The sequence below is a fragment of the Sminthopsis crassicaudata genome, chromosome 3, assembly GCF_048593235.1.
Source record: "Sminthopsis crassicaudata isolate SCR6 chromosome 3, ASM4859323v1, whole genome shotgun sequence".
NCBI lineage: Eukaryota > Metazoa > Chordata > Mammalia > Dasyuromorphia > Dasyuridae > Sminthopsis > Sminthopsis crassicaudata.
In genome coordinates, this window is record NC_133619.1 from 120,411,442 (window position 1) to 120,555,620 (window position 144,179).

Genomic DNA, 144,179 nt, shown 5'->3' on the forward strand with positions numbered 1-144,179 from the left:
TTTCAGTTTTCTCTGCTCTTCATATAAGACTTAACATTTTTGGTTAAATTCTGTGGGTTTTCATTTAATCAGAGTTTTTGCTATTTGAAAATAAGTTGCAATGGTTATTTACTGGACTTTTTTTAAAGTAAGATAACATATGGAAAGCACTTTGCTGATTTTAAAGCACTATGTGAATGCAGGCTCTAATTATTATCATTATTACTGCTTACTACTATTATGCTGATGACCTATTTACCAATTAGCAAAATACAAGCTCATTGCTTTAAATATCCGTGAGGAAAATTAACAGTGAATGCTGTATTGAAACTTATTTTTATATGGGCAGGAATAAGTCTTATTGAAGATATTGATAATTTCACCTTGGGGTCTATAAATGATGGTCTGAAACAATGACTGGAGCTTCCAGTGGGACCAAAAGAAAAGAATCTTGTAGAGTGACTTAATATAACCTGAGAGTGGGCTACCTTCATATAACTCTGGATGCTGAGGGACTAAAAATAAGCAATGCTATCCATATAATATGAGGAAAATGATTAATAATGAAAGATCAGGAGCCAGAAAGACTTAAAGTGACACGTGAACAATCTTGTATTTTTGATCTTGGCTTTCATCTGAGATGGTAGCAAGATACTCAGGCATAAATGCCTGAGGCAGAAAGGAATATTTTAGCTAACTGATTAGGGACAGCAAATTAAGATGACTTCAGATTTTGATTGTGAATAGAAAGAGAAAAAGATGCTAAGTTGGTGGGAGGCTTGGTCAAGAGAAAGGGTTTTTTTTTGCTTGTTTGTTTTTAATTAGGATAGGAGAAGATAAATGTCATACGGGGGGAAGAGAAAGGAACAAGGTGTCTGTTAACAAATTATATAAATAATCTTTCAAGAACTTTGAAGAACAGGAGTAAAAGATGTATGATGGAGAACATGAAGAAAAATAAGCATTCTTCCCAATGACATAGTTTCTCTGACCCTAAAACAGAGGAAATTTTCTTTGTTATCTTTTCATTCTTGATCATATTATAGAATTTTAACTCTTTGAAGAACTAGGGAAAATGTATCTGCCATCCCACCTACCCTGTTTTGTATATGTAATTAAATGGCTTGAGAAAGATCAGCCTCTATTGCCCCCTGGTGGTAACTTCTGAATTTCTTTCCCTCCTATGGTCAAGTTTTCTAGATTATATCCAATTAATATTTACTGAGCACTTTTTACGACCAAAGGGTAACACTGGCTTTTTTCATTGCCCTTTATTTTTTGTCCTGCTTTGCTATCACCCTAAGTTATTTTTTTCTCATTTTCCCTTACTAAAAGAGATGGTCATACCCCCTAGATATTCTGAGGGAAGGTAAACCAGATAACCACCTAAAAGACATAAAAATGAAAAACACATTTAAAAAGAACTTAGTTACATGGTACTAAGGAAATAGGAAAAAAGAATGACTTGTACTGACTCCAGCAGCCATTATAGAAAGGTGTGAGCAGCGATCTGAACATTTATATAACTTAAATAATGTTGTTTCTTAGAAAGAGTATGTCTATTTCCCCCTGAGGTCCCAATAACAATTTTTCAGCTTGCATTTTTATAATCCCATGAATCTCTGTGCCTATGCTTTTGGCAACCCAGAGTAAACATTGGATCCTTCAAAAGCACAGGAAGAGGTTGAAATTCAGTCCCTCTTTTGCAATCTTTTCATCAGCCACATTTTGGTATTCATCACAAATTCTGCCATGAGGACCTTTTGAATTATAGGGCTGTTGGTTTTGAGGTATTTTTAAAAGTATTCCAGAAAAATACATCTTCAATTGCTAATCTCTACTTCTGATATCTGGAGACTATGACAGAACTTCCATCTGATTATATATCTTTTTTTTTTTTTTTTTTGACTGCAGGACCAGTGAAGAAAGTTTTTTGTCATCGTCGATTTCATTTGAAGAAATATTTCCTAATAAGATCATTTTCATTGCGTGGGCAGGCATCTGTTCTCAATTTATTTGTTGGATGTCAGGCAGAATCCCTAGCCACTTAAAATGATGTGATATTTTTCCATCTTTGTTGCCAGGAGAGTGAAGAACACTTTCACATTTTTATCCCATCCAGTTGAATTAATATCCCTAGTTTATGTCCCTTTCAAATCTAATGTTCAAAATCCAGAGTGATTGCTAATCAAAACCTTCCCCATGGCTATTTGGAGGAACAAGGTGTTCTGTGCATTTTTGTTTATGGAACTGAATATCATTCTAAACATTCAAACCACATCTTACTGTAACTAGAAGACTCTTCATTTGATGTTTTTAAATTTATATACTCAGAGGCCATGTGGTTTATTTTACTATTGCTTAGTTCTAATGGAATTTGAGGATATGTGGTGTCTTTCCTGGGGTGTTAAAGGTAGAGCTATGATACATGGATGCTTCAAAAATGCTAGAAAATTCAGTTTGTTTTTCATCTCTCCCACAAATCATAAAAGCAACTATGTATTTTAGAGCTGACCTACATGCCTCCGTAGAAATTCTATTATTATAAAGTAATCTACTCTAGTCAGAATGGAAAAAAAAATGATTGAATGGAAACACAAAGGGGAAATTAATTGCAGTTTGGAGCAAAACAAACAAGAAAAGGCATAAAATTGAATTAACAGAAACCATCCCAATTCTGAGTTAGAAGTCCTGGGATTAGTGTGACTTTTGGCTCAAACTAAATCCCAAATTGCTTAAACTTTGTTATAAATTTTGAAACACACATCTAAACATTTCATAGACTTTTCTAACAGTTGTCTTGTATATGAGCTAGTAGGGAAAGATTTCATTTAAAATTATTCTCTTTAAAGATCATTTTCTTTGTATTCCTACATGAATATTTATTTTTTTATTTTTTTTATTTATAATTTTTTTCACAGTATATATGCATGAGCAATTTTTTAATAATATTGTCCCTTGTATTCATTTTTCCAAATTGTCCCCTCCCTCCCTCTACTCCCTCCCCTTGATGACAGGCAATCCCATACATTTTACATGTGTTACAATAAAACCTAGATACAATATATGTGTGTAAATCCCATTTTCTTGTTGCACGTTAAGTATTAGCTTCCGAAGGTATAAGTAACCTGGGTAGATAGACAGTAGTGCTAACAATTTACATTCACTTCCCAGTGTTCCTTCTCTGGGTGTAGTTATTTCTGTCTATCATTGATCAATTGGAAGTGAGTTGGATCTTCTTTATGTTGCAGATTTCCACTTCCATCAGAATACATCTTCATACAGCATTGAAGTGTACAGAGATCTTCTGGTTCTATTCATTTCACTCAGCATCAGTTGATGTAAGTCTCTCCAAGCCTCTCTATATTCCTCCTGCTGGTCATTTCTTACAGAGCAATAATATTCCATAACCTTCATATACCATAATTTACCCAACCATTCTCCAATTGATGGACATCCATTCAACTTCCAGTTTCTAGCTACAACAAAAAGAGCTGCCACAAACATTTTGGCACATACAGGTCCCTTTCCCTTCTTTAGTATTTCCTTGGGATATAAGCCCAATAGCAGCAATGCTGGGTCAAAGGGTATGCACAGTTTGATAACTTTTTGGGCATAGTTCCAGATTGCTCTCCAGAATGGTTGGATTCTTTCACAACTCCACCAACAATGTATCAGTGTCCCAGTTTTCCCACATCCCCTCCAACATTCATCATTATTTGTTCCTGTCATCTTAGCCAATCTGACAGGTGTTCCTACATGAATATTTAAATAATTCTGGACATTATTTTAGCAAAGTTCATGAACTTTTATTTGGTTGTGGGCAAGGCTCAGTTTTAAATGCAGCTTTTTTCTCAGTCAGATTTGGTTCTGGCTGTCAAATATATAACTTTAATGTAACAGGACAATGGATTTTTTTGTACAGAAGTGGGCATCATAGAATCAACCAATTAGCATTTATTAAGTGTCAGGTTCTGTTTTGATGCTGGGGATAAAACAGAAACAACCAACAAATTCTGAAAATAGTTCTTCCTTTAAAGCATCTTACATTCAATCAGTAGGGATAACATGTAAATAATTCTAATAGATAATATATAATAGATTACATTATAATTATATAGGTAAGTAATGGATTATAATATAAAACAAATGTGAGAGAATTGAGGGAGAGAGCTAGTGATTAAGAGGAGCAGGAAAAACTTTGCACAAAAGGTAATGCTTGAACTATATGGAAGAAAGGAATTCTAAGAGGCAGAGTTAGGGAAGGAATGTATTCAGACATTGAAAGAACCAATACAAAGTCATGGAAAAGAAAGGTGGTTTGCCAGGAGACCAGTTTAGTTGTTTCATGGCATACTTGACAGGAAGGAGTATATAACAAAGTTGGAAAGGCAGGTAGAGCCCAGCTTGTAAAGGACTTTTAAAGTTTTTATTTTATCCTAAAAGCTTTAGGAAGCCATTGGAGTATACTGTATGGGGAAATGATCATGAGCAGATCTGATGGCAGCTGTGTTCAGACAAAGTAGAAGACCAATTAAGAGACTATTAAATAATGAAGGTGAGAATCTTTGAAATAAGGTGGTAAAATTCAGAGTAGAAATATGGTAGAGCCTTCCATAAAAATAGGGAAGTCTGAAAGACAAGGTAGGTAGTAATTCACTGTGGAGATATAAAAGAATAAGTTAGAATTATTCAGTCCTTCATTAAGTTAGCCGTGCCCTGTTGAGGCTACTAATTTTATTTCAGAACTGTTTATCAAGAAAAAAAATTGTTAAAGGAGGAAAATTGATGCTTTTTTAAAAATAGAAGTTCTTAATCTGGGCTCCATTGATAGATTTCAGGGGATTCATGATTTTTTTTTTAATGATTAGAGTTTAGTGTTGGTCATCACCCCACACCTGAACTACTAAATAGCCTGTTGATCTCTCTTCAAGTCTTTCCCTACTCCACTCTATCCTTCACTCCTCTGTCAAATTAATCTTCATAAACACAGGTATGAATTGTTGTCACTCTTCCATTCAATAAACTTCAGTGACTCCCTATCATCTCTGGGATCAAATATAAAATCCTCTGTTTGGTATTCAAAACCCCTCACAACTCAGATCCTTCCTATCTTTCTAATATTATACTTTATTCATTTCTAAATAATTTGGGATCCAATGATGTCATGTTCTTTGTTGTTTCTTGAATTAGACACTCCATTGCCTAACTCTGTGAATTTTCATTGCCCTTCCCCATGCCTAGAATTCCCTCTCACTCCATATTCACCTTCAGTCAACCTTCAGATTTCAGCAGAAATTTAAGATTTACCTTTAATGCTCTTGCCTTCTCTTTATTATCCCCAATTTATCCTTTGTATCTTGTTAGAACGTTGTTTACACGTTATCTCCCACATTCGATTTTTACTTTTTTTAGGAATAGAGACTTTCTTTTGCTTTTATTTGTTATTCTTAGCACAGGGTCTGGCACTTAGTAGGGATCTAATAATGTTTACTGACAGACTAATAGGTTTTTATATCTGTATCTTGATATAATTGGTTTCCTTTGTTCTAATGTTCATTTTTTTATGCAGTTGAGAACAATGTTCTGTGAAAATATGCATGGGTTTTATGAGATTGTTAAGGCAGGCCATGATGCAAACACAAAAAAGATTAAGAACTCCTGCTAATGTTTTTTTTTCCATAGTCTAATATACTTGAGAGGCAGAGAGTGGGAGCTTAGCATACAAACTCATGTTCATTAAAGGCAGGAGAAAATAAAAAAGCACTTTCAAATCAACTTTGCTCTGCTCTGTGCTTTAAATACTGCATGATTCTGATTTATTTTTTCCACAGATTTCTTCGGTAGGGTCTCTGTCCATAGAAGCCAAAGATAGCTATTATTCCCCATCACATATGAAGAAACATAAGGGTATGGAAAGGCAAGAATCACAGACGACCTATTAGCCAGCCACTGGATCTATAGAGTTGTTAAAAAAATATTTTTTGTAACTCCCAAAACAAGGCACACTTGTCCACATCTTATCGGCTGGTAGGTTTCAAGTTCACTTCAAAGGAAAAAAGGGGGGGTGATCTCCATCAAGAATGTGGCCCCAGGCAAGAGCATTTTCCCTGTTTCTCTTCTTCAATATTATAGCTCTCTTCTGCCCTGTTCAGTATGCATAGATGTTTAAAGTGCACAAATTTACAGTACAAGGAAATTTCATAATAATCTATGCTCAGCCTGAATGAAGCTAATGGTTTTTGCCTATGTGACTTTGGACAAATCACTTAACCCCTCAACTTAAGTAAGTCTCATTTTCCTCATCTGCAAATTGTGGGAATTAGACTAAAAAGGGCTTATTGATATCCTAGTCCGGTCTAGGTCTATGATCCTTTTAAAATGCATAAATTCAAATTATTAAACAATATCTAACAATTTCCCTGTCACGAACCTTCATTTTTTCATACTATTCTATTTAGACTTGACTTTTACAATATACATTAATTTTAACAACACCCTCAAATTCTGAGCACCCAGCTTCTTCCTCTGCTCAAGAAACATCAGTTGCCCACTATTGTCTCTAAAATAAGAGATAAATTTCTCTCTGGGGCATTTAAAATTCTTACAATATGTCTCCAATCTGATTTTCTAAATGGATTATAAATTATTTCTCTCTCAAACATTGTTTCTGCAAACCTGGCTTATTGACATCCCCATATATAACATATCTTTCATGTCTGTGTCATTGCATGGGATTCTCTCATTCCTAAAATCCTCTCCCTCTTTCTTCCCTCCCTCTTTCCCTCTCTCCCTAATCCCCCTTACCTGTATTTTTTGGCATCTTTAAGGACCAGTTCAAATTCTACTTCCTCCAAATGGTCTTTCCCAATTGTGCAGTTACTCTTCTGATTGCTAAATTATTTTGTTATGTACTTGTATGGATCTATGTACATATATGTTTTATCCCCTCTCTTAGGTTAAGCTTTTTTTATTTAATTTCCTTTTTATCTTTACATCCATAGTATCTAGCCCAGAATCTGTTCAGATAGAAGATGTTTTCCCTTAGGTCCCATTTTGGTGGAATATATAACCTTTTGTGTTTAAACCACAATGTGACTCTTTATTTAGTATGAAAACCTGTCAGCATAGCTAATATTCTCCTAAAATCAGCCAGAATCCCTCCTCCACCCATCTTGACATAAGATTACTGCATTCTGTCTTTTCTTACCTCTTTTGTATGGGGTGGCATTGGGGAATTTATGAGGAAAGAGGCAGGAGATTGCAGATCACACTACAAGTAAGAAACAATATACAAAGCCAATTGTAGAAAGAAAAGAAAAAAAAAGAAAGACAGAAAATATCCAAACAGCCAAAAATCCATCAGAGATTTAAAGTCCTTAGTTGATATTCCTTTAAGTCTTCAGAGAATTTGGTCATAATTAAACAGTGGCTGAGAAGGGCTTATGCTAAGTTTGGATTTAGACAGTGTCACAGGTCAATAACATGTGTTGACAACAAGATAAAAGAGTAAGGTTAATTCAGTTTAGTACTTTATTGGATTATTTCCAACTTTCCAAGAGAAGAACCTTGCATTGAATCTTGCATTCAATTGTTATTATAGGCTATGGCAAAATTCTTTTCAGAATGCCTCCACATACAACTTTTAGCAGAGGGCATGTCAGTTGGAATGCATTTACCAACTTTTAAACATGGATGTAAAAAAGAAGGTTCTTTCCTTTGATTTATAAACCCCTTCCACTTGACCAAATTTAAGAGATGCCTTAGATGCCTTCAAGAGTCCATGCTTCTATAAATGGCATCACAAACTTATCAAACTCTCATGATATCTAAGAAGTCATTTTTGTCTGTAAGTTAGGTAGAAGATGGGTTTCCTATAACTTGGATCAGTAAAACATTGTGCAAGTTCAGGCCATAAATGGACTTGTAGACCAGACATCTGCTTTTATGAAATAGATACAGTAGGATCTGGAATGTAAAGAGAATCATGAGTTGGGGGAGGTGGGGAAAAGGGGTAAAATTCAAGACATATTGAACCATTTTTCTCTACAGGCACTTGCCTACTTGGTGGGTAGCCATTGATTCTGTTGATAGCAATTCAAATCTAGAACATTTGTTTGAGCTTCAACTGCCATGAAATTCTCAGGGTACATTAACCCCAACCAAATAAATGTGCTGTTAGAAGAATCAGGACACCAGCTTTCTAGTTATGGCATCCTGGGAAGAAAATTAGAATAAAGTCAAACTGGGCCAAAAAAAAAAAATTATCCCACTGTATCTGTTACTGGTTAAATTTGTAAGTGTTTCTGGAGATAGTCCAAATTTTTGTGATTAATATATGCCATTTAAAAATTCTAGGACCCCTAAAATGTTCCCAAACTTAAGTATGGTTTTGTAGATAGCAACTCATCCTTTCAGACAAGATAGTTGCTTCTGACTGAAAGAGAAATACAAACAATGTTGGAGTACACCAAAGACCATGACAAAACATAAGAAGATAGAGCCCATGGCTATATTTGATGTATATTTCTTAAATACAAAGCATAAGACTTATAATTGTTATATATTCCCAGAGGCTGAATTAAACTATTCTTAGGAACTTCAGATAGTTCAGATTTGAGGAGGTCAATCAACAGTTAATCAGTAAACATTTAATAAACTACTACTACAGGGACAATTCTAATTTCGGGGGTACAATGAAAAGCAAAACAAAAGCAGGTGTGTACAAATGAGCTACACAACAGTCAGTGAAAATGCAAAAAGCCAAGAGATAGTCTTTTATTGAACCTCAAGAAGGTTAGTGTCATTGGGTAGAGACATGAAAATTTTGTCCTTATTTGAAAAGACATCCTTTTCATTTATTACCTTTATGAGAATAATTGTGGAGTGCACTTGATTAAAGGTACACTGTGATATTTGAAGAACATAAAGAACTAGCCGTGGTGCATGTGCTTATTTGTGTTTCAGTCGTGTACCGTTCTTAGTAACCCCACTCACGATTTCCTTGGCAAAGAAACTGGAGTGGTTTGTCATTTCCTTCTCTAGCTCATTTTGCAGATGAAAAACTGAAGCAAATAGGCTGCCCAAGGTCTTACATCTAATAAGTGCCTGAGGCCAGATTTGAACTCAAGAAGACAAGTCATCCTGACTCCAGGCCAAGCTTTACCCAGTGTGCCACCCAGCTGCCCAGCCATAGTTCTAATGTTTATAATTCTGAAAAAAAGATGAAAACTAGTCTGAGTGCTGTGAAAATGGGCACATGGAAGGAGAAGTGATAGTAAATATTTGGTTCAAGTGTTTTTTAGATGTGAGACTTGAGAGTGAACAGAAGCATCATTAATAGTTAAAATGAGTATCCCTTTGAAGCAAAAAAAATTACCTCTAAAAGGGAGAGTTTAGGTGATTGCAGAATTTGTGTGCCTTCAGTGCTGTTGAACTATACTTGCAATGGAATTCATTTCACCATATGATCATTGAGGCACATTTGTAAAGTTAGGGATTATGACTTGTTTGTTCTTTTTCACACAACATATATCAATACATCATAATTAAAATTTGAGTAAAACACAGTGAAAATCATAGGCAGTTAAACTCAACTTCCAAAATAAAACTATGGAAAATTGAATCCTGGGCAGTCAATTTACCATTTTCAGAGGCATTTTCTATCTTTAGGCTTCTCCAATATACCTGTCAAGAGGTCTGATAAGCTAGGCTTAAAACCAACTTTCCAACACATGGACATCAATGATCTTTGAAATCTCTCAGCTTTAATATTCAAGGATTTTCAATATAATAAAGGTAACCCTACTTTACCCAAAGAAGACCATAACCTCATTTCTGAAATATATAGAGAACTGACTCAAAGTTATAAGAATTCAAGCCATTCTTCAATTGATAAATGGTCAAAAGTATTTTTCAGATGAAAAAATTAAGACCATTTCTAGTCATATGGAAGGGTGCTCTAAATCACTATTGATCAAAGAAATGAAAATTAAGACAACTCTGAGATTCCACTACACACATCTCAGATTGTATAAAATGACAGGAAAAGATAATGACATATGTTGGAGAGGATTGTGAAAACTGGGACACTGATATATTTTTGGTGGAATTGTGAATGCATCCAACCATTCTAGAGAGCAATTTAGAACTATGCTCAAAGAGTTATCATACTGTGCATAATCCTTTGATCCAGCAGTGTTGCTATTGGGCTTGTATCCCAAAGAGATCTTAAAGAAGGGAAAGGGATCTGTATGTGGAAGAATGTTTGTGGCAGCCCTCTTTGTAGTGGCCATAAACTGGAAACTGAGTGGAAGCCCATCAATTGGAGAATGGCTGCATAAATTATGGTATATGAATGTTATGGAACATTTATCATTCCATAAAAAATAACCAGCAGGATGATTTCAGAAAGGCCTGGAAAGACTTACATGAACTGATCCTGAGTGAACCTGGAACTCATTATGCATGGCAACAAGATCATACAATGATCAATTCTGATAGAAATGGCTCTTGTCTTACAATGAGATGATTCAGGCCAGTTCCAATGGTCTTCTGTTGAAGGAAGCCATTTGCTCCCAGAGAGAAGACAGTGGGAACTGAATGTGGACCACAACATAGTATTCTCACTCTTTTTGTTGTTGTCTGCTTAAATTTTGTTTTCTTTTTCATTTTTTTTTCTTTTTTGATCTGATTTTTCCTGTGCAGCATGACATTTGTGGAAATATCCATGAATTGCACATGTTTAACATATATTAGATCATTTGCTATCTGGGGGAGGGGTGAATGCTGAAAATTATCCATGTATATATTTTAAAAATAAAAAGTTTTAATTAAAAAAAAAACAAAGAAGACTATAGGAAATTACACTGGCATCCTTAAAAACAAGTATTCTTATTTACATTTTAGCAAAGGAACATTGCTCCCTGGTTTGCCCCTTTCCTTTAAATTTATAGTAACTCCAGATTCCCACCATTGAAAAGCAGATTAGAAGCTCCTAAGGGAGGAAATAAAAATCACAGGGATGTTGGTGGCAGTAGTACATGAGGTCACAATCCTTAGGTCATAAACCAGAATAAAAATTTTAGTCATTCACAAGAAGGTGTTATGAGATGAGTTGCAGTATAAATACCATCTCAAAGTTCGCATAGCAGAGAAAATCAGGGCAGTCCAGGGATCATCAGTAAAAAGCAGCAGATAAATTAACTCTGATTCAATATATGTTCCAAAGGGGATCTTTCAATAAGGTCAAAGCAAGAAGCAGCAGCTTAAAATATAAAATTAACTGGATTTGCATTTTGGGGGTGGGGACGTGTACTTTTATCTTTTATATAGTATTCACTAGTATTCAGTGCTATGTAGTACTCAAGAATGATTTTCTGAATCTCTTCTACACTGTGTGAAAAGTCATTGTCAAGTTCTTAGTAGATACCATTAATCTATTACTAGGGTATCTTCAAGAGAAGCTATTTTTAAAGTATTTTTGTTCCTTTTTTTTTTTGTTTTTTCTTAGTTTGTTCCTTTGTTTTATTTTTTACTCTGAACTTTCACATTTGTATATTAAATAGGAACATAAATTTGGGTAAGACTTTTCCAGTTTCAATAACAATTTAACAATAATATGAATCATGATCATTAAATTAGTAATTTAACAAATTTAATGTTTTATCATGCACTACTGATTTCCATATATATCTTTCACATGGCTTTAGATGCTGGTCAGTAGTCCTGGATTGCTTTCAGAAGACACTAGTTATCATCCAGAACAAAAACCTCCCTCATTAGAAGCAGTCATAACTACAACACTGATTATTAATGTTGCTCCTCTAAGTGCTTGGGGGCAGAATTCCAACCTTAGCACTATTTCTATATTCAAAAGATGTTAATATACTATCTTCTAGAGCTCATTTAGCACAAGGATGGAGAAAAACAGATAAATGTCTTATCAGGCAAAAAAGTAATTTCATGTTCTTGAAATCTTTTTTGCTTCTATTCAAGCCGCTAGACACCCTTTCATCTTCTCCAAATGGCTTTCTCTTAATCCACAAGAAACTAGTTCATTCTTCCTAACAACATCATTATATTTTGAGTGAATTATCATAGAACAATTAGGAGCTGTTCATGTGGCACACTTATCTTTGGCTATTTGTTTTAGGATTTGATTCAGCTGCACTCCAAACTATTTCCTCATTTTGCTAAATGCTTTTGTCAGCTTCAAGGGAAGAAGCAAAAGTAATAGGGGGAAGGGTAGAAGTCAGTGTACTGTGGGGCATCATTTTCAATAACAATAGTGTTCTATTCTAGAAAGTAGTTCAAGGAATTTGTAGCCACATATTGTACTCTTCAAATGGGGTTGCCCTTACAAGGCCATGCTGTCACTGAATGCAATCCACTAAGCTATGAGGCACCTAAATGAAAGGAACAAGTAGTTTCATTTATACTTTGGGAGAAATGTCTTTTTTCCAAAAAAGAAAGAGAATTTTCTCACAAAGCTTACTGTTTCCTTTATGTTGTCTGCAAGAGATTTGTGGAAAGTGAGTGCATTTGTATCATACAATCTTATTTAGATAGGTTAGGGCAAGGAAACTTATATGTGAGTGCCTCCAAAATGACTTAAATTAGTGGAGAATCTATCATTTCATCAGATAGACAAATTTCTCCATGTCAGATTGCAACCCTTACATACCTTAGTAGAAAAGTCCCAGGTTGTTGTCTGAGGTTCTGAAAGATTGTAAGGAGTCCATGATCACACAGCTAGAAAGTTTCAAACACAGGATGAAAATCCAGCTCTTCCTAATTTAATTCTTTTTACCATACTACTTCTGTATTTATTCCATTTCCATTTCCACCCCATCCCTACACCCCCAAGAGAACCAACTCTCCTGGTGTTTATAACATAATAGAAAGAAAATAACCGTGATTCCATGTGACTTAATGACTATCTCATGGGCTAACTTGCTGTTTGAAAGCTCAAGTGCTTTTTTGTTTGTTTGTTTGTTTTGTTTTGTTTTGTTTAAATACTGACAGTCACAATTTTCTAAATACCTATATTACATTACAATTGTTTCCCATCTTCCTTTATTTCTTTTTTTCTCCTTCTTTACTTCCTCCCCCTCTTCCTGCTTTTTTTAATGGTTTGTGACAGCCTCCATGGTACCTTTTAGAAGCATCCACTGGCAACAACACTGAATGAAATAAACAGCTGTAATAATAGGACTACTTGATCAAACGTAGAAAGCTAACTGCCTTTGTTAGCACCTTTCAAAAACATCAGGCTACTAGGGCTTTGTTCTCACTGCTTCTAAATAATGTTTTTGAATTTATGTAATGAGTCCAGCAAATTCAATGTTTTCTATTCACAAATGTATAAATAAATTCAGTAAGGACTCCTGTTACTAAACTAAGAAGAGTTTTATAAAACAAAATAAATATGCCAACTGACCAGAAAGGAAGGTCAAAATATATCTTTAAATAGCTGTTTAACAGAAATAAAGGGGTTTATTTGTCCCCCAATTGAATGAATTTGTCCCTGAGAGCAGGGATAGTATTACACCTTCACTGTATACTTAGGGCTTATCACAGTACTAGGTACATTGTGGCCATTTAAATGTGTTTTATAATTTCCCCCTTTCAGTCCTGTGGGTATCAACGATCCTTTTAGAACCTTTTTCTGGTTCCAAATTATGGGAAATCTAGTATCTTTAAAGAAGTCATCTGAGCAAATTGGAAAGATGAGAAAAGTTGGGAATAATTGTTGAAGACAAGTATACTTAATGCACCATTAGTAGAGCTTTATATTAGCTCCAACATTCTGAAAAGCAATTTACAATTAAATGAAGAAAGTGACTAAGTATGCCTTTTGATTCAGAAATCCCATTACAAGTCACACACATCAGGGGAGATCAAAGATATGATGAAATGACCATTTACACCAAAATATTTACAACAGAACCTTTTGTAGTGCCAAGAAACTAGAAACAAAGGAGATATTCAGTGAAAAGAATATGTCAAAACAAGTGGTGATACATAAATATAATGGAATGTTTATATCTTAGTGTAAGAAATAATGAATGTGGTGAATCCATAAAATTAGTGATAGATGAATTAATTGATACAAAGTTTAGTAAGCAAAAAACTGGAAAACAATATAGGCAATGTTCAGTCATAACCCTATTTGTTGTTTCCTTGGCAAAGATACTGAGGTAGTTTGTCATTTCCTTTTTCAATCCATTTTATAGATGAGTAAACTGAGGCAAACACAATTAAGAGACTTATCCACTAGTAAATGTCCACTAATACATTAGTCCATTAAATAGTAAGTCCACTATTTGAGCTCAAGTCCCATCTATTCTAGAGCTGGCACTCTATTCACTGCACTCTAGTTGCCTATATATATTATACAATGTCTATTGTAATATAAATGAAAAGAAAATGTTTATTTGCTTTGAAATAGTGATAATGATAACAATAGCTAACTTTTATATATCCAATATATGCCAGAGACAATGACAAACACTTTATAAATATCATCTCATTTGAGATTTGCAACAACCCTGAGAGGTAGGTATTATGATTATTATCTTCAAATAAATTCAAAAAGATGAAACTTAAGTGACTTACTCAGGGTCATGGCACTAGTAAGTATTTGAGGCCAAATCTGAACTCAGGTATTCCTGATACCAGATCCAGCATTCTAGATACTATGCCCCTTATTCTTAAGTTACCAAAGGAAGCATAAGAATATGCTTATTCTTCTTATTATTTTTCTTATTTGTAATGTTCTGGCCAGCTTTCTAGAGGTCCTCCAGAAGGGCCTTGGTCTCAGCAGGATAGACATTAAGAGAACGGACAAGAATAGAGTCCAATGTCTTTATTGTCTTCTTCACAGTCTGTGTCTGTCACAGCCTGACCCAGACTCAGTCAGAGCCAGTTTCTTCCAGCAGTCTGACAGTCTGCCAGTCTCAACCATCTCCCTCTGAGTCTGACTTTGTCCCAGGTTTAAATACCCTATTACCACTGCATCATTACAGCATATTGAATATGTGTGAATAGAGAACCATTATATCACCATACTTAGTAATAAGTATATATGTGAATTAGAGAACCATCATCTCATCAATTCCACTGAGTTAACACTTGTTTCAAGTATACTTGTCCAGAGTTCTGACCCTCTACACTTATTCATATATCAATTCTTTGCAGGAGTATGGAACTATACATGTGGAATATTTGATCTAATACTGGATTTGGTTAATGGTTGGTTACTTTCACTAAAACACTAAAATGTCTTTTTTTCCCCCTCTAGTTTTGTGTTAGAAGAAAGGACTTTCTTGGACAGTAGGATAGAGAAGGTAAATTGAGAAATGTAGGGGGTATAAAAACAAAGTACAATTTTTATATACAAAAGATAAGCTGGAGGGTACCTGTCACAAATCTACTAACTGAAGCAAGAAATCTTCACAGAGTCAAATGTTATTTAGATTTCAACTTGTTTAATTTCTTCAAGTCCTCTCAAGGCTTGGTTTTTATCTGAAATGCTTCTCTGATGCTAGATTTCACCTTCATTCCTCATTTGTCTTCTCATCTTTATTCCAAGCTACCTCACTGAACCTTCTGAACTAAGTTTCAACATTTGTAATATATGATTGCTGGCTGTTTCTTTAACTTTGACATCCTCAACATCTGTTCCTGGCTATTATTTAGACATTGGCATTCTCTAGTGTCCACTTATGGTTGGTTGTTATTGGTTCCTGGCTTAATGGAGCCTATCCGCAAATCACCTGGCAACTACTATTAAAAGCCTTATCTCCACTCTCAGACCAACAGATGTGGCTGGTCAGTAAGTGGTGATTCATCATTGCCATGTTTGGTGACATGACATTTCACACAAACACAGAGTGTACACACATGCACTACTGGAGTTTTTATTAGTCCTGGCTTTGAGCAGAAAATTAGTAACACACTGTGGCTGACACTACTTTGCAATGACCTAAAAAGGTGTCACTTTGGCTGAAGAATAGGAGTGGATCTAGATGGGTCCAGGCTTCAATGCTGTATTATTTGTATTTCTCTAAAGTGAAACAAATCCGCTCCCCCTCCTCTTCCTCTCTCCCCCCTTTCCTCCTCCTCTTTCTCATCTCTATCCTCCTCCCCCTCTTCTCACCATTTCTTTTCTCTCTCTTCCCATTCCCTTCTCTTTTGTCTCCTTTCTCTCCTGTCTGCCTCCTCTCAGTTTAGAGGATGCTTAGATTAATTCCACTTCTATTGCTGTAAGGAGGGAAAATTGTTAACCACTCAACTCTAGTCCTGCTTATCTAGAATACTTTAGGGCTTCATCTACTTCTGAGGTTGATACTTTTCTTCTCCTCCTAGGTTCTCTTCCTGCTTCTCTTTATGTGATCTCTTGGTCACAGATACCTGTGATGCTATTGCTTTTCCATTTTTTCTCCTTTATACTAGTGAATGTAGACCTTATATTCCAGTCTCCATAGTGCTCAAAACTGACCAAGATTTTCACTCTTGTCTAGCAGATAGGATAAACCTACATAAATGCCCTATTTTCCCTTCCTCGGTACTTGATCCTTTTCCAATTATTACACTAGCTACATATTACACAACTCCCTCACATTTTCTCCATAGTTTCCCTTCTGTCAGAATCTTCCTCTATCTATAACTACCAGAGGAGCATTTATAGGAAGAAAGTTCAGAAGGATGTAAACTTGTACCAGACGTGGGAGCAATAAAATGACCTGGTTTTTGAATAGTTATATAGAAAATATAACTTTTGTTTTCAGGTTTGAATGTATTTCCATGTCCCTTAGTAGGAAAGTGATATGATCTGATGCCTAGTTAAGGAATTAGTAGCATTAACTGGGCTAATTACAAAGACCCAGTACTTTCAATAATAGACAAATTCCAGGGATAGGAAAAGAAAATAAACTCATAAAATCTGATTTCACAGTTTCTTCCTCACTTCCTTCCCAAACCTTCCTGGGTATTGCAACATGAAATGTAAACTCACACTGACACAAACACCTACAAATATTCACACATCTAATGATAATGCAAAGAAAGAAAATCCAAGATAAGCCAAAGTAAAACACCATCATTGGTATCCCCACCAAACAACATCTTTTGGCTTTTATTGGTCATTGGACTCAACTGGTGTCTCCATCAGACTTTCTTTTCAGACCTATTCCTATATCCTGCCCTTAAATAACACTTCAGCCAAAATACTAATATTATCAACCACTCTTCTTATCAGGTGCTATCTCAACAGAGAGAGCTGCTGAGAAAATTTGTTCTCAATGATATGAATGACAACAATTGTGTTCCTATTCTTCCAAAAGTGGAAATAGGAGCAACCCCAAATCTGCCATACCATTAAGTGATTTCCTAATTGGTTGAGAATGAACCTGGTATTATAAATAATGAGCCAATAAACTTTTTTTCAGAAAGCCCAGGTAAGTGTATCCCAAATTCAGGTTGAATATATTCTGAAAGAAAAAAACATCATTCTTGTCTATGACAGGTAAGGAGGCTCTGTATACCATTGCATTCCACTCCTGGACTGAAGGAGAAACAGAAAGGCTAGGCTAAGCCTGAAGAACAAGATAATTTCTAAATTAGGGCCAGTTGATATATTTTATTTTCTTCACTACCTATATGGTGAATATATTATTTGTTAAATTATTCATTCTCTTTTTCCTTGTAAATAAACCTTAGAAAACATATTCTTTTAGAAGATAGGTTAAAGGGAAGCAGGTGGGAAATCAGGTTCTGAGAAAGATCATTTAAGATAGAAGCTGTAGTAAAGAAGTCAGGTGCAACAGATTTCTTAATTAAGGGAATCAGGTCAGTTCAAGGGCCAGAAAAGTCCATGAGCTCTGTGGGTTGTTTTCAGGGAAATTTCAATAAAAACTGCAAGGTGAAAGAACCCTGAGGCTAACAACAAGCTCTTCTAAACCAATTCGGTATAGATGAGCTAGTGTTCTGGGAAGATGACCAAGGGCCAGTGGGGCCAAAGTCCTTGGTCTGAAGCTCTTTATCCTTCACACAGAGCATTGGGACTCAAGGCTTGATTTTTCTCTTTCCAACTCCCAGACTCACATTCACTCCACAAGGCAGCCTGTACATTAACTGGAAATCCAAATTGCCTGAGTTGCATTAAAATCGAATGCCCCTAAAGAATTGCTTGAGTCTTAATTCCCCATCTTTGATTAAGCATTGTGCCTTTGAAGAACATCATAAAAATATGCCACAGGGATCTAGCTTAGTACTAAAGGGCTGTGTTCAAAGGACCCAAGAACATGGCTTCAGGCTTTGTTTGTTTCTATTTGGATAAATAATTGACTTTTCTCTCTCTGATATTTTGCTAATTTATTACTTCCATCCCAAGAAGTAATTCCAAAACTAGAAGTTTAGTATTTATTACATGCCATGCATCACATTCTTAAGTGTGAAGAGGAAATATAAACAAGCGACAAATATTTGTGTTGTACCTACTATGTGCAAGGTATTATATGTGTCTGCATCGCTACATTGAGTGTTAGCAAGTATTCAATTTAAAAAGAAAAATGCTGCTTTTTAAGCAATCAATAATCCATCTTTATATATCCATCCTTATCCTTATAAGGTATAAAGCAAGTTAGGAAGCATGGTTCAAAAATAATTTTGCTTCATTATATTTCTTTACATTTCATTACATATAGTCAACACATTGACTATGAATTCAAAATGTATTCAAACATTTTGATCAAAACACAGGTTATTCCCTTGTGTAGTCACCCATATAATGCACTTAGCCTCTCAGATGCTCAGGTAACTCTGTAAGCTGAAAAGAAAGTGATGATATGCATGACTACTGGAGTTTGCCTTCAAGAACCCCTAGTCACCTCTTAGACTTTAGAATAAGACTTGGTAGTTATAAAGATCTTATCAAAGAGATCAATAATTAAAAGATGGGCTGGTCATGTAGCATGAATAATTAACAATTGACCAACAGCCCATATGTTCCACTGGCATTCTTACAACATCAAAGGAATGAGAGGAAAGACCTTAGCAAAATGGGTGGACCCCCAGTGGTAAATTTATGGGAGTTCATTAATGAGAGTAACAAGATGTTCTCACACAAATAAGGTCTGATATACAACTTAGAAAGGCATACCTGTGTTTTTGTGATAATATCAATTGGAATGCTGCAGCATAGACATAATCAGCAATGCTCATGGTGACAAGACATCAAAAGAAAGGGAATAAATATTCTCAGATTTCCCTACTATTGATTGGTATATACCCAAATTGACAATATTCCTGCCTTGCATCTTTCTTTCATTATTCTCAACCTTTCCAATCCAGTATATTCATGTGAATGGATACTCACACTCCCTGAATAACTGAAGTAATAACACATATCACTAAAATCCTTAAGAACAGGTGTATGCAATTCCTTCCCACAGAGAATATTTTAAAAATAAATATTCTATCAAAACGGTTCTCTCATATTAACAAACGAGTATTTCAGTTCCTGGGTTTATCTTATATCCAAGTCTCAAAATATCTGTTAGTTTATATTGCCTCGTGGATATTGTTTATTCTGAGTTTCTTAGTGTTTTTTTCCCTTTTGAGTTAGCATATTTTCTTAAAGGAAGGAAGGAAATCAGCATTTATTGAGAATCTAGTATGTGCCAGACAGTATGCTAATATTTCATTTTCTCCTCACAACATCCCTGGGAGGTGGATACTATTGTAAACAGCATTTCACAGTTAAGGAAACTGAGGCAAATAGGTTAAGAGTCACATAGCTAATAAGTATCTGAGGCTGAATTTGGACTCAGGTTTTTCTTCTTTTAGGCACAGCCTTTACTACCAAATTACCTCAAAGACTTTAAAATTTTGAGTCAGGAGATACCTGGATTAATATCCTTCTTTAGCCACTTACTAGTTGCATGTCTATGCAGAATCCATAAGAACACTGGTATTTGGCTTTGGAGGAAGTACGATGTTGATAGCAAAAAAAAGGAGATTCTTTCCTTCAGAGCTGTAAAGAAGAACATCACTGTGGACTGCAGCAAAGATGGAAGAAATGCAAAGTGAGTTACAATTGCTGGAATTAGATCATCAATGTCTTTATGTCAAGAGCTTGAGACTAGGCTTTCTTCTCTAGCTTGGAGTCCTATGTGTGGGCAGAATGGGGCAGGAAGACCCAAGAACTATTGACAGGGGACCCTGTAGCCCAGAGAAATCCTACTATTCATTGTTCCAGGTTTAAGTAAAATAATCAGATTGGGCTGAGGAAAGAGAGGTAAGAAGGCAGATGTCATCCATTATATGTGTGCACTTCTGGACACCACGTTTTAGGAGAACTTACAAAAATGTTGATAGAATACAATCTTGAGGAGTAGAAATGCTTTATTTCAGTTCCTAGTTTAGTGACTGGCATGCAAAAAACACTTAAAAATTGATTCATGGAGAAAGGACTAGAAACCACATCATACTAGAATTACCTAAAGGAACTTGAAAGAATTTATCATGGAGAATGTAAGACTTAGGGAAGATATGAGAGTTGTCTTTAAATATTTTAAGGGTTGTCATGGGGAAATGAGGAAAAGATTTATTCTGTTTGTCCCCAGAGGGTAGAGGTAAAAATGATAGGTGGAAACTAAAGAGAAATAAGTTTCATTTGTTGTAAAGAAAAATTTCTGAAAAGTTCCAGCCCGAATTAAATTGAGCTACTTCTAGAACTAGTAAGTTTCCCATCATCAGACATTTTTTTTAGTAAAGATCACTTCTTGAAGATGTCAAAAGAAGTATTTAGCAAGGGGCGAACTAGATGGTTCCAAGATCTCTTTGAACTCGGAATCTATGATCCGTAAAAAATTTCCCAATATCTATTTACTAAAATCAGGATCAAGATGAATCATGTTTCATTGAGCCCTTTCTGATATAAGTTAATATGAAGTAAAATGCAATTCTATTTTCTACAAGAATGCATGACCAGTTGCACTAGTTAAAATTATCATAAACCAGTCTGACCCCTTTGACTTTGACATTGGACAAGAGATATAAATTTTCTTTGTTTCTTCATCTATAAAATAACAGTGAGGAGGGTGTAGAGGAGATTAAAGTTATAAACCTACATTTCTATGGAATATCCCATACCATGCAATTAGGACATGAACCCTTAAACATCTGAGGCCTGTTCCAATCCTCAGTATTCAATAATTTTGCTTTTCAAATTAAAGCACTCACTGAACACTGAGCCAGTGAACTAGTGGTTAACCAAACTCTAATTCCTAAGACACAAACACTTGGATGGAAAGCTTGTATAAATATCAGAGTCTGTGAAACTTGAGATTGTCAGTATCAAGTCTAAGTCCCAAACAGATCAATTGTATAGTTCTTAAAGTTCATGATTTTTTGTGTTGCCTATGGTTACAGGTTTTTTTTTAAGGTAAACACAAAAATGGCAGGGAAAAGACAAGTCTAAAGGAAAATTAGAACTTCTTAGTATCAAAACAAAAAAAACAAAATAAATCCTAAAAATATCCATTTATTTTTCTAATTTCAACAGAGAAATTATAGAAAAGAGTAGATTCTTTGACCTCACAAATGAATAAGTATGATGTTGATGTTGGGCTAACTTGTTGGAAAACACATAATAAAGCTAAATACACTGCTTACCTTGGCATTTTCTCACTTTGGCCCAGAAGATGTTGATTCTGAAATGAAGGAACCTTCTCTAGTCCTTTTAATCAAAGTCAAAACTCAAAAGGAAAGAAGTAAATATCCAAACCACATTAAAACAGTCATTTAAGTGCCTCTAAAGTCTGGATCTTATCTACTTTTGCTATTTTATTTCATATTCTTGCCTTTTGCTAAAACCACAATGTCCAAACTGGATTATTGGCTGTTCCATTAGAACTTGATACTACTTCTTCCAGTTTTACAGACCAACAAGAGCCATTATTCTCCACTATGTTACACTTTCTCCTCTCCTTTCAAATCCTTTGTCTTCCTTCAGTGACCAAATCAAGTGCCACTTGCTCCATGAAAGTTTCCCTAACTCTCTCAGTGGTTAATGCTCAATTCTCCCTCAGTTTTTCTTGAATTATACTTACTTGTGAACAAGCTATATTCCCCAGTTCCCTCAAAATGGTGGCAAGGCAAGTAATCCTTTTTGTTCTCCGTCTTTATACCTGCCCATTGCACAACAGATGGAATGCTGGATGCCTGAAGACCTGGTTTTGAATCCTGCCTCAGATACTTACTAGCTATGTGCTTAGAAAGATCACATAATCTTCCTCAGCCTCAGTTTCCTCATCTATAAAATGGGAATGATAATATTAGCATCTACTTCACATTTATAAGAATCAAATGGCAAACTGTATGTAAAGTGCATGGCAAACTTTAAAGTACTATAAAAACATAAGGTGCTTCATAAATGTTTCTTGAATTGAATTGCCATGAATATTGTTGCTGTTCATCATTTCAATCATATCAACTCTTCAGGACCCCACTTGGGGCTTTCTTGGCAAAGACAATGGAATGATTTGACATTTCCTTTTCCAGCTCATTTTATAGTTGAAGAACTGAGGCAGACAGGGTTAAGGGACTTCCCCATGGTTCATACAGCTGGTAAGTAACTGAAGCCAGATTTGAACTCAGCAAGATGAGTAGGGTATTACTAATGATTAATTTTTATTGTCCTTAAATCAGGATATCACCAAAATGGATAGAAAGGAAAAATACAACTTTACGTAACCTGAAATGCACTTGGTAGACATTCTCATTCTTTATTATGCTCAGCAGCCTCGCAGACAGCAAAGAAAAGCTGTGCTGACAAGGAATCAGACAAAGAGAAGAAAGGAATTAGCGCTCTGAAAAAGTCCTGTTTGTTTTTGCCACTTCAGCACTGCTGTAGAAACAGACGGCTTATGGAAGCCATGGCTCCCAACCACCCCCTCTTCTTGAACAAGGCATCTTAGAATGCGTTGTGAAAGCTTTTCCACTGTATGACTGTGATGGACTTTTTGTCACACACTCTGATGTTAATTTGACAATGCTATTTCGGGTCTGGACTAAATTCAAAAGCACTATCTGATAACCAGAGTTTGCCTATAGAGGGAAGAGAGAGAAAGATATATATATATATTTTTTTTTAACAAAGACAACCACACAAACCAAAGGAGACATAACATTAACCAGTTACAGCTCATAGCAAGAAAAAAAAATATTAAAAAAAAATCTCAGTCTATTTGACTCTATTCCCTGCAAATTCAGATCTATTTAGATGATTTCAATTAATCAACAAAGGTAGATGTTTAGGATACAATGACAAAAATGTCATAATCATTTGTGGTCTTCCAGTGCCTTATCATGATCTCTCTTTCCTTGACAAGTCTCAGTTTATAATAAGCCTATGACTCCAGCTACCTAGTTTCAAAGGAATTCTGATTTGCTTAACTAGGGAAATCTAAAGCACACACTTTTTAGATATTGCAGCTAAGAGCATCAGGACTTTAAAATGCTTTCCTGGCATGGAAAGCTATATTTACAATCCTTATGTCTACCTGTACACAGAGGAATCTAAAAGAGTCTACTGGCAATTAGATAAAATAGTCCATCTCTGACAGCTGCCAAATGCTCTCCCACCAAATGGGATACTATAAATTTTAACTGCCCACTTCTCTCAACCCCTCATGTCTGCCAAAGTTGGGCCAAATTGTTGTAAAGTCCTAGAAACTCCAATAGATTTAAGGTTCAGATCTTCTAAGAACGATTTATATTTCCCAAGTCATTAGAGAACCACTTCCCGGTACTTGGATGGTGGAACCTTAACAATGCACAATTCATATATTATTCTTGCAGAATTTGCTAAAATTAAAAAGCTTACTTGGCTTGGTTATTTTCTAAAATACAGAACAGAATCCTAGAGATCAGGGAGCCTTTTGAAATCTCCTTTTTTAATTCAATCTCTTCTTTTTACAAAGAAAAAAAATGCAATCTAAGAGAGGTGAAGAGATTTTAGTAATATACAACCAGTATCTTTGCAGAATTTGCTAAAATGTAAAAAGCTGATTTTGGTTTAGTTGTCTTCTGAAATACAGGACACAGTCTTAGAAATAGTGGGGCTTTGGAGATCATCCTGTTCATATCAATCCTTTCTTTTTACAGATGAGAAAATGCAGTCTAAGAGAAGTGAAGGAACACATGAAAAGTCACATAATAAGTTATCAGTACAAGAGGGTTTGGGTATGTATAGAAATGATGTATTTGTAATTGAGGAGTTCATAGAATGGGAGATGAGTGTGTTATTAGGTAATGATCCTTTACCTCATAAAAAACTTAAAGTATATAGTCCAAGTCTTGATTTTCTTGCAGAGAAAAAGAGAAGTTATATGGTTTTGCCCTTAGTCATATAGTTATTTGTTAGGATTACAAGGTGAGAACTCAGGTTGTCTCCTCCTCCTCAGAAGTTCAAAGGTGTAAACTCCCCCTAAAGGCCGGAACTAAAGGTATGAATTCTGAGCTAGAGAATTGCCCAGACAACCTGAATTCTCACCTTGTAATCCTAATAGTTATTAAATGTTGGAGCCAGAGTTTGGATAGAGAGCTGACCTTAAGATCAAGAAGAAATGGATTGAAATCCTGCTTCTGGCACATCTTGGATTTGACCCTAAGCAAGTTATTTAACTTATCTACTAGTGTTATAAGCAAATAATTGAGATCCTAAGTTGCAGAGAAAAAAATGCTGATTTCCATTGGTAGAAGGCAGTTCCTTATCCACTGGGTTCCCTATACTCAAGAAATCTCAGGGTCCTTTTCCTAAAGAGATAGAATGTTACTTGTCCAGCATTATTTCCATCATGCTGCTTTATATTTTTAGCAATAGTCAATAGTATATTGGTGGGCTGAACCTTCCTGAACAGACAATTCTGTTGAGTTAAGAGAGGGGACAGATAATTAATGAGAATAGAATGCATATGAACTTTCAGAAAATTTCTAAGTACAAGCACACAATTCTAAGAAAAAAAATGACTTTTATAAATTAAGAATATAAATAGAAAGAGAGCTGAATTTGGAATTGGAGGACCTCCATTCGGTTCTTGGCTATGTCAATTATTACCTATATTACTTTAAGCATATAACTTAATTTCTTTGTTTTAGTTTCCTCATTTATAAAACAAGTTGAACTAGATGGAACCAGAGATCTTCTCTAGGTCTAAATGTATAATCTTTTTAAAAATTAATCCTAACAAAAACATGTATTATTATAAATAACAAGTATAATCATAATAATAGTTGACATTTTCATAGAACTTTGAGAATTTCAAAGTATATTAAATGTACAATCTTACTTGGAATTTGGCTGTCTTTCTTAAAGTTGACTGAAGCTACCTTGTGTGAGAATATGTATACTACCCAAATCATAGGTAGGAGAGGAAGAAAAATGAGGGAAAGATAATTTAGGTTTAGGAAGTCACAGTAATGATAAGTGGTGTCCTAAGGTTATCAATTGTCATGCTCAAAACAGAAGTAATAGTAATATTAATTTGGTTACTGTTCTTGGAAAGAGGCAGAGGAAAAATTGACATCAGGCAGATGGGCAGTGTTGAGTTTGCCCTCACCAATCAGAATATCTCAGGTTTAGGATGGAATTCCAAAGCCAAGTGTACTAATTCCCTTATATATGGTCTGTGGAGGTCTGGTCTTATAGGTACTGTTGCAGGTAAGAAAAGCCAGTAAATGCAGGGAAGATGGCAAGATGTTCAGGGTGGATGGATTTCTGCTTTCTGTAAAGGAAAGCAAAAATAAAGAACATGAAACTCAGAAGATCTGTGGACATCTCCCCCTTTCCCCCTTTTCCCCTTTTGCTAGTCTAATTAGCTTATGTGTAAAAATTTGTCTCCTTTTAAGAGTTTTAAGACTTCTTAGAGTTAACATTCCCTAAAGGTTAGCAACAAGATCATCTCTTGTGAATTCCATTGTCTATGACAAATCTGAGAGTGAATAAAGATTTCCTCCTTGGAATGAATCCAGCCATGTTTTGTGGGGTTATTTTTTTTTTGTTTTGTTTTTTGGAGAGAGATTTGTTTTGTTTTGTTTTGAGTGTAAGTCATCTTTTGGAATCAGTTACCATATCCTGATGAAATCCTAAGTACAATAATTACACCCAACTCTGTTGCTTTCTCCATAGCTGATGGAGAAAAAGTAGGATCTTATGATATTCCCTCCCCCATACCAAACAGCTGCTAGAAGGTGACTCACTGATAGTTGACAACTGTGATACTTTCAAGGATTTCCAAACAGGTAGATTCCCAAATTATCTCCACTTGTCATGAAAGTTAAGTGATCAAGATCATCAAAATGAAGTGACCAATAGCATGAAAGCAGTAGTATGTTACAGGATGAGAAGCAGGGCCTCTAAAACAGTGTTTTTAACTTTTTTGTGTCATGGACTCCTTTGGAAACTGAGGAAAGCTTACCCCTTTTTTCAGAATAATGTTTTTAAATGCATAAAATGCATTTTAACAAATGTTTCTAAAATATGTAAAATGTTTTAAATGCATAAAGTAAAATACAGGATTACAAAAGAAATGAAAGCTATTACATATCAGGCAAGAAATAGTATAGTAGGTAGAGTGCCAGGCCTGGAGTCAGACAGACTTATCTTCCTGTGAGTTCAAATGAGGCCTCAGATATTTACTAGCTGTAAGACTGTGAGCAAGTCACTTAACTCTGTTTGCCTCAGTTTCCTCATCTGTAAAATGAGCTAGAGAAAGAAATGGCAAACTGCTCTACTGTATCTGCCAAGAAAACCCCAAATGGAGACACAAATAGTTAGATACAAGCGAAACAACCAAACAGCAAATAAAATAGTTATCAATTTTATTTAAAAGCCCCACGTTAAGAATAAACGAATGAATGAATGGAAAAGTATTTATTATACCCTTAACCACTTGCAAAGCACTGTGCTAGAGATAGAAATAGAAAAATTAGGCTGAACTTTCTTTCAGGAATCTCACATTCTCCTAGAGGAAACAATACTTATGCAAGGTTTCAGTTGCAGATCAGACAAAAAATATCCTGGAAAGATAAAATGGTTCTTACAGCACAATGACAAAGTAGATGGTAATGTTCTTTTTAAATGACATTTTCACTAATACAATCGTATCATTTGAAAAAATTGGCAAGAACTTTCCTTTTATGTGTTTCCAGTTAGGCATGGTTATAGTTACTGCAGGGTTAGTCACCAGGCTGCATCTCCATAGGGTTGCTCTTCAGAGATTGTTGTTTGTCCTTTGTTCTTGAAGGGACATCAGGGAGATAATGCCATGACATGCAAGTGAATTAGGTTTAACTGAGGTCCAGTGGCCATATATTGATCAAAAGGACTAGAGATGGCCCTCAGTTGCTCTTCAAGATGATGACTGAAAGCACTGGATTAGTAGCATTGCTATTCCAAAAGCAAATAAGCTCCCAGTCCTGAGTAATAGTGACAGGGCAATTATAGTGATAGTGATGATTTGACTTGCTTGGTACATGGTAATTCAGGGCACCTTGATGTTCCTGCTAGGTTGGCCTGCCTATACTGTGGGTGACAGCTCATTGGCAGTTGGTGGAGTTGACCAGCCCCTTCTTCACAAGAGATGCTTACCTGGATAATGGTTCCAAACGCTGGTATGGAAGCAAGACTGATTCAAATTCCATTTCTGACACTTATTATCTTTATGACTTTTGGCAAACCATTTAACTTCTAGGCCACAGGCTTCTGTCATAGCAGTAAAAAGTTCCAAGGTCCTTTCTAGTTCTATATTCATGATTTTCCAAATGCATGAAAAGGATGTGATCATGCAAGATCAATTAAAGGGCATAATTTCAGGGTTATTCTGTTATCTCTGAGAAAACCTCTTTGATTCAAGAGTCTATATATGGCAATTTGTGTAAACATATGTATCTATAAGCCAATCATCAACATGTGTCAGCTTAGTGGTCAGAAAAGGATTGAAATTAGAAAGGAGAGAACATAGAGTAAGAGATCAAAAATGGAAAGTAAAAGCAATTTGTGGTTAGATTAAATAGATAATGCTATCCCTTAAACATCTTTATAAAGATTTACAAAAAGTTTAATTAGCAAAAGGAGCTACTTCCATTCTCCACCCATATGAATGTCATAAACTTAAGTGGATGCTAATGGATAATAGCAATCAAACTGGGTATGTGATTATTTCTATTTTATTAATTCATTTATTAATTTCATTATTTTTCACTATAGATTATCTTGTTAAAAATAAATGCAAAATTATAAAATAGTATAATATAAAATAAAAAAGTATATGCTTCATAGAATTTAAAGGTAAGAAAGGACCACAAGGGATAACTAAGCAGAATCATACTATGAAATTATCATTGACAGAGGAGAATCAATCCAATTATTAAAGATTGCCAGAGGGAATTCTATAGCCTCCCATAGGAACCTAATATATTATTCAACAGTCCTCACAGCCAGGAAATATGCCTTTTTATTCAGGAAATTCCAACTAAAACTCTTCACATTACAACTCAAATTTCTGGGAAAAAAAAAGAGAAATACTGAAGGACTAGAGGAAAGTAAATATTTTCTCAATTTTCAAAAAAGGAAACAGACTAGGATCTGCACACTATGCTAGTAAACTTGACTTCAATTCTTGGCAATTTCAAAAACATTAAAAGAGAGAGTGAGTGAATATTCAGAGGAAGAAGTGATCATCACAATACAGGATGGCTTCATCAGGAACATGTCATGTTAAACTAACCTTATATCTTTTTCTTTTCAGTTATGGAACAGACTCATCAAGAGAATGCAGAAGACAGATTTTACCTACATCTTAGTGAAGTATTTCATAAAAGATACCCTCATATTCTAGTTGAAAAGATAAAAAGATACAGGCTAGATTTAAAAAAATGAATTTGAAACTAGTTGAATGGCCAGACTTTTTTTAAAAAGCTATTTATAATTTGATGACTTGGAATGGTGTCTCTAGTGGAGTGATCCAGGGTTTTGTGGTTGGCTCCATTCTGTTTAAGTCAATCAGAGAAGATAAATGCAAATATACCACAGATATCAAATTTTCAGATGACAAAAATTTTGGAAGAATACTGAATGATAGTCAGAATTAGATCTAAACAGACTAGAACAAAGGTTGGCAAACCATGGACTATAGACCAAATCCAATCCGTTAGATAAGGCTAGGTTGAATGTCCAGGCTACAGTTTGCCAACCCCTGTTTTAGGAAATTGAGCTTAATTCTATGAGATGAAATTTAATAGGAATAAATGGAAAAATCATAATTGGGTTAAAAAAAATCAACTTTCCAAGCACAAAATGTGAGAGGCAGGGTTAGACATAACTGTGTCAGAAAAAAAGATCTAGGAGTTAGTGCTGCCAGCTCCATAGGAGGCAATAGTATGCCATGAATCAATTAAAACTAATGTGATCTGTAGGTATATTAAAAGTGTCATAAATGTAAAAACTACAGATGCCAAATTCCCACTAATCTCTGCCCTGTTTAGATCACTCTTAATGTATTGTGTCATTTTTGGATGCTAGGACTTAAGGATGTTGTTAGTAAATTGTAGTTAATGGTTTTTTGATGAACAAATGATTAACAGGATCCCCCAAAATTCCTGGCACACTTTTTACTTTGATGTTCATTATTAACATTTTTCCCTCACTTCTTTAAGTTGAAATAATCAACAAAAACCAAATCAGATCCTAATTTGGAACATTTGCCAATGTCTGATGTCTAACAGCTCACATTGAAAGTTTGATTAATCAATTCTAATCAACTAATATGAGCTGTCTCTAGCACACTCCTGGAATTGTAGAACTTGTAGAGCTTAGTAACTAGGGTAAAGAACTTGAAATTCATCCTGTGATAGTAGTCTGAGCTTTTAATTGTGCCTGTCTCTTTGGGACCCCCATTTTGGGGAGGTTTTCTTCACAAAGATGCAGGAATGGTTTGCCATTTCCTTCTCCAGCCAATTTTACAAATAAGGAAACTGAGGCAAAGTTAAGTGAGTTGTCCAGGGTCACAGATAGTAAATGAGACCTGATTTGAACTTATAAAGATGAATCTTCAGGATTACAAGCTTTATCTATTGCACTGCCTAGCTGTCCTCAGTGACCTTATAATTCGACTCTTATCCAAAATAAAAACTGCATTATTGAGTTCTCCTGATTATTACTTATCTGATTCTGTGTGAAGCTCTCTGATGTGGGCTAACAATTACTTCCCAAGAGAGCTTGTTCCACAATTGGATAACTCTAATTGTTAGAAAGTTTCCTCTCAATTAAATCTAAATTTGCTTCTTTGCAGTTTCTACCAACTATCCCTGTTTCCTTCCTATGAGGAAAATTAGAACAAAGTCTAATCTTTCTTCCATATAACATATTTTCAAATATTGAATAAAATTCTCATTTTTCCTCAACAAAGTCTTATCTTTTTCAGGCTTCTCTAAGAACTATCCTAGGTCTTTAAAATGATACTATCACAGGATGAATTTCAGATTCTTTAGCTCTAGTTACAACCTCTAGAAGTTCTACAATTTTAAGAGTGTGATAGAGACAAGAGTCTGGAATTCTAGGGTTCTGTGATTGTCTATTCCCTGTGACCTATGAGGCCTTCACCACTGGGGGTACATGAAAGAGATGAGAAAAGGGAGGCCATGTTTAGCCCTGAAACTCTTCCAATATGTTCTCTTCTTCCCAACTTTTAACATCAATTCAATAGGTACAAAGGCCATCCAGTGATTATATCCCATACCACCATCCCTGAAGAAAAGGAAAATTTAGAGTCTAAAAATGAAAAAAAAGTAAAAATACAGTGATAGAACTAAGGAGAGATCATAGATAAAAGGACCCTTGAAAATCAATACATGGAATTCTCTTAATATTATACTTATTAGGAGAAAAGGAAATAAGTTAAACATAGGGATCTCAGAGAAATCCTCCTAACTTGCCCTAGTGACATTCCAGAGGCCAAAATCTAGGGAGGATTCTCTACCTTTAGTTATACTTTCCATCCCAAATCCCTCTGTGTTTCTGCACTTGCAAGTCACAATAATATCAACATCCACTGGAGGTGGGAAAAATTCAGACTATCATCTCTTAGATGTCTACCATTCCCCAAAACTGCTACTTGTGAGCATCCCTCTGGGCCAGAGAGTAGTCTGTTTTCCTTCAAGTCAGTCTATGCAAGAAAGGCTACGCTTTCATTCATGTAATTTTCCTTTGTTTTACATGTCCTCTCAAACTTCAAAACTAGAAGAAATCAGTAAAAATTTCAGAGAGGAAGATTTTATCTCAAAAATAATGAAAAACTTTCTAACAATGATTGCATAGCAGACTGTATTGTAAGGGAGTGACTTTCTTGGAGTTTCTGAGCAAAGGAAAGATAATCATTTGGGGGGCATCTTGTGGAATTACTACTTTGGGTAAGGATAAGGATGGATGATATTCAAGGCTCCTTCCACTTCTAAGGTTCTAAGATTCTATGAAAATACTTTATATGCATAATCTTATCTAACCTTCTGAATAATTGTATTATATAATACTTTTATTACTAGTTTGGAAGCTAAAAAAATAAAGAATAAACTGTATGTTAGAGAAGTTTATCTTTTTACATGAAATCCTCATTTTTGTTCCTTGGGTTTTAAAATTTTATATTTGTTGAGAATTGTTAAGTACATGAAATTTTGAAAGAATAAATGCTATTTTCTAGGTCATATAGATTGGCAATGTCAGATTTTTTTTGTTTAAATTTTATTTATTTATAAAATTTTTTGACATTATATATGCATGAGTAATTTTTTTATAATATTGGCAATGTCAGATTTAAAAGTTAATTATCACAAATCCAGTATTCTTTTGACTTTACTCATTTTGTATAGTGAACTTTTTCTCAGCTTTAGACTTCATTATTCTCACTATTTTGCTGATCTTTTGCCTATCTTTCCAAGTTTATTTTTAAATTCTAATTCTTTTTCCAAAGTCTAACCACCACATTCTCAAGTCCTGGGTATCATCTGCAGGCTTAATGAGTGTTCTTTTTGCTTCCAATCTTTCCCCACAAACTTTCCTATCGCTAACCATGGAATTCCTCATGAGTCAATTTTATAAATCCTCTTTTAATAGCTGTAATAAATAACTATGATGGACTGTTCATGTCTAAAGATCAAAGTAAAAGGGAATGGAGGAAAGTCCCAGTACAATGACTAATTTTCTTGACCCATTTTTTTTATGCTTATCTCTATTTCATAGCTGTTCCAGTGATATTTTCTAAAGTTTCTCTTTAAGTCTTACAACAGAAGGACATGTTCCTTCCCTCCTTAAAGCTACTGGAATACACAGATTTTTTTTTTTTTAATCTGGATTGCTAAACCTCATTTCAAACTGTGACCAAATCTCTTCTCTGTTATTCTGCCTAATCTAAAAATCTCTTCCTAAAGAGTTTGATTGGTTCCTTCCCTACTTGCCTACCCACACCACTGTTTAGCACTGCTTGATCAAAGAAAGAAAAATGGTAGCTTTCTGGCTCACAGACCTTCTGGCTGAATATAAATTCACATCCTCCTTCAAGAAAATACATTCCTAGTGTCCATTTGACCTCCTAGTGATTCATTACACTGAGAAATACTGTCACTGTCGGTTAATTGAATGTAGGAGAAACTTTAAGAATAAATAGAATTTTCTCACCCATATCTGGACTTGCTACAAAGTTCCTTTGGTTTATCCATTATCAAAAACTTTTCATGAATTAAGACCACAGGGAGGACACAACCAAATACAAAATCTTAAAAAAAAAAAGTCAGTTGGAACCATTTCACTCAACCTCAGGAGACAAAGATCAAGACTCCTTTAGAAGAGCTAGAAGGTGTCTTAGAGAAGAAGAGAAAACACTATATAGAAAGACTTTTTTTAACTTGTCATGGTACCCAATTAAGCATGCTAATTAATTTATGTGGAGCCAACCTTTTTTTGTTCCAGTCATATGTGATCCTGATGATGTCTTTTCAATACTTTTTATGTATAAATCACTATTGGTAGCATGCTACAAGCTACTTATAACCATTATTCATCTTTCCATTTATCTGAGAGACATTTGCAGTTATGATTTTCTAAGGGCCATGATTCCCAGACATATTAGATTCCTGTATTTCAATTCCTATGTTTCCTATTAGTTTCAATGTGTTTTTCCAGCAGAAAACAACTTATTATTATTATGGAAAGTACCATACAGTACACCAAATGTGATTGAGCCCACTTTCCTTCTCCTTTTCAGTAATGGATCAAAGTCTCTGATTAAAATACTTTTCCAGATATGTATAGTAACAAACTGATTTAATGATCTTCCCATCCAACTTCATGTCACAAACTGGGTGATCAAATTTTCATTTTCTTTTCCTGGGTGGTGTTGCTATACCAATCTCTTTTGAGCAATTTGGATACCTGTATAGTACCCTGGATATCTTAGAATCAGCAAAAGTCTTTATTCTTGGTCTTTTGGGGTAACTGTTAGGGGATTAGATATAGGAATCTACACACCTCCTTCCTGTCTCTGCATTGTCAAAGAATGATCCTGCTTGTCCTACTCCACCCTCTGATCTCCTCTCCCCTTCTTTGTCCACACCCACAGATCAAGCCAGCAGAATTGAGTGAGATCATCCTCCAAGCATGTTAATAGTGAATTGTCCAATTGGTAATTAGCCTTAAGTGCTAGGTGATCCTACATTAAGTGCATCTGCTCAGTTCTAGCCCTTTACAGCTATATATATTCAGCATTTCCTAAGAAAATAAGACCATTTAGACAACCTTGCTTTCAATAAAGGATTAATCTGACTGCTTCTTCTCTGTCTCCTTTGCTGGATCCTCTTCCAGACCATATTCTTAGAATTCTGTATAGGGTCCTCTTCCCTTCTCTCCCTATACTACTACATTTGGTGTTTTTTCTCTATATATTATCATCTCTATATTAATGATATTTCAATCTACCTATGTGACCCTAAACTCTCTGCTGATCTCTAATCTTACATGTTCAACTGCCATTCATACATCTCAAACTGGAGGTCCAGTTATTGAGCTGACACTCAATATATCCAAATATAACTCAATATCTTTCCCCTAAAACCTCCCTATTTTTTAACTACCATACAATAAGTAATGTCATTATCCCAATCTCTCAGATTCACAATTTCAGACTCATTCTGAATCTTCACTATCTCTTATTCCATCTTCCCCATATCCAAGCTGTTGTCAGCATTTCTAGATTTTGCTTCTGCAACATCTCTCAACTATGTCCCTTCCTTTCTTCTGACACTATCGCTACTCTAAATAGAAGTTCTCATCACCTCCTACCTGGACTATTGCAATAGTCTATTAGTGTGTCTACCTGCCTCAAGTCCAAAAGCACAGGTCTGATCATGTCTGTCTGTCTGTCGGTCCCCCATACCTGACATACTTTTCCTTCTTCAATCTTACTTTTTCAGCTTCCTTTAAGCCCCACTTTCTATCAGAAGCCTTCCCTAATCCTTCTTAATTTTAGTTCTTTCCCTTTTAAAAAGTATCTCCTATTTATCTTATATCTTTTTTTTAGTATAGCTTTTTATTTACAAGATATATGCATAGGTAATTTTTCAACATGAACAATTGCAAAACCTTTATCTTATATCTTTATAGAGGAGAGATAGATAGATAGATGATAAAGTTTATATATGAATATATAGATACAGACATACATACTTACTAGATAATTCATAAATATTTATTTGCATGTTGTTTCCTTCATTAGATAAGCTCCTTGAGAGTAAGGACTGCATTTCACATCTTTTTGTGCCTTTAGGGCTTACTTAGCACAATGCCTATTCATAGTAGACACTTAATAAATGTTTATTGACTGATTTTGAATTTGGAAAATATATGGGAAATCTCTAACAGTTTTGGGGAGCAAAAATTTCCTTATAATATGCCTGACTCGGTTTAATGTTCAATGGATATTTGAGTATCAACTGTGCTCATGACTGTCATAGAATCTTGTATGATCTTAATATATACACGTAAAAAAGTTTTGTTTTGAGTTCTACTTCAACAAAACTTGTTTTATTTATCTTCTTAAGTTTAGAAACCTTAAAGAACATTAAGTCTAACCTCCTCATTTTACAAATAAGGAAACTGAGGAAGAAAAATTTAGGTGAATTACACAGAATCACAATGTCTGGGATAGGATTTGAATCCAGTCTTTCCTGATACCAAAACTGATTCTCTGTCTATTACAATATGATCCTCTACACTTCAGCCCCATTTGTCTAACAGTTAAGTGTCTTAACTCCTGGGATATGGAAAAAAATATTAATCAAAGAGTTCTTCAAAAGAAAAAAGAACCTAATTAAGGGAATTGTGTAGATATTTTTTAAAACAAGAAATATGAAATATTTTAAGTATAAGGAATATAAGTTATGTTCATTTATTAGTATTTTAAAATCTCAATATTATGAGTCTATATTGTAGCTATTGAGGGATAAAAAAAATAGGAAAGGTATAGAGAAAAGGGAGATAAAATGAAGCTAGGTGCAGGAAAATTAAAAGTTTCAGATGGAGAATGGAAATCAGACAAGAATCAGAATTTTAGAACTTCAGAGTGGCAAGAAACACAGGAAGCATCTAATAAAATCACTAACAATTGTAGTTTTAGGTATATCTAGTTACAATGCTTAGACTACATTGTCTCATTTGAATCTAGTAACAAATCTGTGATGTAGATTCAACAAGTACTGATTGTTGACATTGTACAGATACGGTAACTGAGACTGTGAATGCTTCGTGATTTGCCCTTCTAAGTGGCAAGTAGAGAAGGCAATTCAATATCAGGTATTCCTAATTGTAAGATTAGTATATTAGCTACAGAATCATGCTATCTTCATTAATCACTGCATGAAGCTCTATACAATAGGACACTGGGCACTTCCAGAGAAATCACTATGTCATGAGTCTTACTTAAGCTTGACCCCATTAAAATTATGATTATAATTATTACTCAATCACACTGTGACTAATCTGTCTCTTTTTTTCTTGGTTAAAAATAGTATTACTGATATAATTTACAGCAATTCCAGCATTCAAGTCATTTTTGATCATTTGCTGCAGCCAACATAGGCCTTCTCCTCTGACACTCAACTTTCCATTGCCCTTGGGGGTCAATGGAAATGTTAATGTTCTAAGATTATGATATTTTGTGATTATAGCAAATTGCCTAGATCACATTTTATGCCTAAGTGTGAAGAATATTAATATTAAAAGATGATTTTATAGCACCAAGCAGCTTAGAATCATTGAAGGGACATCATGGGTTCCTAAATGTGATACAGCCCAATCATTCATTAAATTTTGGCCTTGGCTAATAGCCACTATATATGATCTGTTGAGAATAACTCAATTGGTTGTCCAACCAACTTCAAAGGAGTGATCTGAGCCATTCACTCTCTCCCTGTACTTATCTCCTTTTAGTATCTATAGATCTCCTTTAAAGGTTCTTTAGCTGCAAAAGCACATTTATTTCATCACCTGTAAAATGAAAGACTTGGATTAGAAGGCCTTTAATATCCCTTCCAAAGATAAACCTCTGAGCTCTAAACCTATGATATCTGACAAATAGATATCTAATTTTCCTCAAAGGCCTCCAACATTAAGGAATCCACAATTTTTGTGGCAGCCAATTCCATTTGGGGAGCAGCCATGTGATATAGTGTGTAGATTAGTGTTTCTGAATTCAAATCTGGCCTCAGACACTTACTAGATGGGTAAACTTAAGCAAGTTACTTAACTATTATTTGCGTCAGTTTTTTCATCTGCAAAATGAGTTAAAGAAATAGCAAACCACTCCAATATCTTTGCAAAAAAACAAAAAACAAAAAACAAAAAAACAAAAACAAAAACCCAAAACCCAAATAGGATCATGAAGAATCAAATATGATTGAAAATAACTGCACAACAAAAAAACATTAAGCCGAAATTTGCCTTTATGATTCTTATTGTGGCTCCTAGTGTTATCCTCTGTGGTCATAAAGGAAAAAATCCAGTCTCTATTCCACATCACAGACATTCTAATACTTGCAAGTAGATACCTTATTTTATTACCATCTCTGCTTCATGCCCGTCATAAATGGTTCCTCAGTCCCTTCAGATTGATGGAAAAGAAAAAAGGGAGAAAGAAAGAACAAAAAGAGACTGAAACATAGATTTTGACTGAAGCTCTGAGATAGGAGTCTTTAATAGGCTGATTGTGAATCTCAAAACCAATTCAGACAGCAACCACTGAAAAGCCACCTCCCCTCTTGGAAAAGATACTAGAGTGCTTTGCCATTTCCTTTTCCAACTCATTTTATAGATGAGGCAAATAAGGTTTCAGTGACTTGTCTAGGTCATAGACCTGATAAGAAGTCAGATTTGAACCCATAAAAATGAATCTGATCCCAAGCCCAGGAAGTTATCTACTGTGTCACCTACCTGCCTTCAATGGGAAGATTAACAATACCTACCTCACAAGGTTGTAGTGTAGCTCAAAGGAGATTATATTTGTAAAACATTTGGCTTAGTACCAGGAACACACCAGTAAGAAATGCTTACTTTCTTCCTAATAAAATAAAAGTATCTTGAAGAAAGATTCTACATTTGTTTGTTTGTGCACATTTAAGATTTGTTTGCTGAATTGAATTAGACTGAATTAAGTTGTCTTCCCTATCAGTTACTATTACTATAACACGCTTATGGGTCACCCTGCTTCATGAAAATATCTCAAGTCTATTCTGAGGTGAGCTTAAATTCAATGAAATTGGTGTTTTGTTTTTTGAAGAGGTATTCATCAGGTCACCTCTGATTCTGCTAATCCCTTAAAATTCTGATTATTGCTTTTGGAAGCCATTCCTTACTCTTTTCCTAACTTTTCTTATAGGTTTCATATTTTATTACTATATAACATCTCCCATGCCAAAAGGGATATAAAACTGTGCATACCCTTTGACCCAGGAGTGCCATTATTGGGTCTGTATCCCAAGGAAATCATAAAGAAGAGAAAAGGACCCACATGTGCAAAAAATGTTTGGAGCAGCTCTATTTGTATAGCAAAGAGATGCTCATCAGTTGGGAAATAGCTGAACAAGTTGTGATATATGAAGGTGATGGAATATTATTTATTGTTCTATAAAAAATGATGAACAAGCTGATTTTAGAAAGGTCTGGAAAGATTTACATGAATTGATGCTGAGTGAAGCAAGAAGAACCAGGAATACATTATGTATAATGTATTCCTATGGATGAACTATCAAAGACTTGGTTCTTCTCAGTGGTTGTGATCCAAAGCAATCCCATTAGACTTTGGACAGAAAATGCCATTGACGTCCAGAAAAAGATCTAAGAAGAAGGAATGTAAATCAATACATGATGTTTTCACTTTTTTCTGTTTTTTAATCTCTCCCATGAGTTTTCCTATTTTCTCTTTGTCTCCCAACACAATTCATAAAGCGATGCGTGTTAAAGATAAATTTAAAAATAAAAAATAAAACTAGTGAAAAGAGAACTTTAAAAGTCCATTTTATTCAATTCAAATTTATTCAAATTTTATTCAATATTATCTTTAAAAAAAAGATATAGCAGCTTCCTTAGGAAGAGTCAACATTGACAAGTAGTAGAAAGAGATTCAGAAAGATGGATGAGGGCAGGAGTCACTGGAGGAATACAATTAAGAAAAATGATAATAATTTCATATCAGTAAGCTTTGACTTTTTTATTGTGTACATTTTTGAAACATTAATGTGGTGAATTAAGAATCAGAAGCCTTGAATTCAAGAATTCAAATCCTACCCTATAAAAATGAGGTATCTTAAAAGATCTCTAAATTCCCTTTCATTTCTTTGATCTTAGATATTATGATCAAAGGTAGGAGTTCTATACTCAAGGAGTTTGTAATGTAATTAGGGAGATAACATTTATAAACAAATGAAAAAAGATAAAGTGGGTCACTATAAATGTACAGCAGAAGCATCAAGTGCTGAGAGATTTCAGAGGAAGGGTAGCACCCTTCTAAACAGGACCAATCAATAAACATTGATTAACCTCCTATATAATGCCCAGTACTATACAAAGATAGGAAGAGAAAGAAAAACTGAAATCATCTCTACTTAACTTCTATGGGAATTAAGAAGACAAAACTACATATTTATATATATATATATATATATATATATATATATATATATATATATATATATATATATATATATATATATATATATGCAAATACAAAATTATATATGTGTATCTTTGTAGGTATGCATGTATATACACACATATACTTCTGCGAGTTTATATATACATCAAAATAAAAGGTAATTTGAGGGGCAAAATATTAGTTACTAGAGGAAATCAGAAGAAGCTTCAAATAGAAGATGGTATCTGAATTGAATTTTGAAGGAAACAAAAAATTCTGAAAGGCAGAGACGTAGAGGAAGTGTAATTTAGGTGAGAACCAAAGCAAAAAGTGCATTATGTTAAAAATAGTCCAGGCAAGAAGTGGTAAGGATCTGAACCACAGTGTTAAAGACCTGAACCAGAGTGGTAGCCTCATAAATAGAGAAAAGGGGACAGTTTTTGGAAGAGTTAGTCTTATATGAGAGGATAAGTGAAAGCACTGACATATAAACTGAATTTTGAAATAATATTATAGGAAGTAAGATTTCAGAATTTCAAGAGTCAATGAAAAGAAAAAAGGATTTTAAATAGGGAGAATGATTTCAGTTAAGATTGAGATTAGAAAGTACTAGATGTATTTGAGGAGAATAGAACAATCTATCTTAGCTCCATTCTAGGAAAGTCTGGAAATGATGGGTGAATATAATAATACTTTCTAGGCTTCTTGGTTCATTCTCTGCCCAAACCACTTGTGTGAAAAAAAATGAAGTGTCTTTGCTGGAGAATGTGTATTGATCTTTTAGGATTCTTCTAGAGGAAAAAAAAATGTTTGTGGAAGACACTTTCTCCAAATAGCCCTGAGTGCTCTGGATTGTTGTATTGTAACAAGTTAGTTATCTTTACATTATCTTTACTAATGAGCCTCAGTTGAATTTAAGGAATTTGTGAACTTTTTCCAAGCAGTCCAGTCTCTCTTCACTCAAACAAATGGACAGATGAAACAAAAGATAATTAAGGGTACCATGAAGCAAACTGTTTGAAGGAGAATGGTCAGGAAGATTTGACAGATTTCTTCTCACTCAACTTGTCACCCTCTACTGTCAGTCCTACTGAATTAATGGGGCAATATCTGAAGACTGTCTTTGATTGTGTCTATAAAAATCTATCTGAGGAATTCAGGAAAGAAAAAATATAGTTCCTTTATGCTGCTTATAAAAGGACTCCTCAATCAACAATGAGTTTACTATTGTCTCTTAATTCCATGGTTGGCCAGACATTGGTTTACCTTTCTACTACCTGGACCCTGAATAAATCATTATAGAAGTCCCACTATTTGATCAATTCTAGCCTACTAACACAATCCATGCCCTTGAATGCTTTGAATGTTTTTGAATGTCTTTGTCAGAAGGTTAACCGAAATTCTCTAAATTTCTTTACCCTCCCTTCTTCTTTTACTATAAATTTGAGCAGGAAAAACAACAAACAAAAAAACATGATAAGTTGGAGGAGAGGGAAGACTGTGAGCCATTGTGGTCCCTAATACTTCTCCCTGTCAAGACCTTGCAATAGAAATCAAGAAAGACAAGTAGAAATCATGTTGTGGTGGAAGAACATGACAATAGCATTCCAAGGATACAACTCCAGTCATCCTGATCTATATCTGGCCACTGAACTCAAACAGCTTTGGATGAAAAAGTAAGACACAGCCCTCCCTCACTTAAATCCAACTGACTTGCACATGCCATGGTATCACTTCTCTGATGTCTTAGTACTCTCTTTGAGAACAAAGGACTAATAATAATCACAATATGACAGTAAGGAGGAACTTGCTAGAAGGCATAGTGAAAGCACCTGATGTTGAAATCTAACTGGGAACCAGCACTTGTATTAGTTAATGAGACTCTCAGGATCTAATCCACACTATCTGACCTCCTTTTTTCCTGGACAAATAGACTCCTTTAATCATATAACCTTTTCACTTCTTGTAACCTCTGATCAGGAAAGGAATGGGAGAAGGAGGTTTGAGAGGAAGAAATCCAGTTTCCCTTAGATGCAGCTGTCATTCATTGTACATGAGACTAAAATTCCATTTCTTTAAATCAATCTAAATCTTCTTGGCATATTACTCCTTTAGCCACATGGAAAAATATATAGGCTGCTTCTTAGAATAATCTTTTTAAATGTATGAAATGAAATACATAACATTATAAAGGAACCCAAAGGTTAGTGACAATAAAAATGTAATTTTTTTTTTCTCCATCCATATTCAAAGATCTCTTGAATTCTGCCTTGGGGCAAAACCTCTTGATGTCCTTGAACTCAAAATTAAGAATCCCAATTTAAAATGCTTATTTGAATTCTTTTGGTATGTGGAATTGCTATGAAAGCATGTAGCCATTCATGACAATTTGTGTTCAAATCCATTAGTGGGCTTTATGGGTTTGAAAGGAAAGAGACAATCCCAAAGGGAGAAGATATTTTCTTCTACTCAGATCGACATAAAGATGAACCACTAGAAAAATCCTACTCCAAACTCTTTGAACTCCTTTTGAGAGATTTAATGTAGCCCATATAAGCTCTAGGGATCCTTATTGACTCATACAGATGAGTCTCAGATGTAAGAACAAAGCTACATTTTCACCTTGAGGTTCTAAGGGAATCCCTGAATAGTCAGTCATGATTTTCTAAGGCCACTGTTTTGAGCCCCTATCAGGATACTTCTCCCAAGATTATTAGTTGAGAATCAATTATTAGCTCTTAGAAGTACTATTTAGAAACTAGAATTCACTAAGGTGTTAGAGAAAGTTCAGTTGGTACAAAATATCTCCAAAAGTTTGTAATGCCATCTCCATAAATATATATAGTTTCAGTATAAAGTGAACTCAAACTTAGACAGTATATGTAGAAAAGGGGTATTAGGAAGGCAAATAGCATTTAATGAGTCTCTACTATGTGACAGGCACTGCTAAGAAGTTTACAAATATTATTTCATTTGATCCTCACAAATACCTTGTGAAGAATGTGAATGTTATTCTCATTTGATAGGAGGGAAGGAAGAAAGAAAGGAAGAAAGGAGGGAGGGAAGGAGAGAGGGAAGGAAGGAAAGAAGGAGAGAAGGAAGGAGGGAAGGAAGGAAGGAAGGAGGGAAGGAAGGAAGGAAAGAAGGAAGGAAGGAAGGAAGGAAGGAAGGAAGGAAGGAAGGAAGGAAGGAAGGAAGGAAGGAAGGAAGGAAGGAAGGAAGGAAGGAAGGAAGGAAGGAAGGAAGGAAGGGAAGGAAGGAAGGGAAGGGAGGGAGGGAAGGAAGGAAGGAAAGAAGGAAGCAAGGAGGGTAGAAGGGAAGGAAGGAAGGAAGGAAGGAAGGTAGAAGGGAAGGAAGGAAGGAAGGAGGGAAGAAAGGAGGGAAGGAAGGACAGAAAGAACATTTTACTGGGTTTGTCCAATATCTACACAAATGCATATACATTTACATATGCCTATCTACTAAGAGGTAACATATCAAGTTCTCTTTGCTAAAGAGGATTTGCTGTAGGCATGGTTTAGTTCTTTTGATAAGACCCTTTGTGGACTTATGAATAAATATCTATTCTTGCTTTTGAGGTGGAAGGAAATACTGCAGTCAATTCCTACGTGGCTAGGTCACTGACTGGAAGATGGGAAGTCAAAAATCCTTCAAATGTCTTAAAGCTCACAAGGTCCCCTTTGGTCAAAGGTGAGGAGTAGATTCTTTTAAGGCTCAATCAAAGGCTTCTCTTTCCAGCAGTTTCTCCTCCAAGATGGGTTGGAAAAGCATATTTGCTTCAATTTCTCCATGCTAATTCAGTGCCTTCATACAGGACCCAGAGGGCATGACAAAATCGTTCAGCTAATGGGAATAAACTAGCATCATTTCAATTAATCAAATAGCTTTCAAAGATTTTTCCACTTGGTCTATGAATGAAATGAATTGATTGGGCATTTTATCACTTATTTAAGTGGAATAGAGTTTGAGTAAATCAATCATTCTAATTCTTACATTAATAAGAAAATAAACCATTGTCAGTGAGAGTTGAAGTTGGTACATTTGTTCATCTTTTGTAATTGGATCCCTAGCATTTAGAGTAGTACCTGGCACACAGTAGGTACTTAATAAATGAATATTTTGTAGTTGATTGATATTTTCCATAGCACTCAGATAGTTCCCCACCTGACTACACAGGGAAAATAATGATAAAAATCACAAACTCTAAGAAATTGAAGTTAAGAAGTCATTCAATTCACTCCATACTTAAACTAAGATGTCCTACTTGATTATCCCTACCAAGTAGAGAGCTCCTCCATCTCTTTCACAGAAAATCAATAATGATCCTCTTCAATTTACTCCATGTGATTATTAACTAAGAATTAAATAATATATCTCAAATACTCTGCCACTTTTATAAATATAAATGAATGTATGGATGGACGAATGGATAGAAGAATAAAATATAAATTAAGATATAATAAGATTAAGGTATAATCTTCCACATACTGGTTGGTCTTCATCTAATCCACTCATTTTTAATTACACATCTTTGCAAGGAATCATGGAGGCTGCATCATGGTGGGTTCCTACCATTATACTTGTGTTCAGAGATTCTATGTTAGGCAAAATCCAGAGTGTATAATAGATGAAGGAGGTATTTCCTGTTTCACATCATTGAAATTAATTTATTTAATCATTCCAGGTAGTTGTTATATCTTGCCTAGATCATTATAATATCCTACCTAATCTTTCTACCTTTAATATTATGCTTTCACAGGGAAGCTAATAGAACAGAGAACAGAAGTAGAAGTGGAAAGGTATAAGAAAGAGGGAGGACCTGCAAAAGGGGAGGGCTGTTTGATGGAGGAGGTGGTCAGAAGCAAAATACTGGAGAGGAGGGAAAGGGGGAAAGGAAAGAGAAAAGTATAATTGGGGGAAAAACAAGAAAACAGAAAATACAGTTAATAGTTTTATCTGTGAATATGAATGGGATGAACTCTGCCATAAAATGGAAGTGGATAGCTGATTGGATTAAAAGCCAGAATCCTACAATTTGTTTTTTTCAAGAAACACTTTTAAAACAGAGTGATGCATTCAGTGTAAAAGTAAAAGGCTAGAGCAGAATGTATTATGCTTCATGAAGTTAAAAAAAAAGGCAGGGTAGCAATCCTGATCCCAGATCAAGCAAAAGCAAAAATAGATCTAATTAAAAGATAAGGAAAGAAACTCCATCCTACTTAAGGATGCCATAAATAATGAAGTGATAACAATACTAAACATTTGTGCATCAAGTGGGAGATCTCAACCTTATTCTCTCAGAACTAGATAAATGAAACCACAAAATAAATAAGAAGTTGTAATGCCAGAGAAACTGAGCAAGACAGAGACTAGAGAGTATTCAATACAGAATTGACATATATAGACACAATCAATAATTTCATCCAAGAGACAACATATCAAAATTTGTAGGATGCAGCCAAAGCAGTTATTAGGAGGAATTTTATATCTCTACATGCTTACTTGCATAAAATAAACAAAGAGAAGATTGTTGGTGGAGTTGAGAACTGATCCAACTACTCTGAGAACAATTTGGAACTATGCCCAAGGGGCTATCAAAATATACATACTCTTTGATCCAGCAGTGTTCCTACTGGACTTATATCCCAAAGAGAACATCAAGGAGAGAAAGGGTCCCACATGCTCAAAACTGTTTGTGACAAGGAACAAACTTTTTTGTAGTGGCAAGGTACTGGAAACTGATTGAATGCTCATCAATTGGAAAATGGCTGAATAAGTTATGGTATGTAAATGTTATAGAATATTATTGTTCTATAACACATGATCAACAGGATGATTTCAGAGAGGCCTGGAGAGACTTACTTGAACTGATGCCAAGTGAAAAGAACAGAACCAGGAGATCATTGTATACAAGCAACAGCAAGACTATCCAATGATCAATTCTCATGGATGTGGCTCTTTTCAACAATGAGATGATTGAGGCAAGTTCCAATGATTTGAAGAGAGCCATCTACACCAAGAGAGAGGACTGTGGGAATTGAATGTAGATCACAACATAGAATTTTCACTCTTTTTTGTTGTATTCTTGCATTTTGTTTTCTTTCTCATTTTTTTTTCCTTTTTGATCTGATTTTTCTTGTGCAGAATAATAATTGCATAAATATGTATACATATATTAAATTTAACATATATGTTTAACATGTTTAACATATATTGTATTACTTGCCATATAGGGGAAGGGATGGAGGGAAAGGAAGGAAAAATGTGGAACACAAGGTTTTGCAAGGAAAAATTATCCATGCATATGCTTTAAAAATAAAAAGCTATAATAAAAAAGATAATTTTTTAAAAAATATATATTATCCATTCACACAATCCAGGCATACTTTTGCTAAATATTTTTTTTTTTCCTAATGAAGACTTTACTATGTTATTCCTCTACTCAAAACTATGCCAGCTGTTTATCTGGCATTTAAGACCTTTCATAATCTGTTGCTGACCTAACTTGAAGAATTCTCTCACATAAGACTCCACTTCCAACCAAACTAGATGGCTCATTGTTCCAAAAAGAAAACCTTTACTTTCTCACCTCTGTGGGTTTGAACATATCATTCAAACATTGTTCACACTTGGAAAACTATCTTCATACTCCCAGTCTTTATACCAATCTTTCAAGATGTAGTTCCAATGCCACTCCATTACAATGGTTTCCCACTCAGAAAAAAATCTATTCTTCTTTGGGGACTCTCATTGAGTTTTTATCATTCATTCATAAATTTATTTCATTATAGCAATAATATTATATTTTAGCCATTTTTGATAGAAATCAGTTTTTCCCTGTATAATTTTAAAAGAGTCCACATATATTTTTAACTTTTTTATATATAAGGTCATCAGCATAAATATTATTATTAAGATAGATTGAGTATGCTAAGTTGTTTTTTCATTAAATGACTAAAGACTGCCATTGATTTTCTAAATACATACACAAAACTGGTTCATCTCCTAAAACCAAACTGTCAATAGTACATTCTTACAATTGCCATACATCAGGGAAGTATTACAGAGATATCAAAGATCTGAAGTCAGGAATACCTGCATTCAAATATGGCCTCAGACTTTTTACTAATTGTGTGACCCTAAACAAGTCACTCTGTCTCAGTTTCCTCAAATGATATATAGGGAGAACTATAGTACCTACATTTCAGGATCATTGTGAGAATATATTGAAATATCTTTAAGGGCTTAGCAGAAAATCTAGGAATGAGTAAGCATTATATAATTCAAGTTATTTCATTATTTTTATTAATAATGGAACAGAAATTTTCCTTTTCAATTTTTGTTTTATGGCTACTAAGAAAACAGAGAGGCAAGATCATTAAAATTGTGCATCAAGAAAAAGTAAATAATTACTAAATAAGAGCATAAAGGATTATCTTAGAAACCAAGCACACAAGCATGAGTGTATGCAGTTTTTTTTTTAAAATCTATCTTGGTGATTTACAAGTCATACAGTGTTCTCCCTTCCATATGACAGGGGTGTGGCACCTTTGCAATCTGGAAAATTCATGTAAAATTGTTGACCCTCTCTTATTACCAGAGATGGCTACATTTTTTTTTCTTTCATAACATGTTTACTGTACCTTTTTGTAAAATTTTAATTGATATTATATAATATTATGTATACATTTTATGCATTTCTGACTTTCTAAACTTTTTCTATGTTATTTGCTGGCCATCACATATCATTTGCAGCTTCTGCAAAACTTCCCCAAAATTCTCATTTAATTTCTGATGTCAATCTGTGTTGTATCAAAACTGTGATGGGGAAGTTGCAATATAGAAGGGACAACTATTTATTTTTGTCATACATTTTGATTTAGGACAGTCCTGGAGAATGGAGGCTTCTACTTGAATGACTTCTGAGTAAGTTGTTTATATAATCTTTTCTCTCATACTACTAGCATGAAATGTACACTTTTACCATTATTGTTCACTTAATGCCATTACACAAAACATAAAAATTTTATGTTCTATAGTAAGGCTAATGTTGTGATATTATTCTCCCAACTTTGACATATCAACTTCTTTTTTTTTTTTAACAGTTTATCAAAACTTGTAAAAAAATTCCTAAAATTCTTGAGTTAAGATGTTCACAACATGACTAAGTTTGGCAATAAATAAGATAAAGTTCTTCACACTTTCACCTTGATTTTTGGCATTTAATCTAAGGAAGAGCTTCCTCTCAACTACTTAATTTGAAAAGCAATTGCTCTTGAGGTAGAATAGATGTGTCTTTGCAATGAGGTAAAACATAAATTAGGCACATGTGAAAGACTCAAATTCTCAATGTTATAATTTAAGATATAATGTGAGGTTTTTCACACATAGAATCATAAAAATGTTGGGGATGCATTAATAGCTTTTAAAATGCTATTCTGAGGCATGTGCCTCCCCAAATCTTGCTTTTTATAAATGGTGTACATCAGCACTCTTGCACCAAATTAGGAACTGAAGATAATGATGATGAAGATGATGATGATAGTGATGATGATGATGATGATGATAGCTAACATTTGTACTTATTTTTATTGTTCAGTCATATCTGATTCTTCATGAGTCCATTTGGAGTTTTCTTGGCAGTGGTACTCTAGAGTGGTTTGCCATTTCCTTCTCTAGCGTATTTTATAAGTGAGGAACTGAGGCAAACTGGGTTAAGTGAATTGTCCCTGATTATTAATTGTCTGAGGACAGATTTAAAGTCAGGAAAAGGAATTTTCCTGACTCCAGGTATTCTACTGTACCAATTGGTTTTCCAATAAACATTTATATAGTAATTACTCTGTTACCAAACATTGTGCTGAGGACTTTACAATTATCTCATTTGTCCTTACAACAGTCCTGGGAGGTAAGTGCTAGTATTTATTTTAGGAAACTGAGGTAAATAGGGTTAAAGTACGGGTCTGAGGCTAGATTTAAATTAAGTTCTTCCTAACTCCAGGCCCAACACTTCATCTAGATGACCAAATGAATAAGTTATTATGTGTTAAATGAAGAGGAACATTGTATTTAATAGACTCCTTGTAAAACATTAACTATGTTATCATGTGAGGTAACACACATGAGGCATTTTATATAGCTTAAAGTGTTTTGTAATCCTTTCATTTCTAAAATGGGGTGAAATTGTAAACATTGAAAATGTATCATTTCTGAAATCCAGTCAGAGGCACAAGTTTCTTTAATCTAACACTGATGCCCAATTTCAATGCTAGAAAGGTGACAAAGAAGGTAAGAGAAGAAGGAAGATTTCAAATTAGTGATGGTATCTAAAAAGAGAGAGGTTATAGAAAGGGACAACCAAAAGCCTGAGGGCAGTGAGAAATGTGTTAACAAGACAAATTGGATGCTTCCTGTCATTTTTTCCCACTTCTTCAAGATATTATTTTTAAAGTAGATATTGTAGATAATTATAAAGAAAAATAAAGTAGCTAGTCCTTGACCTTGAAGAACTTCTAATGAAATGAGGAAGATAGCTGGAAAAAATGTAATATATATATAAAATAAACATATTTACATGTTGTTATATGTTGAATTCTGATACAGGCAATGTAGGTGTCAGTCTACATAGCAAGATTTCAAAAACTCCTAGAGATTTCCTATGTTTACTAAAATAATTCCTTTGCAAAGTCTGAAGCTGCTGTAGCACAGAACAAAATCATTCCTTTCACTATAAGAAAGAAGTTGACACACTTTTCCCTTAAAGGAGAATTTTCCTTATATATTTTGCTGCTTAATTTTTGATGTTGTGAATCATTATTCCTTACAATAGATGTGGTGATAGATAGGTAGGTATATAGGTAGATAGATGAAAGGAGGAAGGGAGAGAAGAAAGAGACAGACAGAGACAGCGAATAAGGGAGAGAGGGAAGAGAGGGGGAGGGAGAGCACATTTATTAAGTGGTTACTATAGTTATCCCTTTTACATCATGGGGTTTAGGAGCATATCCTACTCCTCACCTCTGTGATTTGGAAAATCTGTAAAATGTTTTGGCCTCCCATCATACCAGAGAACCCTGATTTCTTTCTCTCTTTTTTTTTTCTTTTATGGAGTATTTCAGTACCTAATTGTAAAATCTGAGTTAAAATTTGGTTATATTCATGTCATCTGAGGCTGCCAAAAATTCTGACTCATGATATATCAAAACTGTGATGATAAAACTCACAATGTGGTGGGATAACTGTATATATATATCAGGCACTATGCTAATGCTGAGAATACAAATATAAGCAACAAGAAAAACAATCCCTGTCCCCAAGGAGCTTCCATTCCAACTGGGAAGACAGCCCATAAAAGGTTGCTGAAAAGTGTGGCCAGAGGTAAAGAAGCCAAGATATTCAGAAACAGAGATAAGAAAGGAGTATGATTGACTTGAGAACTTCTTTAAATGGAGAGGAATTCATCAGTTGGAGGTGAGGGCAGAAAGATACACAGGTAACTTCCAGGATGAGGCAGTTGTTAGGATGGAGGAAGAGAAGTCTAGACATTTAATAGAACTCTAAGAAGACAGAGCATGGTTGGCTTGGACACTTGCTCAAATGGAGATACTAGGGAGGAACTCAACAATTGGAGGAGGTGGTTTACGGGATAAAAAGACTGACAAGATAGTTTTACAGGATTGCATTATATTTTACTAAAGCTTTGTGAGTAAGATTAGAATGAATGAAGCTGGGTGATTTAGTCTAGCAGTATTCTGTAATGAATATCTTAAATTGTAAAAAGGGAAATTTTCTATGTATAAGAAATTTATGGGCAAAAATTTGAAAGCAGAAATGAGTTGTGGAAGGACAACACTAAAGTTTCCTTCCTGAGAATGAAGTGTCTTCATATTAAAAAGGAAACTGAGGGTCATTGGACAGTGAGAGGCCAAATGATTAAGAAAACAATTCATGTTTATTTCATAGAATCTAAGAACTGAAAGGGATAACAGAGACTGTCTAATCCAAGTAGTATTTAACTAAGAATCTCTTGTATAATTTCCCTGATAAGTGTTCATTCCCTTGAACTTCCAAATGAAGACCTCCAATGAGGATAAACAACCACTTCTCAAAGGAACCCATTTCTTTTTTAGATAGCTCTAATTATTAGAAAGGCTTTCTTATTCTCTATCAAGACTAAATTATGTTTACACAGACAAGAAAGCAAGGTAATAAAGTAGTGTAATTTATTTTCTGTTTAAATGCCTCACTTCAACAATTCCTAAACAGTGTCAACTGTATAGTAATTAAAATTTCAGCAGGAAACGAAGACAGGAAATAACATTTTGTACCGTTTGAAAGAACAGCAGAGGGCACATCTGCCTCAAGCTTCCATTCTTTGTATGTGCCACAAACCCAGGACAAATAACATGATCAAATTGCATTTGCTGTGATTGCTTCCATTCCATCTTCCTATAGTAACTACTAAGTTGGACTCTTTCCCCTTCCCTACAACATCGAAAAAAATTAAACATATTTAACCTTGTGCTAGCAAAGGGACTCAAAGTGAGGCAAAGAAGATGGGTTGAAGTTCAGCAATACAAAGCCAACTAGAGAAGAAGGAACTTCAATGCCTAAGAGAAAGGACAATTAAGGGAGATATTTGGAATTGATAAAAATGCAATGAGATCATATATTCTCTGGCTGAACCAAATCATCAATGAAAAAATATGGAAGGTTCAAAAAAAAAAAAAAAAGGGTGTATCACTCATTGTTCCAAAAGAAATAGTGAGCAGAACATTCAAATTATAAATACTTCATAAAGAATACAATTTAAAAGTCTAGTTAACAAGTAATAACTAAGGAATGAAATAAATTCCCTCATTTTTCTAGAGAAGCAATATAAAGTCACTATCTAGAAGAAGAAAGAGAAAACAAAAGGGGATCTACAGAAACAGAAACAGGAGAAGAGAAAGAGAATGAATGTTACATGAACTAAAATCAATATTCTCTCATATATGATTTTGATGTAATATAAAACCCTAAAACTTGATTTTGGAGTCTGCTCTAAAATGGCTCTGATCACTCCTTATCCCAATAGCTTCTGGTCTCAAGAAACTCCCATGCCCAGACTGTCTGATTCTGGATAGACTACTTCTCAGTTCATTGTTGACTGATGATCTGGTCAGTGATAATCAAATTTTGGAGACCACCCTCAATTCATCTGGAGATTATGCCCTAGCCCTATCCTAGAGCTATAGAATTAACATATTTATGATTGAAAGCTGTATAAATGTATCTCCTTGGCTCTTTTTCTTTACTGGATTCTCTTAGAATTCAATCTCCTCAGTAATGGTGTCACATTACTTTTAATAAACTTTGCCCCTTGACACTGATGCATTATTGGTGGAGTTGTGAAAGAATCCAACCATTCTGCAGAGAAATCTGGAATTATGCCCAAAAAGTTATCAAAATGTGCATACCCTTTGACTCAGCCGTACTACTACTGGGCTTATATCTCAAGGTAATACTAAAGAAGGGAAAGGGACCTGTATGTACCAAAATGTTTGTGGCAGCCCTTTTTGTAGTGGCTAGAAACTGGAAGATGAATGGATGCCCATTAATTGGAGAATGGTTGGGTAATTATGGTATATGAATGTAATGGAATATTATTGTTCTGTAAGAAATGACCAACAGGAGAAATACAAAGAAGCTTGGAGAGACTTACATGAACTGATGCTGAGGGAAATGAGTAGAACCAGAAGATCACTATACACTTCAACAACAATACTGTATGAGGATGTATTCTGATGGAAGTGGATATCTTCAATAAAGAGAAGAGCTAATCCAGTTCCAATTGATCAATGATAGACAGAATCAGCTACACCCAGAAAAGGAACACTGGGAAATGAGTGTAAACTGTTTGTACTTTTGTTTTTCTTCCCAGGTTATTTTTACCTTCTGAATGCAGTTCTTCCTGTGCAACAAGAAATTCAGTTCTGCACACATATATTGTATCTAGGATATACTATAACATATTTAACATGTATGGGACTGCCTGCCATCTAGGAGAGGGGGTGGAGGGAAAGAGGGGAAAATTCAGAACAGAAGTGAGTGCAAGGGATAATGTTGTAAAAAATTACCCATGCATATGTACTGTCAAAAAACAATATTATAATTATAAAATTAATTAAAAAAATAAACTTTGCCCCTTGACTAGGAGATGGGTTCAAGCCTGCAAGGTTTTTGAGACACCTTGTAACACCAGTCTGTGACTTTTGGGGTCCCCCTTCTCAACCTCAACAGTTTTTAGGGGGAAGAGAGAATGGCTTACACAAAGTCATGTCTATAGGCATATGGTATGTATGTAAATATATAGTATATATATATATATATATATATATATATATATATATATATATATATATATATGTGTGTGTGTGTGTGTGTGTGTGTGTGTGTGTGTGTGTATACACATATGTGTGTATACACACATGCTAAAGTGTGATATTATATCGTGTAGTACATATATGTAGCAAAATATGTGTATATACATATATGCATGTGTGTTTATGTGTACAATGTACATACATACACACATATAATAAGGGCAACACACTGGGGAACCAGAGATATACTTCTGCCTTGGGTAGGAGTAGAAAAATGATACCAACATCTTTGGTCTGACAACATGCATGGGAATTGTTATTCAATTCGTGACTCTTTGAGGGTTTTCCTTCACAAAGATACTCTAGTAACTTGCCATTTCCTTCCCCAGCTCATGTTGCACATGGGAAACTGAGACAAACAAGTTTAAATAGCTTATGCAGGGTCATTTAGCTGATAAGTTCCTGAGAGCACATTTGAACTCAGGTCTTCCTGATTCTAGGACCTGTGCTCCAGTGCTGACACATGAAAATGCATAGGTTAAGAATAGTGAAGGAAAAGAGTGTTGTTTGTCCTTTGTTCTGGAAGAGGACCAAGACATCAGGAAAGTGTTGTCATAACATGCAAGTGAAGTGGATTTAAATGAGGGAAAACTGTGCAAGGTCATCTGCCTCACTTTCCCCTCCAGATCCATCTGAGTCCAATGGCCAGATATAGATGAGAATAACTGGAGATAGCTCCTGGTTGATAGGAGACCTTGACCTTTTTAAGTTAAGCTCTTCAACAGGTCTCTGTTCCACTGAAGCTACACCCATTAAGTGATCAAAACTAGATAGCAATTAAAGCAAAGTATCTCCTCTTTCACTTAGTCCAAAAAAATCTAAATAAATGAATGAATGAATCTGGGAGGGGAAAGCCCTCAGTGTTTCTGGGCAAAGCAGAAATGATTGCTATTTACATTCAGAGTCAATCATGACCACATGGGGCTCGATTTAGTTAGGAACTTTCCCCAGATAAAAGACTGGTTTTGTAGACAGGAAGGAGGCTCTGATAAACCAGATAAGTTTAGATCCATGGTCCCACCCACTAGAGGTAATCCAATCAGAAATCCAAGTAATGTCTAGTCCAATGTCTAGTCCCTGAGACTAAATTTTCCCCATCAAACAATTTATGACTCTGTGACTTTGCTACTACCCTCTTTTGGGTCAGTCCCTTACAGCACTCTGCCTCATGGTGTCTTTCTCCTTACCTCTTCCTGATGTCATGTGACATCTCCCCTAATTCCATTATGCTTCCCACCCCACATCTCCTCATTACAGCTGACTTTTTTAGAGTACTAAGTTCCTTTAAGGATTTAGTCTTTCAGTTAAGGACAAGCCTCAATCTCATGGGATGCTCCCTTTCTACTGGGTACTTGTGAGTTCCCCTGAGGAACTTGTCTTTCATATGCTCTTCCTCTCTGTTTCATATTTACCATTCCTAGTGTCTATTGTATCCCTCTATTTTGTCTGTAACCTATTTCCCTAAATAAATCTACTTTTTGACAAAGAGAATGGCCATTGTGAATTCTTTACATGACCAAACCCTAACTTTTGGTGTCCATTATCTTTTGGTACCAAATCCCACGTCATAAATCACAGCATAAGGATCAATCTTTTGATCATTGGCCTTACACAGCTCTCCTTCTCTTAAAACAGAAATATTTTATTAAAGCCACTATGTGAAACTAAGGTTGTGGCTATAAGGGAACTCATAACTTATTTAGGATGTATTGTAATTACCACTGTAGCACATTTTCTCCTTTATGAATTGATATTTCTAGGAATAAGACTCAGTAACAAAATTCTCAAAAACAAATAAAAAATAATCGAATAAAAGATGGTCTTAGAGTATTGGTTAAATATTCAAAGTAACTAAAAAAAATAAATTGAAAATGGAATGAAATTTTGATCTTTCAGAATTTTTATCTTGTTAGAAAATTAAGGATCAAATGTCTAAACATATGACCCATCAGTATTCCTAAGGCCAGGAGACTTTGGAATCATTGACAGACAGATTGTTAGAACAATAGTACCATAAGATCAGGGGACCACTGCTGTATTTTCCTAGAAACAGCACCCATCATAACTTAGAGTATAAGAGAGTTACATAGATCTTTGAGAGGTTAAATAACATGCCCATGATCACAAAGCCAGGATGTGTCAGAGATGAGACTTGAACCCAGATCTTTCTAGCTATTCATATATATATACATATATATATAATTTGATTAAATAAATTAATTAAAAATCATTAATTGAATACTGTGTAATATTTCTATATTACAATGTATATCATCATATGTACATATGAATTATGTATCACATATATATACATACACACATCATTTGTATAATTTGAAATATATATCCACATATAAAATATGTATATGCACATAAATTCTACTATTTTTCCTTTTGTGCTTTTTAAATAAAGGTTACCTAATAGTTTCTTAATATACACATATATAAACAACATTCTGATGGTACCTCTAGAATTGATGAGAAAATAGCAATTTCTGAGAAACTCTAAGGCTGCCAGCCTTGGAAGTACTACAAACAATGCTGGCCAGTCTGTTGGTCAGTAAGCTATAGAACTCGATGGGAATACTCTACCCTTACCACACCTCATCTCTAAGCAATAATATTAGCATGTCAACCTCATCTTTGTTTCTCTTTGCTAAACTTCTTTGAAACTTTAGCCCATTGTCAAGCAGCATAATAAGTCGTTGCCCCTTAAATTGGAGACAAACTGAGTGTCTGAATTCTTTCACCAAACTCAGAACACCAAATAGGGGGGCCTTAATCTTCTTGGGGTGTCTTCTACCTCAACAGAATCACATCAAAATTCTTTGGAGTAATTGATACTGAGTGAAATAAGCAGAACTAGGATTACATTGTACACAACAACAATAAGAATGTGCTATGATCAACTATGAAAGATTTGATTCTTCTCCTTGGTTCAGTGATCTAAAGCAATCCCAATAGACTTTGGATAGAAAATGCCATCTGCATGCGGGTAGGGGGGGAGGGGAACAACTATAGAGATTGAATGCAAGTCAACAACATGCTATATTCACTTCTTTTTTCTGTTGTTTTTTTTTTTCAATCTTTCCCATGGTTTTTCACTTTTGCTCTGATTTTTTTCTCAACCATGTGATTCATAAAGCAATGTATATTAAGAATAAATAAATTTAATTTTAAAAGAAGGAAAAAAGAAAAATAATAATTCTTTGGAGTACAAAAAACCACTTCCTCCAGAGATGGTCCAGCTCATCCTTCTGTTATTATTGCAGAGTCTTTAATCTTTTCTCTGTGTCAAGGAGACTTCTGACAATCTTGTAAAGCTACGTATGGATGCCTTCTCAGAATTATAGGGTTTTTTTTTTTTTAATGAGAAAATAAAATTGACAAGATTACAAAATAAACCACTTATATTGAAATGTAGTTATAAAATATATTTTTAAAATAACATGCAACTAACTTAAGAACGCTCCTCCATAGGAAGAATTTATATGATAACAAATATTCAATGATTCTTCTTCATTTCCTTATCTTTGTAACTTTCACAAGTATCCAATTTCCTGACACAAATTCCTCTTTATCTCTTTAAATCTTTTTTCTTTTTTTCTTTCTTGAAACATTTTTTTCTCAACAATAGTTAACTCTCTCTGATATCCTAGAAAGTAGAAAAATGTTCAATCCAGCTCTTTCTTCTTTCTCTTTTAGAAGAGAGAACAACCTGTACTTTGTGTCTACAGAGGTGTTACATGGGACTGATAGAAATGCAAACATAGCACATTCTGCATATTATTTCAAAATTATCTTGATCCTCCTACTTACTAGACACAAGTTTCAAGTTTCACATTTCTTTGGTAACCACTTTGATGAATCATTGTGGTTAATGATTACTAAAAATTTCCTATTTGCAAGACATGAGATGCAAAATGCAAATATAATGAGATTCATTCAGTTTGCCTTTATGTTGCTTTCCAGAATCTTTCATCTACTGCTTGGATATTGGGTTGTGTTTTGATATATGATGCATTTCAAAGCAAAGCAGAATAATCAGGAAAATGAAATAATCAAAACAATACTAAAGGCAAGTTTTCTTTTGCTTATATTGAACATTTATTTAAAAATGAAGAAGCTGATAATACAAATTAATGGGAATTTGTTGCAGAAGTCCTGGGGCAAGGCATATAAACCTTGCATTTGAGTTAGGCTATGGATCCAGGAAATGATGAAGGCAGGAATGAGTCTTTGTGTGTTTGAGTTGACTCCAGTTTGATTCAATATGAAGGTGTTGGTTGAGATGATAGACTCTTAGATCTGGGAGCCCATGACCTGCTTTCAATTTTTAAAATGAATGACTTGTAACACAAAGTGAGAAAAAAGAAGAGAGGGACATTCAGACATAGAATCTCAAAATTTATTATTTTCTTTATTTTAAACAAGCCAAAGTCTATTCCAGTTGCAAGTGATTCCAAACACACACACAAAAGTTATTTCAATCAGGTTTCTGTTTCATATATGGCTAAATGATGAATATCCAAAGCTACTATACTCCCTCGTTGCTATGCTTTGCTATTTCCAAAATGTTCTTGTGTCTGGTGCATTGAATATATGAAAAAGGAAATAGAAAGTGAAGTTACTAAATGCTACTTCATAGTTGATGTGGTCCTGAGTTCATATTATTGTTTAACACATCTATCTGATATATTTCATTAAAGTCTATGCACTGCCTTTCACAGTTACCAAAAAATGTTACTACTTGAATTTAGAGAGAACTCTGGGAGCTTATGACTTCAAGCAAAAGCTGACCTACACTTGTTAATTTTTTAATGCAAACCAAGCAAAATAAATAAAATAATAATTGATTCCATTGTCTAAAGGATCAAATTTCCTCCAAGGAAATTATGCACATCCTTTCCACAATATGGTGAAAAGGATGAGTCACCTGTCATTGACCTTCACATATTTATGTGTACTTATCTAAACCTCACATCTGTTCTTTATTTTCCAATAAAAGAGACCATATGCCCCTTGACTCACATAGAAGAGCATAATGTTCTAAAACAAATACACCAAAATTAATTTAAGGGATAAAATGAACTTTGAAAAGGATTCACACACACAGTACTCTCTCAAGGGGAATAAAAAAAAACAAGTCCAGGAGTGAAAATGTGTCTCTTCCTCCCTCATATCCCAATGGTTTGTTGAAATGAGGAAGGCACAAAATTGCTTAAAATCAGGTAAAGTTTTATTACCCATAGAGGTGACTTTTTAATCAAAAGTGATGGAATAAGCAAACAGCCATAAAAATTTTATTCAAATTCACACAGTTATTTTGCCATCTTCAAAAACATTTGAAATTAGTCTCCCAAACAAGTTTTTTTTTTTTTTTTTTTTTTTCTCTTTCATGCAATAATGCTTAATTTGGGAACTGAATGGATGGCCTAGTCATTTACAGAGCTGCAAGAGACTAGAATTTAAGAATCTTAGAGCTCAAAGACAAAGGCCAGGAATTGTTCTAAAATCAAGATTTCAAGCATATCTTCTAATAGGGGCTTCCACCTGCCTTAGCATCCATCCTTAATTCTAACCCCACTGGCCCTGATGGCATCATGAAAGTAATTGATCTAGCAACTTGAAAAGTGAATAGAAAAAACACAAGGAGAGTACTTTTGCAACTGTAGCAGTTCAGAGAATTAGAGATCTTTGTGGGTTCAAATCTTGGCTCTAACTTTTACTTCTTTTACCCTTCATTTCCTCATCTGGCTATTGGTTGTTGATCAGGTAAATTCCTTGACTAGTTAAGTTTAAAAGGAATTAAGCTTTTTCTTTGAGACTTTGACTGTATTTTCCTATGGAAGAGTAGACATATTCATAATAACATCACTGTGGATTCTGGGGATCATCTACTTGGCTATGCCCAGAAACAGCCAATTGAGAATAAAGATCTCGCCTGAGTCACATTGACTGAATTAATTTATTGGCCTCAGGTTTTTTTTTTTTTTTCTAATTTTTTTTCTGTTATTTGGGGATAAAGTGGTTGGGTCAGGTTTTTTGCATTCCTTTTTGTTCTGAACTTATTTGTTTGCAGAATCAGTCCTTTCTTGGAAACATTCTAAGAGATCTCAGAACAGCAATATGGTTGCAACCCATATGGTTTTAAGGCAACTAATCAATCCATCAGCAATCAGTTAGACAATATGAAGATTTCAATTTTAGTGAGGTGTTTTCAGATGTGTCCCAGAACTTTACCTCTTCCTCCATTCTTCTGGGTTTGTCCTCCATACTTTCCATTGGAATACGCAAAGTCTCTACAAAAAGCTCACCATCTTGTAATCTCATCAAATTAACCAGAGAATCTTCATTCATCAACTTCTATATATAGAATCTAGAATAAAATAACGATAATAATTAATATATTTGTACCACCTAGTATACAGTGTTATTATGGAGAAAGTACTTTCTATATGATCTGAAGTCATTTAGAAATTATTGTTGTAGTGATCATATACAGTAAATACTGTCATTCTTGTAAAGAACATGTCAATCAGTTGTCCTATTACTCAAATCACCAACTCTATTACTTTCCTAACCAAACGCTACTCTCTGGTCACTGCTCCCCCATATATATTTTCTTTTTCTTTTAGAACTTAAGTTATTTAAAGAGAGACACTGTCATGCTTTTTATATTTATATTACTAGTACTTATCACATTGCTTGGTACAAAATAAATACTTCCCTCCTACAATTCATTCATACATGCACAATATAAAGTAAAAACAAACAAACAAACAAATAAATAAATAAATAAATAAATAGATGGATTAATAAATAAATAAATCGCTGTGGCAGTTTGCATAATAACATAAAAATGTCCTTTGTTCTCAGATTCATGTCTGGGCTCCATGACTATGGAGTGTCACACATTATTGTATGTGACTATGGACAAGTCACTTTTCTGTGACTATCTGGAAAATAAATGGATTGAACCAAATAATTTTTATAATTTCTTCAAGCTCAGTGATTCTCTGTGCTTTCACTATACTAACCTTAAGGGGGAAATCTTAAGAGGTCACATACATTACACTAATACAATAAAATTTAACATCTATTTTCACTGAAATCAGCCAAGCATTTATAAAACACCTACTATGTATACCTCACTGTGTTAGGCACTGAATATTGAAAAATAAGAAAAAGAAAATCATCACTCGTAAATATTGATTTTCTATTGTTTTGATCCATTCAGTTCAGACAAAACTCTTTTTATCCAAAAGACAACAAATGCATGAGGTATGTTCAAGCATCAAACTGCATCTTACCTGCTCATGGAATCCCTATATCTTTCTCTCCTCTATTAAAGAGTTAGAAATTGTGGGAGAAATGGAGAATTTCCCAGAAGCTTTGATACATTCCAAATAATTCTCAATGCAATCATCCCAATGCATCCTGGTTGCCCAGCAGTTGACCCAAACATAGGTCATAACTCTGAAGAATCACATTCCAACATTACCTTGGAAATAGCAACTCTATTCTTGACCCATTGTAGCATCACTAATTTATTCTATTCAATTTACAGTGTCTCTAAATAATGCATACCATTTTCTGTCACTTCAAACATGCCAATTTCTTCTCAGAACCTTCATGCTTTTATGCATTGGTATTTTATTGCTTTATCTGAAATATACCTTGTTCTATAAGACTGAACTTATGGCTTTTATTTTAAAATTATCTGCTCTGACTGAAATTGTGATTGTTCTGTGCTTATACTGCAGAAGAATGGATAAATAGAAGTTTCTTTTCTCCTCTCTGCCCTGTCCCAAAAGAAAAATTCTGTATTGATAGAAAAATTACATTTGATAATGTGCTATTTTAACATTGAACTTTCATCTTTAATTCTGCTGATAAAAAGTAATCTGTGATTTACAGACAATAGTATTTTTTTCATATTTGTTGTATACTTGTGTTTGTTATAGTGAAACTATTTTCAAATCTACCCTTTTTTTCTCTTTCCATGAACTGATTTCTAGACATTGAGATATACATTTCAGCAAAATCTAAGTTAAAAGTCAGTGTTTGTTTGTTTTTCCCCCGTGGATTTATACAGATTACTATCTTTCCCCCCCCCCCCCCTGAGGCTGGGGTTAAGTGACTTGCCCAGGGTCATACAGCTAGGAAGTGTTAAGTGTCTGAGACCAGATTTGAACTCTGGTCCTCCAGAATTCAGGGCTGGTGCTCTATCCACTGCGCCACCTAGCTGCCACCTAGCTGCCACCTAGCTGCCCCCTACAGATTACTATCTTAATGTTTGTTGTTCTTGTGTTGTTGTGATGGTAGTTTTCTAGCTGACATTTTTAGTAGGAGCCATTCTAACTCCAAAATAACAGTAGAGGAGTTTGTGGAATTTAAAAATGAAGTAGATCTTAGCTCATCAAGGCCAAACCTCTAATTTTATAAAACATAAAAGAACCAATTCCCAAAGGCCTTTTGACTTAACTGAAAGGGTCTCTTTTTTTGCTCCTGAGCTTTCTTCATGATCCTATTTGGAATTTTCTTGGCAAAGATATTAGAGTGGTTTGCCTTTTCCTTCTTCAACTCATTTTACAAAAAAGGAAGTAAGGCAAACAAGATTAAGTAACTTGCCTAGCTATTTAGTGTCTGAGATCAGATTTGAATTCAGAAAGTAAATTCTTTCTGACTCAAAACCCAGCATTCTATGCACTCTGAAACCTACCTGCCCCTTCTCCTCAACTATCAGAGGATTGAACAAGAAGAAATCAGCTTCTATGTTTTCAGGCATAATTTCATTGCCTTGTAGCATCATCCCAAAAGAATGCATTGTTGGATGGGAAACATTTTATTCAAAAAGAAGGCACCTCAATAGTCCCTATGGCAGACAGTTTTTTGGGAGATTACTAGAATTAAACTAACTTGTCCTGGATTCCCATCAAGATCCATCAATATCTAGAAGTATGCTCTTCAGTTATCTTCCATAGTTTTCCCTAGCTAGATTTTTAATCTAGAGAATTAGACACAGAAGAAGGGAGTCATTTAAATGATCACATATTCCACTAAATGTTTAGTTAGAAGAGTAGAAATCATGGATTTCTAAGAAACATATCTATAATTGCCTTTTTAGGGATTAAGCTTTTAAGTACATTCTGATTTTTCTCTTTTAGTACACATCATAAAAGAGGAATGTAAGTAGATTTATAGGTATTATATGTGATTTCATTCCATTACTCATTTTAGCACCTGCCTCTTCCTATGTCAGCAAAGGACTGTGCTCTTCTTCCATTTCCCTACTTCATCTGCTCCAGAATTTCAGCCAACAGCAAAGAACACGCTTGAGTTCTTGGCAAACATAAGGCCCAGATGCTGAGTTTTGGAACAGTTCTCACCAGCTTACTAGTTACTAATATCCTGATACCAACTCTTTGGCTAGAGCCAAAGGGACAATGCATTGACTTATAAGACTGGGTTGTATTGTCACACTGAATTTAAATGGTCCTACCTTCACTAATGTCAAATAACTGCAAATGAAATAGGTTTTCCTTATGCCCACTAATTGTGAGTCCCTATTGAAATTAGGAGCCTTCAAATTTTAATAGTAAAGAGGTGATTATTTCCCAAATATAGAGGTGAGTCATGTTATGATAATTAATTTTGCCATCCTACTTCCAGAAATAAACCCTTTTCAGTGATTAAAGGCACACTTATATATTTTGTCATGTGTTTCCCCAGTTTTATCATTCTTTTGAATGGGTTTAGTTTGCTATTAAGTAATTGTAAAATAGGTCTTTTTGCTTTCATGGCATATTTTATTATGAAAGTTCCTCTGATATTTTTATGAGAGGGACTAATTTTCTCCCCCTAACAGGCAAACAGGTAAAGAGCAATTTAAATGGGATCTACATAAGCAATCAGACCAACCATTGGCCTTAGTAGATAATTTGATAAAAGCTAACAGCTTCTATGGTTAGTCTTAGGACCACCAAACAATCAAAGCAGAGTTGAATGCTTTAACAATTAGATATCATTGACAATAGTAGTTTAGCTTTGCCTTGTTTTTGAATATTATGAAGTTAAAACTAACCCTTTCTGAATATGTATACTACAAAGCATGGAGGAATTATTTCTCACCAAATGTCACACCCCTTTTAAGAGTGAATCCCTTTCTGCAAAGATACTTATACTCTTAACCAATAGTAATTGATGAACTTTTAGAGTATTTTCTTTACATATACCTCACACCCCCTAAATTGGTTTTCAAAAATTTCTAATATCTTAGCATTAATGAGTCCATAAGAGAGGATACCTGGTAAACTCTACAAGTATAGGTTTCTGTCTTTCATAAGGACTACTTGCTCCCTCTAGCTGCAAGGGAGTAGCAATATAACTTGTATTTTTCCCTCCCAAGAACGACCTTATTCTCATGCAGTTTAACAAACTTTTTTTGTTTGTTTGTTTTTTAATGCATCCATAGTTATTTTATATATTTGAAACATCAACCTAATGAGCACAAGGTCATAGATACAGTGCTCATATGATAAAGTAACTAAGTTCATCTTCACAACCAAAGACTATATCCTTAATATAAGTCTCCTAGATCAAAAGTGGACAACCAGAAATCAATAACAGGCAAAAAAGGCTACAAGGAAGACCAGCTAAATGTTTTCATGGATTAGCATAGCTTCCTCAACACTCTTGGAAAGGCAATTGAAAATGCACACTAGTCAGTATCATTATCATTGTACATAGATAGATAGATAAAAAATGTATATAGATTTTATATCAGTCAATAAACATTTATTAAATATCTGCTATTTTCTAGGCACTGTGTTAAGCACTGGGAATATGAGGAAAAGAAAAAGATATTTCCTGGCTTTGAGGAATTTTAGGTACATATCCATATAGATATATATGTGTGTGTGTGTGTGTATTTCATGTATATATGTATTTTTACATAGCATGTAGATTTTATGTACTTCAATATCAGATATCTTATAGAAGGTACATATATTTATATATTTATTTATCTATATTTAGATTTTATATGTACATACATATCTACTTTGAAGTATATATATTTAGATCTTATGTACATTTATATAGATATATTGTAGGCAGCATGGAGAGAGAGAGAGAAAAAAAGAAAGAGAGAAAGAGAGAAAAAGAGAGAGAGAAAGAGAGAGAGAGAAAGAGAGAGAGAGAGAGAGAGAGAGAGAAATTCTATGTACACATATGCTTAGATATATTGTAACCAGCCTGTATTTTTATACACATTAGAAATATTGTAAGGAGTGTAAATATGATAAAGATTTTATGTAGATGTATTTTATCTGTATCATAAGAAGTATAGATGCAGATTTTTTGTATATATGTATACAAATATTTATTTATAGATATATTTAATTCTACTCAACAAGCATGTATTAAGTGCTTACTATGTTCTGTTCTTGGTACTAGTAATATAGTCAAGAATAAAAAGGCCTCTATCTTTAAGGAATACACATTCTATTGAAGGGAAAACAATATGTATAACAATTATGTGAAAATAAAAGAGGTCTAAGGTCCTATGGAGGGAAGAGGATAGGATAGTAGCAAGAGAGATGAAGATAGATTTTATGAAATGTGATATTTTAAACTTGAAAGAAACTAAGAAAAATATGATTTCAAAGTAAAGAAGAAATATAGTCTATAGAGAACAGCTGGTTTAAAGCAATGTGGTGAAGACCTCAGCTGAGACACAGAGGAAGAATTTTAATGAAGATAGTATGAGGTTAGTTTTGGAATATAAGGTCAATCAAGGAAAAATAAAAGGGTTTTTATTCATCAATGAAGATCTCATTGAAATCATGTAATGAACCTGTAGTATACCAAGTTAGGTCAGTTGCCTGACATTTTTCATCAGTGTTCAGTAACACATGGACTCAATGACTCAAAGGACAATGGACAAGGAATATGGCTAGAGTAATACAGAATTAGTGTATGTTTATATATATATATATATATATATATATATATATATATATGTATATATATATACATATATATATATGTATATATGTGATATATTTGACAGTGATAAAATTTATCTCAAGAAACTACATCATGAAAAGTAAATAAAGTTTTCAAAGTAATAGCCTTTTATGTACTTTAAAAATGTATAACCTCAAGTGCTGGTCCTTTTAATGATTAATATATATGGTCTTAGAAAGGTCACTTATTTCCTTGGAGCCTCCATTTCTTCCTCTATGGTGAGAGTGAGAGGTTTTGAATAGCTGACCTTTGCTCTTTTGGAAACACCAAGTTTAAAAAAAATAAATCTATGATATTCTGTTGATATCAAAACTTTCTATGTCACCTCCTTTTTAGAGCATTAGAAATCAGGAAATAATTTTTTTCTATTTTAAGTTTAATTATCTATTTAGGACATAGGTTCTTACAATTAGGAAAAGATTATCAAAAATTCAATAATAATAAAATTGAGAGCTTAAACTATTATTTTTCTTTTGCAGGAAGTTCTGAAGTAAAAGTTTAAAAGATCCATAATATAAAATAAAGACCACACTACTCACAATAGGTGAATAATAGAAGCATTACAACCATCAGCCCAACAATGAAGAAAACTGGTTCAGTTTACCTAGTTTGGTTCCCTATTGAAACAATGCCCTCATCATTATCAAAGTATCCCTAAACCTGAATCAATTTTTACTGAAATATTTTAAAGGAGAAATGTATGGATACAAGGGATATGATTAGAACTAGATTTTCTGAAATAATCTTATAAAATCTCCATTTTCCCCCTAAGAAGTAGATTCAGTAAATCAATTTTTCAAAGCAAGACAAGATAATTTTTGAATGTCATATTTACTAATTAAAAATAATTCAGTTATAATTATTTGTAATTATTTTGTCAATCTGGAAAATAAATGTATTTAAGTCACTTAAATTATTTTTTCAGAAAAATAAAGTGAGAAATTGGGGGGGGGGGGAGAATAGCTTTACTCTTCCAGCTAGAACTTCTCAAACTCATCATTGGAAATTTTGTTCTTGTTCAACTTTCAATATTATAGTAGGTCTTGTGGAAAACAAAAATTAGTCCTAGTTCAATAAAAACCACTGTGGCAAGCACATACCAATCCTGTCCACCACTGTGAACCTCACCAAAAAGGTAATAATGTTAATGTCTTACTTTTTTTTTTTTTTCTATTTTCTAGGAAGTAGGGTTTTTTTGTTTTTTGTTTTTTAGTTCTTGAAAGACTCTCTAAAGGATAACAAGTTTTGGGGTTTTTTTTCCCCCAAAATATGTGCCTCTTCTAGGATACTTTCCCAAAGTATAAGTAGTTATAAAGGGTTTACTAATATTTTTTTTTCCATCTAGCCTTTCAAGTATTAAATATTCACACACACACACACACACACACACACACACACACACACACATACACACACACACACACACAAAACCTCCTCATCCTAAGTAGTGCTGGCTCATCATTAAATGTGCATATTGTCATCTGTAAACAAGAGAGATCAAAGAATAACCCAGAGTTTTAGAATACAAGAGCTAAGGCTACCTATACGGAATGAGGAAAGCTATTCAAGGGAATTGAGACTACCTTGGGACTTCTAATATCCACCTAATCATTTCACCTTCCAAAGAGACAATTCTAGTGTAGTATACTACTAGTATAAGTCAATTTTAAAATAATATCTAATAATTTGAACCCAAGACCTGATCACTTAGGCCTTTGGGCTAACATAAATCTCATGGAAGTTGTGAAACTATGGGGGAAGAATTCTAAATTCTTAATCATAAAATTCTGTCCATCACATGAAAAATTAGTACAAAACAATCTGTACTAAATTAAGTATTTATATAAGGTAAGAATTGGATAGTTTCCCCAGTTTAAAACATTTGAAAATTGAATGTCTAATGAATAGAAATATAAGGCATAAATAGTATAAAAGAAAAATTCTACTTGAAGCTGTTCCATTTGGCTGGCTATGTTCTATAGACAATTCCAATATGTTATTTTTCCAGTAAGATAGAAGAATTTAGGTTCATTTGCTTTCCAACAGCCAGGAAAATCCTTAGAAATTACTGCATTGTTCATTTCATTGCTGGAAAGAGAAAAAATATTCAATGATTGGTATTTGTATGCAATACAAAGTCTCATCATCAAGATGAGAAAAATGCTCATTTATTAATCAAATAAATCAAAAGGAAATTTCTCAGTCATATATATATATATATGTAATTATACATATATATACATACTATTCAGCCTTTAGATTTTTTATAATATGTATAATATATACTACATATGCCTCAAGACTAAACAACACACACATGTGTTTAGAGATAAATGCCATTTATATTAAGAATTTTATAAGTTTTAAATTTTGGTGACTCAGCACTTCAGATGACAAACAGGCTTTTAGGCCATTTAGGTCATTAGGCCTATAATGGAATATGATACATAAAGAGCTTTCCTAGATTCTTAAAAGTCTACCCAAAGTAATGAAGTAAGCAGGTTCTGTGAAAAACAAACAAAAAAAAAAATGAGTTATTGCATTCAATAACTGATTTTACTATATTATAGAGTAAAGTCAATGTAACTGACATGATACTATTATCAATGTAGGCAAATGCTATCTTTGGCCTTTAACCTTATCCTTCTTCCTTATCCTCCAATAAATGAGAAGTTCTCTTTCTTCTTTTTTTTTGGGGGGGGGGAGGAGAAGAGCATTCATTATCATCCAGACAGCATGTATTAAGTGGTACCCTACATCTGCTTCCCATTATCTTTCACATCTGTAGAAAGAAGAACATGATATTATTAGACTTCATTTATTTGGTCCTCATATTTTTACTGTTCCAAACATTACTCTAAGTTTTGCCTAAACTTAGGCATTCATTAAGTAATAGAAAGAAATAATTTGAGTATCAATATTTCTATGTAGTAAGAAAAGCACAAGATTAGTTCTTTCTAAAATCTCACCTTGTCTGCAGATCAGTTAGAGAATAAAGGAAGAACATTTTTGACAAGTTCATGAAGGGGAATAAAATAAAAATATACAACAGAAGAAAATGTTAGAATAGGAAAATAAACTTTAAAAAAAAATGGGCCTCCACAATTGAATGTCCTTCCAAAAAATGAAGAACAGGGACATGTTTTGATGAATCTTGAACCCTTCAAGGATCAAAAAATCATATAGAAAGTAAAGTAAAAGCAAAATCAAAAAATATCTGATTTTAGGCTGGGCAGCTGGTGGTGGAAAAAAGCATCTGTGAATAGATGCTATGCTCAAAGTGTCTCAAACAAAACAAACTCCAAGTACCAAGTGCAGTTTTTTTTTGTTTTGTTTTGTTTTGTTTTTTAAGGAAATAGGCAGAATTTTGGACAGTTCTGGGTTTAGAAGTGTATCTGTGGACAAAAGGCATTTGGAATCAGATAATTTTAAGTTAAATAAATAAATCTTAGCAATTTAGTGGCAATTGCTTTTTTTGTTTGTTTGGTTTTTGTTTTTTAAGTAAAGTAATAGTTTTTAAAACTCAGTAGCATTGCTAAGACCTATATTGATCTGATTTACCTCAAGATCCAGGCCCTGGAAAGTGTCAAATTTAAACCAGCAGTTCTGTATTTTGGCAGTAATGGTTGGGAGATACCAAGATTTCTATGGTGTGCAAAAAGTGGGCAACTTTTTATCCTTAACCCAGTTCTAACTTTGCCCCTCCCTTATGTTTATATCATTAGTGTAATGAGGTATAAGTGATAAAGATTTATCCAATCAGAACAAATGGACTTTGCAATGATGGAATCAGTCATGGTAAGAGAGATATGATTGGTAATATTTTTATTTTTTGCACAGAAAAAAAATGAAAAGAACAAAATAATCTGTAATAGAATAGCTACTCTGTGCCTATCATCCACTCCTCCTACACCTAAACCATCTCAACAAGCATGTATGAATATTCCAAACCTAGAAGTTTTAGAAAAGCCAAGTCAGTGGCCTTGGTCCCATTCTTTGCTTAGAATATCAAAAAATACACAAAAAATTTTCAACTGGTTTTGTACTCACGTCATTTAATAGGTTAAATCCTTAGATTAAAGATTCAAAAAAATTATCCAAGATTTGGTTCTTCTTCATGATATGGAGATGTGGACTCAGGGGAGTTCCAGATAAATAAAAATGCCCTAAAGCTGATTTTTTGATGACTTTTCTATTCACCCTTTGTCTCTAGTTATCTCCCATCTCATATCTCCTGAATCAATACCAGTCTAAGAGCCACAGAGTTTCATAAAAATGAGCTGAGAATTAGGAATAGAGCAGACTTTCTGTCTTCTGTCTCTGTCCCTCTGTCATCTACCTTATCCTTCTGAAGAAAGATTCTGACCTTTATTCATTCATTTTTCCTTTTTAAGAAGTAGATTATTTCTCTCAAGTTCTTTTCAATTCAGTAATAAGTTTGGCTGATACCTTCTGAGGAGGATGTAGCTGAAGATCAAAAAGAGTGCTACAATAGGCTTTAATGGAAGAAAAAAGACAACCTTTACAATTATAACCTTACATATTAAGGACTAAATTTGATTATTAAATGGAAGACAAGCATACTAAATAAGAAATTAGAACCCAAATTCCCTGAATACAAAAATAAACACCCTTAAAACATGAAAATACACAGTTATAATGAAGAACTGTACTAAAATTTATTATATTAAAGGCATGTCCTAAAACATGGTTTTAGAAAGCATAAAATTAGAGAAACAAATGGGGAAACTATATTATGTTAAAACACCAGAAATAAAAAAATAACAAAAATACCAAATACATGCATATCCTACCCAATGGCATAGTATTTATTTACAAGATGAATGGAAAAATAAACCAAAATAGAAAAATATCTTTATAGCAAAACAATAATTATAGTCATCTCTAAAAGTCTTCTTTCAGTACTTCATAAATACAAAGATTAAAAATAAGAAGCCTTAAGAAATTCTCTCTATATTAAAAGTCCTGTACAATGTAATCTTGGTTTCCTATATTTGGTGAAGAAGAAAATTCTGAGTATCTGGGGCCTACCACAAGCAGATGTCAATCTATATATATATATATATATATTGTCTGTAGCTAATCTGTCTCTCCCAATCTTTTCCCATACCCACACATACACAACTGATTCATCAATTGGGAAGTGGTAGTCTCTACCAATATAATTGAAACCAGATTGCAAAGGACTTGAAATGAAAGAGGAGTTTGGTATTTGATATTAAATATAATTGAGAGCCATTGTAATTGAATGACATTATCAAAACTGGGATTTAGGAGCATAACTTTTTGGAAATGTAGATAAACAGTAAGTATGGAATAAGGATTGGAATGAGAAATAACTTGAAGCAGGAGGATCAATTAAAGGCTGTTACAATTCTATAGACAAAAGATGATAAAGACGAAGTACTGAATTAAAGCATTGTCAAGTAAATGGAAAGGAGACAGATTCAGAGATCTTGGGAGATAGAAATTGACAGCTGATTGGACATGCGGGGAAATGCCTCTAATATGGTAATTCTCCTTGCTACTCTATAAAACCTATTCTTACTTCTCCATGATCCTTATGATACATTGCCAAGAAGTAGAATTGATAGTTTAGATGTGGTCTGATCAGATTATAACAGAAGATTACTTTCCTTTTTCCTAATATGATTTCTATTAATATGGCTTAAAAGCAAATCACTTTTTTTACTGTCATGCCAGAGTCTTGACTCATTTTGCATCTGAAGCAAGTAACACTCTTAGATCTATTTTCATATGAACTGCCTTCCAGACATATCTTTTCCATCTAGCTCTTGTGCAATGCATTATTTAAACTGAAGTTTATAACTTTGCTTTTATTACTGTTCAGTTTCATGTTCTTAACTTTGGCCTACTGTCCCATGTTATCAGTATTTTTGGAAATCCTAATTCTGTCCCCAAGGTATTTCAAAAGCTATTTAAGATATTAAAGCTTAAAAAAAAAAATACTAAGCCATTTGAGACTATCTGAATATTAACTATTCTTCCAAATTTGTGTCATTTACATATTAATAAATATTTTATGCTTTCATCCAAGTAATTTTAAAAAGTGTCCAACAGAATGGATCCAAGGTCAGAATCCTATAGAACTGTGAGAAAAATTGCCCTGTGGGTTGTCATCAATCCATTAATCAATAGACCAGAATTTCTGCCTTTTCAATTACCCATTATTAGAGCTTTAACTATCCCTAATGGTAGTTCTCTCCTTTTCCTAATCCTTTTCCTGCTCCCAATACAGCTTTAAAAGCCCTTTTGTAGTCTTTATCACCACTGGAATACTAGTGACAGAGTGCATAGAGACAAGTCCTTGGAGCCAGGAAGACTGGATTAATATCTACCAGAAGTTCCCCACAACATTCATTGGGCCCACTCTTCTTCATCTTCCCATCCTCCACAGTGTTGAATTTTCCCCAAAGTCACAAAGCTGTGCTAGAACCTGAATATCTCCTGATTGCCTTGATGACAGTTTACTTATTATCTAAGGGCATAAAAAGTCCTACCATGAAATCTCTGAACTGAGAATAAGGATGGGCAAGCCAAATAGAGACCACATGGGCCATCAGACCCTGCCTAGCTGACTTCCTTAAGGCGTCTAATAAATCCACTAAGAAAGTCAAACTAAATGCTGCTGTATATATCCTTGCTGATTTATGCTATAATTAAGTAAACACTTTCTGTTAATTAAACATAGGAATGTCTCATATCATTCCAGCATTGAACCTAAACTAACAGTATTGAGGTCAGGCTTGTTTCTAACATATATGATCATGTTCTGCCTCTGAAATTTACTGGTTGTGTAACCCTGACCAAATCACATAACTTCTCAGGATTATAAGAAACTCCCTAAGATTCTAAATTGCAGAAAAGGTTCAGATTTATTTTGTTAGAGGGAGTTTTCTAACTGGAAGTTCCCAACAATTATAGTACGTCTCTCTAGCATTCACTATTAACCATAGTTCAATTGCTCTTGACACTATTCTTGCCAGAGCATGACTTACTTTTATCTTAATCCCTAGCTTATTATATGTCATTTGAAAATTGAACATGGGACTTTCGGCAAAATTGTTATATAAGATCTTACAAGTCTAGATCCCCTAAGATGATTTTTTCTTCTATTTTATTTTTACATTAAATTCATTTTTAAAAAGTTTTCCTCACTATCCAGTAAGACTGCCTTCATAACTAATATATAAAAAAAGACAATTCAACAAAACCAAAACACTGACCATATTTGACATCAGATTCAATATCTCACAAAGTCTCCAATCTTTATGATGTAGGAAGGGAGGATCATTTTCTCCACATTTTTTCAGGGCCAAGTTTGATCATTATCATTACACAAAGTTGAGTTTTGTTTTATCATTCCTTCATTTGTCATTGCTGTATTTACTCTATACATTGTTGTTCTGGTTTTACTTTTACCATTCTAAATCAGTTGATATAAGATAATATAATATGTCTTCTCTAAAACATCAGTAATATTCCTATTCATTTATGTGCCATGATTTGTTTAGTCATTCTTTTATTTATAGGTATTTTCTTTGCTTTAAGTTATTTATATATATATATATTTAATATGTAATAACATACATTATAAATATTGTATGATATATTAATGTATGTATGCATATATATATATATATATATCCCAATAAAAATTCCAGTAAGACTACAACTTTAAAAATTAAAGCATTGTTAGTTGAAGCAGACATTAATTAATCTACTTCCTACAATAAAAGAATTGGATTAGATGGTCTCTGAGTTCCATTCTAGTTCTAAACATCTGATTCAATTTGTATATGTATGCACACATATGCAACCCATAAAAGCAGCAATGGCAGCCTTCATCTAATTGGAATGAACTTTTTATTTAGGTACCTAGTTAAATCAAGGGAAAGACAGTAATATCCCAGCGGTAGCAATAGTAGGATTTAAATATAAATCTGATGTGGTTTGAGCACCAACATAATGCAGGTGATGTAGACACCAGATGTTGGTAAGCACCAAAAGCTGGGTTTCCGTCATGTGAAGAGTTCATAATGGCCATTTTCTTTGGCAGAAGGTAGACTTATTTAGGGAAGAAGTAACAGACAAAATGAAGAGATATAACAGATACTGAGAATGGCAAATATGAAATAAGAGTGGGAGAGCATATGAAAGACGAGTTCCTCAGGAGAAAGGGAGCATGCCAGGAGGTTGGGGCATGGTCTTAACTGGCAGGCTAAATACCAAAAAGGACTTAGCACCCTAAAAGAGTTAGCTAGAAGGAGAGAAGTGGGGTTGGAAAGCATAGTGAAGTCAGGGGAGATACCACATGGCATAGGGGGAGGGGAAGGAGGAATACACCACGAGGCAGAGTGCCATGGTGGACTGACCCAAAGGAAAGCAGCAGCTATAGAATGGCCTTAAGTAGATTTTATAGGAAAAAATTTAACCTCAAGGACATGAATATTCTGACAGGGCATGGCAAGGTGAGATTGCTCAAGACCTCAGGGGTTTGACAGAATTTGGATTTCAGACTGGGTTACCTCCCCAGAGAGTGAGACCACAGGAGCTAAACTGATCTCTATCAGAGCCCTCTCCTTGCCTGCTTCAGGAATTAATTTTTATCAATTCCTCTGCTAACTACACTTAACATGGAAGCCTCATCAAATGCACCTTGTAAGTAGTAGGGGACTGATGAAGAAACCTAGGAATAAAAAGAATGCTCACGGAAGAAACAGAAAATGGAGCTCAAGAAGTCAAAGAAAATGGGAGAGTTAGTAGGTAATCATGAGATTAGCTGGGGGTAGCCACCTCATGGTAGAGTAGTGTAATATTCAACTCAATGTGGGAGGATAGTTTCACTTTCTCCCTGACCTGGTGCATTCCAATTTTCAGATGAGCAGTGAATCATCATTTGCAGATGCGGGAACTAGTATAATGAATTCTGGGGGTGAGGGAGAAGGCTTAATAAAAGAAAGATATAAAGTTTTGGGGAAAATGTTTAAGACTTTTATGTGGACTGACTACATATTTAATAGAAAGGAAAATATTCACTCACATAACAGTATTAAACCTTCAGCCAACTATTTCAGTGCTCAATACAAATAAATGCCAAATCAAGTTGAAAATTCCCATTGATAAAAAAAAAAAAAAAAGCCCTGCAGGTAAAATGACTGGATAGAGGTTAAGGGAGTCCAGTAAAATTTTAGTAGGACTACTATAGCTCTTTAAAACTTCAGAGTAGTGAAATAGTGGAGGCAGATCTTAATACATCCACTCCTTGTAGTTTCAGACCTTTCACTAAAGATGTTATATCTTCAACAAAATCATGAAATAATGTTAATAGTATAACCTTGACTATCTAACAGATCAGTATAGTATAGGCACAAGAATGTGAAGGCCTATTTATTGAATCCTGCTCTCCAGTTATTCATTTTTTTTAAAATCAACTAACACTTATTAAGTACCTATTATTCATCAGGCATGCCTTAAGTAGTAGAAATATAAAATCAAAAAGAAAACAATCCTAATATCAAGGAGCTTATTTTCTACTGAGGAGAAAGAAGATAAATATGTAAACAAACAAATTGAATATGTAAATTCAAAACAGATGATACTACTAACTCAGAGTTTCAGGAAAGGCTTCACAAAGATGGGGACAAGAAAGTTATGCTTTGAAGGAAACAAGTGATTTTTCAAAGGGAATGTGAGAATAATGTACCTTCCAGACATGGAGGACTACTTATACTGAAGTACAGAAGTGAACTAGGAAATGTCGCATACTGGAAAAAAAAAAACTAATAGCTCTTTTTTGAGTAATACAGAGAATTCATGAAAGGGATTACTGGGGCCATTTCCAAATAGCGTAATCTATATCTTGCCACTAGACCCAGATGGCGTCAGAGGAGAGAGTAAAGCTGTTGATTTTGCATAGCTCTCTCCCACTTAAATAAAATTTATTTGCATGTCATGGCACTACCTTCCTGATATCATGATCCTTTTCAAGAAGAAAGGACAATTAACAATAATGTATGACTCCAAAGGATGGGTGATCATCTCAGTTAAAGAATAGGAAAATAATTTACATTGTAGGCTTCCCAGTGATAACCACTTTATTGCTAACTAATTAGCCATCATTTGTTGTGTTTTTACTAAGAGCCAGGTATTATGCTAAATCCTTAAGATACAACCTTTTTTAATATAAGACCTATCAATAAGGATATACTAAAGATATTTCATGAGAGATAGCAACATGGTCAAATCTGTGTTTTAAGAATATTTATTTTAAAGTTGTGTCAAGGGAGCAGCTAGGTGGTGCAGTGGATAGAGCACCAGCCCTGAATTCAGGAGGACCCGAGTTCAAATCTGGTCTCAGACACTTAACACTTCCTAGCTGTGTGACCCTGGGCAAGCCACTTAACCCCAGCCTCAAAAATAAAATATAAAAAAATAAATAAAAATAAAAAATAAAGTTGTGTCAAAATAGATTACAGAAATGGGGAGCCAGGATGCAGGCAAATCAACTAAGAAGTTATTGTAAAAGCACAAGTAAAAAGTTATGCATATATGAATTAGGATTACGTGTTATAAACTAGATTATGTGGGAACAAGGGCATTTTTATTGTTCAATCATTTCAGCCATGACTGACTTTTCATGAACCCATTAGCAGAGATATTCTTGCTTGAACTTGGCAGAGATGTTCCAGTTCATTTTGCAGAGGAAAATGAGACAAATAGGGTTAAATGATTTGCCCAAAGTTTCAAAGTTAGTATCTGAGACAGGATTTGAACAAAGAAAGATGGGTCTTGCCCACTCTTTTTTTGTAGAGGTAGGTTCAACAAGACTTAGTAACTAGCTATAAATATTAAGACAGAAGGTGAAGTAAAGAATGAGTTGAAGGTTGTGTATTTTCACAAATAGAAAAATGAAGGTGCCTTAAGTAGGAATGGATAAGTTTGAAGGAGGGAAAGACTTGGAGATAAATTCAGTAATTTATATTTTAATTGGTTAAACCTGAAATGCTTAAAATATATCCAGGAATCTAGAGTCCAGGGTCTACTCATAGCTTCATATCTAGCTAAGGAATGCAGAACAATAAACTTCTTCTCTGTTGCTCTTTACTTGTCTCCTATAAAAGCTTCATCATGACTTTTTATTTTTCTGTAAAAGCCACTTCCCCCCAACTGGTCTTAATTATACTCCTTACCTGGAAAAAACTGCATCCTGATTTCTTATTTCTCTTATATACATGATGACTTTGCTCCCCCATATAGGCTATTAACCTGAAGTTCAAATTTCCACTATGCAAGCTCTCCTAATTTTCCAACACTTTACTAGACTCTCTCAGAGACAAGTCCATTTCACTTTTACATTAATAAAGCCTTTCGTGATTACAAGAGAATATCTTTAAATTATTTTTAAATCTACTATGAACCAAAACTCTTGAACTCAACATTAATACATACCTATGGTTCAGGAGTTAGAAGATGACTATATATAGAGATTTGAAAATAATCTGTAGAGACTTAGAAGGAGCAACCAGACTGCATGGAGGAAAGACAAGAAAAAGTAATGTCCCAGAGTCAAGAGGAAAGATAGCTTCCCAGAAAAGGGGTTAACTCACAGTATTGATATTCACAAATGAATCAAGAATGATGAGTAGCAAGTAAAGCCCACTAGATTGAGAAATTTAAAAATAACTAGTTTCCTTGAAGAAAAAAAGTGAGCTCACATAGTGAGATCAGAAGTCAGATTTCAAGAGATTGAGAAAGGAGATAAAGGTGAGATAATGTAGACAAATAAGTATATCCAACACTTTTTAGGAGTGTAGTTGTGAAACAGAAGAGATTCATTGTAAAAGTTGGAGAGGATGGAAGAGTCAAAAGAAGGTTATTGGTTTTTTGTGTTTTCTTTTTCCAGCCTGGAGGAGACCTGAGCATGTTTACAGAGAAGAATAAATAAAAAGAGAATGAAGATGTGAAAGAGAAGAAATGTTGGAATGGGGAGGTGTCAAGCTTCCAAAGGAGACAAGACAATTTGTAAATATGCATTTATTATTTAAGTACCATTGTTGGGCATTGAGCATGCAAATACAAAAGTGAGACAGTCACTGACTTGAAAATGTTTGTCTACTACAGGAATGAGATCAATGAAGAGATTATTCTTGACAAAGTTATTCACCATCAAAGATCATAACAAAGGAGAGAATAATAGGCACTCTGTCATGAGGGACCTTGAGGATAGAAGACAAGATGGAACATGTGACAGGTGGTTTCTATTTTCTGAATGTATACAAGGTAAAGAACAGCACCTAACTGATGTATAGCTGGAGTAAATGATCATTTGAATGCCACAATTTCAATTGCTCTGGAAATACTTTGTTGATCTCTGAAATGCCTTCTTTACCCAACACCCTGAAGTCAGTGTGTTAGGCTGTTAAAGTGTAAATGCCACTCCTGGATGCTTTTCTAAAAGTCTGCTTTTGATAGCAGGAATTGGGGTAAGACAAGATAGGCAGAAGGAAGGAATGGGATCAAGAAACCTGAGAATATTAGAGTCAAAACCAAACATGTCCTATCACATAACTCTGCCTAGGGGCAGCCATAATCAAGTCCTCTGGGACAAAATTGTCAGTCAATTAATTAGCATTTATTAAACACATAAACTCTTTACTTGGACTCTGGATAGAGTTAAAAAATAAAAACTAGCCCTTTCCTGCAAGGAGTTTTCATTTTGTTGGGGGCAAATAACATGTGAATATACACATGTGTGTATGTGTATATAAATTTACATATATATAATTACATATGCACATACTGGAGAAGGAAATGGCAAACTCCTTCAGCATCTTTGCTAAGATAATACCAAATGATATCACAGAGTTGGGTGTGACTAAAAAATCTCAAAACAAAAACATGTACATATATGTATGTATACATATATGCATACACAAACTAAATATAAAGTTATCTTCTGGGGAGTTGTATACTAACAGCTAAGGAATAAGGAAAAGCTTCTTGGAGGAGGTGCTGTTACAATATCTTTTACTTCTAAAGAGTATGAATGACAGTATTCTCACATCTCATCAAGAGCTGTTTGAATTCATTCCAAAGGGATTACAATAATAAAACACACATAAAGTCATTATCATACTGAAGGAAGAAGGACATTCGAGGCATAGAGCAAAAAAACCTGAGCAAAGACATAGAGATAAGAGAAAAAAATTGGCATGAAAGGAAAAGCAATACGGTCAAAGTGACTGAATGCAAAAGGGAAATAATATGTAATTTTATTAGAAAGAGAGACTGGATCTAAATCATGAGAGATTTTAAACGCTTCCTTGAGAAGCTTGTATTTGATCCTAGAGTTCATAGGGAACTATTGAGAGGAAAACAGCATACTGTTTTCACAATGATCCAAGGCAATTCTTAGACTTAAGATGGACTTATAATGAAAAATGCTATATATATTTCCCGAGAAAGGACTGATGGAATCTGAATGCAGATTGAAGCATACCTTTTTTTTTATTTTCTTCATTTTTCTTTGTTGTTGTTTTTTTAATCTGTTTTCTTTCACAACTAATTACTAATATGGAAATATGTCTTACATGACTGCACATATATAACCTGTATCAAATTGCTTGCCTTCTCAATGATGGGGAGAGAAGAGAGAATAAGAGAGAAACTGGAGCTCAAAATTTTGCAAAATAAATATTGAAAATGGTTTTACATGTAATTGAGGAAAAACTGGAGTTAAGGCAATTGGAGTTAAGTGACTTGCCCAGGATAACACAGCTAGGAAGTGTTAAGTGTCTGAGACCAGATTTGAACTCAGGTCCTCCTGATTTCAGGGATGGTGCTCTATCCAATGCGCCATCTAGCTGCCCCAAAACATTTTTTTTCACAGTTACTTGAAGGATAGATTGGAGAGGGGAGACATGAATCAACAAGAGCAATATTGTAGGAGATACATCAATAATCCAAGGAAGGGCTGATGATGGTCTACAGTAGAGTGGTGACTGTGAAACTCCAATATTAGCATGTAGACCATGTCATTTTTTTTTTGGCGCATATTTAATCATGAGATAGGATGAGAATGTTTGTTAAGCTATTTGAGCTCCTTAAAAGTTAAATCCTCAGTGTTTCTATTTCTGTCTTGTCATGAAAGAAGTAGAAAATTTCTACATCAATTTCCTAAATCAGACAACAGTTAAAAATTAACTGAGCCAGAAATTTGCTTGACAAAGAAATAGTTTCCCTCTAATTGGTTCTGCTATTCCAAAGGACTGCTGAGCCATAGAAAAATTTCTTTCTGACTTTTCTTTATGAAATAAATATAACATTTATGGGAAGTATTGTCCAAGTCAGTTCAGTGATTTGGAAGATGGGGCCAATTAGTGAAGATCATATTCCCTTATGGGTCAATTAACTTTGTTTTGTTTTGTGGCTATTTGACTGTAAGTTTTATCATTTAAGAATCCATTCAAAAAGCATATTGTTCACAAGAAGGGATGGGTGAGATACTGAGCAAGTCTATCACTATGGCAAGAAACCACTTGCCTTACTAAGGATAGTGTTATAGTGTCATTTTTTCATTAGTAATAATGCATTCTTCCGACTCTTGAAGGTTAACTGAAGTGTTTTCTTCACAGCAACTCTGGAAGATTGTATTATTGTCACCAGTTTACAACTGACAAAACAGAGGCTTAAAGCTGTAAAGTGACTTGCCTGAAGTCAACACTGATCGGTGTCAGATGGGATGTGAAATCAGTTTTCCTAATATGCCACAATGAATCAGAACCGTAAAGGGTATTTAATAGGAAGCTATTCATTTTTGAATATTATTTTCTGTCATTTGTATTTGCTTTCATTCTTTTACTCACTCAAGCAAAAATATTAAGGGCCTCCTACAAATCATTACACTAGATATTGATTGCTGACAAATTTTAGCTAAATTTAATAAAAGATGAAGTAGATCTAGATTGAACCATGCTCAAGATCATACTTTTTGAGTATTAAAAATGATATCAACAATTAATCATCAATACATATTTGTTAAGTGCTTACTATTTTCCTGATGAGGTGCTAAGTACAGTGAAAAAAAAAGAAATCATGTAAGAATGGAAAAGAACAAACCAGGCAATTTTCAGAACAATGTCTAGCAAATTGATTTTTAATCAAAGAATATAGGTGATCAGGAAAAATATAACTGATAAATTTGATATTTGAAATAGGGATTTAGGGTTGAAGCTGGTGTTATATGTGAAATTCAAAAGATTTTTTTCATGAATATAATTAATACAACTAGGATAAGAATGATAATAGTTCATTGAGGAGAGGAATATAACAAATATATTTCATAAGAGTTTGATAATCAAGGTATATAGGCAGTATATATGTAAATATATAAAACAAAACAATAGCAGCATCCCCCAATAGATAAGTGATCACATGATAAAACAGAGATATGTAGAGTCACAAACCAATAGCAACCAAATGAAAATTAATCTATATTAACAATAAGAAGAAGAAAGCAAATCAGAACAATTCTGAAATTTTTCCTTGCAACCAGTAAATGGGTAAAAATGTTTAAAAATGAGAATAGTGAAGATTGAAGGAATTGTATACTTATAGACTTGCTAATACATTTTTGTTAGAGCTGTGAATTGGTCCAACCTTTTTGGAAAGTAATTTGGAATTATACTAAGAGACTGACTAAAATATTCATACTCTTTGATTCAGAATTACTAGATAGATAGATAAAGAGAGAGAGAAAGATAGATATACCTCACAGAGAGTTTATATATATATATATATATATATATATATATATATATATGACTCCAAACACACCAGAATATTTATAGTGGCATATTGTATTGCAGTTAAGAACTGAATAAAGGATATGTTCACTGAATAGAAATGACTAAAAATAATTTTAGCAGATAAATATAAGAAATATTAGTGTGCTAAGAAATACAGAATATTATCAAGATTCATAGGAAAACATATGAACCACTTCAAAATGGAGTAAACAATAACAGAAAATGAATATATACAAGGACTTCTGCAATGTTAATGGAAACAATACAACAATGCTAAAATATTTAAACCAAATACTGTGAAATTATAATGATAAATATTGACACATACCTCCAAAGAAAAGATATCCAAAAGTAATTTCTTTATTTCTTTATGGAGATGTAGAGGGAATATGGGATATGGCAGATAATATTCGATATGTAAGTTGGTTTTCTTGATTTTCTCCCTAATTTTCATACTTTGCTTTAAAGAATGATTTTATAGGAGAGATTGGGAGAAGGGCACCATTGGGAAATACAGGCAATATAAAAATTAAAGACAAATTAAAACTTACTTTCAAAAAAGAAAAATAAAAACCTATCTTTTTGACAATGTTATTATGGTTTGAATCCATCCCAGTGACTATGCAGTTCTGATATGACTTAAAATCAAACTCACTGGTTTATTGCTGGCAGGCCCTCTCCTCCTCCACTTTTTAAAAATTCTCCCTTTCTCTCTTTTAAAAAACTAAACATTTGTCCTTTTTCAACATGAGAGTGACTCACCTGTTTTCCAAGATCTTTCAAATACCACTGACAATTGCTTTGTAATAATATCTGCCAGTTCTTTCAGGATAGGGAGATATAGGATAAATGAATATATTTTTAACACAGGTGAATATATATATACATATATATATATATATACACACATATATATATACATACACACATAACACATACACACACACACACTATATATATATATATATATATATATATATATATATATATATATATATATATATATATATATATCACAAAGTTCATATATATTAAAAAAGGCTCCAAATACACCAGAATATTTATAGTGACATATTTTATAGCAGTTAAGAACTGAATAAAGATAGATCCATATATATGCTTAAGTATATTTCTTCATCAATCAAATTGTAGTTATTCTCCCACCATTTCACCAGTAGAATCACTTTCTAGGAAAAGAAAATGGTCAAACTTTATTCCAGCAGTAATAATTCCATTGTAAGATGTTAGCTGAGTTCAATATTTTAATTAATGATTTTATCATGCTTGTTCCCTAAGGTGTTATTTCTTTTTTCGTTTTTTGCAAAGAGTACAGTTCTCAAAATCTATTAAAGATAAATACGCTGCTTCCCCAAAGTAACTACATACAAATGTGCCAAAGAGTTCCCTGAGAGAGTCATTTATTTGAATCTGTAATTAAGTGGCATCTCTGTGCATACACATAGGGCCATAAATGTTTTATTTTATTTTTAATGACACTGTTCCTACGTCAAAAATGTACATCTTTTAAAGATGATCATTTTGCTACTAATAAGTGGAGTGTTGGTAATTCATTAAAAATAAAAAAGTGCTCAGTATATTAATTTTTTGGCTATACTTTTTGACTAGGAATTGAAATTTAAATATAAACACAGGAACTAAAAAAAAAAAAAATCAAGCCCTCCACACTCCATACTACTATATTCTAAATGCCCTAATGGGAAACACCACTTTGGCTTCCAAGTCAAAGGATTTGAGTTCAAATTTTAGGCTTTTGAATTGGATGACTTGAGCTCAAGCTCTGAATTAACCACTTTCTACCCATGTGATATTGGACAGTCACTTCTCCCTAAGCTTTAATTTTTGGTCTGCAAAATCAGAAAATTTTATAGGATAATATCAAGCTCCAATTTAAATAAAAAAGAAAAGAAAATTAATCTTATGTCCACATGAGCCCACTTTTAAAATAAATTGTCCAGAGGTGATCCTTATACTTTTCTCAGACTATATAAGGATTTATAGTTTATATGGGTATAGAACCATGAAATTTAAAGATATGTCATCCTAGACTATATTGATGCCTATTCTTTTGACTTGAGACTTTATCTTTCTTTTTTTCCCTGAATATTACAGTTAATTTTAAAACTATGATCAAAGACTGGGAGCACATGTGGAAGGATATTGCCTACTTACCATCCCTCCCTCCCTCCCTCCACTACCACAAAGTATCACTATTATTTTAGAGGATACCGTAAGACTTGTATTATTTAATGATTGATCCAAAGCCAGGATCTAAATCCAGATGTTCTGCCTAATTCAAATTCAATTCACTAACCACTATACCACATTAAAACCAAGTCACTCTGTTCCTCTCACCCTATTAATTAATCTGAGTTAAACGATGCTGACAAAATTATATAGCATGCAATGTATTTTCAGGAAAGGAGTATATTCAGATGACTTGTCCTATCTCCCAATGTGACATTTTTGACATATACCTTGCTGATATATTTTGGAATTGACAAGTGAATGTAATGATTCATTTTTAATTTACATGCTGATTCATACCCCACGGATGAGGAGGGTGACATACTTAGACCATGGAATTATATATTCCTTTAGTTATTATCAGGAACTATCCAAAATAAAAAAATTTGAAATGACTATGAGAAAATGCAATTCACTGTTATTACACAATGACCATCATAGTAAATAATTCACATTAACCTTGAAAATGGCATTTACTACTGAATATACTAACCACTATTGATGAATTTTATTTTTTAAAATGAATGATTTAAGCTGTGATTGAATCACTTAAATCTATTGTGTTTCAACAGAGTTCTTCCTGTAATTCAGAAGCTGAGAGGCATTAAGTATTTATACATTGATTTGGGTTAGGTTTTTTTTTTTTTTTTTTTTTCAGGTAATCGAGTCAAATCCTATAGAATCCATTACCCCGGAGACAATTGCATCCACATGAAAATTATTTCTGTGAATATAAAATTCTGTAACATATTACAGAGTGCTATAAGAAATCATCAGGGAAATGCTAACTGTACTATCCCTGTTTCAGAGCAACAGATGGTGGTAAAGTGAGTTGATAATGATTGAATAACTCAAGTCATTTTCTCCAGGATGGAAAAAAAAAGTGTCTTGCAAAAAAAAATGGCTCCATTCAATGTTTGCAAAAAAAAAAAAAAAAAAAAAAAAAAAATTGCCTCTGCAGGGTTCACATTTTTTACTCAACTTCTCCTTTGGCACTTATTATACAGACTTGGAAGGAATTCTATCTATAAGGTCATCATTTCCAACCCTCTTACACTGGAGACATAATAGACTGTCATTTATTGTAAATTATTTAACTATGGTTTAACTATGGCCTTACCCCTGTAATTAGATATTAATTGTTTTAGGGAAAAATTTTCTTAATCTCAATGTATCTTACATATTGAGCTATGCATATAGGTATTCAATAAATATATTGGTTGGTTTGATGATTTCTAACTTTGGTCCTAAGAATTGCTTCTGCCAGTTTCTCTGGTTTTAGCTGTCCTGATGAGAATATGATAGCCACCAAGAATAAGTCTCTTTTGTGGGAGGTGCTTTAGATATGTCATCTGAAAACCAATATAGTGACTAATGGGAAGCTCCTCTTACAACAACAGTTGACAGCGTAGTCTCAGACAATTGGAGACAATCCAATATCTGTACAGAAGTCTCCCCTAAAAAAGCATTGATTGGCATAGTCCAGGGAGGGAGGACAAGGTGGTAGCTAAAAAAACTGGAGTAAATGGGAATCCAGACTCAGGATTACATAAATGGCTAAGCACTAGGAAGGTCTAAGTAATGGGGAGAAAGAAAAATACTGGGAGTGCAATACAAAAAGTTGAGATTAAGAAGCATGTTAGAATCAGCTACTCATTCATGAGAATGGCATATTGGAATGTAAAATACACAGGGGATCAGAAGACAATTGTGGTCAGGTCCAATCTCTGTTGCTTGCTAGCTTTATGAATTGGGCCAAGTCCCAGTGATGGGGGTTGAGGTCCCTTTAAGATTCCTTTCTGATTCCAATGATATCCAGGCTTTCCCAGCCCCCACTGTATCTGAGCTAACTTGGGCTTTCCCAGCCTCCCACTATCTGCTTAGGTTTCCCCAACTCCCACAAACAGCTTCTTTCTTATCTAAAAACCCATTGAATTCTATTCAATACTAACCTTAGCCAAAACCATCCAGGAGCCTGGGAATCCACCCACCTTCAAGATTATAAAAGGGGAAACCCTGGAAGCCCACTCTTTGCAGGAGCCTAAACATGGCATTCTTATGTCAGCCATGCCAAGGGTTCCTGTCCACTCGGTGACCACCTCCGGCCCTGGCGTCTTTCTACCTTTATCCTTACTTCCAAATCCCTACAATAAACCTTTTTTATCAATCTAGGTTTTCGGGCCTGTAAATTCCTTTACAGGAGACTCTGTGCTGTCACTAGACTATCTTTGCACCAAACCAAAATGGATTCTCCCTTTCCTAACTCTCATCACCAGTTTTCTTTGTAAAATGAGGGAACTGAACTCTCTATGTTTGAAATTCTTCAGAGCTACATTATCTCTATGTAGCATTATGTTGGTGGTGCTAAAAAGAACAGATTAAAGAGGTAGATGCTTCTGACTCACATGAACATTTTCTTCCTTGATGCCTCAAGACATTTGCCCTAACCCAAGAACTCAGAGAGAGAACTCACAGATCCACTTTGCCAGCCCATTTGAATGTGGACTACTGAAGACATGTGAAAGCCAAGAGGAGTAAAAGGGCAGCAGTAGAAGGATTGGGACCAGTAAAACAAGCAGCAAAGATGGATACTAAAAAGCTATTGAAGGAAGCAGTATTAGTCATGAGATAGAGAGGAGAGAAGGAAGGGAAGGGAGGAAGAGACAGTCTGGAGAAGAGAGAAGGGAGAGGTGAGGAAGAAAAAATGGTAGAGGGAAAGGTAGAAGACATATACAAAATATTAAACAAAGAATGAGTTAGTCTGACTAAGGGAAGGAGAAGAGATATTAGGCTATGACTATCTGGATTAATATTAGAAGATGTATTTTGCCATTTTTCTTCCTCCCCCTCCCCCAGGTATGATCAAGAGAAATATTTTTCCAAGGGAAAGAGTATAAAGGTTTACACAAGTGGCAAGAAAGAAGGAGTAATAGTCATGCTCACCAGCACATCATAAAACCCTTATACCATTACATATAAAACAAAGGTGAAAATCTCTAGTAGCTTTAATATTCTGAGTGTGTGAAATGAAAAGTTCAAGTTGTTCATTTGACTACTTTTATAAATCCTTTCTTCCTATTTCTTTTATAGAAGCATGGATACATAGCTAAAGTCTTCCTGCATTTCCAAATCCCAATCTGAGGAAGGGAAGGAAGGAAGGAAGGAAGGAAGGAAGGAAGGAAGGAAGGAAGGAAGGAAGGAAGGAAGGAAGGAAGGAAGGAAGGAAGGAAGGAAGGAAGGAAGGAAGGAAGGAAGGAAGGAAGGAAGGAAGGAAGGAAGAAAGGAAGGAAGGAAGGAAAGAAGGAAGGAAGGAAGGAAGGAAGGAAGGAAGGAAGGAAGGAAGGAAGGAAGGAAGGAAGGAAGGAAGGAAGGAAGGAAGAAGAGAAGAGAAGCAGGGAGTCAGGGAATCAGAGAGGGAGGGAGGGAGGGAAGATACAAATAATGAGGAAGCTCGAGGTGCTGAGACAGTAGTTCTGAATTCGAAAAGTTCACAGAAGCATTATTGCGGCCATAAGGAACCTTTTATCTCTTTAAAGGATACAACAGGCAGATCAAGATGATCTAGCTGTAATTGTGAGTAGAAGGATGTCATTTAAAGTCAGAAGCAAAGAAGAAGAAGAAAAGTAAGGGCAAGGTCTAGACAATTACAGAGGACTTAAAGTTCTTAGTGGATAATGAACTCATATGTGCATTATATCTGTCAGCAATTGCCAAGATGGGAATAGAGGAAGAGAGGTATGCTGATACAGGATAATGAAGGTGTTTTCATCACAAAGGTTACTTGTGGGGCAAGAATATCTGCTCAGGGGAAGGAGGAGTTCCTTGTTTGACAGGTCCTTGCTAATTTACTCAGTCCGGGAAGCTTTGGTCATGCTAACAAGATAAAATAGTCCCAGGAAGGTGTCTCCCTTTGTGTGGAATGAGATTAACAATGAGATTGACCTTTGAAACAAGATCTGGTCAAACTAGTTTGGGCTTGTACCCAGCCCCTCCCCACCGGATCTTAGCTGGCTTGGATAACCCAACCCCCAACTATCTGAAAAGCCCGCCAAAAATCAGGAATCCACCCATTATTTCTTCAAGCAGATAAAAAAAGCAAAGCTAGAATCATCTTTGGTCAGAGATTTGAAAGATGCCAGCCAAGATGTTTACATCAGAGATTCTCTGTCCCCACCGCTTTCGGGTATATTTTCCTCTATCTAATGCCTTTTACTAACCAGACCTTAACCTTGCTTCCAAACCTGGCAATAAACATCTTTTTACCCATCTAGGTTTTTGGCCTATAAATTCATTTACAGGGGACTCTCGCCGCCACTAGACCTGATTTAACTTTGTATCCTTGCACCGAATCCTAAGGGATTGCAGGGGAGTTCTGTGTGACTCCCTGTACCTCAAATCCTGCCACTAGACCTCACTTAATCCTATTGAGGTATTTACCTCACTATTAGGTATTTACCTCATCATGTTACCTCATCATTTGGTTCATATTTACCTCATCAGTAGGTATTCTGGTTCTAAACCCTGGGCTCTATCTACTACATCTACTGCACACCCCATTTCCAAATCTGAACCTCTGTACATTGAACTTCCAAATACCATGAAATAAATCTGAGAATTCTATTACTCTTTCACAGTAGCTTTGAGCTTTGATATAGATTGTTAGTTCCTTGAGGAAGGGCCCAACTTTGGCCTCTTTTCATATCCTCAATGCTTAGCAGATACTGGGCACATAGTGGATGCTTAATAAATTCTGATCAATTATTTTTGTCAGACTTGTGATTTAAATGAGCACATATTGCTCCTAATAAGAAACTTCTACTGATACAGTTTGTTACCTGATTTGAAATTCAGAGGACTTAGAGAGGGAGTTGGGTCATTAAGTAGTTAGAGGTTTTACTCAGGATCACACAAGTAGTATTTGGTAGAGTTGGTATTTGAATATAGGTCTCCCAGATGTCAAGGACAGCACTTTGTCCTATATGCCACAGTGTCTATACATGTTCCCTTTAGACATTCTATATCACCCATCATAAGAAAAGTTCAAATTTGCAGAATTAATTAACAAAATTGAGGCACAAATTTTTTTTATTATATGAAGTCATATTGTGACAGGACAATCAGTTTCTTGTCCTTGACCACCTTCCTGGGACTATTTTATCTTGTTAGCATGACCAAGTTTAGCCACTGTTGACAGCACTTGTACTCTTTCACCAGGATGGAAACAATTGAGTCTAGCACCAAATTTACATAAGAAGCTATCAGATAACTATGCTCCCTAGGAGCTCCCCCAGAGGAACTATCTGGTAAATAAACAAGTTTATTTTAATCCCAGGGTCTCTGCCCATAAATAATGATGTTCTAAAGTCTCTGTCTGCCTCCATCCAAAAATAAATTTATTTTATTAAGATGGTTAAAGAGCATTTCCCTGCTACTTATCCCTGCCAATATTTGGGAAATTTGTCCCTACAGAGCAGAATATTAGTTGTCTTTATTTTCAGGCCTTCACTTAAATAAACTGCAACAGAGCCCCAGTTCTCTTAATTAACAAACCTATTTCTACTACAGCAGGAATATGAATGAATAAATAAAAAGGCATTCATTAAGCACTTACTATGTGCTAAGAAAATATAAAAATTGGCAGTCTGTCCTCTCAAGGAATTTCGGGTTTAATAACAACATAAATGGAAATTTCATCTATAAATCAGATGAGGGCCATCTCCAATCATTCTGATCTATATCTTGCCACTGGACCCACATGGCTTCAGAGGAGAAATTGAGGATGGTGACTTTGCCTCACTCAAATTCACTTCACTTGCAAGTCAGGACATCACCACCTTTATGTCATGATTCTCCTAGAGAAGGAAATGCAAATAACCACCTCTTTAAGTAATAGTAAGAGCAGCCCACTGGGGACTCAATGAAATCGAAACTGCCAGTTGGGCAACTGAGTTCCTCTCCCCTCCATCCCCTCTCCTTTCCCTCTCTCCTATTCTCTCCTGCTCTTTTCCTTTTCCCTCTCTCTGTTTACATATCATACTCTTATCTGATGGTGCTCTGCCCAAAAAAATGTAAATTTTTGATCCAGAAATTTCACAAGATATCTTGAGGCTCATAAGCTAAATTTCTTTCTTAAAGACCATGTCTTAAATCCAAATCACTTTGATTCTCATTGACTGACCAACAATAGATCCCAGGCCAAGCACACTTGATCTCATTTTGGGCCCTGATTGGCTCAGAGGGAATATAAATAGCAGTTATTTTTGTTTTGGCCAGAAACCATAAGGGTCTTTCTCTCCCAGATTGATTTTTTTTTTTTTAAACTAGGTAAAAGAGGCTATCTTCTGCTTCATTTCTTACCTAGTCTTGATCACTTGATCATTGCCTTTGATTAGGCATTGCCTCAGCCAAATGAGACTTATTTAAGTAAGACCTTAATTTTAAAAGGCCAAGGTCTCCCACTGCATCCAAAGCCATCTTCCCTCATCCTGATCTATATCTGGCTACAGGACCCAGATAACTTGGAGGTAATAGTGAGGCTGATAACTTTGCACAAGGGCCCCTCACTTAAATCCAGTTCACTTGCATATCCTGCCAATGAATGGAAGGAAACAAGGGTCAATGAAGGATAAGCAACAAGAAGTCAGATGGAAAAATCCCATGGTTCTTTATTACAAAGCAGTTTGTAATATATTTGCTTCACTGTTATTTCCACTGATGAAATCATATCTACTTATGAAACCAAATCATTTAACAGTGCAAGGACTTTGGATGGGAAGAACTTTCTCTCCTGGGTCTTCAGCAGCCACAGCCACCACTGAGGAGCCAAACTTCCAGCCCCAACACAAGCAGTTGCCACAAAGATTGCTTCCCATATTGATAATTCTGCCCTTCCTACCTCCTATACCCAGGCTATTTATTTGACTAAACAGAGACATTGGAGAAACAGCATCAGAGCAGTGAGGATCTTGCCACTTTGGCAGTAGCAATACCAAAGAACCCCTGACCCCAAGAGGCCTTTAGAGGGACTTTACCTTTAGAAACCTTATGGAAAATAAATAGATGGTAGTAGTTGAGCAGAAAGAACCTTGTCTTGATAACACTATTCAACCACTTCAAGCTTTAAGCCTTCAGTGTATATAGTAGAAAGAACACTGGCTTCTAATCAAAGGATTAAAATTCCACCTTTGATGTGCAATTGGGCAAATCAATTAAGCTCAGTTTCCTTATCTGTAATTGAGAAAGTTAGACTAGATAGTCTCTAAGGTCTCTTCAAGCTCTAGATCTTCTGGTCTCTTCTTCTAACCAAAAAGCTACATCATAGAGACTTAGAGAAAAAATGCTTGACATAAAACTCAGGTCCTTTGTCTAGAAGGCATTCTGACAAACAGACATCTCCATGTCTACATAATTAATATTGCTGTCTATCTGGTAGATCCCCTTTGGTCATAGTTACTTAGGGACCAACTTAGGGTGTCTGCTTCAGATCCTAACAAAAACAGGAAATACTGAGAAATTAAGAGCCAAAAAATTGTTTTAATTTAAAAAGAATCTTTTTTAAGGTCTTTGGTTTGGCTCAATGCTGCTCATAAAGTCAGCAAAATAAATGAAGAAACATCTTAGAAGTCTAGGTTCCAGTTTTAAGTGAGCTCTCAGTTTTTCAGAAATTGCATTTGATATTCATCCTTAATCTTTTCCAAATAATATTCAATTTAGTGTGATGCCCAAAGCTGGTTGTTTATATTTAATTGTTAGCTCTGAACTGAGGCAACTAGGGCTAGTTTTTTGTTTCTTAGAATTTCATAGGCTCCAGAGGAAGGGGGTTTTGCTTCAGTTTATCTTCCAGATTACTTGCCCACTCATGGACCCACATTTAACACCACATACTAAGATAAGATCAAAATGGGTCCAAGATTTAGGCATAAAGAACGAAATCATAAATAAATTGGAGGAACATGGGATAGTTTACCTCTCGGACTTGTGGAGGAGGAAGGAATTTGTGACCAAAGGTGAACTAGAGATCATTATTGATCACAAAATAGAAAATTTTGATTACACCAAATTAAAAAGTTTCTGCACAAACAAACAAGATTAGAAGGGAAGTAACAAATTGGGAAAACATTTTTACAGTTAAAGGTTCTGATAAAGGCCTCATCTCCAAAATATACAGAGAATTGACTTTAATTTATAAGAAATCAAGCCATTCTCCAATTGATAAATGGTCAAAGGATATGAACAGACAATTTTCAGATGATGAAATTAAAACTATTTCCACTCATATGAAAGAGTGTTCCAAATCACTATTGATCAGAGAAATGCAAATTAAGACAACTCTGAGATATCATTATACACCTGTCAGATTGGCTAAGATGATAGGAACAAATAACGATGAATGTTGGAGGGACTATGGGAAAACTGAGACACTGATGCATTGTTGGTGGAGTTGTGAAAGAACCCAACCATTCTGGAGAGCAATCTGGAATTATGCCCCAAAAGTTATCAAAATGTGCATATCCTTTGACCCAGTTGTACTACTACTGGGCTTATATCCCAAGGAAATACTAAAAAAGAGAAAGGGACCTGTATGTGCCAAAATGTTTGTGGCAGCCCTTTTTGTAGTGGCTAGAAGCTGGAAGATGAATGGATGTCCATCAATTGGAGAATGGTTGGGTAAATTATGATATATGAATGTTATGGAATATTATTGTTCTGTAAGAAATGACCAACAGGAGGAATACAGAGAGGCTTGGAGAGACTTACATCAACTGATGCTGAGTGAAACGAGCAGAACTAGAGGATCATTATACACTTCAACAATGATACTGTATGAGGATGTATTCTGATGGAAGTGGATATCTTCAACATAGAGAAGAGCTAATCCAATTCCAATTGATCAATGATGGACAGAATCAGCTACATTCAGAAAAGGAACACTGGGAAATGAGTGTAAACTGTGAGCATTGCTTTTTTGTTTGTTTGTTTTGTTTCTCTTCCCAGATTATTTTTACCTTCCAAATATAATCCTTCCTTTGCAACAGCAACAACAACAAAATTCGGTTCTGCACATATATATTGTACCTAAGATATACTATAAGATATTTAATATGTAGGGGAATGCCTGCCATCTAGGGGAGGGGGTGGAGGGAAGGAGGGGAAAAATTTGGAACAGAAGGGAGTACAAGGGATAATGTAAAAAAAATTATCTATGCATATGTACTGTCAAAGAAAATGTTATAATTATAAAAATTAATAAAAAAGAAAAAAAAAGATTACTTGCCCCACTTTGCCCTTTACTTTAATTATTTGATTTGGAGAATAAGGAAACATGTTTTTAGAGCTTCTTTGATGAGTACACATTTGTCAAGGCATTAACTAATCTTTCCATGGTCTAGAAGATTTCCTGTCCTAGTCCATCTTGAATTATATGTCATACCATCTTTGTGAAATTTTTGATAAGAGAAATCTAGTTCAAAATAACACTATCTCCATCAAAGTAACAAAATTTCTCCTTTCCTTTATTCAAGAGATAGAATGACAATAGAGGGAGTGTTGTGATCTAGAGTAAGAATAACTTAGTTTCAAATTCTAAGGCTAATGTTGACTAGTGTTACTATAGGCAAGGCACTCTCTGAGCTTCAATCACCTGATCTATACCTCTCAGAGTTGTAAAACTAATGAAACCAATCAAACCTATAAGGTACTTTGCTAATTTTAAAAATGAAGAAAAATTGAAGTTACCTTTAGTTTAGCAAACATAAGCAGAAAAAGTGTATGCTACTGTAGCCAAATACGGGCTGGATATAGTTCCTTTGATATTCTGCAGCTCAGATATCTGCCTGTGGGAGCAGCCCATGAAACAATGAATTATGCCTGGCAAAGTTAGCAGGTAGGAGTGTCAGGAAGAGATTACAAGTAAAGGAATGATTTCATCCTGGGATTCAAAGTTCCAGAATTCTTAAGTAATATTCTCATGAGAAACAGAAATAGACAAAGGAGAAATGAGCTGTAAAAGTAAAGAGCCAATTGGGCAATATTAAGAAATAAGTTGTTCCTTGTAGTTAAAGTTTATACATATTCCTCTAATTTTTCTTAGCATAGTAAAGTGTGTATTTTGACCATGTAGATTTACATGTGTAACTTGACATATATCTAAGTGAGGCTCAAATTGAGGAATGAACAGATATCCATAAGGTCTCCTTTACCTCCTGTTCTCCAAAAGAAACGATTTACTGCTAAGGCATAGAGAGAAGTAAGTTAGGGCTAAAAGGCAGACATTTTGTTCTCATCAGAGAGAGAGGTACCAGACTAGAATTAAATCTATCTAACCACTAAATATGGTTAGTCTAGGGGGAATAATATTTAGGTTCAAAATGAATTCTTGATAACTATCCCATAAAGGGAAAAGTGTCCCAAACTATATATCAAGCCTAGATTCCCTTCCTCTCTAACACTAGTTCTACAAAAAATATATCTAGCAAACAACAAATATACTCATTTATCTAAGCAGATAATTAGCAGAAATCAAAGTATATTACACAAATGAAAATATGCCATATAGTACACAGAATGAATTAGCTTTTCAGTGGGGAGCAAGAAAGTTCAGCTCAACTGAGAGTCCCAGATTTCATCCAAGAAGACATTTCCTGAAATTTTTACTATAATAAGCAGGAGATGGAAATATGAACAAGGTTCTAGCTTTCTCTTTGTCAGTTTCTTCCCAGAATCTTTATTTCCCTCTAAGGACCTAAAGAGAATCTAGAACCATATGTTTAGATCCAAAGTCCAGGATCTCTCTTCTCTCAATTATGCTCCTCACATAAACTCAGGGAATTAAGTAATCAACTTCCACTAATGCAGAGAGTCTTATGCAAATGAACTTTAAGACTCAGATTACAGAATCAAAACTTTAATCTGGAAGGGATTCAGAAGCCACCTATTCCACCTTCTTCATTCTAAAATAAGGAAATTGAGGACCTGAAATATTAGGTGACTTGTCCATAGTTATAGGCAATAAATGTTATAGTTTGCATCTAGATTCAGATATTCTGAATCCAGAATCAAAATTCACATATATAGACACTTGCATACACATACATGTATATATGTGATATATTTGTATTATGTGCAAATACACACATACATATATATAGAATTACTATATATACATATACACATTTTATATGCAAATACACATGTGTGTGAATATATGAAAATATATGAGTAGCTCCATGCATCGCTTTAGTAATTTTTATATGTATGTATTCTGGGAATATATACATATATACCCAGACACATATTATTCTCTGACTCTATGCCAAGTTGATGATTTCACAAGATAGGTCAGTAGAATGAACACACATCATCCTAGGCCACTTTTTAGCAGATTTCAAAGGATCATAGATTTAGAACTGGATAAAACCTTTTGAGTCATTTAGCCCAACTTCCCTGATTTTACAAATGAGAAAACTGAGGACCAGAAGCTTTAAGTAGCTTGCCCAGATTTACACAGCTAGCAGCAAGTGTCTGAGGTGAGATGTAAATCCAAGTTTCCCTGACCACAAGTCCTGTGCCTAATGCACTAACCCAGGAACTTGTGGCTAACTTGTAAGGTATGCATGCCTTTGCAGGAATAATATTGTTCAGAACAGCTTTTGATTCTTTCAAGGATTTGCCAAACATCAGAAAAAAGAACAGAAATCTGAAATTGCAGCCATGTGTTCCTCAAACCACAGAGCCTTTTGTTTCCCCTGCAAACAAGCAGGTTACATTTAAAAAGAATCTTTGTGGAGAGACAAAATAACTGATATCAAATGCATTCACTTTAGCATTTAGCAGCACAAAGAAAAACAATCTATTCACCATAGAGATTCTGATCACTCTATTTACATAATATTGCTTACTTTATTAATAGAAATTCAGTGTCTTTCCATGAAGAAGAGTTATTTCTTTTACAGATATTTTTCTGTAGGAACTTACTGAATATTTTTAATGGATGTTTCTTATAACTGAGTTCCTCTTTGCAATTTCATTGAGGAAATATCGCTTTATGTTAGGTTGTTTTCTTTTTTAATTAAATAAAAGATGAATAATTGATATATAAAACTGCAGTCTGATTTAAAAAAAAAGATATCTCAATTAAAGAGTCAGAGAGAAAGAAAGATATTAAAAAGTCCTACTGAGAAAGACTATAGGTATTAATCTAGAAACCATTCACTGTCAATGATTTCGGAAAAAAATTATCATAATCCATTTATTCTATTTGTGATACATTGAAAAGGTTTTATTATAGGCCCAAGGGAGTAGTGGGAAAAGGAGGAAGAGGCAAAACTAAGATCAGCTCTCACTTTTGAAGTGAAAAATCTACCCCCAAGCCAATCTAATATATTGGATAAAATGCTGGACATGGAATTAGGACATCTGGGTTCAAATTCTGCATCAGGAGAAAATTGCTTAGGGCCACTGGGATTTTGGCCTCTTGCATTGCTATCTAAGTGGATATACTTCTTCCTCAGTGTCATTCAAATCCTAATGCTGCATGTCTCATGTTTTATTTCTCATAGAAATAGTCATCCTTATATACTGGATTATATCATGTATTATAACCTCACACTCTCCTGTAGCCTTAACTCTAGGGTTCTATTGCTATAGTTTCACTTTATTTGTTGCTTGTCTCATCCGCTTTCCCCTACCTCTGCTCCCCACAACTACCAACCTTAGGGCTGAAGCTTTCTATAGGATAATGTTTTCTGGCAAAACTGCATTACAGTTAAGCTATTTTGTACATACACACATACTTTCCTCAATCTCACTGTTGTCATATCACCACTACCTGTACTACCTTTCTCTACACCTATCCCAATCAGAGCTTGGTCTGAAATCAGATAGACCTGAGTTCAAATCCAGCCTCAGACACTTTAAAGCTGTGTGACCCTAAACAAGTCATTAATCCCTATTTCCCTAAGTTTCTGTAAATTAAGGATAATAATAGCACCTAACTCTCAGGGTAATGTAAGTAATGAGATAATTAGAAAGTGCTTAGTAAATAGTAAGCACTATATAAAATTAAGATTTATGAAGTGATATGAAATGAACAAAGCAGAACCTTCTCATAAGATATATGATTAATAGCTATATAAATGAAAACAACTTTATACATCAACTAAACTGAGATAATATAGTAGTAATAACCAATATGTAGATACAAAGTTCACAAAGTTTATATATGTATTTGTGTGTATATATACTTATATACAAACATGCATACACACATCTATCATAGCTATTTATCTATCTACCTATCTGTATGTGTGCATTGATACACACACACACATTATATATATATATATATATATATATATATATATATATATGTATATATATATATATATATATATATATATATATATATATATATATATAATGTGTGTGTGTGTATCTTCAATTGATTCTCCCAACAACCCTGTCAGATAAGTACCATTATTATCCTGATTTTATAGATAATGGGAAAAATTGTGGTTAAGAGAAACTAACTGAAGTGTCCAGAGTCATAGATCTTATAAGTGCCTAGGACAAAATCTAAACTTAGATTGATAATGAATAATATTAATACCATCCAATAAAAAATACACTAATGCTTTCATTTGACAAATAGAAAAATACACAAAAATAAGGGTACTTTTGTACCAATTACAATCATTTCTTAACATTTATTTCCTGAACTTTTATAGAGGTTGCACATGGTAGAGATGGAGGTTAGGAACTCAATCAGAAGTATGAGAATGTGATGTGCTGAAGTAAAATTTACCAATTTTTTCAATGTGTTATTCCTTCACAAGAACTTCTTAGAAGTTCTAGCTCTGAATTTTGTACAGGTGAAGAAACTGAGATTCAGAAAATGTAAAGGAATTGTCCAGAATTTCAGACCTTGTAAATGCTGACGTCAAATTTTCTTGACTCCACGTTTTAACACTATACAAGTAGGTAATTACTATAAAAATAGACAAACCACACAAATTACCTAAACATTACATTGCTGTTGTCCTTTGTCCCCAAAGAGAAACAAAATGACATCACTATGTTAGAGTCGAGTTGTAGTGTGTCCAACTGTGACTGATCAATATAAGCTCAGAATGCTCTGCCACAGGTTGGACACAAATAGTCCACACAAACTTTGCACATCTCACATTTCTTCTGGACTAATTCAATTCTGCCTTGCTCATAGTGCACAGCACTTTCTCTGATGAGGGCAAGATTTCAAAGATAAAAAATAAAGAAATGTTCTCTATGTTTGGGTTGTTATGACAGTTTGACAAATTGTATTGAGACCTGAAATAGTCAGAGAATATCTTTTCCACACACACACCATAAACTAGATCTTCTGCCAATATTATCACCGTGTCATTCTATTAGAGCATCTGCTTTTTAGTGACTACCAAATGAAAGGCCAATATCAGTTTCATCAAGTTTAATTATTAATAGCAGTCTCATTAAGCTTGATAGCTTAGGCTGAGAAAACATGACAGCCTTCCTCTTTGCAGCTCTTCTCTTCTACCTAGGTCGTTTCTTCTTTCTTATTAAATTGCATCCATTTACCTCACTTGTTCTATCTTCCCTCTTCAGTCAGTGTCCTGACAATTAGACCAGCTGTCACTCTTACTCTAAGCTAGCAAAATTATTGCCCAAAGCCATTTTTTAAAACTTTACATTTAGGAGACTTTAGTTTTAATCAGGTTTAAAACCAAACCAAAAGAGCTCTCTGTCCAGATTTACAATCCATTATTAATTTGTGTTCTTTCCCTCCTTGGAACATTGTTTTTATGTACTGCTGTGAGACATATATTCAATCCAAATTCATTACTTTTCACTTCCTTTTTTTAATCAGCTCTGATGCTCAAGAAAAGTTGAATCATTCAGAGTCCTGGAAACACTTGTTCCAAAATCTACCCACCATACTACTGAAGTCCTATTTTTAAAATGCCCTCGGTAACAATTCAAATTGACATATCTGGATGTCTAGATCATTTGCATTTCATTTGAGATGATTTGCACGTAAATCTCTCTGGTTCTGTTCTATTTTTCTCAGGTTCTTGATGTTTCTGACTGAGATGATCCAGATGAAGAAATTAGCTTGTGAAATGTTGCTTGTATGCTAAATCAGCCCTGAACACCCCTTTGATGTCCCTTGGGTATTCTTTGGCAACCACAGCAGCTGCTTGTCCAGTTTTGAGAAACAGAAACCCTTACAATCTTTACAGGGAGATTTCTCAAACCATAATAATGAAGAAATCAAGTTACTATTTTGAAAAGCTCTGCTATCTTTGCGGATCATAATTTCCCACTAGGTGCAATGAAGCAGCAACTTCATTGGAAGTTGTAGTTTCTTTCCCCCATGAGAGAACCTAAAATCTTGTATATTTGCATAGCCCCTTCACTTTGTACATTGATTTGCAAGTCATTATCTATGCCTATTCTAGTCCTTCATTTATTTTTTTTTTAATCTAGATACTTTGACTCAGTAGTTCTTACTACTTATGAACTCATAAGATCATAGATTTGGAGCAAGAGAGTATTTTAAATATGACTTAGTCCAGTTGTTCTCATTTTATGGATGAAAAAACCATACTGAATGACACTTAAAGTAACAGAGATAATAAATGGAAGAGCTGGGATTTAAACTCAGATCCTTTGGGATCAACTGAACTCAGATCCAGATCTTTTTGCACTGTATCACAATGCCTAGGTTGTCATACTGATTTCTATCATTATCTTACAATGTCTTGTTTCCTGACCTAGATTGTAAGATCCCATTTCTTGGCGACTGCTATGTATTTCTGCTTCCCTTCCCAACAACTACCAGTACATTGCAATAGTAAACATTAAATAAATATTTGTTGATCTATATTCATGATATTTACTATAAAAATAAAGACATTGAAAATAAAAAATTAAAAAAATACATTCCTGAGTGGCTACATGTGGTGATAGCTGACCCTTCAGTTCCCTAAGGCCTCCTAAAAAGAGAAATAATATTTTTCATATTATTTTCCCCTGGATCTGTATGTGTTTGACCTCTGGTCTTGTACATTTCTAAAGAGTTGGATTGATAATAATATTTGAGTACAATGAAACTATTGTTGTTGTTCAGTTTTTTTCAATCACGCCCCACTCTTTGTAACCTCATTTGGAGTTTCCTTGGCAAAAATACTGATGCAGTTTGACATTTCCTTCACCAGCTCATTTTACAGATGAGGAAATTGAGACTAATGGGGTTAAATGACTTATCCAGGGTCACATAGGTAATACGTTTCTGAGGCTAGATATAAATTCATTCTCCCTGACTCCAAGCCCAGCACTTTATCCACTGTGCTCCCTAGCAACCCTGCAATGTAATAAGAAGAGACATTAGATGATACCTTTCTGGATGGGTGCAGGATAAAGTCTTTTATTTGGCAATTGTCTGAGATGACTTTACAAGAGATGTATAGATTTTCATTTGAAGCACATGTCCTTAGCATGCTGTTATGAATGGATGAGTTTATGTTTTTAAAGCACTTTAAGGCTCTAGATAAATACAGTTATATGATGTAGGCTATAGGATATATTATCATTGTTTTCAGTTCTAGAAAATAAGCCTATATGTATATATATATATTTTTTTTTTGTCTTCATTAGATTGTTCTTAGTTATACGAAATAAAGTCATACAATATTGACATTTTTTATTAGAAAAAGGGGAAATATGGCTCAGAGAAGCTTTATCATTAACCCAAAGCAACACAGAAAGACTTGGGCAGAGCTAAATTCAAGCCCCAAGCTTCCTTTACTTTTCCATTGGTTCTAACCACTAGAGAGCTCTGCCTTCCTCTTACTTATCTTTAATGGAACTGGCTGTCTCTTTGAACTACTTTTAACTGAGACTATTCTAGAAATCAGTCAAGTAATTGCCTTTTCCAGGCCAGGAAATTGATATTATTAAACAAGGCTGAAAAACAAGAAGTCAAAATGGAAAAAAGAGGTCATAGAAAAGAAGAAGTTAAAAAAAAAAATCAATCCCTATATCAGAGAGATCTATGTCTTTTTAAATCATCCTATTTTATTCATCTATTGAGCACAAAGTCTGCAAGTCCATTTATTTATTTAAACAGACTTTTTAAAGGTCTTTTAAAGGTAGGGTTTCTGTTACATTTTTGACTTAAAAGAGATTGTGGTTTAGTTTAGGAAACAAAGGCAAATTATTAGTAAATAAACATACATTCAGTAGCAGATTTAAAGTTACACACAGAGAGAGAATGAATAATTCAAAGTAAGAGTTTACATTTGAGAAAATTAATCTAACATAAAATGAAAATAAAAGAAAGGAAGGAAGAAAGAAGGGAAGGAGGAAGGGAGACAGGGGGAAAGAGAGAGAAACAAAGAAAGAGAGAGAGAGAAACAAAAAGAGAGAGAGAGAGAGAGAGAGAGAGAGAGAGAGAGAGAGAGAGAAGGAGGGAGGGAGGGAGGGAGGGAGATCACATACCTGGATAGAATCTTGTATTAAGGAAGATTAACATTATACAATTATCACATTATGAAAACACACATAAACTATGAATCAATTTGGGAACATACCAATAGACAGTAAATTAAATATCAGGTGAACGAATACACAGATTCTTTTGTTAATAATATACATTGAACATAATAAACTAGGAAGGAAGTTTACTTAGTAACAGTAAAACCCAAATTTGGAAAGAGATTGATAACAAATTGGTATTAATTGGTTTTGTACTGCTCCTAATGTGGGAAGGGGAAGAAAGGAAGAAAAAGGAATAAGAAAATCAATTGATCATTTATCACATAATTATTATAAGACAGTCATTGAAACAAGCTCTGATGATATATATAAACTCAAAAGTGAAAAGCTATGATGTCAGGAAGCTTACATTTTAATAGCCAATTGCAACATACAAATAAGTACATATAGAATATATACAATATATACATACACATATATGTAGACACACAAACTGATTGGAAGGTTATTAATAGCTCTTGAAAATGGCTCTTGAAAGAAATGACCCTTGATCAGAATTAGAAGGTGAGGTGCTGGGATGAGAAGAAAAAGAACTTCAAGCCTAGGGGATGTTCTTGTATAAAGACACGGAGGTGATAGAGAAAATATATTGTATGGGAATTCACAAGCTAGTTTGATACAGCATGGAGTGAATAAAGACATAATGTGAAATTAGCCTAGAATTGTTGGAAAGAGCCAGACTATGAAACCTTAAATGCTGAACAGAGGAGTTTGTGTTTTAATCTAAAGGCAATTGGAAGTTATTTTAGTTTATTGAGCAGGAAGTGATATGTTTGGACCTGAACTTGTTAGATTTGTAAATATGGGTTTTAGAGGGGAAAGATAAATATAAAAAGATCAATTATTACAATAACATAAATGATGAAATCTTAAACTAAAATGGCAATGACTTGAGTACAGACAATGTGAGAAAAGCTGAAAAAATGAACATTACTAGATTTGGGGGAATGAATGGATATAAGTAATTATATGAATGAAGTAAATGAATATATAAGTAGATATATGAATGAATGAATATGAATAAGTATATATGTGAATGAAGAGTCCATGATGACTACATGGTTATGAAACTGGGGTGACTGGAAAAGTGAAAGTCTTCTCAATAGAAATAAAAAACATTAGAAGGGAATATCATGACTTATTTGAGGAATGGTGAGGTTGAGATTTCTATGATCAGTCTAGTTGGAAATGTCTCAGAGGAGTTGGAATATGACTGGAGCTCAAAACAGAGATGATGTAGGTAAATAAATAAAATGATCATTTGATTTAGAGGAGCTGATATGATCATCATGATGGATAGAATGCAAAAAGGGAAAAAGAAAGAGCCTAAGGCAGAGACCAAGGATGTAACGCTGAAATAGCTAATTAGATCATAAAGAGTTTAAAGGAATAAAAATGACACAACAGTGGGAATGATGCTCTAGGAAAGTGGATAGAGGAAAAAATCACTGGAGAATTCTCTGAAGTCAAAGAATAGAGGTAGCTTGAAGTTCTTTTTCTTCTCATCCTAGTTCTACTAGGATTTCATATTTGTTGTTTCTTACCTAACATCATAAGTTCATAGAATTAAGAGCTAGGAAGAGACCTTAAAGGTCATTTACTTTAACATTTTTTTAAAGATGAGGAAAATAAGGCTCAAGTCCATGGAATGACATGTCCAAAGTTGATGATGACATATATATATATATATATATATATATATATATATATATATATATATATATATATATATATATATATATATATATATATATATTAACTGAAATATATAAACAGAAATGCTGTGGTTTGAACTGCCTTCTTTAGACTTCAAATCCAATGTCTTTCCTACTTCACCAGTCAATTAGTAAATCTTTAATAAAATTTTACTTGACATCATGCCAATGATGAGACTCCAGAGAAAGTAATCACAGTATTTTAGCTTTTAAAAGTACGTTAGAAAGCAACTAGTCTAATAACTAGCTAAAGCATCAATCCCCTTTATAAAATCAATGCAGAAAAAATAAGAAAAACCTCAGAATGGCAGGAAAATCTTTGTATACAATATTATTGAGAAAATCTGATATTTAATCTATGCAGAATTAATAGTCATGTATAAAACCAAGAAGCATTTCCCATCAGATAGGTGGTGAAAGAACATGAACATTTTTTTAAAAAGAATCACAAGGCAGGGGGCAGAGCCAAGATGGTGGAGACAACACAATTTTCTCTCTGACCTTCTTTACAATCCTCACACTAATTACAAAATCCAGCTTCTGAATTATCTCTGGACTGGCAAAACCCACAAATATTGGGAGTGCAACAAATTATCAGCAGAAGATAATTTTGAAGATCACCAGAAAAGATCCGTTTCAATTGGAAATGGGAGGGAGGCAGCCAATGCAACCAGCTGAATACAAATACATATAGCACAGAGTCCCCAGGTGGTTCAGTCTCCATGTGGTGGTGTAAACTTTACATGGCAGAGAATCTATGGGATGAAACAGAGCAAAAAAGGTCTGTTTCAATCTGAAACAGGAGGGAGGCAGCCTAACACAAACAGCTGACCACAAACATTAGTGTAGACAGCAGAGAGTCCCAGGGTGTTGCTGACTCCACAGGGCAGTGCAGACTCCATGTGGCAGAGAATCTATGGGAAGGAATGTACAGGAATCTATAGCAGTGTTGGCCACTTTGCCCTGGTTACAAGTCAGTAGATCAGCAGAGAAGCTATAAAACATCCAACACAAACACAAAAGATCAATAGTGAATCCCAAAACTCCAGAATTTCATGGGACCTGACCACGCCCACGCAGGACCAGGTGTGAATCTGCATTGACCCAGTGCAGCTATGGCCACTTGGAAAACCTTCCCCCCCCCAAAGGTAGACCCTAGCTTTAAAAAAAAAAAAAAAAAAAAAAAAAGTAAAAAAGTAAAGAGGGCTCTGACAATAGACAGCTTTTATGGTGAAAGAGAAGAACAGATTTCAAACCCTAAGGAGACTAAGGGCAGATTGTCTCCAGATGAAGCCCAAAAGGTGATATAACCTGGTCCCCATCCCACAAGGCTCTCCTAGAAGAAATTAAAAAGGTTCAAAAGAGACTTAGAAGAAAAATGGGGAAAGGAAATGAAAATTTTGCAACACAGAAACTATCTAAAGAAAATTCACTACAAAACAGACTTAGTGAAATGAAAAAAAGTATATAACTCATTAAAAGATAGATTTGATAAAATGATAGAAATGATAAAATGAAAGCATCTCCCAGAAAAATAGAATTTGTGAAACAGAAAAACAAAAAACCTCCTTAAAAAACATAATTTGTGAAATGGAAAAAGAAAATAATTTCTTAAAAAACAGAATTAGTAAAATGAAAAAAAATTCTATAGAACAAAACAACTCATTTAAAAGTTCATTTGGACAAATACAAAAAAAGAAGTAAAAAAACAAGTAAATGAAAAAAATAAATCACTAAAAATCAGAATTGAACAAATGGAAATGAGTGACTCCAAGAGACAACAAGAATCAATCAAGCAAAACCAAAAAAATAATAATAATAATAATAAAAAATTTAAAAAATGAAAAAATAGAAAAAATGTAAAATACCTAATTGGGAAAACAATCGATCTACAAAAGAGATCTAGGAGAGACAATCTAAGGATTATTGGACTCCCTGAAATACATGATAAAAAAGAGCCTCAACACTTTCTTTCAGGAAATCATCAAAGAGAACTGTCTGGATATCATAGAAACAGAGGGTAAGATGACGACTGAAAAAATTCACTGAATGCCTCCTGAAAGAGACCCCAAAATTAAAACCCCAAGGCTAAATTTGAGAACTATCAGACCAAGGAAAAATTATTACAAGTAGCCAGAAAGAAACAATTCAAATACTGAGAAGCTACAATAAGAAGCTTCCAAAAGCTGAAGAAACTTGGAATGTAGCCAAGAAAAAATTATCCTGATAAACTGAGCATTTTCTTTCAGGGAAGAAGATGGACATTCAATGAAACTGGTGAATTCTGTTTATTTTTTATGAAAAGACCAACAAAAAAAAAATTTGACCTCCAAATATAAAACTCAAGAGAAGCATAAAAAGGTAAAAAGAAAAAAAACTCTTGAGAACTGGATTTCTATTATGGGTATACAGTGAGAATACATGTATAATCTGATTTTACTGTTATAATATGAAAAAGAAACTAGAGATGGAATGGGGATAGTAACAGAAAAAAAGAGGGAAAGTGGAGGTAAAGTAAAGGAAATTACATCTCAGGAAGAGGCAAAGAAAACATTATAATTGAGGGAAAAAAGAAGGGGTGAGAAATATTGTGTGAATATTATTTTCATCAGATTTGGCCCCAAGAAAGAATATTAGAAATATTTGGTTGCACCTAGAAATATCTCTCATCTTATAGAAAAGTGGAAGGAGAAAGGAGAAAAGTAAAGGGGTAGGCTAATTAGAAGGGAAAAGAGAACTAGTAGAGGAAAGATATAAATAAGAAAGGGGGAGGTTCTCTAAAGCAGAAGGACTTGCTTGAGGCAAGTAGTGCAAGTAGTAAAATGCTGGGAAGGAGGGAAAGGGGAAAAGGAAAGAGAAAAGTATAATTTCGGGTTAATAAGATGGCAGGAAATACAGAATTAGTAGTTTTAACTGTAAATGTGAATGGGGTGAACTCTTTCATAAAACATAAGCACATAGCCAACAGGATTAAAAGTCAGAATCCTACAATATGTTGTTTACAGGAAACACATTTAAAGCAGAGAGAAACATATAGAGTAGAGGTAAAAGGCTGGAACAGAATCTATTATGCTTCACATAAAGTAAAAAAAGCAGGGGTAGCCACCCTGATCTCAGATCAAGCAAAAACAAAAACTGATCTAATTAAAAGAGATAAGGAAGGAAACTATATCTTACTAAAGGTACCATAGATAATGAATCAATATCAATATTAAACATCTATGCCCCAAGTGGTGTAGCATCTAAATTCCTAAAGGAGAAGTTAAGAGAGTTTCAAGAAGAAATAGACAGTAAAACTATGATAATGGGAGATCTCAATCTTGCTCTCTAAGAACTAGATAAACAAACCACAAAATAAATAAAAAGAGGTTAAAGAGATAAATAGAATATTAGAAAAACTAGATATGAAAAATCTTTGCAGAAAATTGAATGGAGACAGAAAAAAGTAAAGTTTCTTCTCAGCAGTTCATGGAACCTATACAAAAATTGACCATATATTAGGACATAAAGACATCAAAATCAAATGCAAAAAGGCAGAAATAGTGAATGCATTTTTTTCAGATCACGATACAATAAAAATTACATTCAATAAAGGGCCAGGGAAAATAGACCAAAAAGAAATTGGAAACTAAATAATAACATCCTACAGAATGAATGGGTGAATCAGGAAATTATAGACATAATCAATAATTTCATCCAAGAGAATGACAATAATGAGACAACATACCAAAATTTGTGGAATGCAGCCAAAGCAGTAATAAGGGAAAAGTTTATATCTCTAGATGCTTATTTGCATAAAATAGAAAAATAGGAGATCAATAAATTGGGTTTGCAAGTAAAAAAACTAGAAAAAGAACAAATGAAAACCCCCAATCAAATACCAAACTTGAAATTTGAAAAATGAGAGGAGAGATCAATAAAATTGAAACTGAAAAAACTTTTGAATTAATAAATAATAGTGAGCTGGTTTTATGAAAAAAAAAACCAACAAAATAGATAAACTTTTAGTTAATTTGCTTAGAAAAAGGAAAGAGGAAAATCAAATTGCTAGGCTCAAAAATGAAAAGGGAAAACCATCCACCAATGAAGAGGAAATTAGAGCAATTATCAGGAGTTACTTTGCCCAACTTCATGCCAATAAATTAAGTGAAATGGAGGAATACCTACAAAAACATAGATTGCTCAGATTAACAGAAGAGGAAATACATTACTTAAATAGTCCCATTTTAGAAAAAGAAATAAAACAAGCTATTAATCAACTCCCTAAGAAAAAATCCCCAGGACTAGATGGATTTATATAAATTCTATCAAGCATTTAAAGAACAATTAACTCTAATAATATATGAACTATTTGAAAAAATAGGGAATGAAGGACTTCTACCAAATTCTATTTATGACAGAGACATGGTACTGATACCTAAACCAGATAGGATGAAAACAGAGAAATAAAATTCTAAACCAATCTCCCTAATGAATATTGATGCAAAAATCTTAAATCAAAATATTAGCAAAAAGATTACAGAAAATTATCACCAGGATAATACACCATGACCAAGTAGGATTTATACCAGGAAGGCAGGGCTGGTTCAATATTAGGAAAACTATTAGCATAATTGACTATATCAATAACCAAATTAACAAAAATAATATGATTATCTCAATAGATTCAGAAAAAGCATTTCATAAAGTCCAACACCTATTCCTATTAAAAACACTAGAGAGTATAGGAATAAATTGACTTTTTCTTAAAATAGTCAGTAGCATCTATTTAAAATCATCAGCAAGTATCATATGTAATGGGGATAAACTAGAATCATTCCCAAAAAGATCAGGGGTGAAACAAGGTTGTCCACTATCACTATTGCTATTCAATATTATATTAGAAATGCTAGCCTTGGCAATAAGAGAAGAAAAAGAGATTAAAGGATTTAGAGTAGATAAGGAGGAAATGAAATTATCAATCTTTGCAGATGATATGATGGTATACCTAGAGAATCACAGAATCACCTAAAACATTATTAGAAATAATCTATAACTTTAGCAAAGATTCAAAATAAATCCACATAAATCATCAGCATTCTTATACATCACTAACAAAATCCAATAGCAAGAGATACAAAGAGTTTAAAATAACTGTTAATAATATAAAATATTAGGGAATTTATCTGCTAAAGGAAAGTCAGACACCATATAAGCAAAACTACAAAAAAAGTCAGATCTAAACAATTTGAAAAATATCAAGTGCTCATGGATAGGTTGAGTGAACATAATAAAAATGACAATATTCCCTAAACTAATCTATTTATTTAGTGATATGCCAATCAAACTCCTAAGAAACTATTTTATTGAACTAGAAAAAATAACAACAAAGTTCATCTGGAAGAACAAAAGGTCAAGAATTTCAAAGGAATTAATGGAGAGAAAATCAAATGAAGGTGGACTAGCTATAGCGGATCTAAAACTATATTATAAAGCAGTGGTCTAGAGAAGTAGATCAGTAGAATTGGTTAGGTTCACAGAACACAAAAATTAATGACTATAACAATCTAGTATTTGACAAACCACATGGCCTCACCTTTTAGGATAAGAATTCACTATTTGACAAAAACTGCTGAAAAAATTGGAAACTAGTATGGCAGAAAGTTGGCATAGACCCACACCTAACATTGTATACTAAGATAAGATTGAAATAAGTTCATGATTTAGCCAGTGGTCCTCAAACTTTTTAAATAGGGGACCAGTTCACTGTCCCTCAGACTGTTGGAGCACCTCACACTCTGTCTCCACGGCCTCAGCCCAGTGCCGGAAGTGTGCATTGCTAACTCGAGTTTAGGTTAAACTTCCAGTCTGATTTTGCCCTAAGACCAGTGGGCCACATAAACATCCTCAGTGGGCCATATCTGGCCCCACAGGCCATAGTTTGAGGACTCCTGATCTAGATATAAAGAATGACACTACAAACAAATTAGAACATAGGATAATCTACCTTTAAGATTTGTGGAAGAGGAAGGAATTTGTGACCAAAGAAGAACTAGAGATCATTATTGATCAGAAAATAGATAATTTTGACTATATTAAGTTAAAAAGTTTTTGTACAAACAAAACCAATGCAGACAATTGGCAAAACATTTTTACATCCAAATGATCTGATAAAGACCTCATTTCTAAAATATATAGAGAATTGACTCTAACTTATAAGAAATTAAGTCATTCTCCAATTGATAAATGGTCAAAGGAAATGAATGGACAATTTTCAGATGAAGAAATTGAAATTATTTGTAGTCACATAAAAAGGTGCTCCAAATCACTATTTATCAGAGAAATGTAAATTAAGACAACTCTGAGATACCACTGCATACCTGTCAGATTGACTAAGATGACAGGAAAATATAATAAGGAATGTTGGAGGGGATGTGGGAAAATTGGGAGACTGATACATTGTTAGAAGAACTGTGAATGGATCCAACCATTCCAGAAAGCAATTGTTATCTGTAGAGGGCTAAAACTTCAAAAAGATATGCTTGAATCAGATAACTGAGCATTTAAGGCTTATTACCTATTCAGTGTGAGATAATGACTCTATTAGCATATATTTGGATAAATGGCTCTTCTCACTGTTAGTGCTTGCTGAATTTTGGTATTAAGATAATCATAGGCAAGGTTTTGAGGGCAGAGGGAGAGAGGGCAGAATCATTTGGCAGCAGGAAGAGGAGGAGGGAGGCTGGATATTCTGGAATCCAGAATCCAGGAGAGATCTTTGGCAAGTCTTATGGCAGCTTGCCTATCTCCTTCACTTCTTCCTCTAAAGAACAAGTATTTTAATTCATCCTGACTCTGGCTGACCCTGAAGCCTTCCAGGGAGCTAGCCCGTACTTTACATTTGATGCCCAGGGTTTGGACCAACGACCCTAATTTCACTGAAGAAGTCCCTGTGACCAGGAAAATTGGGTGAGTATTTTAATAGACAAACAGGGAACTTACTTTGTTAAGAGCTAAACTAGTAACTCTTGTTTTCTAGCTGAAATGGGGCAGTTATTAGGAAAAGATTCTCCCCTACCCCCACTCTGTGGGAGCTCTACAGAAAGCATACTCAGACTAATAAAGCTTGTAACTTGGGAGCAGATTGGTGAACTCTTGGATATATCAGAATGCACATCCCTTGAAATAGAGGCAGATAATTCAAAACTAGTAGGAGATCAACTATGTGAATATTATAATGATAAAGGTCCTGATTCAATTACTAAGGAAACATTCTATATATACAAAATAATACAATTGGCCTTAAAGAATCCTGCAAGTTCTAGTAAAAAATAAGTTTTAAGAACAGCCAGATGAGGAAGTGTGAGGAGAAAAAGGAAGAGAAGGGAGAGAGATTAATGGAAATATCTCTGGAGGCCATGAAAAGTTTAGTGAACTTGAAGGGCATGGTGATTCTCATTCTTATAGCCCAGCTTAAACTCCACCTACACCTGAGCAGGATATTGACCCTCTGCCATCAACTTCACCTTCCTGTGTGGAGGGAGAAGGAGGAGTGGAAGGGCAGTGATATCACCAGCACCTCCCCCCCCACCAGCAATCACCTCCTCCTATAACTAGATTGCAAAAGGCACTACTTAAAGCCAAAGAGGAAGGACAGAAGACAGCTGATTTGAGAATAGAAATGTATCCTGTGATTGAACAGCTTAACTCTTCAGGTCAAGAAAGGAGAAGATACACTCCTTTTGATCTAGAATTTATCAAAGATCTGAAAAAAGGCTTGCACTCTTTATGGGGCTACATCAAATTATGTTAAGATGTTATTACAGAATTTGGCTTATGAAATTTTAACCCCTAGTGACTGGAAATCTATAGCAAGGACATGCTTAAAACCTGGACAAAACTTGTGGCTTTCTGAATATAGTGAGCTCTGTAGGATACAAGCCCAACAAAATAGGCAAAGTGAAATCAATACACCAATCACCTGTGTCCAATTAATAGGTGTAGGTTCTTATGCAGACAGGTCAGCACAGATTAATTACCCCATAGCAGCATATGAGCATATTGCTTCTGCTGCTATCAAAGCATGGGGCATTATCCCAGGTCAACAGAGAAGCCTTCACAAAAATAGCACAAAGTCCAAATGAACCCTTTCCTGATTTTGTGGAACATCTGCAGACAGCTGTCAAATGAATTATTGGTGGAAATACAGCAACAGAAATTATGATAAGGCAACTTGCTAAAGAAAATACTAATGAGATTTGTAAAATAATTATACTAGGACTACCCAAGGATGTTCCTTTAGAGGAGATCATAAGACGCTGTGCTCCCAGTGGGCACAAATACTTTTTATAGCCAGGCTATGATGCAGGCTTCCCAAGATCTAAACATGAGAAGACAGGGTCCTTTTTGGCAAGGGACTTCCAGAGAAACTAGTCAATGCTTTCAATGTGGTAAAGTAGGGCATCTGAAAGCTCAATGTTGGCATAGAGACAGGATAGGACAACAAGACCCAAAACTCCAAATCCAAAATGGAACAGAGGCTTCCATTAGGCATCAGAATGTAGACTGATTCAGGGAAATGGGATGAGGGGCCCAGTCCAGGGCCCAAGGCAAAAAATACTTGGGGCATGATGGCAGCTGATGCTACACCCAGAGAGTCTTTAGAAGTTTAGTACTCAGACATGACCAATCATCCAGGAAGCAACTGATGGGAGAAAGGGATTATAATTGGGGAGAATAGAGTTGTATGCAGCTGGAAATACTGAGATACCCCCTGGAGAAGTGAAATCTGTTCCTCTCCAGCCTATGGATCCCTTGCCTCCAAGCATAGTAGTTTTGACCATTTCACCTCCTGAGAGTACTTACAAAACAGTGTTCATCCATATACTGATGTGGGAAACTGGGAAATGTGTAGATAATGTCCTAGTCACGAATACAGGTAGACAATGTGTGACTTATTAATCAGGAGAAGTAGTAGCATCAAGTTTACTGATAAAGACTCCTAATAAGCAATCCGGTGATAGTTGCTCAGATTCTGACTCCAAGCAACAGAATCCAGGAATATTCTGGACTGTAGCAGTTACAGCTTATCGTCCTATGGTCACTATCTATATAAATGGCATACCATAAGAAGGATTGGTAGACACAGGTGCAGATTGTACAGTCATTAGAGGTTCCAACTGGCCCAGTCACTGGCCAAAGATTAAGGCAGACACCTACATGTCTGGGGTAGGAGGATCAATAGCAGCTGAAGTTAGTGCTACCCCTTTAAGATGGACATTTGAAGGTGAATCAGGAATTTCTACTCCTTTTATAGTTGAAAAAAATCCCCATCAATCTGTGGGGAAGAGACATTTTACAACAGTTAGAATTACAAATGAGTACTTTGGTTTTTTAGGCAGGGCTGCTGTTAAAGACCTGCCAACACTCTCACCTGCTCCTATTCAATGGAAAATTGATACACCAGTGTGGGTAGAACAGTGGCCCTTAGCTAGTGATAAAATACAGGCCTTATTAGATATAGTAGAGGAGCAACTTGACCAAGGACACTTACAACCTTCTCTAAGTCCTTGGAATTCCCCTGTATTTGTTGTAAGAAAGAAATCTGGAAAATGGAGGATGCTGATTGATTTAAGAAAAGTAAAAGAACAGATGGAAACTATGGGAACTCTTCAGCCTGAACTTCCACCTCCCACTCAATTGCCTAGAGAATGGCCTCGTTGGATTATAGATATTAAGGATTGTTTCTATTCTATCCCTCTAGATAAGGAGCATATGAAAAGATTTGCCTTTTCAGTGCCCAGCATTAACTTAGCTGAGTCTTATAAAATTTATGAATGGACAGTTTTGCTACAGGGAATGAGAAATAGCCCTACTATGTATCAAACGTATGTTGCTGCTGCTCTTACTCTAGTAAGAAAAGCATTTCCAAAAGTAATGTTATTAAATTATATGGATGATACATTGAGGTGTGCACCTGAGGAGCAAATGTTAAAAGCATGTCTACAAAAGACCATAAAAACACTAAGGAACTACAAATTGCATATAGCTCCAGAAAAAATTCAAAGACATACACCTTTTCAATATTTAGGATATGAAGTATACAAAAACTTTCCTTAAGAACAGAGAAGCTAAACACCTTAAATGATTTTCAGAAATTGAGAGGAGATATCCAATGGATGAGTCCAGTGTTAGGCTTGACTACCTATCAATTGAAACCATTATATGACATTTTAAGGGGAAATAGTGCTTTAAACTCACCACTCCAGTTTACAAAAGAAGCTCATGAGGCTTTGAGAGAAGTTGAACTGGCTCTATCCACTGTGGTTGAAAGAGTTACTCAGAAACCCTTGAAAATGTCAGTTTTTGTTACAAAAGAGGCACCCACAGCAGTCCTTCATCAAGGAGACAGTGTGATAGAGTGGGTGAACCTCCCAGCACAACCAGAACAAAGCCTCACTCTTTACCCAGTACTTGTGGCTAGAATTTTATTAAAGACCATTAAGCGAACAGTACAATTATCTTGGATAAGACTTGACAAGATATGTACATCTTTTATACTAATGCACAAATTAATGTATGCTATGAAATCATTCCAGAATGGCAAATTTTATTGGCCAAATCTTACACACGGGTCTCCATTAAAGATAACCAGACTATTACATAATTGGTGATGGATTCTTGAAGAAAAGGTTTCTAAAGTTCCTCTTAAAGGACCAACTATCTTTATAGATACATCAAAACATAACATTTGTGCTGTATACTCTTATGACTTAACAATAAAGAGAGTAGAACTCCTTTTAAGTCCACTCAGCAGAATGAATTATATGCATTCTAGCTCTTGTTTATTATTCATGAGATATAAATATATTATCTGATTCATCCTATTCAGTAGGTGTGTTACAAAGAATTGCCACAGCCCAAATAAAATTTGTAGCTTCTAATACATATCAGCTCTTTAAGGAATTTCAAGAGCAAGTGAGAAAGCATCCAGGTAAGATTTATATCTTGCATGTCCATTCTCATAGTGAACTTCCAGGTCCTATTTTTGATAGTAATTCAAAGGCAGATAGCCTTCTAACTATGTTGGCTAATACTCCTTTATTTCAGGAAGCCTAAGAATCTCATTCTAAATATCATCAGGCTGCTTGAGCTTTATGTTTACCATTTGGGATAACAAGAGAGGAAGCTAGGAGTATAGTAAAATCCTATACAGCTTGCCTTTCTTTCCATACTCCTATGCTCCCTCCAGGGAATAATCCTCATGGTTTGAGACCCAATGAAATTTGGTAAATGGATGTGACCCATTATAAATCTTTTGGTCGTCTGTCTTTTATCCATGTTGTGGCAGACACCTTTTCAGGATTCACTTTTGCAAAAGAGACAGCCCGAGTGGTCACTGAATTCCTTATACAAGCATTTGCAATTATGAGTGTTCCACAATCAATAAAAACAGTTAATGGACCTACATATACTTCTAAATGTTTTGCATGCTTTTGTGCACAGTATGAGGTTTTACACACCACTGACATACCCTTTAATCCTCAAGGAAAGGCAATAGTAGAGAGAAGAAACAGAGACATTAAGATGCTCCTCCAAAAACAAAAGAAAGGGGGAGCCATAGGTAACCCTAGAGAATTTCAAATTTAGCTCTTTATACTATTAACTTCTTGATTTTTGACAAAAAATGCACTGGCTCTGGCAGATAGGTTTTATAACCCACCGGAAGGGCAGTGTCCAGTGTGAGCAGCTCCACTATCTTTTTATCATCAGGTAATGTGAAGAGATCCAAAAATGGTGAATGGAAGGGACCAGATAGGTTAACTGCTTGGGGGAGACAGTTTGCTTGTATCTCTACAAATGGAGAATGAATCAGATGGGTGCCAATGAGCCATATCTGCCTTGTCCATTGGAGAGAGATGGAGCAGACTCTTGAAACGAAGGAGAAGACCCAAAAAACATTGTGTGGTTCCATCCCTGATTGTGCCCACCACTGAGAAAGAGCATAGCAGTTATGGTGTTTTACTTATGGACATCAAAAATTGTTGGACTTCAAAATCCTCAGGAATCATTGGAATCCCTGAGACATGAAAAGATTGTTGTAGGACTTCAAAACCCTCAGGAATCATTGGATTCCTTGACATGTGAAGTAATGGACAATAGATTGATTTTGGACTATCTCTTCGTTGCTGAAGGAGGCATATGTGTGATTATTATTAACATAACCTCCTAGGACTTCTGGAAATCTTTTACAATACTGTGTTGATTCATATTGTTTGTTATATTACTACTTACATGTACAATTCATGGTTGTTACACCACATTGAGCCTGCACCTGCTGTGGGGAGAGTATCACTAATAGCCTGTGCTTTATTGCTATGTGTAATACCTCCCATACCTATGGGTTTGTGTATACCTGTTTCTACTGAGGCCCTTCAGCCCAGAAACCCGCTAACAATATCTGGCTTGACTCTTCACTTTCATTTGGTGTTTTTCATCTCTCTTCCTGAGAAGTCAGGGAGGGTGTGACCATCTGTATTCTAAAACAAAAGAAAGTGGGAAATGTAGAGGGCTGAAACTCCAAAAAAAGTATACTTGAATCAGACAACTGAGCACTTAAGGTTAAGTCTTCAATGAGAAACAATGATTCTATTAGCATATATTTGGATAAATGGCTCTTCTCACCATTTGGTTCTTGCTGAATGTTTGGTGTTAAGATAATCATAAGCAAGGATTGGAGGGCAGAGTCACTTGGCAACAGGACGAGGAGAAGGGAGGCTGGAGATTCTGGACTCCAGAATCCAGGAGAGATCTTTGGCAAGCCTTGCGTCAGTTTGCTTACCTCCTTCACTTCTCTCCCTAAAGACCAAGGAATTAAAATTGATCCTGACTCTGGCTGACCCTGAAACCCTCCAGGGAGCTAGCACATACTTTAGAGTTATTTGCTTGCATTTTGTTTTCTTTTTTAGTTTTTCTTTTTCTTCCTTCTTGATCTGATTTTTCTTGTGGAAAAACATAACTATATAAATATGTATTCATATATTGGAAAAAAATCACAAAATATTAATGATAACATAATTTCCCCCAAATAACTCATAGCAAGAAATGCAAATACATTTAACACCTTACAAATTGGCAAATTTAACAAAAACCGAAACACTTAATTTTAAGATAAAATGAGAAGACAGGTATATTTGCTTTTGGAAGACCTATGAATTATTCCAACTATTCTTAATAGCAATTTGTAATTATGCATAAAAGTAACTAATCAAATTATACCCTTGGACCCAGTGATTCAATAACTAGATATACACTCTCAAGGATTTTGAAAATAAAAAGTCAAATATGCTGTATACCAAAATATTCACAGTAACATTTTTGTGATAATAATAATAATAATAATAATAATAATAATAATAATAATAATAATACAAGGGCATGTTTATATGATATTTTAAGGTCTGCACACATAGCTCACTGATTTTCCTTATGACCTAAGCATTATTTTTATCCCCATTTTCCTGATGACGAAACTGAGTCTGAGAGAAATTAAGTAATTTGCCTGGGATCACATAGCTAGAAATGTCTGAGGGAGAATTTGAACAAATGACTTCACATCCATCAATTTCCACTATGCCCCGACAAAGAACTAAAAAGAAGATGCATTTGTGTCAATTGATGAATGACAGAACTAATGCTGATATATGAATGTAATTAAATTTTGTTATATAGTAAGGAATGATGAATATTAAGAATTCTGTTCCTAAGATCCAGCCGTTCTGGAAAGCAATTTGGAACTATGCTCAAAAAGTGATCAAACTGTGCACACTCTTTGACCCGACAGTGTTTCTACTGGGATAATGTCCAAAAGAGATATTAAAGGAGAGAAAGGGACCCACAGGTGCAAAAATGTTTGTGGCAGCCCTTTTTATAGTGACAAAAACCTAGAAACTGAATGGATATCCTTCAATTGGAGAAGGGCTGAACAAATTATGGTATATGAATATTATGTAATATTATTGTTCTGTAGGAAATTAGCAGCAGGATGATTTCAGAGAGGCTAGAGGAGACTTAAATGAACTGATGCTAAGTGAAATGAGCAGGACCAGGAGATCATTATACACAACAACAACAACAAGATTATATGATGATCAATTCTGATGGATGTGGTACTTCTCAACAATGAGATGATTCAAACCAGTTCTAATTGTTCAATGATGAAGAGAACAATCTACACCCAGAGAGAGAACTATGGGAACTGAGTGTGGACTACAACATAGCATCCTCATTCTTTCTGTTGTTGTTTGCTTGCATTTTGTTTTCTTTCTCAGTTATTTTCTTCTTTCTTGAGCCAATTTTTCTTGTGCAGCAAGATAACTGTGTAAATATGTATACACATATTGGATTTAATGTACATTTTAACATATTTAACATATATTGTACTACCTGCCATTTAGGGGAGGGGATGGGAGGGAAGGAGGGAATAATTTGGAACATAAAGTTTTGCAAGGGTCAATGTTGAAAAATTACCCATGCATATGTTTTGTAAATAAAAACCTTTAATAATTTTAAAAAAAGAATTCTGTTTCTATTCAAGTCCTTAAGGACTTGGGCTGTATTTTGTTTCTTTTTGTATCTCAATTTCTTAACTGGTACCACACTAAAATATAGGAGATGCTTAATAAATATTTATTGATTGATGCAGAGTGAAATAAAGGGAACCAATAGAACAGTAATCATAATGACTACAACAATATCATTGAAATAGCTAATTAGCAAGAAGCTAGACTTGAAGTGATTGAAAAACCAGTAATGGTAACAGTAAAAAAGGTAATAAAACATTCCTCCCTCTTCTCAGGAAGGAAGTAGAGAACTACAAGAGCAAAATCTTACTTACATTATTAGATGCAGTCAAGGTATCAATTCTTGATACTTCACTGCTTTTCTTTATTATAAGAGCTCATAAGGTTAAAGCTGGGAGGAAGCTTAGAGACCATCATTTAACTCCCTTATTTTATAAATGAGAATATAAGGTTCAAAAGAGACAAAGGGAAAGTTAAGCTTCTTGCTCAGACCCACACTGCTAATGGTACCAGAAAAATGATATGAAACCAAATATTCCTGGCTTCATGTCTGGTACTCTATGCAGGAGTGATTCAGTTTTGAATCTGGAATGATTGTGACTGTCAACTCCAAAGATAAAGGACCTAAAAATCACAGAGGTTATGCAGTCACTCCTTCTCAAAAATACCAAAAAATTCAGAGAGGTAATACTCCAACTGCTAACTGAAAAGTAAAATAAAACCAAGGAGCTCACAGAGGTTATAGACAAAAATCCATTTTGATTTCACTGGAGTTTAAAAAGGACAAGTTTTAACAATCTATCCAAGTCCATCACTAGTCATCCTGACCTATATCTTTCCACTGGATTCTGATGAGTCTAGAAGAAAGAATGAAGCTAATGACTTTGCACAGCCCTGCCTCACTTAAATCCAATTCACTTGCAATTCAAGACATCACCCTCATAATAACTTTGGTCCTCTTCCAGAATGAAGGATGAACAAGGAGAGAAATTCGATGTGTGCCAGGATCTCCTCTAGGAGGAGAAGCAAGTCAATGAGGCTAAACCTTTATGTATATTTTTGTAGCTAACAAAGAAAGACACAGTGTAGTGTAGCAGCAACATTGAGGCAAGGATAAAAAGCCCATTCAAAGCAGGGCTCCATGACCCAGCATATTGCTACTTGCCTGACATCAGTTCTATGATTTAACTGCTGCAGACTTAATTCAAAGAATGAGTATAAAGACTTGTTGTTATACAAAGCTTAGTGTGTAGTTTTCTTTCTGGACCTTAGCACTGGAAAACAGGGCTGTCTCCTAAAAATAAAACAGAGGGGTTTAGCCATGGGGATCCTGACATGACATAAAACCAAAAGACATCAATTAAATTCCAGAAGAAAAAATAGGCCAGCAATTTAGTAGCCTACTTCTGCAATACTGTTGACCCATGTTCTAGATTTCAGAGTGCTATTTATTACACAATGACCCAGAAAGAAAAAAAAACCAGTGACCCAGCCTAGAAAAGAAAAGGGGTGAAAAGCAACTATAGAAAGTAACTCTGAGAAGGTCATAAAGTGATTTTAAAAAAATGTTAAAACTGGAAAGAATCTTGGGGCTTATCTAGTCTTTAACTTTCAGTGTCTCACCTTATTGGAGAGAGGGTCATCAAATCTCACATTTTATAGAAAAATTCCACGGTGATATTGTATCTTTGCCCAAGGTCAGGGAACAAATGGCACAGGTGGAAGTAGACAATGAGGTCTCCTTAATACTAGATTAGTGTTCATAAGTATAGATATCTAGAAAATGAAGCTAGTCTTAAAATGTACTACTGGACAGTCTATACCACACTTAGCTTTTGGTAAATGCTAAACTTGTCAAGTATTTTCCTGCTATGTGTAAAGTCTAAGAAATAAATCAGCATAATGAATGAGGAGCTGAACTTGGAGGCAAAAAGATCAGTCTTATCTTTGACTCATAATGGATAAATCACATGACTTCTTTCTCTTTCCCATTCCCTTTCCCTCTGTCTCCCTTTCTTTCTTCTCTTGCCCTTTCTTCCTTCCCTCCCTCTCCCATTCCTTTCTCCTTTTTTCCCTTTTTTCCTTCCTTTCTTCTTTTTCTCTCTCCTTCCTTCCCTTCCTCCATCATTCCCTCCTTTCTTCAAACTTAGACCTAATTATAAGTATATAAAGTGTTGTCCTAAAATCAAGGAAGCCTTGGCATGCTGTGCTAAACTAATTTCCTTTTTTAACAGATAACTAGACCAATTCATTAAAATAACATTATTATTATTATTATTATTATTATTAATCTTGGCACGCCAAGAATTTGATAAAGTATTTGTCAAAGTATTTCATGCCATCTTTGTGAAAAATGTTTAGAATATGATATAGAGATGCTTATTCAATTAAATAGATTTGCAACTCTTTAAATGACTGGACCTCCAAAATAGTCATTAATGTGCTTATGTCAATATAGAGAGCCTTTTTTGTTAATTATCTCAGTAAATTAAGAAACATTTTCTCATTACTAATTTACTAAATGAGTAATTTGCTAAATTACTAATTAAGATGAAAATGTGGATGGTAATCCTATCAAATTTGAAGAAGCCAAGAGAGATAGTTTACTGGTAGAGTTGATATCAATTGCTACAATCAGGATCCAAGTTTTCAATAGGCCAAATCTATGAAAATGAAATTTGATAGTTGTAAATATAAACATTTTGAATTTGGCCTTAAAAAATGAAAAGCACAAGTACAAAATAGGGGACATTTGTCTAAGATAGTAGTTTTTATGACTAAGGTATGGAAGATTTGTTGGACCCAAAAGCTCAGTGAGTCAATATTTTGTCACTGCAACCCAAAAAGCTAAAAGGATTGTAAACTGAATCAAGAGAAGCATCACATCCAAAATCAGGAAAGTAAAAGATTCAACATACTCTATACTAGTCAAATCTTATCTTCAGGATTAATATGTTTAGTTCTAGTACTGCATCTTAGGAAGGACATTGACAAATAAAAGTGTGCCTGATATAAGCATTTCAGATAAGACTGAAGACCATGCCATTATGAGGGAACTGAGAATGGTTAGAAGGGGGAGTAAATAACTAATACAATGGTTGTTTTTAAGTATGTTAGGAGTAAATATGTAAAAGGTGGATTAGACAAACTGGGTGGCAGAATAAGAAGCAATGAATGGAACTTTCAAAGGCAAATTTTTGTTCAATGTTAAAGAAAAACAAGTTAGAGCTGTCCAAATCTGAATAAGAAGGTAATGAATTCTCCATTTGTTAGAGTTGTTCTTGTAGAGGAAATTTCTGGGGTAGCACAAATTTTAGAAGATATTTTCTGAGCCTTCTTCCAGTTCTGAGATTCTATGTTGAATTAGTGTGGTCTCTGTGTACAAGGGCTAAAATGGCTCGTGTAAAATAAGAGTGTTAGACCAGGTAATTTCTGAAATCTATTATGATTTTATATTTAGAATATAAGAAAGATAAGTCGGGACTATATTGAATTTAAGAAGTAAGAGAATAGTAGTGATTTAACTGATTAGCATAGTTTATCCATTTCAATTATCTATTTTAAAGATGTGTAATGAGAGGGTCAATGAGAACAAAGATGAGTCTTATAAAATAATAATAATAACTAACATGTATATAGTACCTGCTATATGCCAGGCACTATACTAAGCTGTTTACAATTATTATCTCAGCTGGTCTTCACAACAACTCTGGGAAATATGTACTATCATTATTTCCATCTACAGATGACAAAACTGAGACAAGCAGATAAAATATGTGATCTCATTTAATCATTACCACTATTCTAGGACATAGATTTATTATTATCTTTTGTTACAAAGAGGGAAAACTGAGGCTGATGGTAGCTAAATGAATTGCATAGGATTATTCAGACAGAAGTCAATTCCAGATCTCTCCTGATTGCAAGTCAAGTATAATATCTGCTATGCCATATCACCCTAAGAGTATGACTTGCCCAATTACTGGCAGGTCTCCTGACTTCCAACTAAATGTTTTTTTTTTTTTAAGTCAAATATAATAAAATCTCAATTAATGATTTTTCCTTCATTTTCTCATTAGGAAGAAGAGATAAATGAAAATAAAATTAACTGATAACAAGATTTTGTTGAAAAAAGATTTTCAAAGTAACTCCTTGATCCATTCAATCCAATCTTTCACATTTTCTATGTGTATACAGTATCACTCAGAAATAGGATAATGAATCTTTTTTTTTAATTTTAATTTTATTTTATAATTATAACATTTTTTTGACAGTACATATGCATGGGTAATTTTTTACAACATTATCCCTTGCACTTACTTCTATTCAGATTTTTTTCCCTTCCTCCCCCAACCCCCTCCCCCAGATGGCAAGCAGTCTTATATATGTTAAATATATTACAGTATATTCTAGATACAATATATCTGTGTAGAACCGAATTTTTTGTTGCACAGGAAGAATTGGATTCAGAAGGTAAAAATAACAGTTTACATTCATTTCCCAGTGTTCCTTTTCTGGATGTAGCTGGTTCTGTCCATCATTAATCAATTGGAATTGGATTAGCTCTTCTCTATGTTGAAGAAATCCATTTCCATCAGCATACATCCTCGTACAGTATCATTGTTGAAGTGTATAATGATCTTCTGGTTCTGCTCGTTTCACTCAGCATCAGTTGATGTAAGTCTCTCCAAGCCTCTCTGTATTTCTCCTGTTGGTCATTTCTTATAGAACAATAATATTCCATAACATTCATATACCATAATTTACCCAACCATTCTCCAATTGATGGACATCCATTCATCTTCCAGCTTCTAGCCACTATGAAAAGGGCTGCCACAAACATTTTTGCACATACAGGACCCTTTCCCTTCTCTAGTAGTTCCTTGGGGTATAAACCCAGTAGTAGTATGGCTGGGTCAAAGGGTATGCACATTTTGATAACTTTTTGGGCATAATTCCAGATTGCTCTCCAGAATGGTTGGATTCTTTCACAACTCCACCAACAATGCATCAGTGTCCCAGTTTTCCCACAGCCCCTCCAACATTCATCGTTATTTGTTCCTGTCATCTTAGCCAATCTGACAGGTGTGTAATGATACCTCAGAGTTGTCTTAATTTGCATTTCTCTGATCAATAGTGATTTGGAACACTCTTTCATATGAGTGGAAATAGTTTTAATTTCATCATCTGAAAATTGTCTGTTCATATCCTTTGACCATTTATCAATTGGAGAATGGCTTGATTTCTTATAAATTAAAGTCAATTCTCTGTATATTTTGGAGATGAGGCCTTTATCAGAACCTTTAACTGTAAAAATTTTTTCCCAATTTGTTACTTCCCTTCTAATCTTGTTTGCATTAGTTTTGTTTGTGCAGAAACTTTTTAATTTGGTGTAATCAAAATGTTCTATTTTGTGATCAATAATGGTCTCTAGTTCTCCCTTGGACACAAACTCCTTCCTCCTCCACAAGTCTGAGAGGTAAACCATCCCATGTTCCTCCAATTTATTTAAGATTTCGTTCTTTATGCCTAAATCTTGGACCCATTTTGATCTAATCTTAGTATGTGGTGTTAAATGTGGGTCCATGCCTAGTTTCTGCCATACTAATTTCCAGTTTTCCCAGCAGTTTTTGTCAAATAATGAATTCTTATCCCAAAATTTGGGATCTTTGGGTTTGTCAAAGATTAGATTGCTATTTTTATTCACTATCTTGCCCTGTGAACCTAACCTATGCCACTGATCAAGTAGTCTATTTCTTAGCCAATACCAAATGGTTTTGGTGACTGTTGCTTTATAATATAGCTTTAAATCAGGTACACTTAGACCACCTTCCTCTGACTTTTTTTTCATTAGTTCCCTTGCAATTCTCGACCTTTTATTCTTCCATATGAATTTTGTTGTTATTTTTTCTAGGCCATTAAAATAGTTTCTTGGGAGTCTGATTGGTATAGCACTAAATAAATAGATTAGTTTGGGGAGTATTGTCATCTTTATTATATTCGCTCGGCCTATCCAAGAACACTGAATGTCTTTCCAATTATTTAAATCTGACTTTATTTTTGTGGCAAGTGTTTTGTAATTTTGCTAATATAACTCCTGACTATTCTTTGGTAGATATATTCCCAAATATTTGATACTATCGGCTGTTATTTTGAATGGAATTTCTCTTTGTATCTCTTGCTGTTGGATTGTGTTGGTAATGTATAAAAATCCTGAGGATTTATGTGGATTTATTTTGTATCCTGCCACTTTGCTAAAATTCTGAATTATTTCTAATAGCTTTTTAGCAGAGTCTTTGGGGTTCTCTAAGTATACCATCATGTCATCTGCAAAAAGTGACAATTTGATTTCTTCATTTCCTACTCTAATTCCTTGGATCTCTTTCTCGGCTCTTATTGCCAAGGCTAGAGTTTCTAGTACTATATTGAATAGTAATGGTGATAGTGGGCAACCTTGTTTCACTCCTGATCTTACAGGGAAAGGTTCTCTTTTATCACCATTACATATGATGTTTACTGAAGGTTTTAAATATATGCTCCTTATTATTTTAAGGAATAGTCCATTTATTCCTATACTCTCAAGCGCTTTTAGTAGGAATGGATGTTGGATTTTATCAAATGCCTTTTCTGCATCTATTGAGATGATCATATGGTTTTTATTAATTTGATTATTAATATGGTCAATTATACTAATAGTTTTCCTAATATTAAACCAGCCCTGCATTCCTGGTATAAATCCCACTTGGTCATAGTGTATTATCCTGGGGATGATTTTCTGAAGTCTATTTGCTAATATCTTATTTAAGATTTTAGCATCAATATTCATTAAGGAAATTGGTCTATAGTTTTCTTTCTCAGTTTTCGATCTACCTGGTTTAGGTATCAGTACCATGTCTGTGTCATAGAAGGAATTTGGTAGGACTCCTTCAATCCCTATTTTTTCAAATAGTTTACATAGCATTGGAGTTAGTTGTTCTTTAAATGTTTGGTAGAATTCACCTGTAAATCCATCTGGTCCTGGGGACTTTTTCTTAGGAAGTTGGTTAATAGCTTGGTCTATTTCTTTTTCTGAGATGGGACTATTTAGACTACTTACTTCTTCCTCTGTTAATCTGGACAAGCTATATTTTTGAAGGTATTCTTCCATTTCATTTAAGTTATCGAATTTATCAGCATAAAGTTGAGCAAAGTAGCTCCTAACTATTGTTCTAATTTCCTCTTCATTTGTGGTGAGTTCACCCTTTTCATTTTCAAGACTATCAATTTTCTTTTTCTCTTTCCTTTTTTTAATCAGGTTTACTAAGGGTTTGTCTATTTTGTTGGTTTTTTCATAAAACCAACTCTTAGTTTTATTAATTAATTCAATAGTTTTTTTACTTTCAATTTTATTAATCTCACCTTTTATTTTTTGAATTTCAAGTTTTGTTTTTGTCTGTGGGTTTTTAATTTGTTCCTTTTCTAGCAATTTTAGTTGTAAGCCCAATTCGTTGGCCCTCTCTTTCTCTATTTTATGCAAGTAGGCCTGTAGAGATATAAAACTTCCCCTTATTACTGCTTTGGCTGTATCCCACACATTTTGGTATGATGTCTCATTATTGTCATTTTCTTGGGTGAAGTTATTAATTATGTCTATGATTTGCTGTTTTACCCAATCATTCTTTAGTATAAGATTATTTAGTTTCCAATTATTTTTTGGTCTATTTTCCCCTGGCTTTTTATTAAATGTTATTTTGATTGCATTATGGTCTGAAAAGGATGCATTTACTATTTCTGCCTTACTGCATTTGATTTTGAGGTTTTTATGCCCTAGTATATGATCAATTTTTGTATAGGTTCCATGAACTGCTGAGAAGAAAGTATATTCCTTTCTGTCTCCATTTAGCTTTCGCCAAAGATCTATCATATCAAACTTTTCTAGTATTCTATTTACCTCTTTGACTTCTTTCTTATTTATTTTGTGCTTTGATTTATCTAATTCTAAGAGTGCAAGGTTGAGATCTCCAGCTATTATAGTTTTGCTATCTATTTCCTCTTGCAGCTCTCTTAATTTCTCTTTTAAGAATTTAGATGCTGCACCACTTGGTGCATACATGTTTAATATTGATACTGCTTCACTATTGATGCTTCCCTTTAGCAGGATATAATGCCCTTCCTTATCTCTTTTAATTAGATCAATTTTTGTTTTTGCTAGATCTGAGATGAGGATGGCTACTCCTGCTTTATTGGTTTTGCCTGAAGCATAATAGATACTACTTCACCCTTTTACTTTTAGTTTGAATGTCTCATCCTGTTTCAGGTGTGTTTCCTGTAAACAACATATAGTAGGAGGATAATGAATCTTAAAGCACTTAATTATCAAAAAGTCAATTAGTATGCTTACTAAGTATAGCACATTGAACTAACAAAATATATTAGCAGATTTGAGGAGAATCTTTAGTATCAAGAAATAAGGTTTCTTTTTATATAAACATCCAATCAATTTACCATTTGTAAGTGATTCTGTACTAGGCTCTGTAAATAAATAACTATACTGATTTCTTTCCTTCCTTTTAACAGCTTAACAATTAAATTCAGAAACCAGGTGTTATGCTAAGAAATATGAATGCAAAGATAACAATGAAACAGGTCTCTGCCCTCAAGAAACTTACATTCTACTTCCTATCTTTTGTTACATGGAAGGTGCACACACTTATAGATGCAAGATCTACAAAGTTAGAAAATCCACCTCAAATATTCATATGGACTATTTGTGCCTGACCTGTGGCAGAGCATTCTGATTTCATATCAATCTGATTAATCACCATTGGGGGCATTATAACTTGACTTTAACAGAATGATATAATTTTGGTCCTCTTCAAGAATAAAGGAAGGCAATCAAAACAAATACATTGAGATAGTATGGTATAGTGGAAAGCATGCTGAATTTGGAGATCAGAAGACATTGGCTTGAATCTTGATTTTATTATTATCTATGTGAACAGTCATGATTTCTCCTGTTTAGGCTTCAGTCAGTCAATCAACAAGAATTTATTAAATGGTTATTATGTGCAACTCACTGTGCAGAGCTAAAGAAAACAAAGAAAATCAAAAACAATTCTCACCCTCAAGTAGTTTAAATTTGAATAGGGGAAGACAATATGTCTATAATTAAGTATACACAAGCTATATATGCAGTAGATGGAAGACAACCTGAAAGAGGAAGGCATTAGCAACCTGGGAACCAGGAATAGCCTCATAAAGAAGTTGTTATTTATGCTGTATTTTGAAAAAAAAATCAAGGAAAACTAAGAGCCAGAGCTGAGAGGATAGAACATTCCAGAAATGAAGAACAGCCAATATAAAGGGATGGAGATATGGCATGGAGTATGGTGTTCAAAGAACTTCAAATAGACCAATGTTACTAGATTGTAATAATATGCAGAAGGGAATAATAAGAAAGGAAAGGTAGAAAGATTAATTAGGAAGATTTTTTAAAATGTCAATGAAGGTGATATTTGTTCTAGGATTTAACAGGAAGTCACTGAAACCCATTCAGCAAGTACAGGATATGATGTGGTCATATCTGTGCTTTAGGAAAAATCATTTTTGGCATCTGGTTGGACTGGGGAAATGCTTGAAGCAAAGAGACAATTTAGAAATGTCATAATGATTCAGGTGAGTGAAAATAAGGTCCTAAAATAGGAGTCAGATGTGAGGAGTATTGGAAAGATGCTGAGGAGGTAGAAATGACAAGGTTTGGCAATGGATTGGCTAGGAAGGGTGAATGGGAATAAGTGACAGTGAGGAGGATAACATGGAAGTTACAAGCTTAGATAACTGGAAGGATAATGGTGCCTTTGACAATGATAGGGAAGTGTGGTTTCCTTTATCTGTAAAATGAAAGTATAAAAAACTTTAAGACTCGTTCAAAATCTAAGTCATTTCCCACTAGATAACCTATAGGTATCTCAACTCCATATGTCCAAAACAGAATTTACTATATTCCATCTAAAGACATGTGCTGGTAAATATTTAATAATAAGCCCTTGGGAGGGGAAAGAAATTTGCATTGCACTTTTAAATGTGATTTTCTAATGTGTTAGATACTCTCAGAAAAACCTGGAGAGACTTCCATGAACTGATGCAAAATGAAACCAAGAAAAGATTCTACATAAGAGAATACTATAAGATGATCAATTGTGAATGACTTAGCTATTCTCAGCAATACAATTCTGAAATATTTATAAAAAGTGCCAATCATCCTCAGAGGGGAAAAAAACAACCTGATGAAGTCTGAGTACAGATTGAAGCATACTTTTTAAACTTTATTTTTCTTGGGGATTTTTGGTCTATGTTTTCTTTTATAATATGACTTAAAGAATAATATATTTTGTAAAACTATACATATATAATCTATATCAAATTGGTTCCTTTGCCAATCATAGGTGTTTAAAAAGCAAATAACAAAAACTGTTTTTATATGCAATGAGGGAAAAATACTAAATAGAAAAAAATTATTCATAGTGTTCTTACACATTATCCATTTCTTTCTTAGGTCTCGACAATTGACAAAATAAAAATCCTGATTTGCAGCATTTGCTGATTTTCTGAAAATTTAAGAGATTTCCAAGCCAGAGTTGGCCCCAGCATGCCCTGGCTACTAAACCCACCACAACTTTAAAAATCCTTAATTTATTTCACTACCTCTTAAAGAGGAGCTTTTCTATCAATGTATAGATGCACATCAAAGACAAAAAAAAAATTCCCCATGGGAATCTCTTAGTTTTCTCTAAACAAGAACAATGATTATCTGTTTTAGTCAGCTTTGGGTATAGAGCAACTATGTCACACAATGTTATTCTCTGTGTTTTGTTACAGAAAGTTCATTTTACTGTTTGTTTTTTATTGGATTTAGGTAGACTCAGTAAATAAACTTGGAATAAATTTGGAGGTAAATCCTGCCTTAGATATTTACTAGTTTCCTTATCTGTAAAATGGGGATGATACTAGCACTTCTCTCACAAGACTGTTGTAGGATAAAATGATTTGTCAGCTCTATTCAAATTTATTATTCCATTAATTTATGTGAAGTGTTTTGCAAATCTTAAAGTGCTATGTAAATGCTAGGAATTATTAACTGATTTTTTTTAAACCTACATCCAGATTCCTACAAACTAGAAATTCCTATAAACCAATTCAATTCAATTCGATTCAGCAAGTTTTTATTAAGTACTAAGTATTTGAAATGCAGTATGCTGAATGATGAGAGTACAAAAATCCAGAATGAGGTATAAACTCAAAATTCTGCAAGGTTAGCAAAAAGTTCTTATTCAGTTCTGTTATGTTACATAATCAGTTTCTATTGTTTTATTCTTTGAAAGTGGCCTCAGGAACATATTTGTCATTTCTCAGTGGTTCTCTGCTAGACCCTATGTAGAAATAACTACAGGTACTCTTTAAGTAATCAGTGCTTAGCCAGCTCTTTGATATTCAACAGCACTCCATTTAGCAATCTATCCACCTCCACTAAAAACTCCAGTTCTCATTACTATCCCTTCTAAATGGAGCTGCCCTGAAGTTCAAGTTTGAGGAATGGTATCCTGTGAACCTATCAACACTCAGTAGAAATTTGGCATCCTGGATGCTCCTGGCTGAATTTAGTAATTTAGTAAGAGTTATATTGGTTCTATAATCTCTCAGAGAACTGTAATTTCATCTTCTCTTCAGAATATTAGTTTTACAAAGGAAGAAAACCTCTTAACGATTTAAGCAGCTGAATGGGAGCTCAGTCAAGCTGCTTAAATTACCTTCACAAAGGATACAGGTAATAATAAAAAAGGAAGGATTTTTCATGAGTATAAAAATATATAGTCTTGTAAAAATGATGATTTGGAACTTGAGTGCTGAGGGTCTCAAATGCATGTCATTGTTACTCTATTTTAAAACACAGTCAGATGGGAAGTCCTAAATCCTAATGTTACAGGGAAGATAGAGATAAAGCCCTCTGGGAATTTGCAATCTTTTTTTTTTTTTTAATCTCACCACTGATCTTTCTTTGGGGGCCTATATTCCCTTTAAAAGAAAAATGACCAGTTGTTCTCTTTGGACATCAACCCTTTAGCAATGCAATGGAATCTTAAACTTGATAGGAAAAAAAATGTGAGGAGGGAGGTTAGGAGAGTGGAGGAAACTGCTTGACTGTCATATAGCCCACACAATCCAGCCTTAAGACAGAACATTAGTCACCACCTTGGCCTGGGGATTAGGCATTCAGCACTTCTAAGTAGAGTGATTTGTCAAGCCCTATTCAAATCTATTAATAATAGATACCTGAAGGTTCTTCAGAAGTTGTAAATTGAAGTAGTCTGTTCTATCACAAATAAAAAACACAACCTCTTGGAATATCTCCCACAGTCTGGAACTTTTTAAACCTTCTTCTGATTATATACAATTGCTCTAGATGTAACATTCTTATGTGAAAGGAAATCCACATTTTAAAAAATTCTAATTACAATCAATTAGTCAACAAATGCAAGATGCCTACTATGTGCCAGGCACTGTACAAAGTATGAAGGCTAGAAACACTTAAAAAAAACAGTTCTTTCACTCTAAGAACCAGCATTCTACTAAGAAACAATATTTCCATATAATGGTAATGATGACAAATTGCTGTTATGTAGTACAATAAGATATATATATATATGTTTTTTCATTTTATCCTCACAATAATCCTGTAAGATATATTATTATCTTCCTTTTTAGAGATAAAAGAAATCTAGGTTGAGGCTAAAAGACATATCAGAGGTAGCAAGTAAGAAGTTTTCTGAAGCAAAATTCAAACTCAAGTCTTCCTGTTTCCATATCATATGCTCTGTGGTCTATACATGATCTGGCTGCTTCTATGTAAGTATAACTTGAAATGTGTATTCTCAGCACCCCTCACCCCTCACAACCTCTGGGTTTTCCAAAGATCAAGTCCATAATTAGTTATATTGCTTTATTACTTGAAACTGGTATCAGGTAGAAATTTGATCTCAAAACTGACCCTAAGCATTCAGTTTCTATCTTCTTTTCCATATTCTCTTTGGGGAAAAAAAACAAGTCCATTAATTTCTTTTTTAAACTTGGGGGTAGGAGGGTAAAAAATATGGTCTAAGAACGAGACATTTGGGTTTGAGAATTAGGTTGCCACCATGCTGTAGGATCCTATGATCAGAAGAGAAGTCTCTAAAATTTTCATTGTGCTTAAAAACTATATTTTCCTCTGAACAAGGACAGCCTTTAGGGACAGCAAGGTAGCATTGTAGATAGAGTGCAAGGCCTGGAGTCAGGAAGACTGATCTTTCTGAGGAAGACGGATCTTTTTAAATTCAAATCCAGCTTACTATTTATTATTTATTATTTAATATTTATTATTTATTAGCTGTGTGACTCTGGGTAAGTCACTTAATTCTGATTATCTCAGTTCCTTATCTGTAAAATGAATTGGAGATAGAAATGACAAACTACTCAAGGAAAAAAACAACAACAACAACACAAAACCCCCCAAAAAACAACCAAATGATGAGTCAGATGTGACTAAAATGACTAAATTACAAAAATTAAGAATATAGGGACTTCCATAAGAACTTTTAATTCCAGTTCTTTTTTCTTTTGTGAAATTGTTTCTTGATAACCCAAGTCCAGATTCCCACAAACTACCAATTCAATTTAACAAATACTTCTCAACTCTATTGTTTACAAGATATATTGGTAAAAGAAGAGGATACAAAGTTTAAAAAAAAAAAAGAAATCTATGTCCTCAAAGGACTTACAGTCTTCCAGAGAGATAAAACATATCATTAATACAGTGGCTCTCTAGCTCTTTACACATAGGATCATTTCAGAGTTTTTATGTGAGTTAAATTTATTACTATATATTGGAAACTAAACTGTCTTTATATTATTACAAAAATACTTTTGATGGCAAAGATTATCTCAAAAGATCCTGGGGACTTTCAAAAGTTTCCAAACCATACTTTGAGAACCACTCTGCTAATTTTGTTGTTATTCAATTGTTTCTCAGTTATATCTTACTCTTCATGACCCCATTTAAGGTTTTCTTGGCAGAGATACTTGGAATTTTTTGCCATTTCTTTCTCCAGCTCATTATCCAGATTAAACAAACAAAAAAATACTGAGGCAAACAGTTAAAGTGACTTGCCCAGGATCACACAGCTAATATGTGTCTAAGGCCAGATTTGAACTCTAAATATAATTCTTCCTAACTCCAGGCCTGTAATTCTATCCACTGTGCTACCTGCCTCACACTGTTAATAAATATGTACAAAGCAAATTCAAAGCAATTTAAAAAGGGGGAAAATAGTGACAATTGACAAAATAAGGAAAGAAGAAATTTGGTGCTTCTAAGCCTTGAAAAGAGCTAAATATCCCATTAGTTAGGGGAGCAAAATAGCTAAGTATGGGGAATAAATAGCCTCTGATAAAACACGGAGGTAGGAGATAAAATATCATACTAAGTCATCTGCTTACAATGTTTCTGCAAAAATTACCTCAAGATTCAGATTTCATTCTCTGAAAAGAAGTGATCCATGACCAGAATCTAGAGCCTCAAATCTCTGCCAGCTTGAATTGTTGTAGATATTTCTAGTGAAGGTAGTAAGTTTCACTGTGTCAGTAAGATTCTATATAAATTGTAGTGATTATGGAAGATTCTCCCTCACTAATTTCAGCTCCTACTACTACATAGTATCTAGAATAAGACTTGCTGATGGGTCTAGTTTCTGGCAATTGATAGAAATAACTTCTACAACTTTTATATTCACACATCATTGTAGAATTTGACAAATATCCACTGGTGTATGGGGTAGGAGACCAAGAACAGTTAAGATAGAGGAGAAAAATTCCCTAGGAATGTTTATCTGCTGAGGAGAGGTCTCCCATGATACAAGCAACATCCAAAGGTCATAATCATAAGGACTGGACTGTTTGGCTGTGGGAATGATTATAATACATTCTACTATTTCAAAGGGATAAAATTGTATTTTGCATTCCAGTCTTAGAATGCAAATATGTCTGGAAGGAAAAAACACTGACTGAAACTCATTTAGATGTAAATAATGAATAACAAATTCTTTCTTTAGAGAAAGGCTTTGCTAGGGGAAGGAGGAAGAGACAGAAAATATTGGTCATTAGGTCATAGAATAATGGGAATATTGGAGTGGAGTGCAAGGCATTAAAGAAATAGCTGACAGACCAAGAAGAAAAATTTCACTTCACAATTTTACCTAGAGACAAAACTGTCTAGCCATCTTTTCTCAGAAACCAGGAGCTGAGTCTATCAACTTCATAGGGGCCTTTGGGCCCTGACAAAGTATTTTCTCTCTTAGAAAATAGTTCTCAATTGAATAGCCTCATGGCTCTCCATATTGTGCCATTAAGAATCTGAGTTGACTTCTTTATTCCAAAGATTTGAGTTTAGTGGGTTGGGAATGAGTCAAATTCAACATAAGGAGTAGAAAATATGTGTTTTCTTCCATTCCCCATGACTGCTCCAGATTATATCAGGTCTATATATTTAACTCTACTCTCTCTCCTAAACTTTAGTTTCACATTAATAACTGTCTGTTGGCTATCTCTACCTATTCCTTGAATGCAACACAACATTCTATTCTCTGTGACTTTTCATTAGTTATTTCCTATACCTAGAATATTCTCCATCTTTATACCTGCCTCTGAGAATCACTGCTATCTTTTAGTATTCACCTCAAAAGCTCCTTTCTTAGTCACCCCAACTATTAGAATATTTCTCTCTTAGATTATCTTCTATCAATGATATATGTATCTTGAATAAAACTTTTATTTACATATTTTCTGCTTTATGTTATAAGTTATTTTTGCCTTTTTTTTGTAGCCCTAGTGTTTAGCATACTAATATGCATTTAATAAGTGCTTACTTGAGAATTCTTGTGATGAATTTAAGTGTAGATTGACATCTCTAAACATATCCAAAAAAAGAACTTGAGTACTATCCCATTTCTACACCATAATTCTTCCTGGTTTTTAAAAATATATTATAATCCCTCCAATGGCATGAAAAGCTTCAGTCTTGAAATCCTCAGCTCTTCATTTTCCTTGATCCTCCAAGTCCAATCAGCTGTGAATTTTTTCTCAGCTTAACCTCCATAATTTCAACTGCAGTTGTCTCCTCTTTCTATACATTAAGCCACTATCATAGCTCAGATCCTTATCATCTCTCACCTGAACTACCACAGCAGCCTCCTAATCAGACTACCTACTTCCAGTATCTCCCATCTCAGATCCATCTACCAAAATGCTACCAAAATAGCATTTCTTTTTTTTTTAATTTGTTTTTTATTTTATTTTATAATTATAACCTTTTTTTGACAGTACATATGCATGGGTAATTTTTTACAACATTATCCCTTGCACTTACTTCTGTTCAGATTTTTTCCCTTCCTCCCCCAACCCCCTCCCCCAGATGGCAGGCAGTCTTATATATGTTAAATATATTATAATATATTCTAGATACAATATATGTGTGTAGAACCGAATTTCTTGTTGCACAGGAAGAATTGGATTCAGAAGGTAAAAATAACAGTTTACACTCATTTCCCAGTGTTCCTTTCCTGGATGTATCTGATTCTGTCCATCATTGATCAGTTGGAATTGGATTAGCTCTTCTCTATGTTGAAGATATCCAATTCCATCAGAATACATCCTCGTACAGTATCATTGTTGAAGTGTATAATGATCTTCTGGTTCTGCTCGTTTCACTCAGCATCAGTTGATGTAAGTCTCTCCAAGCCTCTCTGTGTTCCTCCTGTTGGTCATTTCTTACAGAAAAATAATATTCCATAACATTCATATACCATAATTTACCCAACCATTCTCCAATTGATGGACATCCATTCATCTTCCAGCTTCTAGCCACTATGAAAAGGGCTACCACAAACATTTTGGCACATACAGGTCCCTTTCCCTTCTTTAGTATTTCCTTGGGATATAAGCCCAGTAGTAGTATGGCTGGGTCAAAGGGTATGCACATTTTGATAACTTTTTGGGCATAATTCCAGATTGCTCTCCAGAATGGTTGGATTCTTTCACAACTCCACCAACAATGCATCAGTGTTCCAGTTTTCCCACAGCCCCTCCAACATTCATCATTACAAAATAGCATTTCTAAAGAACAGACTTAACAATGTTACTGCCATAATCTACAAACTTCATTGGTTAATTCTTATGTCTAAGAAGAGCACAAAATTCTCCATTTGGCCTTTAATACTCTTTGTAGTCTAACTTAAGACTATCTTTGAAGACTCATTTTACATCACATCCTTTCCAAAAAGACCTCTATTCCAGCCAAGTTGACCCATGTACTCCTTCCAAAACTTGGAATTTTCTCTCCTACTTCTGTACTTTAACATGCACCTAAAATCCATTTCTCTTACCATTGCTGCCACTGAGAATTCTTAGTTTTCTTCAGAGTTCAACTAAGATCCCATCTTTTTTTCAAAGAAGCCATTCTTGAATCTCCTAAGTTGTCTGGGCTTTGTTTCTGTGTTGTTATGGATTTCATCCTTCCCCCCAAAAAATTTAAACTTCTCTAAAACAGGGACTATTTTCATTTTGCCTTTGTAACTCCATTTTATAGCATGTCTTGCACATAATAGGTGTTTAATAAATTATTGTGAAATTGCATTTGATTGAGCTGAAATAAATGAAAACTCTTCCCCTTCCTTTTTCCTTCTCTGACCTGATGCACTGAACTTAATTGGTATTGATCCTTTGATATAAGGGGCTATATAGATATGGTCCTGGGGTTAACTCAAAAGACAGAAGAGGGAGCATATGATATTTTCATCCTAGCTGGTACCTCTTTGTAGAAACATCTGATCCCAGATCTAAAATGGATTCAAGGATTCCTAGCAGTGTGCAGAGCTCTGAAATAGGGTTCTCTATGGTACAGAATTCTTTAAACCAACCCATATTCAGGCCAGGTGCAAACTTGGAAGCAGTGCAGCTTCACCACTGGCTATACAGGTCTGCAACACATCACCTCAGCTGGGGAATGCAAATGAAAATGAATTTTTGCTGAATTCAGAGGAGTAGAAAGTAGCAGGTGTATTATTGGCCTCTGACAGTTCAAAAGGCTCCAAACTTGTATTGACTTTATTAACTCTCTGTAGCAGACACATACTACATGTCTAATGTTTTCTTTTTCTGCTTAGTTCTAGGTTCCCTCAGAACCATTGTTTCTTGAATCCTGTAATCAATCACTCCCTCATGAAATAATAATGAAAGCTAACTTTTTTATATCATTGTAAATTCCACAAAATACATTACATATTAATATCTCATTTAATCCTTAAAACTGCCCTATTAGTAGATCCTTCTTTAAAATTTTATTCATTTGTTTGTTTTTTAGGTAAGTCCTTTTTACAGATGAGGTAACTAGGACTGAGAAAAGTTAGGTCAAACAGTTGGTAAATGTTTAGGGCAAGTTTTGAATCTTTCTCAGGCTCAGGCTTCCTGACTCAAGGTATAAAGTGCCTCTCAGTGTGGCAGATATACATCCCTCTCCTCTCCCTACCCCCAGCCGAACCCATAAAACCATGACCAGTAAATCAGACTGGATGGATTTTTTGGTATCCTTACGTGACTAAGAAGAGGTTTGTGAACCTGTACAGGTTTATAATGGTATGTGCTTTTAGTTCTCCGGCCAAGCTTATATCCTATTAATTAACAGTAGTAAATTATATTATTATATTGATTTACATGTCTATCCATAAAAAATAATATTAAATAATGGACTAAGAGCTAGTTCCAGATATAAGACTTGAGTTCAAGTCCTACTTATGAAATGCATCTCTTCATCCTCTAGAATTCTAAGATTTTTATATTGTTGAAAAGATGCTGAGTTGCATTTATGGAAGGATTTTCTTCCTCTGGGAGTTCCCTATAGTAATAAAAATGCAAGTCCATCTTATATCCCTAAGTAGCCATAAAGCTACATTATTCATTATTATGAAGATAGAATATCATTAATAAAGATTTTAAAATGAATTCAGCTATGTAATATGAACCTAGCCTATTGAATTAAGGGAGGCAATATTAAATTGAGTTGTCTACAGAAGGCTGCTAAAAAGGAAGTTCCATAATACAGTGGGAGAGGTATTGGATCTGGGGTCAAAAGATCTAGGTTCTCGTTCCAACCCTAACTACTTTATTTATTTTTTTTTATTCATTTTTCCAAATTATCCCCTCCCTCCCTCCACTCCCTCCCCCCGATGGCAGGTAATCCCATACATTTTACATGTGTTACAATATAACCTAGATACAATATATGTGTGTAAAAACCATTTTCTTGTTGCACATTAATTATTAGCTTCTGAAGGTATAAGTAACCTGGGTAGATAGACAGTAGTGCTAACAATTTACATTCGCTTCCCAGTGTTCCTTCTCTGGGTATAGTTATTTCTGTCCATCATTGATCAACTGGAAGTGAGTTGGATCTTCTTTATGTTGAAGATTTCCACTTCCATCAGAATACATCCTCATACAGTATTGTTGTTGAAATGTATAGTGATCTTCTGGTTCTGCTCATTTCACTCAGCAACAGTTGATTTAAGTCTCTCCAAGCCTCTCTGTATTCCTCCTGCTGGTCATTTCTTACAGAGCAATAATATTCCATAACCTTCATATACTACAATTTACCCAACCATTCTCCAATTGATGGACATCCATTCAACTTCCAGTTTCTAGCTACAACAAAAAGAACTGCCACAAACATTTTGGCATTTAGTATTTCTTTGGGATATAATCTCAATAACAGCAATGCTGGGTCAAAGGGTATACACAGTTTGACAACTTTTTTGGCATAGTTCCAAATTGCTCTCCAGAATGGCTGGATTCTTTCACAACTCCACCAGCAATGTATTAGTGTCCCAGTTTTCCCACATCCCCTCCAACATTCATCATTATTTGTTCCTGTCATCTTAGCCAATCTGACAGGTGTGTAGTGGTATCTCAGAGTGGTCTTAATTTGCATTTCTCTGATCAGTAGTGATTTGGAACACTCTTTCATATGAGTGGAAATAGTTTCAATTTCATCATCTGAGAATTGTCTGTTCATATCCCTTGACCATTTATCAATTGGAGAATGGTTTGGTTTCCTATAAATCAGGGTCAGTTCTCTATATATTTTGGAAATGAGACCTTTGTCAGAACCTTTACTTTTAAAAATATTTTCCCAATTTGTTACTTCCCTTCTAATCTTGTTTGCATTAGTATTGTTTGTACAGAAACTTTTTAGTTTGATGTAATCAAAATCTTCTATTTTGTGATCAATAATGATCTCTAATTCTCCTCTGGTCATAAATTCCTTCCTCCTCCACAGGTCTGAGAGGTAGACTATTCTCTGTTCCTCTAATCTATTTATGATCTCATTCTTTATGCCTAAATCATGGACCCATTTTGATCTTATCTTGGTATATGGTGTTAAGTGTGGGTTCCAACCCTAACTACTTTAGACAGAGTTGGTCATTCAGCCTCTCTAAGACTTAGTTGCCTCATGTATGCAAGCTTCCATAACTTAAAACCACACCAAAAAGATAACTTATATAATATTCAGGGCCTTACAAGTAACACATGCAGAAATCTTACATAACTTTGGAAATGGCTCTTAGAGACATAGGGACATGTCTCATGGTACAGGAGCAAGGCCACTGACTCTAAGTTCAGATCCTGCCTTTGTTGCTTATTATATGTTTTTACTTGTCCTTTTAACTTCCCTAGGCCTTAGTTCCCTCATCTATAAAATGAAGAAGTTAAGATCATTTATAGATCTGGGAGCTTTTGAATTGGTTTACAAATTGGTTAACCCTGGCTTATGTGTCATTGAAAAATATAAAATATTATAAAAATAAACTAAACCATGATAAAAAAAAAAAAAGCTATGATATAATTTTTGGAACACTCTATATGTTGAATAAAATTCCCTGCCTACTTGATTGTTATGACAACTAGCTGAATATCAAATTGCTTTGGAAATTATTCAAACTAGAAAAAGGAAATTGTTCATTATGTCCCAGATAAATAACTTTCTCCTTGCCCTTAGCCTTTTATCCTTTAAAAAAGAGGAAAAATGGTCATTATTAGTAAGGTGGGTCAATACTCATTGTGCCTTGTCACTGCTAAGCCATAACAGCAAAGAAATAAGGACAGCAAATGGAATAAAATATTGGGGACTTAATTGGGAAAAACAGAAGTACCAAAAGCATTCAGAGTTCAAGGAGTTAATTGAACTTACAAGCCAGAAAACATGGGGCAAGATCCTCTCATGAAAACGTGAATATACTCATCATTTGCCCTATGACTCCAACAAAATATTAACATTTAGAAAGTAGGAAATGAAAAAAGAGAAACTCGGAGAATGGACAAAGAAAATGAATGGCACAGCTAAGGAAGTATATATTGATCTAAAGCATCTTTAATCTTTTCTTTTGGAGCCAAGGCAGGTATTACATTGACTCTCCTAGATCATCAGACTTTCAAGCCCTCGGGAGTGAGTAGCACAGTACATGCTCCAGGCTTTGTGTCTAAGGTATACTGCCCTTTTTTGGGCTAAATTTATATATCTACAATCAGGTATAAATTTATCTATACCTCAACTTATCTTGAGAAAAATATTTTGTAAGCCAATATTCCACACCTCACCTTTGAAATAAAATTCTATGTAACACAATTGAATCTCTCCAGTCAATTCCACTATATTTCCTGTGTAGTCATTTCTTGACTACTAGAATTCTTAAAGAATTCTACTCCTTCTTTATTTGGTTAATAATTAACTAGTTGATTAACAATTAGTTTAATTCTTTTGATTAATTCAATACTGGTATTTAGGTCTTGTTTGCTTCTAATTCATATTTCTGATTAAGTCAGTTAGAAGTCAGGGCCTTCCATGACATTGAGGTAGTGATATAGATAGTATTCATACTAACAATGTCAACTGCTAGTGAATATTTTAGGATACAAAATTATAAAATGAAATATGAATCAGGGGGACTAAGGTCTAGGATCCAGGTCTACTCACTCAGTATTCTGATCCCCATTCTCTTTAAAGAAGAGATAGACTTCAGATAAATGGAGAAAAGGAGGAAGGTCTTATTTATATTTCTGACTTTATTTCTGTCAAGTGCCCTCATTCACCCAATCTTCCACATTACAAACTTTGGTGTTACAATGTTTTTGCTCTGATTCTTTTACTTTTCCCTCTAATAAGTTAACAGAAGCACCAAAAGCATTTAGAGTTCACAGTGTCTCTTTTTAGTATCTGTCTTTTCCCCTTTTAAAGAAAATATTTATTATCTTATTTTATGAAGATTGTATGCACAAAGATTAAAAATTACAATTCCATTCCTCAAAGATTTGTTTTTTCCATTGAGAATATTTCCATTCTAAACAAAGAAATGGCTTCCAATTTAGAATGACATTCAAACATCACCACAGTCTGCTGCTGTTCTGGTATTGTAAGCAGCTAGGTGACATTATGAATAGAGCATAGACTTGTAATTTAAAAGATCTGAGTTCAAATCTGACCCCCGACATTTAGTAGCAAATAATTTAACTGAAAATTATTTTCCTTACGAGTAAAAAAAAAAAAAAAATGCATCAGAAGATTGTTGTAAGAAATGAATGCAGAGGTAGAGCCAAGATGGAGAAGAGGACACACATTTCTTTCTGACCTTCTCCCACAACGCTCAGACTAATTCACAAATCCAGCCTCTAAACTAGTTCTAGACTAGCAGAATATACTAATATTGGGAGTGCAATAAATTACTAGCAGAAGATAATTTCAAAGATTGCAAGAAAAGCTCTGTTTCAATTGGGCACAGAGGGAGGTGGACCAAGCACAAGCAGGCTGAGCTGGACTCCCAGGGAGGTGGGAGCTCCATGGGCACAGAATCTACAGGGAGGAATCTACAGTAGTGTTGGCTACTCTTCCCTGAATGCAAACCAGTAGATGAACAGAGAAGTTATAATACATCCACAAAAATACAAACGCTAATAGTGAGCCCGGAAATGCCAGAATCTCATGGAGCTTGGTCATGCCCACCTAGCACTGGTTGTCAGTCAGCACCAGCACTGACCCAACTCAGCTGTGGCTGCTTGTAGAGGAGGCTTGGACAACCTCCCTTGCCCTAAAAACAGATCTCAACTTTAAAAAAAAAAGAGTAAAAAAGCAAAGAGAACCCTGATAATCAAAAGTATTTCTGGTGAAAGAGAAAAACAGATTTCAAATCCTGAGTAGACTAAAAGCAGATTGTCTCCAAATGAAGCCCCAACAGGTGATATAACCTGGTCTCCATCATACAAGGCTCTCCTAGAAGAAATTACAAAAGAATCTTAAAAGAGAGCTAAAAGTAAAATAGGGAAAGGAAATTAAAACTTTGCAAGAAGGTTTGGGAAAGGCATATAACTCATTAAAAGACAGATTTGACAAAATAGAAAAAGAAAACAACTCCCAGAAAAACACAATTTGTGAAATGGGGGAAAAAATCTATAGAACAAAACAACTCATGTAAAAATTCAATTAGATAAATATAAAAAAAAAAAAAGTAAAAAAAAAAAAAGTAAATGAAGAAAATAATTCACTAAAAATCAGAACTGAACAAATGTAAATGAATCACTCCATGAGACAACAAGAATAAGTCAAGCAAAACCAAAAAAATGAAAAAAATAGAAAAAATGTAAAATGCCTAATTGGGAAAACAACTGACCTGGAAAATAGATCTAGGAAAGTCAATCTAAGGATTATTGGACTTTCTGAAAACCATGATGAATAAAAGAGCCTAGAAACTACTTTTCAGGAAATCATCAAAGAGAACTGCTCAGATGTCATAGAATCAGAAGCTAAAATAGCCATTGAAAGAATTCAGCAAAAACCTTCTGAAAGAGATCCCAAAACCAAAACTCCAAGGAATATTTTGACTAAATTTCAGAAGAATTGAAAGAAGGAAAAAATATTACAAGCAGCCAGAAAAAAAAAAAAAACACACAATTCATTCAAACACTGAGAAGCCACAATAAAGATTACCCAGGACCTAGCAGCTTCTACCTTAAAGGATCAAAGGGCCTGGAATCTGAGATTCCAAAAGGCAAAGGAACTTGGAATGCAGCCAAGAATAAATTGTCCTGCTAAATTGAGCATTCTCATTCAATGAAACAGGTGAATTCCATTTATTTCTGATGAAAAGATCAGAGCTAAACAAAAAAAATTGACCTACAAATATAGAACTGAAGAGAAGCATAAAAAAGGTAAAAAGAAAAGAACTCTTGAGAACTGTATTTCTGTTGTGTATAATCATAGAAAGTGCATGTATAATTTGATTTTACTGTTATAATATTAAAAAAAAAAAACAGAGATAGAAAGGGGATTGTACTATAAAAGGGGGAAAGTGGAGATAAAATGGGGGAAATTATATCTTAGGAAGACATAAAGAAAACATAATTGAGGGAAAGAAGAGAGGAGATGAACACTGTGTGAATATTACTTTGCCCAACTTTATGCCAATAAATTTGCTAAACTAAGTGAAATGGAGGAATACCTCCAAAAACATAGATTGCCCAGATTAACAGAAAAGGAAATAATTTATTTAAATAGTCCCACTTTAGAAAAAAGAAATAAAACAAGCTATCAACTCCCTAAGAAAAAATCCCCAGGACCAGATGGATTTACATGTGAATTCTACCAAACATTTAAAGAACAATTAACTCCAATACTATATAAACTATTTGAAAATAATAGGGAATAATGACCAACAGGATGAATACAGAGAGGCTTGGAGAGACTTACATCAACTGATGCTGAGTGAAATGAGCAGAACTAGGAGATCATTATACACTTCAACAATACTATATGAGGATGTATTCTGATGGACGTGGATATCTTCAACATAGAGAAGAGCTAATCCAATTCCAATTGATCAATGATGGACAGAATAAGCTACACCCAGAGAAGGAACACTGGGAAATGAGTGTAAACTGCTAGCATCTTTTGTTTTTCTCCCCAGGTTATTTATACCTTCCAAATCCAATTCTTTCTTTACAACAACAACAACAAAAATCTGTTCTGCACATATATATTGTACCTAGGATATACTATAAGATATTTAATATGTATGGGAATGCCTGCCATCTAGGGGAGGGGATGGAGGGAAGGAGGGGAAAAATTTGGAAAAGAAAGGAGTACAAGGGATAATGTTTAAAAAATTACCTATGCATATGTACTGTCAAAATATTATAATTATAAAATTAATAAAAAAATAATAGGAATGAAGGACTCCTACCAAATTCCTTTTATGACAAAGACATGGTGCTGATATCTCAGCCAGGTAGGATGAAAACAAAGAATGAAAATTATAGACTAATCTCCCTAATGAATACTGATGCAAAAATCCTAAATAAAATATTAGCAAAAAGATTATAGAAAATTTTCCCCTGGATAATACACCATGACCAAGTAAAATTTATGCCAGGAATGCAAGGCTGGTTCAATATTAGGAAAACTATTAGCATAATTGGCTATATCAATAACCAAACTAACAAAAGCCATATGATTATCTCAATAGATGCAAAAAAATTGATAAAATCAAACACCTATTCTTATTAAAAACACTAGAGAATATGGGGGAAATGGACTTTTCTTTAAAAGAGTCAGTACCATCTATTTAAAACCATCAGCAAGCATCATATATAATGGGGATAAACTGGAAACATTCCCATTAAGATCAGGGGTGAAACAAGGTTGCCCACTATCACCATTGCTATTTAATATTGTATTAGAAATGCTAGCTTTGACAAGAGAAGAAAAAGAAATTAAAGTACTACCTAAACTAATATATTTATTTATTACTATTTTACTGACCTAGAAAAAATAAAAAATAAAAATTCATCTGGAAGAACAAAAGGTCAAGAATTTCAAGGGAATTCATAAAAAAAAAAAAGCAAATGAAGGTGGCCTAGCTGGACCAAATCTAAAACTATATTATAAAGCAGTGGTCATTAAAATCATTTGGTACTGGCTAAGAAACTGGCTAAGAGTAGTTGATCAGTGGAATAGGTTAGGTTCACAGGACAAAACAGTCAGTGACTATAGTAATCTTGTGTTTGAAAAACCCAAAGACTTTTGGAATAAGAACTCACTATTTGACAAAAACTGCTGAGAAAATTGGAAACTAATATGGCAGAAACTAGCCATTGACCTACACCTAACACCATATGCAAAGATAAGGTCAAAATGGGTTTATGAACTAGAAATAAAAAATGATATTATAAACAAATTAGAAGGACATAGGTAGTTTCACTCTCAGATCTGTGGAAGAGGAAGGAATTTGTGGCTAAAGAAGCATTGTTGATCATAAAATAGATAATTTTGATTATATTAAGTTTAAAAGTTTTTGCACAAACAAAACTAATGCAGACAAGATTAGAATGGAAGCAATAAACTGGGATAACATTTTTACATTCAAAGGTTCTGATAATGGCTTCATTTCTAAAGTATATAGAGAATTGAATCAAATTTATAAGAATTCAAGCCATTCTCCATTAATAAATGGTCAATGGATTTGAACAGATAATTTTCAGATGAAGAAATTAAAACTATATGTAGTCACTATTGATCAGAGAAATGCAAATTAAGACAACCCTAATATACCACTGCACAAAAGATAATGATGAATGTTGGAGGGGATGTGGGAAAACTGGGACACTGATACATTATTGGTGGAACTATAATGGATCCAAACATTCTGGAGAACAATATGGAATTATGCCCAAAAAGTTATTAAACTGTGCATATCCTTAGACCCAGCAGTGTTTCTTCTGGGCCTATATCCCAAAGAGATCTTAAAGGAGGAAAAAAGGACCCACTTGTGCAAAAATGTTTGTGGTAGCCCTTTTTGTAGTGGCAAGAAACTGGAAACTGAATGGATGCCCATCAGTTGGAGAATGGCTGAATAAATTAGGGTATATGAATGTTATGGAATATTATTGTTCTATAAAAAATGACCAACAGGATGATTTCAGAGAGGCCTGGAGAGACTTATATGAACTTATGCTAAGTAAAATGAGCAGAACCAGGAGATCATATATGGCAATAACAAGACTATACAATGATAAATTCTGATGGACATGGCTGTCTTTAACAATGAGATGATACAAACCAGTTCCAATTGTTCAATGATGAAGAAAGCCATCTACACCCAGAGAAAATATGGTGGGAACTGAGTGTGGACCATAACCTAGCCTCCTAATTCTTTCTGTTGTTGTTTTCTTGCATTTTGTATTCCTTCTCAGGTTTTTTTTTCTTCCTATATCAGATTTTTCTTGTACAGCAAGATAACTGTACTAACATGTATGCATATATTGGATTTAATATTTTAACATATTTAACATGTATTGGACTACCTGCCATCTAGGGGAGGGCGTAGAAGGAAGCAGGGAAAACTTGGAAACAAAAAGTTTTGCAAGGTTCAATATTGAA